Source organism: Archocentrus centrarchus, chromosome 20 (genome assembly GCF_007364275.1).
Source record: "Archocentrus centrarchus isolate MPI-CPG fArcCen1 chromosome 20, fArcCen1, whole genome shotgun sequence".
In the NCBI taxonomy this organism is placed as follows: Eukaryota; Metazoa; Chordata; class Actinopteri; order Cichliformes; family Cichlidae; genus Archocentrus; species Archocentrus centrarchus.
Window position 1 is genome coordinate 19,420,192 of NC_044365.1, and position 144,179 is coordinate 19,564,370.

The window sequence follows — 144,179 nt, forward strand, 5'->3', positions numbered from 1 at the left end:
CAGCACCTGAAGAGCTTCATGAAAGCTTTTTTCAGTGCTGAAAAACAGCTTCACACTTTGGGCTTCTTTGGCGGAAGGTAGATCTCAATAACAATTTTTAAATGTTTGAGAAGGCTTTTCCCAAACGAGGAATCCTGTTTAAGTGCAGCCGTCAGTAGTTTTTTTGGAGAGCCATACTTCTTAAAAAGCCTGTAAATCAAGGCCTTGTTAATGTCGTCCATGTTATTCTGTAGGACTCTCAAGGATTCTGCACTCGTAAATTTGTACAGTACCAAGTCTATTAGCGAGTATACCGTGTCCAGGATTTTCATGCTCCAGTCATTTCCCAGCTCATCCAATCCAGATCCGTTCATAGTGGATTCATTTTCTCATCTGCATTCTTTAATTAAAATGTCTCGTCCTCCCAAAACTGCTTTGAAATATTTAAAACCTTTGGAGGACGATAAGCATCAAGAACGATTTGTAAGTGTTTCAGAATTCAAGAATCAAATTCAATATTCAAAAATTTATTGACATATCGAGAAGTTCATAGAAATTTGTTTTGGTTAAGACCCACGTATTGTTTAAAACATACATAAAATATGATCCAATAAAATAAATCAATTAATGCTAAGTAAAATAATATAAGATCGTATAAAAAGTCATAAAACAATACAGAATGGTCTTTTTAGAAAGTGAGACCCCGAAACCCTACCAGTAAATAATTTTCTTTCTTTTCCAAGGTGCATGACTCCTATTCCAGAATTTTTTTTTAATTTTTTTTTTTGTTTTTTGACAAGACTCTCGATTCATCTGTAGTTTCATGTGATTATTTGAGTGATTATTATTATTGGGTATCCAGTTAACTTCCCACAATCATAACCATCCTTTATGGCAATTCAGTTCACTTTTATTGGCAGATAAAGAATTTTGCGACTTTATTTCTAATGCAATTAATGAGTTTCTTGTGTTTAATAAGATTTAAGTAATCTTCCTCTCTCCCTTCTGGGTAGGATTAATGTTGTCAAGATCAATATCTTAAATTTCTTTTCTATTTCAGGCTATTCCTGCCAAAATACTTTTTTTTTTTTTTTATTCTTCAGAATGATTTATGTGTGGTTTCATTTAGGACCTCTTCACGTTTGTAAAAAGTTACTGCAAAGATGTAAACTCAGTGGAGGACTGGCATTGCCTGATTTTCAGTCATACTATTGGGCCACAAATGTACAAAAAATTTACTGGTTAAAATCATCCAGTTCCGCTTGGTGGAACTATCATCCTTGTACTGGGTCTTCATTATCTGGTCTAATATTTTCTTCTTTACCTATAAAATGTTCTTTATACACTAATAATCAAGTTGTTTTTAATACATTGGAAAACTGTTGTCAGTTTAGGAGACATTTTAAATTTGTTGCTGCCTCTTCTTGATTCCCTTTGACTAACAATCATTTTTTTCCTCCGTCTCTTTGTGATCCTTCATTTTCACTTTGGTATCAGAGAGGAATAAAACAAACAAGAAACCTGTTCACATCTGGTGTATTTAATAGTTTTGCCAATTTACAAATTCAGAATTTTGCCTCTAAATGTTTCCCAAATTTCTCTGCTGTAACCCCTGAACAGCCCTGGGGAAAAAATGCTCTCCTGTAACCCACATCAGAAAGGTCTGATGTCAATGATCTATCATTTTATTTTAACTTTATGTTCTGATTCAAGTGTAAAATATAAAAATGCATGAGATAAAGACGTGGAAATATAGCTGATTAAATAGCTTTGGCAAGACGCCATTGACAAAATATGATCTTCCTCTTGCTTGTGCTTGTCTTAACCTGATTCAGTTTAAAGCGGTACATAGGGTTAATTTCTCCAAATCTAGGCTTTCTGAGATTTACCCAGATATGGAGGATATATGTGATAAATGTAAAGGCTCTCCATGTCAACCACATGTTCTTTTTCTGTCATTAATTGTATCATTTTTGGTCAAGTTACTTTTCAGTTATTTGTTCTTTTCTCAGACTGAATCTGCAGCCTTGTCTGCTTCTTGCTATATTTGGTATCCTCAACTCTTCTGTAGTACTAAATTCAGCTCAAAGGGATATTATTGCCTTTACAACCTTAATTGCTAGACGTTCTTTATTGTTACACTGGAAGTCTGATAAATTTTTATTTTATTTTAAAGCTCAAGAAAATTAAATATGATACGTGGTTGTACACAAAGGTTTTACCAAAAATGGCAATGTTTTCTTTACTATTTTTCTAACCTGGAGGTTTTGCCCAACTGAATGTGCCTGTTACTGTCATCTTTTGCTTTGGTTATGTGTATCTTTGTATATATCTGATGAGGCTGTTTTTGTTTTTTTTCTATGTATTTGTTGACTTTAGTGAGCTGAGATGTGAAGGGGGGTTGGGGGTACGAAAACTTCTTTTTTCCTTGTTATAAGGGCGGAAAAGGGGAAGGGAAGGGGGGCTGTCATGTGTACAGTGTATGGCACATTTTGATGTACCATTTTGTCATTATTATATTGTTTAATGTGTCAATAGGTGCATATGCCCAATAAGAATTAAACATTTGTTGTAATCTGGTTGTTTGGCACTATTAAAAAATATCTAAAAAAAAAAAAGAAGTCTTTTTGTACAGAAATCTGGTGAGAGGAGAGGACAGGAGGAGTTCCACCACATTTTCCAGAGATCCGGGGTAACAGACTCTGTGAACCTAACCTGCTAGTTGGGAGGTTTTATCTAACAAACTGAGTATCTCTCTGACTCCTCCCCTCCTGCTGCACCTGAACCACCTGTCTCACACTCCCATACATTTCCTCATTCATAAAGTCCCTGCAAAGCGATCAAAGGAGCGAATTCATCTGCGGACGTTTGTTTCTACAAGCATTGAAATCCCAGTTAGACGTTAGTTCCTTATTTTTGTACATAACATGAAGCTTTTACACACCGAGCATCCACCATTCACCAGCAGTGGATTCGTGCGCGTGGGGAACAGATCATTATTTCTTTTTTTTTTTTGGTGCTACACAAAGCACTGCAACTGCAACCTCAAGGCCAGCTACAAGCACAAGTATTGCCATCACACTTCAGCAGCAAACCAGTATAAATCATCAGCTTGTGAAACTTGAATTTCATTGAATTTTGTTTATATTCTTAAAAAAAAACAAATTTCCTAAGTCTTCTTGAAATGTGTTTGGAATATTAATGTGTATGAGGTCTTAGTCAAGACAAAAGTCACAGTTACACCTTCAAGTAAGTGGGATAAAGTTGTGTCTTCGGTGAGAGATGGGCTATCGTCTTACATGGCTTAGTGCTGTGAATCCACTGCCACCCCAAAAAAGACTGCTGCTCGATTTCGTGCTGGTAGTAAAAATAGGGAGTATAAGGTAGTAAATTGAACTCTAGGATTCCTGTATAAACCCTGTAATGGATTCATTTTCCCAACATGATCTGCATTCTTAACGTAAAATGTCTCATCCTCCCAAAACTGTACTGAAATATTTAAAACCTGTAAAGCTGAGACATTCATTATTATAATTTTGCCTTTATTGATAAAACTTAATATTCATCACAGACTTGGAAAGCTGCCCTGCATGTTTTTCAGCTAAATATGGAACTGTGACTGACCTCTGACCTTTAACAGTAACTCAGTGAAACATCTCTGGTGTGGCTGTCGAAGTCATCATCTATCAGTGAAGCTGATCTTAGATCAGATTAGAACCCTAAACTGGAAACATTAAAATAGTTTTTCTGTAAATCTCGTTACTCAGTTTTATCCAGTAATGACAGAAATAATGAAATTATCCATTAATAAATGAATAAAGTGAGGGTGCTATTCCATCAATAGATTCCATTTTTACTGCGGGATTATTTAAACAATTAAATGGCCATAAACTGAACTGTCATAAACTGCAGCATAAACAGTTTTGATTAAATAAAAACTGTCCTGAGGTCAGCTCCGACCCCAGGGTCTGCTGCTGTCTCAGTCTCTAACACACAGGTCGGTCAGTAAACTCAGTCTGAGTTGTTTGTCCACAGTTTTATCTTCACTTTCTGTCTCCTGCAGTTTGTCCGTCAGGCTGCAGCTCAATAATTAGATTTTATAACTCAAATGTAAAACTAGGCTGATTAAAGTGACTCGTCATGCTCCACGCTGACACGTTTGTCAGTGTGGAGCATATTTTTTTGGTTTTTGGATTTGGAGCATGCAGATTTTGAACAAAACTTTATTTTCCTGGACTTTGACAAATGACGATCTGATGGGACTCTGTTGAAGACAATAAAACACAAATACACACGTGCTTCCGTTGTTTTCCCACAGATGGGAACAACAGCCCCCCGTGCAGCTGGGTGAGTATTTGTGATTTTGCATTTATTCCTGTTTCTGTGCTTTACTTTATTTGTGTCTTAGGTAGGAAATCTCAACAGCACAGCTGATATTTTTTGGCGCTGAACATGTCAGCCAAAGCATGACAACACTGCCCCCATGTGCTGATAAATGAGAACTGCACTGTCACGAGGTACGAGTTCGAGTGCGTGCTCATAAGCAATCTGATGTGATTATTTAAGATGTGGCTAAAAGTTGAATAAAAACCATAAAAGTTCATTACTGCTGCAGTCACGAGTGGACTAAGTGGATTTTTGTTCTGCAGGATTCTGCTGCCTGTTAATCAGGGACTTGAATTTCATATAATATCCAGCAGATGGCGCTGCCTCAGAAGAAACCAGCTTAATTCCTCAGTTTGGAAGGGCGGCTGGATGTTCATGTTCCCTATAAGGACAAATATTTGTACATTCTTCTTCTCAAAGCTATAATTGTAGATGAAACCCTGAAATATTCTTTAAAACAATTCCCAACAAGTTATTTCATCATTTCTATTAGATAAACAGCCTCTGTAAAAATTCAATTCAATTCAATTTTATTTATATAGCGTCAAATCACAACAAACAGTCGCCTCAAGGCACTTTGTATTGTGGGTAAAGACCCTACAATAATACAGAGAAAACCCAACAGTCAAAACGATCCCCTATGAGCAGCACTTGGCGACAGTGGGAAGGAAAAATTCCCTTTTAACAGGAAGAAACCTCCAGCAGAACCAGGCTCAGGGAGGGGCAGTCATCTGCTGTGACCAGCTGGGCTGAAGGGAGAGAAAAAAGACATGCTGTGGAAGAGAGCCAGAGATTAATAATAACTAATGATTAAATACAAAGTGGAGTATAACAAAGTAAATAAGGTGAATGAAAAGAAACAGTGCATTATGGGAACCCCCCAGCAGCCTAGGCCTATAGCCTAAAGCTGATCCAGCCCTAACTATAAGCTTGATCATAAAGGAAAGTTTTAAGCCTAATCTTAAAAATAGAGAGTGTGTCTGTCTTCCAAATCCAAGCTGGGAGCTGGTTCCACAGAAGAGGGGCCTGAAAACTGAAGGCTCTGCCTCCCATTCTACTCTTAAGTATCCTAGGAACCACAAGTAAGCCAGCAGTCCGAGAGTGAAGTGCTCTGTTGGGGTGATATGGGACTATGAGGTCTTTGAGATAAGATGGGGCCTGAGTATTCAAGACCTTGTATGTGAGGAGAAGGATTTTAAATTCTATTCTAGATTTAACAGGGAGCCAATGAAGACTTATTCAAGTCAGAATAAGTCAGCCTTTTGCTATTTTTGCTCAGTATCTTTTCTGTTTACATTTTAATAGCACAGCTGTGAGTCTTTTGTTATGAAGGAAAAGCTTCTATATTTGATAACAAACTTTTATTCTGTCTATGATGATGATAGCGTGGGTCAGGCTGACTAAAGTGACTCGTCATGCTCCACAGTGACACGTATCAGTTAATCAGATTAAAATGGAGGCTCCGCTCTTTGTTTACCCATTGCCATGGTGAATCCTGGTATCAGAGCTCCATTGATGATGGCTTTCTTTCTTTTTTGCATGAGCTAACTCAGGGTGAACATACTCAGAGTTGATTGAACCAACTCTGAACAGCTGTTCTGGAATGGGAAACTCAGAGTTACTGATCTCAGAGTTGATCAACTCAGAGTTTGTTGAACATGCTTCCTGGAATAGGCCCGCTGTCTGCACACTGAGCATGACATGAAATCCTTCTTATATCAAGGAGGGAAAAATGGTATTATGTTTCAGTAAAAAGTACTTACATTTTCCTTCTCATGCATGTTCTGAGATCATTAGTTAGCTATAAGAAAAATAAAACTAGACTTCACTGAAGCTTCACCAAGTCAAGTTTATTTATATAGCACATTTAACACAGCAACAGTCGACCAAAGTGCTGTTTTACCAAAGACTAAAGGGGTTTACATTACAATGCACCCACCACACATGCACAGACAAATACTAAACATCAAAGCAACCCAGCAAACTGAAGCTGATGCAGAGGCAGAGTGGGTAAAGTGTAATAATAAAGTCAAAAATAGAACCAAAAACTCAACAGTATCACTAAGACTTAAAGTCACTCACACAAATACTCCAGGACCATGACAAACTGATCAGGCGGGGCGGCTCTGTAGTTGGCATGAAGCTGGACTCTCTGGTGCCAGCAGAGAAGAGGACTATGGACAAACTACTGGACATTATGGATGATGCCAGTCACCCTCTGCACACGGTCATCAGTAACCAGAGGAGCCTGTTCAGTGACAGACTGCTCCTTCCCAAGTGTAGGACCAACAGACTGAAAAGCTCCTTTGTCCCCCACGCCATCAGACTCCTCTTTGGGAGGGAGGAGGGGTAACAGGAGGACTGTGTGTGTGTGTGTGTGTGTTGGGGGGGGGGGGGGGGCAGCCTGAGCCTGAGCCTGACTACAAACACAATGTAATGTAAAGCAGAACTGGACAATGGACAGTATCAAGGTGCAATAACACTTCATCTGTCAGCCATCTTATATCTTCTTTGTCTTGTTGTATCTTTGCTTATTATTTATCTATTTGTTCTTTTGCTTGTATATTCTTGCATATTTCTGACTCACAATATTTCCAACTGTATCTCTGCTTGTATAATGTAAAAAGTGCTACTGGAACTTTAATTTCCCTGACGGAACCCTCCCAAAGGGATTAATAAAGTTTAATCTAATCTGTCCTTTCTGACAGAAAGCCAAACTTCTCCCTAAATTTGACCCACTTTCTGCTTCTCAGATTATCTGAAGAACCTTCCAGAGGACTCTAAAGATTACAAAGACATACAAGGTTAGATAAAGGACATCGCTCACTGCTCCCTGTTTTCCGCCTTTGTGCCGGACACAGTAACAGTGACGGTTTATCTTTGCTCTCCACGCAGCTGCCCTCAGCATCGTGAAGGAAGTGGCCAACCACGCGAACGACATCATGAAACAAGGGGTAACACCTGGCTCCCTTTAAAGCCTTTCAGCGTTTTGCGGTGAAGGAAAAGCGTTTGAGCTGTTTGTTGGTTTGTTTTGCAGGATAACTTTCAGAAGCTGATGCAGATTCAGTACAGCCTCAATGGGCACCATGAGATCGTCCAGCCGGGCAGGGTGCGTCTCAAAAGGCCCCGACAATCTGTTGCACTGTTGCATTCAGAGTTTTATTGTTGTAGATTATATAAGGACCATTAACAGTAATAATATAACAGCATAAAACACAGTGAGAAAGTGCTTGACAATTTGGATAAAAGCCACACATAAAGAAGTGCACATATGCCGACGTACCCGTGCACACTTGGTTAAGGAACATTAACACAAATAAGTAACACAAGCAGTGTTAACATGGCATGTAGTAATCAAAATTAGAGCACCATCTCTACATAATAATTAGCAGTTGAACTAAAGTGTGCCTGGCCTGTTAATTAATAGTGCTGTATGTTCTCAATGAGATTAAACACAATCCAGTCAGCTGAGGTTATTATAATGGCTGTGACTGTGCAGGTGTGTCACACCTTTGTGACATTATAAAGTTACCGATCGGCCCCTGAACTCACACTCAAACACACACCCCGCATGTGTCCATGTGTGCAGGTGTTTCTGAAGGAGGGCACTCTGATGAAGCTGTCCAGGAAAGTCATGCAGCCACGGATGTTTTTCCTGGTGAGCAGCCGGTGAATTCACCACAGCTCAGATTTCCTCCTCACAGCCGAGGAAATGAAATCTACCTTCACCACTGCACTTGCACTTGCCTGCTTCATTTTTTTGTGTTTCTTTTCATTTCTTCAGTTTAATGACGCTCTCATGTACACCACTCCAGTCCAGTCTGCCCAGTATAAACTCAACAGTGTCCTCTCGCTGGCTGGGATGAAGGTTAGAGACTGATGTGTTTTTTCCCCACCATTTTTAAAGTGTCTTTCTATTATGAGGTGTATGTGGCCTGCAGGTCTTGAGTTTGACACACCTAAAATCATTGAATGTGTGTTTTGATGTTTTATCTACACTGAAATATTGACTGTAGTTAATTATTGATGCGCCCGGGCTGAGTGTGCAGCAGCAGTTTCAGCTTTCTGGTGTTTCAGGTGAGTAAGCCCAGCCAGGAGGCCTATCAGAACGAGCTGAACATCGAAAGCGTCGAGCGCTCTTTCATCCTGTCTGCAAGGTCAGCACTCGGGCGAGTACTGCATCAGATTTTGTGCGTCGTGAGCTGTAAACTCAAAAAAAGTACTGATTGTGTTCACAGCTCAGCTACCGAGAGAGACGAGTGGCTGGAGGCCATCGCCAAAGCCATAGAAGACTACACGAAGAAGAAAATCACCTTCATATCGAGTCGAAGTCAGGAGGAGGTAAAAGCACAAAGTCTGTGTGGGTGTAAGGTGTGAAGATTTCACCTTTCACCTCCATATAAACCTTAAGCCTTTCTGCCCTCAGGCAGAGGGCATTGTTGACAGCGAGGCCCCGTTAGGTTCAAAGGCTCCCATCTGGATCCCGGACCTGAGGGCCACCATGTGCATGATCTGCACCTGCGAGTTCACCCTCACTTGGAGGAGGCACCACTGTCGCGCCTGTGGAAAGGTCTGCACCACCATAACAACTGCTACTCCTTCACCTTTTGTGTTATACGAGGCTCGTCTCACGGGAGCTCCATGTCCATCCCACAGGTGGTGTGTCAGGCGTGCTCCACCAACAAATACTACCTGGAGTACTTAAAGAATCAACCAGCTCGCGTGTGTGATCACTGCTTTGCAAAGCTGCAGGAGAACAGTAAGTAAAGAGGAAGGTTGCACTGGAGAATCAGCAGCAGGATGTCACATTTTAAGAGTTGCTGTCGTGGAAGGACATGAAAAGGCCCACAGCAGCAAAGATGTGAAAGCCGAGGGTTTTATAGTATGAAAAACACAACCTTGTCCTTTATTACGTTGTAGTTTATTTACTTTTGGTGTAATGTTTTATTCTATATATCGACTTTCTGCCATGTTTTAGGTGACCGCTGTGCTTCGACATCAATTTCTCCCATCAAATCTGGAGCTTTCTCCTTCACCAGAAAACAGAAGAAGATTCCTGCTGCACTGAAAGAGGTAAACTGGCTAAATATGTGTCAGCCGTGTGATAGTTTGCATCTTTGGCACTGGGAGGATTCATTTATCTGATGTTGTTTATCCAGGTGTCTGCCAGCACAGAGAACTCCTCCATGAGCGGCTATCTAAACAGGTCAAAAGGCAACAAGAAGCAGTGGAAGAGGCTGTGGTTTGTCATAAAGAATAAAGTCCTGTACACCTACGCTGCCAGCGAGGTACTCACACTGAGCCATCTTGTGGTTTCCTATAGACTGTGCAGTTTTTCCAGACGTATTAAATGCTTCCTTTTCCTTCTAGGATGTGGCGGCGTTGGAGAGCCAACCTTTGCTGGGCTTCTTCCTGAGAGAGGAGAAGAACGGGCCAGCTCAGAAGCTGCAGTTTAAGCTGTATCACAAAAACACACTGTTTTACATCTTCAAAGCTGATGACATCCCCACAGCGCAGAGGTATCAGACACACACTGCACCCATGCTGTACTTCCAAAGATTTTGGTTTGCTCTCCAGCATTTGTGGTAACAGCAGAGCTCAGTTTAATGTGACATGAAAGAGGTGCTTGATGCCAGTGTGGCTGTTTATAGTGCAGCCAAACAAACTTGTTCGTTTTTAATATCCAGGCAGCAATGATCTGATTTGATGCTGCATTCTCACTGCTGAAAAACACATTTTAAACCACTTCTCAGAGGCCTCAGAGTTTCTCCTTATCACTTGTTTTGGTTTCCTTGTTGTCTCCTCCACGTCTGCGTCTGACCATCACCAGAGCCCCGAATATCTGAGATTGATAAACACATACCCACCAAGAACACACTGTGCCTGGCTGACACCAAACATTATGTGCTTCTGTGTCATTAATCAGTTATGTTTATTTTCCAGTCTAAGACAGATTTCTCAGGCAAATAAATGTATAGATGGTAAAAGCAAACATATACCATGAGTATATTTGAAACTTCATAAAAACTCATTTCCTTCAGGCTCTAACAGCCTGACTGAGCACTGAGTTTTCAGGGTAAATTTGTTATTACCAGTTACGAGTGCAAAGTATCACTATTTTCTGTTGAGAGTTTAATCATGTAACAGGGTGGGCTTTTACTGTGAAAATCTGGCTTCAACATGGAAACAGAAAGTGGACATTCTGCTCTGTAGGTTCATCTCTCTGGTTCAGAGATTTTTAGAAACGTATCACAAAACATCCTGGCGACAACTCAAAGTGTCACAAATATTATTGTAGATATTTTTAAATACAACGTGCATTTTTGCCTGTTGAGCCACATTAGAAGTGGTGACAGACTAATACTGTACATTAAAGAGCAATGCTGACATTTTTTATTAAGCCAAGAGCTAATATTTATAAAATAGGAAGATTTATTGTTTTTATAAAAAGCACAGGCTCCCTTTAACTGTGGGAGTCTGGGTTTGTTTGGAGATACTTTCCATTCAAAATCATTTTATTTTTAATACACGGGGCTTTTTTTTATGAGCTCATGTGATTTGAAGCTGACAGTCGGTTCAGTCGGTTGCTAGCAGATCTCCCAGGTACCAGTTGCCTACAAAACCTTCTAATGTATTTTCTTACCCTGTCATCAGTGGCATCATGTGGCATCATTGGTAGTAGCTTCAAAGGCTGGTCTTGAAGCCGAGAGAGGTTTATGTGTGAACAAGCCTTTGACTGGTACTGTAGCTGAGGCAAAGAGTGAGTGTTATCTTAACAGATGCTGTTGCATTTCCTGTTATTTCTGGCAATTTAATAAACAAAACTGTATTTTATGAATTTCTCCTTATCAACAAAATGTATGTTAAACCCCACTTTGAAAAAAAGGCTACAAAGTATTTTTTTGTGATTCCATCAGCTTGCCCAGATCAAAATGCATCATCATCACACTCAGAACAGAAATGCATGTGATGACCTAACGGCAGTTTTCACACTTTTGAGGGTCCGGTTCTGGGCCTTGGGCCACACGTTTTGCACCCCTGTTATATCTGTAGTTAATTAAGTCATTTATCTGGCTGCAAGGGTGCATTTAGGTAACATTACAATTTTTACCACCATGTATTATGTATTGATTTGAACCACTGAAAACCATTTAAATCAAACCTGTTATACAGCTAAGTAAATAATTTGTTTTCAAAATTGGTAATGTTTTAGGATGAAACTGGAAAAGTAAACCAAAATATATCTGAATGGAGTCTGGCAAAGAGCAGACGCGCCAGGGTTAGAAGAATCACTGAAATCCATTAAAACAACACTTGTTATAAATGTGCAATTAAAGCTGAAATGTAGTCTCAAGCATAGTAGTTTGAAGTTTTCATCCTGGACCAAAAAACTCTGAAACAACTTGCCATAAATGTGCACCCTCCCTCCATCCAGCTCCACATCAGATTCTGTATCCCACTGAAGAATTTGCCCAAACCGAATTCTTCCAGAGGGAACTGCGAGCTACTAAGAAACGGGTGGGGGGGGGGGGGGGGGGGGGGGGGGGGGGGGGGCAAAAAAGAGGAAATGGCCAGAGTCCCAGCAAGCAGGCCGCCTCTGCAGATTCTGCCACATGGACCTGAAACAGGGACCAAACAGTCCACACATACATACAGGCTTCCCAGGAGTGGCAGGGAAATGCATTCACTGCCCTTCTAAAGTGTACTGTCTATACAGAGATAAGGGCATGGCCAAGGAGATGACCTGGAAGCAGTTTCAGGAGTCTCCTTTCTATGAGGCAGAGAGACATAGATGGGTAGAAGAACGAAAAAAAAGAGGAATAAATAGTTGGCATTGTACATAATTCAGAGGGTTAATTGCTGTGAATGTTTTTTTTTTCTACAAATGCAAATATATAAATGTAAGTAAGTTATTTTTTACAAGAACATCAACACAGTGTTCTCCTCTTTGTAGCCACTTTGAGCTCAGCTATATCTTTATTTGTCTATGCTTACCATAAGGTGCTGGCCTTAAATCTCATGTTATTCCTAAAACACTTCATGTAATGAATACAGTCCATGCTTTTTGTAGAGGAGTCACAGCTTTTATCTTTGTAACCTTTCTTTTCTATTTATGTTATTATAAATAGGACTGCTTGGGAGACAGTCCAACTCAGACATGTGCTATCTTTGGTTTAGGTATTGCTTTCTGGCTCTATCTACAAAAATGGTTCAATAAGGGGAGATCACATGGAAAAAAATTGACAATTTATTGAGATACAGAAATAACTTAAGTGAGTCTGAAATTAGACTCCAATAATCCACCATAGCAAAAAGAATCCCAGAGGTGACAGGAGTTAGGACAGGACCCCTCCACCGTCTAGAAGCTGATAGCGGTGGAGCTGAAGATGGATGCTTGGATGGGGCTCTGAGTGACCACAATGAGGAGGAGAACCCACAGTGGGTTGTACAAATGAGTCTGAAAGACAGAATGGAAGAAAATGGAAGAAAAGCAATGAGATTTAAAGCATTCAGAATGAGGCTGATTGGCTTAGAGAAGGCAGGCAAGAAAATGATTGGACTACAGTAATGATGTCAGTATTGAGTTTAAGAGCATGGGAAAATGCAGGTGATATAAATGTTGTAGCCAATTTTGGTATGTAGTGGTGTCACTTGGGCACTAGGGGGCATAGTTTTTAGATTGCATGCCTGCTCTATATAAGGAAGGCTTTAGGGGCACAGGCGTAGGGAATTCGTGCCAGGAGGAAGCCACACAGTTTTTCAACTGTGTGGTTGATTCTGAGGGATATGCCCTGTTTTTGGAGCTTACCTTTTATCTTGTCGTCATGCACTCAGGTTTTGTAGCTGTTGTTTAAGCTTTGACTAACAAATAAAGCATTGAAAGTAGCAGACGTCGCAGACCTCAGTCTTTTCACCTAACTGCGTCTGAAATGGCTTCAAATTCCCTCAAATGGCCTTTTGGTGGTTGGATTGCCACTACAATAAAGAATAGATAAGCAGGCAGATGAGTGATCACAGAGCTTCCTTATGGAACTTAATTTTCTGTTTCATCAGAATAAATCTGTTACAGCTTCAGTCTTTGTATTTAAACTGGGTTATCTAGATGACATAAAAATACACTGATGGCCTGTTTGCCCTCTGCTGTACGTGTGGAAACACACACACACACACACACACTGAGGTCCTCTAACCCTGTTTGTAGGGTGGCTGAACCATTATAAAAACAAGACCTTCTCCATGGCTGCTAATATTTTATGTTACAATATTTAGCATTTGAACTTTATGATGATGTGCTACTGCTTTATCACAGCTGTGCAACAGATTACATCTTTGCTAACATTTGCTTAGATTTGTTCATTTACTCATTTGTGATCTTTAATGCATTAAGTCTTAGGAATGTATGTATATGTCGGTAACCTACGACAAATTCCCCCAAATGAAAATAAACCTTTTTCATAATACTGTTTTGATTTCTCTCTCAAGTTTTTCCCATAATCATGAGCCAATTACTTTCCAGTTAATTGATGTGACCACATCTGCTGTGCGCTGTGACTGAAAGCAAGGTCTGTCTAAAACAGTGCTTCTCAATTATTTTCTGTTATGCCCCCCCTAGGAAGAAGAAAACCTTTTGCGCCCCCCACCACCCCCACTCTGCTGCGCTGTGAGTAGGCAAAAAAAAAAATGCACCATATTACTTACTGCGCACACTCTGACAATGAGAGCGCCACTGCCACCTACTGTTGTGGATGTGCAATTACAATTTATTCTAGTACGGCAAAAAAGAATGTTCACCGGGGTCAGACGTTTGTCCTTGGTGGAACATCACATGTGGAAGGTTCCTATTGGTGCAATAAGAGAGCCACGTGTTTTCATGAGATCTGTTTAACTTCCTGGTGATGGCTTAAATACCAAAATGCACTGGAGGTTTTTAGGTTAACCATGAAATAAGTATAAAAGCATTTTATTTAAAAAGAGAGTGCTTTGTGTTGCAGGAGTTTCCTGATTGATGCAGAGGATTGCAGGGAATGCAGAGCACCTGGTCAGTGTTCTGCAGGATTATTTAAATCCTGCGTTTCGAGGCCCTGTCCATCGCTGTCACAGCACCCCTGCTTTCATCATGAAGTGTGGAATTAGGACCCAAATGCAGACAATGCAGAGTGAAAAAAGGCAAGCTCTTTATGTAGGCCAATGAACAAAAAGTCCAAAACAAAGTTCACAAATAAAGTGGAAAAAATCCACAGACACACAGGCGCATACACAACCAGAAACACACAATGAAGGCTAGCCAAAGCTCAGGCAAAACCTAATAAATAATAATAATAAAAACTTATCAAGAAACTCAAGGACCTAAGGGGAAACACTATTTATATACAAAAAGGTAACCAGGAATTAGGACACAGTGGGATAAAGAGATGCAGGTGAAGATAATTAAAGTCAGTAAGACAGGAGGAAATGAAGGCACATGAATGAACTTTACTCGGGGGGGGGGGGGGGGGGGGGGGGGGGGCACAAGAGGATGGGACAGGAAACATGGAGAGAATGAAATAAACTCTAATACAAACTATGGAACTATGAACAGCAGGCTTCCCATATATGAAAATCAAGATGAAACATATTAAACTAAGGACCAAAGAAAGAACATTTTAAATATGTTCTTTTAAGTTATCATCTTAATTTGGCTTTGCATATACATTACATGCCATGCACTTGCCAACTCATCCATGCACCACTTTACACCAAACCTTTGGTAAACCTTAATCAGGTGTTGGTGTGGCTTCATTGTGTTGTTGCGGCCCACAAGTGTCAAAAGGTGATTGCTGATATTTAGACTGCTTTAAATGACTTTTTGACTGTCAGTCTGTCAAACATATCTCTCGTGAACGATATCAAGTAATTTTGAGCCATAAATAACATTTCTGTCATAAGGTACAAGCTGTAATCAGTTTTTGGCAAAGTGACTTTTATAGATCTTTGATTTATGCACGTAAACAGTCTCATTGACATTAAAAATGTATTTTTCAAGCGAGATCTGCCCAAGGGGGCAGCAGAAATTGCAGCAGTTCTATAAAAATATTGTAAATGGCCAAAAAGGACTGGATTGATTATAATTTAGAACACAGAGTCGATATGATAAACAGCTTCCTAAATCCTGTTGATTATACCCTGTTTATTGAAATAAACTTTCTTGTGCTTTCAAAACAGATCTGATAAGATTACTGAAAACTTTTCAGCAATTAACAGAAACAGATGAGATAAAATATAAATAAATAATAATCCCCATACAAGTTAATGTCTCAAAAGTCTCCTCATGCCAGCATTAATCACATTAAATGGATACATCAAAGTATTCCACAGCAGTTTGGACCATCAGATGCAGTTAAAGAATGACATATTGTTGCTGTGGATTCATTTGCAGGCTATGCTTATTACAGCAGCATGATTTTCCATTCATTCCCATTCATGTTAATAAAGAGATATCATTTTAGATTTACTGTGGCACAGAAGCTTGTTCCTCCTGCCCTGCTTGTTTTGGTGAAAGGAAGGAGAATACAAGGAAATATGATGCAAAAAAAAAAAACAATGAAGGAACACATCAAGTCAACAGTTCAGTCATCTTTCAGCAAAGCATTAAAGCATGAAGCCTGGCCACAACAATCCAGGACTGTTGTCTCTGATGCCGCCCAGTCAACGAAGCACATTTCTCTGCACTGCTAACAATGGCAAGACAAAATAGTCCCCCCATGGTTTTCAGTAGCATAAATTTCCTTTTTAGATTTTTATTTATGATTTTTGGTCATTTTTAATCAAGGAAAATTTCAAGTGTTTTTAATCAAAAATTGTCAAGTGTGCTTAATGAGAGAAGATTAATAAAGACTTCGGAAACATTCATCTGAAACCACAGGAATAATCTTTGTGGTAAGTAATAACAGCTGATCAAAAGCTAGTTATGTAATATCCCAAGGTAAGAGGAACATCCACAACACAGCCACATTTCAAAGGAAATGGGAAAAGAAAATAGCTGTGTGTACTCTGTTTTGTCTGTTTGTGGGGAAGCTGTTTTTTTTTTGGATCACAAGAATACACAAAAAGTCATGATATAGGCCAGTGTTTTTCAACCTTTTTTGAGCCAAGGTACATTTTTTTCATTGAAAAAAATCACGAGGCACACCACCAGCCAAAAATGTTAAAAATGATACTATATTAACAATATAGTCATTCTTATCAAAGTGTTTTAAATGGGAATCAAATAAACACAAAAAATATATATCTTCTTTCAAATAAAAAGTGCACGTAACATGTCCACTTCAAGCTTGAACATAACAAATGCCACAACGTGGTCTTATAGTAGAAAACTTCAGTGTTTTGCAAACTTATTCTGTCCAACAGCATTCTATTACCAGGAATAACACAACACAACAATACATGGAAATAGAGGCAAGCTCACAGCTGATGCCAGTTTAATATCATCATCATGTATAAGTCATTGTTAACTATAAAATATGTATGCTGTGTGAGCGTTTCAGATGGCTCTCATGTTGCAAAACTACCGCTGCAAACTGTCGGTCTGTGCATTCAACCTATGCTTTTCGTGCCTCCAGTTTCTTGCTGTGGGGTTTCAATAATGATTCTGGTGAAGGAGTCGCTCTCATGCCTCCGCTAGTGACCACACTCCCTGGCCAATCAGTGGCATGCTGTACTCGGCGTCACATTTTTGTATCGCCTCGGATCGCTTAGAACCTCGGGTGAGTGAGTAGGGAAAAAGGACCGGCAAAGTCTACCTGATTCTAATGGAAATGCCGTCAAATCGCGGCGAGTCGTTCCGTATGGAAACGCGGCTTAATTCTCTTGTCTCTATGTACAATGCAATTCGCTACCTGCTGCTATCTAGTCTAGTGATATGGAAGAGTATTACATGATTATGCCCCCAGTCACTACTACAGCACAGACACTCGTGGCATATTAGGTAAAACTGGATAATTTCCCACGGCACACCTGACGATCTCCCACGGCACACTAGTGTGCCGCGGCACACTGGTTGAAAGACACTGATATAGGCCACATAGATTTCTATTTTATCTCACAATATATGTTGTATATACATTATATATAATGTATGTATATCATGTATTTAATTTGCATTATGCATTATGATTAAACTACCTTAACCTCCTTAGACCCTGCGTCCTCATATGGGGACATTACAGTGCTGCACCTTATATTCTGCTCGATAGTGTTTTATACTTTGTTACATCATGTTGATTTTATTGTGTTATGCTGTAAAATAAACCAATTGCCCCCATCTGTGGACAAAAATATGTAACAACCATGTAACAAAATACAACTTCTTGTTTGAAGAGGAAGCTTAATTTATATACATATCAGGTCCATCTAATCACAAATATTTAGGAGAGATTAAAATAAAATGCATCACAAACAGGAGCTCAGGTCTCAGGAGGTTAAATGTTCCTGAAATGATGAAAAAATAAAGCTTGATTTGTGTAAATTAAAATTATAAACTTCATCCATAATGCATTTAAAATTTTTTAGCATGTCTAGGACATTTTACTATTGCTCATTTATCTGTTTTATTTCTATTACCATAACTTCCACAAATTCATAGAAAAAATATTTTACATATAAATGTATTATTATCATAATAAATAAAAAAATAATTAGGATTAAACTTTTTAAAATTAATTAATTTTTCTCTTTGAACCAACTGGATGAAAATCTTCAATGCTTCGTTTTTCCAGGTCTTTCCAGGACAAATTACTAAGCACGTCCACTCCCTGTAGGTGTCCGCATGTGCGTTTCGACACTGCGCTGAGAGCCGGAAATGCCACAGCCTTATGCTTCCCCGGGAAATCTACGCCGTAACCTATCACGTGGGCCACTTACGTAGGGTACTTCTTTTATGCTCTATATTCTCAGTGGAGGAGACTCTACCAGGAAGCAGCGGGGTTTTGCGGAGTGTCGAGAACGTGAGATTCCTCACTTTGATCTTATATTAATCAGTTATGTATTATTTCGTTTTTCGCTTTAAAAAGTCACCATTTTCTTTAGCTGCGGCGCGTTTTACGTGACTTTCGTGAAGCAATGAACTTGCAGGCGTGCTAGGCAGCCGTTTGCTAACTAGCTTAATGATGAACAATGTCACCTGGATTTTCCTGTTTGCAGGCTCCACCACAAGGTTTTGCTGTTCTAGTTATCCGTAAAAGAAATATTAAATCCTCTTCCTTTTGCTTTGTTAGTACGAGTGTTTATGATCAGTATTCCCTGCTGAAAGACCTCGAAAGCCTCTCCTCAGAAAATGAATGAATAAAAATAAGATTTGAGGCATCTCAGTGGGGCCTGCAGGTAGTTTCTAAATCCACCTGGACTTACAAGATGTAACCTCCTGAAACCAGTCCCTAGCAGGTTCTTTGAAAAACCATTTTCACCTGCAGCTCGTTGTCGTTTATTTGTACTGTTTAAAAATGCCGTAAGAAGTTGGTTTGAGCTGCAGTCAGTGGATATTTTATAAATATAAATAAGATTGCCACAAATGGTTTAGTGCTGAATCATTTTTCAGTTAAAATACAGTTAAAATCTATTTTATTAATGAAAAATGTGATAATTTTTTGTTCTAGCCTCAGAAAAAGAAAAAGAGCCTGAGGATATTCTGACTTCCGTTGTTTTACATCACTGCCATATCTGCCGCATCGGGCTTTAGGATACTTCGATGGCAGTTTTTTCTAATTTCTGATATATTATCTCAGAAACTAGTGCACCTACAACTCAGCAGCAACTTTACGAGAGATGAAAAATAAGCTGACTTCCTTGTAAAATGTTAAAGGCAATATAATTAGTTTAACAGTGAAACAGTTTCCAGCAACCCTGCAATGAGCAGCCTACAGTTTACAGATTCTTATCCCACCATCTCACTTAGCTGTCTCTTCCTGTGTATACTTTTAGCCTAGTTTAATCAGTAAGGTTAGACCAAAAAAAAAAAAAAAAAATGAATGAATACAGTAAATGTCAGTGATGGTGTTGAATCAACCAACTCTGGTGTTTTATAAAAAGAGGTGAACGTTAATGGAAGGAGGATTTATTGCAAGATTCCTATTAAACTACATATGAGTGATTATACTGCAACTATCAGGCTGTTTGTAACAGGAAGTATTTTCTGCAGGCAGACAGCATATCTTTGAAAGGCATGGCATGATCTGTCAGGCTATACTTTTTTTTTTTTTTTTTTTTAAAAAGCTGAAAACAAAGGAGAAAGAGAAACCATAAGATGATTTTAAACAAGCTTTATCTCAAGTAAGAATCAGATTTCCTCTTCCAGTAAACTGTGGAATGCTTAACCTGAAGGATTAGTACAAGATTAGTACAAACAACAGCTATGAGGAAGCAGACAAGAATAATAGTCAGTTTCTTCTTAACTTCTGAGTGTTTTTAAATGCAACAGAAAGTGATGAAATGTTTTTTGTTGTGTGGAAACAAAAGCTGAAGTTCGCGTCGTCTTGAGGTTATTCGGCTTTTATTTTTATCTGTTGGTGTTTTGAGGACTTGAAGTTCAGACCAGTTAGTGGTCATCTGAGACATTTTAAAAATGAAAGATGGGACTCCTTTATTGTGACAAATAGAGTTGTTGTAGATAAAACGCCTTTTTAACCTTTGTTTCTGGCTTTATGTGATCTGTAAACCCCCAAACAAGATCGGCTGTGTACATTTTTATAGTTGGATTTAAAGGTTGGCATTTAGAAATGGTGTCTTCACATAGTTTCTCCAGCAGAGAGACACACACTACACCCTACACTACAGCAGCAGGTGTAGCAGAGCACCATCACTTTGCTGTAAGTTGACTAGGCAGTTAAAACATTGCCAGTGTGTTACTGGTCAGCTGCTGGATCTGAGATGTTGTGCAGCTCATGCCGGCTGCCCCTGGTTTTACAGCCGGGATGTTGTAGATGAGCGGGGTGCAAAGCGGAAACATACGGTGTAATCAAACAGTGCACAGATGTGGATTTTTGTACTCTCTAAAAGTTGGTATTGGTTGGCAGTTTCAAACCACAGAGGAATATTATTTTAAGTGAAGTCAAGTCAGCTTTGTCATTCTTCCATGTAGTTTCTAGTTGACCAGAATATTTTTCCAAAGGGACCAAAGTGCATAAACAACCGTCCAACCTTACTCATTCTCCAATAAATAGTGTAAATAGGAGAGAGTTCAATAATGAAGCACAGCCAGGCAGACAACAGCATTGGTAAGGTCATAAAATTTTACAGATGGCACAGTAAGTAGTGCAACTGGACACTGTCCTTTATCCTTGTTTCACTTGAAAACTGGCTCAGTCAGTTATGTCTGTGAATTTGTTGATTGGTATGACTCTACATTTGCTGCACAATTTTTAAATCAGAATAATTTTGTAAATATTTAACTTGGTCTTCATCAGGTTTTTAAGGAAGAGCTAAAGGTTATATTGTAGAAGCTCCCTTATTCCACAGTGGATACCCCCCTGCACGTTTGATTTGGCAATTTCTTTTTCTTTAACACTGGATGTCCTTCCTCACACATTCCCCTCGGGATTTGTGTCTCCTCCAGTATTGTCGTCACTCTTCCTGAACATATTTGCAGCCTTGTCCCCCCCCAAAACAGCCAGAAAAGCAAAGTGGGACAAATCCTGTGTTATCCTATACACACAGATTACCAACAAGACATACAGAATACTGTATATAAATATGTTTTTTTTTTTTTTTTAACGCCGTTAGTCTGCTCCCCTCCACAATAAATCAGTGGGCCTGTTTATAGAGGAAACACTCCACCCTGCAGCACTTTATTCCCTGAATGGCAGCTCTGTTACTTGACTTGCTGCACGTCCTCACCCCCCCCCCCCCCTTTTTTTTTTTTTTTTTTCCTGGCCTGTTCTGACTTCCTGTTTTGCATCTGCTCCCTTGAGTTGCTGCTCACAGCATCATTGCATCTTTGTCCTGTGTCCTGTTCTTAAAACAACAGCAAGAAACGGCAGCGATGGATCAAATGAGGTCGGCGTTTAACGGGGTGGTACGTTCAGAGCTTATATTTTGCATTATGTTTCATTTTCAATAACTGGACCTTTGTGACCACTCTTCAGCTTTTGCTCTCGTGCAGCAGCTGAATCTGGAACACATTGCTCTCACGGTTTTCACTCTTATCTTCTCCAGGTTAAAAGCGTACGTTACAGCAGGTTCACCCTGCAGCCGACAGACAGCGGAGAAAGGCACGCTGAGGTCAAACTGTCTGACGATGGCACTGAGGAAATCACAGAAGTGGAGGCCGGGGGCTCTCCGAGCTTCAGGCCAGCACTTCCAAATCGTAGTCGCCGTAGCATTGCCTACCTTGTCCTGGGAACCCTGCTGATATTTATCACTGGTATGTTAAGCTGCTCGGCCAACTCTGAAGACTTGTTTTATATGTGAGCTTTAAATTATTTTTGTTAGATCAACCTAATGGATAAAACGTGGTCTGTTCTGACACCTGTACAATTTCTGTTAACTGTTAAGTCCAAAGAAAGGAATATTAGTTCCCTTTTAATGTACCTGTTAACTGGTTTTTGTGTGCATGCTGTTTGTCTTCCAGGCTATCTGGTTGGTTATTTCATTCACCGTAAATATCAAGTGGAGTCAGTGAACTGCAGCCCGCCGAGAAATGAGACGGCAGGGAAGCAGTCTGTGCCGACACAAGCCCCGGGTGTGCAACCTCCAGATGAGGTTGAGATGGACTTCAAGACCATCTCTCAACTTCTTGCGAAGAAAATGACCAAAGAGGCCTTTGAAAAGACGCTCAGGTACATTGATCATGTGCACACCCTGAAACCAAACACAGATTCAACGTCAGTATGCACACGCCTTATCAAACTAACCTACTGCTAAATCAATAAAGGAAATGATTACAGGTAAAATTATGTACCAAGGGCAATTCGAATCAGGAGCTGTAGATTTAGTGACATGCATGAGTGAAAAGCAGTAGATGGGAGATAAATAAGTAAATGCATGAAATCAAAAGATGCTTTATTTTACCGCAGAGGAGAAGGGTGCCTTTATGCATGACTTGATAGCACAGCTGTTCAGTGAGGGAGCCGACTAATGTGGTTTTAAGGTTGTTGCCCAGATTCCCGGAAACGTTGAAAAAAACTTCTTTTTTTTTTTTTTTTTTTTTTTAATTTATTATACAGCTAGAGAAAATAAAAGACAGTGAGGATAGCCCCTCTTTAACCGTCTAGAGTATTAAAGGCTGCATTTTATGACTAGTTATTGTTTATCATCTTTTAATCTTTCAGTGCAAATGAAAGTTAACCGCTGCTGTCAGGTGAAATCCCCCCAAAATATCAGCATTGAATGGCAGCAGTTTGTTATGCAGCCTCATCTTCTCTTCTGCCTTGTCATTGTGAAAATGCACTATTTATTTTCAAAGAACTGAGTTTCCTGGAAACACGATGACTGGAAATTAAAATAAAGTACATTATGTGTTCTTGATTAAGCCAGTGAGTCATCTCAGTGCCTTTTACCAGAAATGTTTGAACTGCGTGTGAAAGAGATGGCAGTCATTTTGAGATTATAACTGAGACACCGGCAGAAAAAATTAAATTTAATGTCTTTTCTGCAGGCGCTTTGATCTGCCCAACCGTTCAGCCGGAAGTGATGAAGATATGAGTCTGGCAAACCGCATCTTTGATGGATTCAAGGAACTGGAGATGGATCCCTGGACAGACATCCACTATGTTCAGCTGCCCATGGCAGACAGGTTACTGTGTAACTCTTAGCTATTTTTTTAAAAATGATTGTGACAAAGTCAAAGGGAAGCTTTATGCCTCTCTGTAATGTGCTGATTTGGATTTGGTGGTATCAGAGTAGAGAGGTTTCCTGGAGACTTGTTTATGATTAGAAATGGACTGGGACATTGCAAACCTGTAAAATAAAATGTGTCAGAGAAATCTAAATGTTGTTCTTGTCTTCTCCTTTGCAGGCAGAAGCCAAACAAAGTTCAGTTTGGTGCAGAGGTTTTTAACCTTGCTGGATTTCTGGCCTACAGTGTTCCTGGCAGAGTTCAGGTGAGTCAAAAGCTTTGGCAGAGAAATGGGGAGTGCTCGTCACTTTCTGAAACCTCTTAGAGGTCCAGGTAACTCTTAAACCAACGTGCTGCAGGATTTGGGCCTCATCTTTCTAAGATTTGAAAAGTATATTGATAATGTGCTCTAAAATCTGCTATCACATCAGTAAGCGTCCAGTCGGCTCATTAAGAAACTCAAATGTTTGATTAATTTTGTTATGCATTTTGTCTAATCTATATCGTCACAACCATGATAGAAAGGGGGTGAAATTTTTGTCTGTCAAGAAGAAGAATTGTTGTCCAGCGTTGGTGGCCTGTCTGACTCATGCTCATTGGTGTTCATAGGGCAAACTGGTGTATGGCAACTATGGTCGTAAAGAGGACCTGGACGTCGTGCAGAAGAACAACGTTGAGCTGAAAGGCTGCGTGCTGCTCGTCCGTGCCGGAAAGATCAGTTTTGCAGAGCAGGTTTGTGAGCTTGATGTTGTGGGGTGTAGGGTAGCACAGTGAAGCATTACAAAGACAAATCATTATGCTCGTCAGTAGATTAGCACTCAAATGGAGGAAAACGTTACAGCTCGTTGACAGTTTGATTCTTTTGTATTGATCAGCCATCACCTATGGCTTTGAGAACATCTTGTTTTGATGTTTTGGTTTTTTTAATTTTAAAAACATTCCATTCTGACTCCTGTCCATTAAATAGACGTGAAATAACACGTAAGGACATATCTTTTTAAACAAAAGGTCTTAGTGTGATGGAGGTGAGGAGGCTGCTGAGCAGGTTTGTTACCTGAGCTAAAGGTTTGTTTGTTTTTCCTTCAGGTGGATAACGCAGGAAAGAAAGGCGCGTCTGCTGTTCTAATCTTCCCTGATTTTGAGGATTACGAATATCAATCTGAGACCGCGCTCTATGGACACGTGAGTTTGTACCCTGTTATAAAACAAAATAAAAAAAGTAGTCAGTAAAGCGTTGATTTGTAACGATGGTGGATTCATTTTTCCTGAAATTTGTTACTGTTTTCATGTCCCCTTCAGGTCCATCTGGGCTCAGGTGACCCCTACACCCCTGGATTCCCTTCCTTCAACCACACCCAGTTTCCCCCAACTCAGTCGTCTGGCCTCCCCAAAATCCTCGCTCAGACCATCACCTGCAACATTGCTTTAAAACTTATACAGTAAGACCAAATACAACAATACAGACACAAACAGCCTTTTACAGATTAAGAAACAGTCATATGACCCACAGGTTTAACCACTGTGTGACCAGTGATGAAAGCTGTGTTCGTTAATGTGAAAGTGGACTGGTTTGAGATGGCTGGTTACTGTAGTAACCAGGTTGTCGTGGCACCAATTTCAGGTCTGGACGTCTGTGTCGCCTGGCTGCTCTAAAGTGTATTTATACTTTTATTTTTTCAGTGGTGGAAGCATTTTGAATGATACCCCTGCAGCACTTCAGTGTATTTTACTGCTGTCTTTGCTGATGCACTCAACTCCCAGTCTATGTTGGCAAAAAAGGAAAAAAACCTTCTCTACAACTTCATGCTGCTGAATCCATTTTTTGTTTTTCATTATCGGTTCTCAAAACGGAAAAACGAATGACCAAAAAGTACATGGACCCTTCAGCTGTGACTTCTTGATATCCATATAAATCCCATATTTTGCTGGAATTATAAAAACCTATTGTAGGACTGAGGTCAAACTTTGTTTACAATACTGCATTGTTTATTCTGGATCTGTTTTTCTTACCATTCATAATGCACAAATCTTAAACTTTTCTTTTCATTCATTCAAAATAAAGGTAAAAATGTCCACAGTTGTAAAACTTTCCATCTGTCCTCTTCTAGGAAAATTGGCGGTCCTGAACCAGATGCTGCAAGTGGATTTAAAGGTAGTTTCAAGTCAGTGATTTACAGCCTGGGAGGCGTCGAGAACATCACTGTGGAGGTGAACAATGTGCTGGTCAACAAGGAGCTCCATAACGTGTTTGGGGTGATCAAAGGATTCGATGATCCCGGTAGGACTAAACTTTGATTTACAGTGACATAACTTTTGCTTTGTTGCAATGCGAGACGTGTGGTGTGCTAAGATGGATTTGTGTGTAAAACTGCAGATCGCTACATTGTCCTGGGAGCTCAGAGGGACGCCTGGGGTAGCGGTTACACCAGAGCCACTGTTGGCACTTCAGTACTAACGGAGCTGGCCAAGGCTTTCCATGAGATGGTGGAGAATGGTAAGGAATAAGAGCAAAATATAATGGTCCAAAATAAAATGATGTTCGGGATGGTGAGACAGAGAGAGAGGTTATCAGGAGAGGTTATTTTAACCAGTGTACTGCAGTTTCTCTTTAATCTCAGTGACATGTTCCAGACTTTATTCAGTTCTATTAGTAGTACTCATTGTAATAAGTAACAACAAGATGCATTTACTGTATTTGTTTTGGGTATTGAAATGAATAGTTCCTTCAGTGTGGTTTCAGTTCTCTAAGTGTGGAAACAGTCAGACAGGGTATTGAGTTTCTTGACCGTAAAGGAACTGAAACACAGTTTTGTGTCACGATTTTATGATTTGGTGTGTATGTCCTCTATAGATGGGTTCAGGCCCAGGAGGAGCCTGGTGTTTGCAAGCTGGAGCGCAGGAGAGTATGGAAGTATTGGCGCCACCGAGTGGCTGGAGGTAAAAACTGTATATTCTTGAAAGAAATTTCTTTCTTCATGGCATCCCTGTCTTAACACGTCTCTGTTTTTAGGGTTACATGGCCTCTATTGACAAAAGTGTCTTCACCTACATAAGCCTGGATGGTGTGGTCATGGGTATGTACAGTTTACATGAAAATGCAGGAGATCCTGGCACTCAAATTGCTGTATTTGTGGGTTGACTGTTTTTTCTTTACAAGGTAAGGGAGGCTTTATGGCCTCAGCGAGTCCGCTGCTCTACAGCCTCCTTGAGACCACAATGAAAGAGGTAAAGCATGGATTCATGGTGGTCCGGGTTCTGTAGAAACCGGTTGAGTTTGTTCTGACTTTATTCTGCCTTGTTCTTACAGGTGAATAGTCCTTTTAGTGCTGAAACTATGTACAACATGGCAGGAAAAACCAAGTGGGAGGCTAATGTGTAAGTAACCAGTATAGTAAAATAAATCAGTGCATGAAAGTGAAACTAATTATGATCCTGTATGAAAGTCACACAAGTAATATTTAGGTAGAAGTAACTGCACATGTATAGACCTTCCTATGGATTGAGACTGATTCTTAGATTGCACCCATTCACTTATTTAACTAGCTGGTCATGATCTAGTATTAAAACAATGGATTTTTTTTTTTTTTTTTTTTTTTTAGTATTCTGTAAAGATGCAGTTTAAAAATTTTTGTTTTAGGATGAAAACTGTTAGGTTTTGTATTGAAGCAGTTAAAGTATCCCTGAAATTTGATCATTTTCTGTTATGAAATGGGGCTGCAATGTTATCCTGACTTCTACATTGATTTTATATTTTCATTAATCATAGGATGATACCAACATTAATGATGGGTCTTTTTTTTTTTTCTCTCTCCCCCAATTTTTTTCCCCATGCACAATAACTTTATATTTTCCTGCATGCAGAATGAGGCCGATGACTATAGATGACCCAGCCTATCCCTTCTTGGCTTTCTCTGGAATTCCCTCTGTCTCCTTCCACTTCATCACACCCAATGTGAGTTATTTTATTTTGTTTTATTAAATCGATGAATAGTTAACATCTGCTTGTCAATAAGAAAACACTCCTCTGTATATTGACTGTTTGTTGCCCTTTGAAGTCTGAGGTCTACACTTATTATGGCACCCACTTGGACAACGTGGAGCAGCTCAGTTATAAAACCAACCAACGGACCGGCGAGATCACGGTGGCGGCGGCGCAGTTTGCCGGTCAGATGGCTCTGCACCTGGTTCATGACCACCTGCTGAGCTTGGACATGAACAGATACAGCAACACCCTCACCAAGGCTGTGGTCCAAGTCTATAGACACATCCAGCGGCTCTCACAGGTCAGTGCTCTTTTGTTTGACTCCTTTTGTGTTTTTTTTTTTTTAGTTTATGAATTTCATATGTGACTGAATATGTTAATGTTTTTTTTTTTGTTTGTTTTTTTTAAAGTCTGGTAAGCTAAAGGATTTGAGTCCCAACTGGTTGAACCGCGCGCGAGGCTCCTTCCAGCGCGCTGCTCGAGGCATCTACGATGACATCGCCAGCACCAACTTGGATGACAAAGAGGCCTGTCGAATCCTCAACGACAGGATCATGAGGGTAATGCCTGCACTGCAATGCTTCTGCTGTGTTGTCATATTTTCGACTTGAATTCAGTTCAGTGTTCATAGCATCCACATGGAGTCAGTAAACAAACAAAAAAATACCAGCATCTCTGAAATGTGTAATAAAAAATAGTTACATTTATATAGAGATTTAGTGCTCAGTGCCCCTTCATTCAGGTTTGCTGAGCCTCAGTCTGACTCTGCTCTCTTCCTGCTCATGCCTCAGCTTTACAATCTGTAATACATGAAGCTCAAGTGTGAGATTGACAGGCATGGAAAACATCTGTGGCCTAAGAGTTTTCTCCATTTAGGAAAATTATTCTGCTCTGGGAATATTAAGCTCAGTCTATCTGAGCTTTCATAATGAAGATTGTGTTGAGGTCTTTACATTACAGAGTGAACTGCCATACTACTGTAAACAAACAGCAGGAGGTAGAAGCTACATTTTACTATTTAGTAGTGCAACATTTCAGAAATGTTCAGAGGTAAAAACACTTCCTACACCTATTCTAGCATTCTTCTAATTTAGATGTGGTAAATAATGGACATGTCTGACAGTAGCATTGGTCGCTTGTTTGTAGCGCTTGTAGCAATTTATATTGCAGAGTTTTCTGGAGCTACAAGAATAATCAGAGCAGGGAATTCTGTAGTTTCCGATTCAGTGAAATCTTTGTTTTTTAAATTATAGGTCGAGCACAACCTCCTGTCTCCGTATGTGTCCCCTGTCGAGGTTCCCTTCCGTCACCTCCTGTTTGGGCGGGGCTCCCACACTCTGGCGTCCATCTCTGAGGCCACTGACATGGACGAGCTCCGCACCCAGCTGGCCCTGGCCACCTGGAACTTGCAGGGATGTGCCAATGCCATGGTGGGAGACATCTGGGACCTCGATGAAGAAATTTAAATCAGGGATGCAGAGATGCGAGGGTGGCAGTTGTTTGCATGTGCGGGTTTTTTTTTTGTTTTGTTTTTGTTTTTTTAAAGTAAATTTGAGGTGAAAGCGTAGCGCTCCAGTATCAGCACTTAAAAGCACAAGTCGTTAGTCAGAAGCCCCATCTTTCATATACAGGCTTATGTTCAAAAATGAATTTCACAAAAATCCTCAAAGAGATGGAAAAAGTATTTAACATAGAGCTAAAAAACTGTGAACAAGCACTACTTGAAAAAAATTACACGCTACTGACAAATCCACCTCCTCTCTGACATGCCAACTCCGTCAAAGCTCTTGCTGCGGCCACTTGCCATCAGAGCACTGAAAGACCTTATTTGTACTTGTTTTTTTATTATTATTATTATTGTTATTTATCAGTGGCAGTGTCCACTATAAAGCTTGTCTTTTTATACGACGTTATCGGAAGCAGTGCCTTCCATAATTATGACTGTTATACTGTCAAAACCTACAGCAGCATCTGCTACAAAAATGACTCCAATTATTGCTGAAAAAACAGAGCCTGGTAAAATTAGGCTCCTTTCTGCCCTCTGTTTCATCCTTCAGCCTGGAGCTCTTGAAACAGCAGGTTTTCAGAGATGGCCAAAAATGACTTTCCTCTTTTAGAAGGGAGAAATTAAGGGTAGAAAATTTGTATCTTTGTAGAGGCCAAGTCAGTTTTTCACTGTTTTTTTTTTTTCCAAAGCCAGACTAGAGCTGGCAGGAAAACAAAAACTGTCTGAATACTGTGGAAAATTATCTCTTTACTTGTGGTTTAAAAAAAAAAAAAAAGTATTTAAGTGGATTTATTCTGCAATTGGTGGCAAAGGGAATGTCACATTTAAAATTTAGAAAACAAAAGCCACAGGCACAAAATTAAATCCCCTGAGCTGATTGGTTACATAATTTGCAAAAGAGACATTTATGTTGCACACTCTACTTTGGAGCATTTAATGAGATCGTAACGCATTATCGGGAGCAGTGCCTTCCATAATTAAAACTCATTATCGGGAGCAGTGTCTTCCATAATGATAAACAGTGACGGTAGTTTTTGCCTACCATTGTGTGTGTTTTTTGTATATGTGTATTTATCGAGAGCAGTGTCTCTCATATTTCACTTGAAAGGTGGAACAACTTATCGGGAACAGTGTTTCCCAGAGTTTTATACTTGACATATTTATTTGTTTTGGGTGTTTGTAGGCATTGTCCTCTCTGTCCTCCACAGTGTGTGCGCTCTTTGAGTTCCTACTGTTTTTGTCTGTGCATACACTTCCTATTGAATACTACGGTCTAATTATAATGAGCCTCATTTGGGCAGGATTAACCGTACAAGGGGAGGTGGGACATGAAGACATTATTCCAAACAGCGCTTTAACAATCATGTAGTTTTGATCGATTCAGTCTTCAAGCAGAATAATTAGATTGATGGGAGAATATAATTCAAGCTGTTTGTCATTTATATTAGCCATAAATCAGCTGAGAAATCTTAGAGGAGAAATACTCACTCACATTTTTAACTTTTCTTCAGTATGAATTTATCCTTTGGTAGCTGTGTCTGTGCCTATAGTGATTGCAATCATGGCCAATTCTGCATACTTTTAATGGTGATAAAATGTAATCAGGAGTGTCAGTACCTGCATCAGATGCAAAAGTTTGCTTTGAGTTTTGTCCATTTTTTTCCTAATTTGACCAAACTGCAACTCTCTGACCTTTTCATCAAGGTCAAGGCAAAGTGGTAAGGAAAAGTAGAGGGGAGGTATGGGCTCTGAGTCTGTCAATCTAATAACATCCCCCCAGTAGCCCGTTGGGTGAGCTTTTACATGATCTCACTCTGCTAAAAGCTGTGGTTTCCATCACCAGATTACTTTATATTGAGCAGACTTGTAAAAAGGTTGAAGAACAGTCAAGTTGAATTTAAAATTCAGACATTTCATTGACACAATAGAAAACTTCTGCTTTAATTGTATTTTTTAACCACCTACTGCCTCCCCTGAAGAATGAAATCCAGTTCAAATGAGACTTTTAGTCCTCACTTTATTTAGCATCTGAACACACAGTGAAGGATGTTTAAATCAGTGCACTGTATTCATTATAGCTATAGCAACAAACCTGGTCTGTCAGACTTGTGACCTCCTAACCTCTCTCCTTTGTTAGTAACTGTAAGCACGACAGATTAATTCACTTGCATGGGTTTTCTCCTCACTGCATGTTACTGAGGTGTAGCTCAGTCAAACCTTACTACAACGTTTCACATGTCCAGATTAGGTTTATTTGTGGTTGTGTTTGCTGATTTGGTTACAATTTCAATCATACTTTTTCTCTAATTGTTACCAGCCCTCTGAATCAGAAGATTTAAAACTATAAAACTGCATCAATGTCATTTAAATCCAGATAGTAGTAATTCTGTCAAACTGTCGCTGAAGAACTGATTCATGATTTAAGTTCACTTAATTCATCAGTTCAGCTGTTCCTGCTACACCTGGATTGTTTATCATTCATGTGATAGAAGAATGGATTTCTCTGCATCCTGAGCTGCAAATTTGATCATTGGAAAACTTTTTGCTCAGTGTGTTGCTGAAAAATATTGACTATGATTTCTGTACTTCAGAGGTTGCCATTATGTTTGTGACTTCCATGTTCTGCAGAAAAGTGTAATAAACCCTTTGGCTTAGCATTAAAAAAATGTCTCCCTCCATTCTTGTCTCAATCTTACTGTTTTGTCGTACAGGTAAAGGTGAGGTCCGTATAGTTTTTGTTCCTCCCATGTTCAGTAAATGGAAAAAAATAATTAAGGGAATATTTGATCATCACAGAGTTAAACTTTCAGGATATTAGTCTGTCCAGTTGGAAGCAAAAACCAATGTGAATCCATTTGACCCACTTTGGTGCAAAAGAAAGTGACACAGGACAACTGTTCATGAAACTCTGCTGGGAAATCTTACTGTAGAGGAGTTGGGGCAGATCTGCTCTTAGGTACATTTTTTTTTTTTTTTTACCTGTTTTTGCTGCAGTTTATGACCATTTCATTGTTTGAATAGTTATTCAGTATCACCCCAATAGAGCACTTCACTCTCAGACTGCTGGCTTGCTTGTGGTTCTTAAGGTATTTAAAAGTAGAATAGCCTTCAGCTTTCAAGCGTGAATCCAGCTTGGATTTGGGAGGAAGATGCCCTCTCTATTTTTAAGATTAGGCTTAAAACTTCTTTTTGATAAAGCTTATAGTTAAGGCTGGATCAGGTGACCCTGAACCCTCCCTTAATTATGTTGTCATAGGCCTGGGCTGCTGGGAGGTTCCCTTGATGCACTGATGCTTCTTCACTCTTTCCATTCTGTGTTTATACCCCACTCTGCATTTAATTATTAGTTATTAATCTGTGGCTCTCTTCCACAACATGTCTTTTGTCCTGTCTCCTTCCACTCACCCCCAAGTTGGGGGCCCCAACCAGGCACGGCAGATGACTGACCCTCCGTGAGCTGGTTCTGCCGGAGATTTTATGTTACAAATGAAACTGAACAGTCAATACAAGCACAGCTGGAATAATCAGTAAAGTGATTATGTTGACTAACAGAAACTTGATCAGCAGTTTAAAAAAAAAAAAGTTTAAATAATTTTCAGAGATGAATCCCAGACATTTCTCAAACGTGAATTACAAAGTAAATTACAGTCCTTCTCATGGCTGTGGTTTAGACAAAATTAAAATAAAAGATTTATTTAACTTTTGAGGTAAATCACAAATTTCAAACAAATATCTGCAAAAAAAATTCAATTTAAAAATATTTAATTATTTGCATTTCAGTGCGTTTAAGTATGGATCCTAAAAATTCTTGCAGTACTACCAGTACTACTAAGCTGCTCATCTTTTGTAGGTAGCTGTATTAAATTACCAATACAACTACAAGTATGTCGCATGTTCATAATTTCATTATGCAGTCATTATACGGATCAAGTTTTATTAGACTGAAGATATAAATTAGTAAAATATGTACAATTATTAATAATTTCCTTTGGTTATTATTTGAATTATGAATTTAAAAATAACATCTAAATGATAGTGGAGTACATGCACAATGTAGCAGGAAATAAGATACTAAATCACTAATACCTCAAGTATGAACCAATATTAAAAAAAAAAGTAAACAAGAAGCACTTGAGAGTGCAAACTTCCACAGAGGCAGCTCATTCTCTGGACAGTATTTTCTTTAAAGGTAACAGTATTGTATTTTATCCACTCACTCACTCACTTCTTTTTTAACGTACATACTTTGTAGTGCAGTAAAAATCATTTAAGGGTAGCATGACAGATATTTACTTTGAATACACAAACATTATGTAGGAGTAGGTAATGTATAATAGGTGCTGATTTGTAAATAACTGGACATGAATAATTTTAATGTATTATATATTATTGTACTGCAGTATATTTATAACTAACTAGGCTGCTCATGACAATACTCTTGACAATACTTTCTTTAAAGATATAACACGTTTTGGGGTAAACTTGAAAGAAAGGCAGATGTGAAACGTAAGAGGGGTCAGAGGTCAAAGGTGACATATTTGGATGTTATATTTGGTATCATTTTCTAAATCGTGCCAATACGAACAAAGGCAGTAGAAATTTAAGCATAGACATTTTTATGAAAGTTTTTGACCCCGAAGAAAAGGTCAGAGGTTTAGAATCCCCATATATTATTCCCTATATGCCTATAGGTTGTCATACAAACAATGGCAGTGAGAAACAGCTCTATATAGCACACTGGCTTTTAAATAAATCTATCAAGGAGAGGTCAAATGTGACATATTTTAAATCTTTATATGGTACTTTCTATATGTTGACAATACACACCACACTTACAATCATAGTTTCTAAGTTATAAGGCTTTTTGTCAATTTTTGGCCAATAAATCATTAATTTGACTTTGAAAGAGATGACCCCCACTCTACACCCCAACACGATTTTCTCAGAATTAATTCAAACCTTTTCGAGCTATCGTGTAAATGTCCGTGGCGGAGGTAAATATTCAAAGCGTTTGTAACATGTTCTTTTATTTTGAAACTTGAATTTCTAATAGATTGTGCTATTATTTTGGTGATTTCCGCTCACGACCATCGGAGCGTCTTCTGACGTATCGTGACGTTCTGAACTCCCGGCACGCGCACTGGGAAGCGTCCCGGAATTAACAGAGGAAAGAGACGGGAGATAACGGTTCCGGAGAATTTAAGTGATTCCCGATAAACAGCGCGGCTGAGAGCGGCGGCAGGACTGAGGAGTGACCGCAGGAGAGGGACCGTCCCCTCCGCAAAGTCCATCTTCTTAGGTCGGTACGATGGGGTCATTTTTGCTCTCGCTCTTTCTTGGATATCCGACATGTTATAACAAAACAAACACGTTAAGTTCATAAATAAAAGTGTGCAATAATGGAAAAAGTATAAAACAGTTTATAAGTGGCTGTAATATTAGCCTAGACTGCTCATTGTATTGGGACCGGTAGGTGTCCACTTAGAGCTAATCAGCTTTAGGCTGACTGTGAAGATGAATTAAAATCTTTTCTGCTATCAGCATGAGAGACAGTGCACCTGTTTACCCTCACATATTTATTTGACTGATTTAAGTTTAATTCTGATGAGCTTTTTACAATAACTTGAAGCGATCTTTGCGTGAATCACAAATAAAGGGCTAGTCCACTATATACACATGTCAGTTTATCAGACAGCTGCTGCACTAAAAGCCGTGTGATGTTGTGGTTCTGCTAGAGCAGGGATGTCAAACTCATTTTAAATCGCGGGCCACATAAGTGATCTTAAGTGGGCTAGACCCCTTTCTTTCACTGTAAACTACACATGTAATCCGTGAGCTCTTTCAATATAAGAAAAATTAGTGAAGTTTCAGCAGTACATCTCAGTTTTTCTAAATGATAAAGAAATGCTGCTGTAGTAAATGCAATAAATCTGTCAGCACAAAACTTTGGACTTAAGTTGTAAGAAATAATCAACTGTTTAAAATCTACAGAAAAAGTTCTGGTAGCTTATTGCCCAGACTGTCCTGTAATTATAAAATGGAAAGTTTTTGTTGAGTCACAGAAAATCTCCTGTTTGGGTCCATTGTAAAAAAAAACAAAACAAAACAGAAATTTCTGCAGTAGATATTGAAAAAACTGGAACTTAAAAAAAAAAAAAATGTAATTACTTTGGTGTAGTATAATTGGCCATGGAGGAGATAGGAAAAGCTGTAAAACTTATGACTTATGAAAATGCTGCTAGAAGTCCAAAATTTATACCCTCAGCATTCTCCAAAGCTGTCCAGTGGGCCGGATTGGAGTCTTTGTTGTGCTGACTGTAGCACCCGGGCTTTAGGTTTGACACCCCTGTGCTAGAGGAAGCCTTAGAAACTATCACATTGGTAGAGCAACATTAAAAAAACAACTACCACAACACACATGAATTAATCTTTCTTTACTAGAGAGTATTTGTTAACCTGTGCGTTTTATTTTGCAGTTACTCAATCAGCCAATAAAGTAATAGCAATGAAATGCAGACAATCCTTTATGACTCCAAAGGCACATCCTGCCTTGAGTTAATGCCTTATGATGACTGTCTATAATCTCTTGAATGACACGGCCTCTCTTAGCATGGTCCTTTCTTTACAGATGCAGTTTATCATCTTCTGATGGCCATGATGCATAATTATTTACATGCATAACAAAAAGTCAGACTAATTTCATGAACATAATGGTTTCATGGATTGCCCTATTCACAAGACGTGAATCCAGTTGAGCTAACTTTGGATGGGATGGACCCATCTCCAGACATTACCCCAGAGGTTAAATTGCAAAATCCCATCATTACAATCTGCTACAAGAACACTGTGGTCTTGCTGTGGTTGAATTTTAGTAATATGAGGGGCATGGCTGCTTTAAGTAATAAAGTGCATCTGTCTGCCTTCACACGCATATGAAATTGAGTAACATCCCATTCTTAATCCATAGGATTTAATATGATGTTGGCCCACCCTTTGCAGCTGTATCAGCTTCATCTCTTCTGGTAAGGGTTTCCACAAGGTTTAGGAGTGTGTTGATTGGAATTTTTGACTATTCTTCCAGAAGAGCATTTGTGAGTTCAGATGCTAATATTAGACAAGAAGGCTCATAGTCTCCGCGGTTGTTTTTCAGGAGTTGGGCTCGGCCCCTTAGTTCCAGTGAAAGGAACTCTTAATGGTTCAGAATACCAATACATTTTGGACAATTTCATGCCCCTAACTTTGTGGGAACAGTTTGGGGATGACCTCTTTCTGTTCCAACATGACTGTGCACCAGTACACAAAGTAGGGTCCATAAAGACATGGATGAGGGAGTTTGGTGTGGAAGAGCTTGTGACTGACCTGCACAGAGTCCTAACATCAACCTGATAGAACACCTTTGGGATGAATTAGAGTGGAGACTGTGAGCTAGGCCTTCTCATTCAACATCAGTGTTTGACCTCACAAATCTGCTTCTGGAAAAATTGTCAAAAATTCCAATCAGCACACTCCTAAACCTTGTGGAAACCCTTCCTAGAAAAGTTGAAGCTGTTATAGCTGCAAAGGGTGGGCCCACATCATATTAAACCCTGTGGATTACGGATGGGATGTCACTCAAGTTCATACATGTGTGAAGGCAGATGAGCAAATGCTTTTGGCAATATAGTGCACTTATGCAGTCTGTCGGTGGAGCTTGCTAACCAAGCTTGCTGGTATAGATGATAACTAAAAAAATGCTTCCTTTCATCTAAATTCAGTCACTTCTGCTGCCAGAAAACCAAGATGACAATGGCTTTGATGCTAAAATCGAGTCTTCCAAAGGGACGGGTAAAAATCAATCGGTGGCATCATAGTGGCTCTGTCCATCTTCTGTGTACAGTCTGTTGATGTGGAACAGTGGGAAATTGGAAGAATGTGATTCATTATTTTAAACATGGAGCAGAATGTTTTATGGAATTACCTTAGATGAGCTGTGCAGTTAGTTAAGCTGAGGACTTTGACCTAGGGGAAAATCAAATTCAGGTGAAGCTGAAGACCTAAAAATCACCATTCGACACTTTCTACAGGCATTCATTCCTAGACAACCCGACTTTTTGGACTCTTTCTCAGTGACGTGGCAGCAGGTCTGTCTGAGCCTCCTCCGTGGCGACAATATGGGCACAGCCTGTTCTGCTGTGCTCATTTTCACCTCCTGCACAATTTTCTACAGGCTGTTGCCCCTGAGAATTTTTCTGCTGCTCTCTTCACAGCAGCAGATGGAAGTTTTTGTTGAGGCAGTTTTTTCTTAATAGTTTTGACGCTGACTCTCTCGCTGTCTCTCTTTAACTTTGTGTAGATGTGGTGGCCCTCCATCCATGGCTGTAGCCAGGTGACCCTATAGCGACTCCACCAGGGGACCTCTGCAGGGTGAGACAACATGTACATATAGAACTTATATGAATGAGATGAAAAATTATGACTACTTACGACCAATCCCATGAAATTCCTTTTAACAGTAGACCATGCTATGATGTGACAGATACTGCATTGTAAGTGAGCAATCAGCTGGCCATGGAGTATTGGAGGATGTGTTGCTGGTCCAGCTCACATCTTACAGGACTTAAAGTATCTGATGGTGGTGTCTGATGCCAAAGGGCGCCTTAAGAGGTCTGGAACAACAGTCCATATCTTAATGGGGGCAGCATATTTGGAAGGTTGCTATAGGAATAACCTTACCTTACTCCCATTGCCTCTGTTCTTCTAATATATAATGCCATAATTACACTTTTGGTGAGTTTATTTATTTATTTTTAGAAAATATAGGGGTTATATGAGAAGACATGGCCAGCAAAAAAGTTGTTTGTTGCAGTCTTTATTTTGCAAAATGCTGATTTAAATCCCACCGAGATAAAATGGAGACTGCAGGTTGTCTCTGGAAATGTATTACAGTGAAGCTGATAAAGGCACAGTATTGTGCAAAAGTCTTGAGCCACCCCTAATTTCTTTATATTTTGCTTTATTTTGGTGCGAAGTGTGTCTTTAAAAAAGGAAATGATATAACAAAAAGTGGCAGGCAAAAAAAAATATCTACAACAGATACCAGACTGAGAGATGCATCTGGCCCTTCAGTTGGTTCATCTTTTGTTCACTGAATCCTCATCTGTAAAACACAGTGGAGGCTCTGTCATGGTTTGGGGCCACATTTCAGCCAGTGGTCTTGAAGATCTTGTCAAAATTGATTATAAACATAGAACAGTATCATCAGATTTTGATCCACCATGCAATACCATCTGCATCTGTTTGGCAACAGCTTTATTTTTCATCATGGCAATGATCGCAAACACACTGTCAGTGCAGTAAAATCATACCTGGATAGAAAAACACACAATCGAACGCTGTCAGTCACTGATTGACCTCCTCAGAGCCCAGATCTCAACATTATTGAAGCAGTGTGGGATCATCTTAACAGAGAACAGAACAAAAGGCAGCCAAAATCCAAAGAAGAGCTTTGAATGTCATTCACGAAGCCTGGAGAACTATTCCTGAAGAATACTTAAAGAAATGACAAGAAAGCTGCCTCACAGAGTTCACGCTGTGTTAAAGATTTAAGGTGGTCATTTTAATATTGATTTGTTAGAATTGTAAAAAGTCTGCTCTTTACATGGTAACCAATTGATGTCTGAGAACTCTTCATGAGTCCCATTGGCAGCCTGCCTTAGGTTTCACTGTGCTAAGCCAGCCTATTCCAAGTGTACTCATATCTCATAGGTTTGTGTATTTATAACATGAATTAGCATGCAGGTTGTTCACTGCTCTGCCAGGATGAGTCTGATTGATCATATCCTGTCTTTGGATTGAGTAGTTAAAGAAGCCCTACTGCTGTGTAACTTTGAGAGCATTTGTGGACTGAAAGAAACTTGAAATATTGAAATACAGAAATAAATACTGAAACAGATTATTACAGCCCCTGTTGAATGATCCCCCTTCTGCTCTGCCTTTGATTGAACTTGAAGTGCTAAAACCAGGACAGGGAGCAGTGATAAAATATGCAGAATAAACCCTCGTTTGTGTATTTTGATTGAATCTCAGGTATCTGATGCTAAGATGAGAGAAAAATTAAGCAGCCACTACCCTCCCATACCCTCCCATGAATGAAAGCTAAATTTAGCTTTCCTATTTTTGACGCATCGCCCTCGATAAAGCACACGATGCAATGCAGAGATGAAAGCTCTGATTTCGTCCTCATTTAGGCCGCAGATGCGCCCACAGACTCATACGTGAACATAAACGATACAAGCACTGACTTCATGCACCAGTTAACTCATCTTTGCTGTCACATGTTGCTAATGGTAACAGCCCAGTTTGTCGCATTTCCCTTTCTGTCGTTTTCAAACTACAGCAGAATCTGCAGCACTGCACTTCAGCGCTGTAAACTGAAGTATTCCAAACAGCATATGCTTATGGATATACTTAACCAGATCAAAAACTGTTTATGACAGCCTACCAGCTCCTCAACCAAAAGTCACACTGTGATCATTTTATGTTAATGAAATCAATTTATTTCATGAAATTGTCAATTAAATTAAACTCTAATTAAATTGTGATTACAGTAAATGCCTCTCAGCGCTATCTGAATTGCCTGTTGAGAGTCCAGACGAATTAGAGTTTAGGACTATAATTTGAGAATACTATAGTCAAAGGAAGAGTGTGACTTCCATCTGCATCTCTGTTTTCAGTGGTATGGCTCTATTCTGTGACATGTGCCTGAGAGCGGCAGCAAGACCACCACACAGGATGGAGCAGGCATCAGTGACAGCAGATATGACACTGATTAAATCAGACACACAGAAAAGGAGGATCTGGGGTGGAGGTTGTTTGTAATGCAGTTTTTGTAGGTATGCTGCAACTGTAGGCTGTCTGAAGCAGCTTAAATAGCGCGCCCTACATGAGATTTGCTAATTGGATGTGTGGAAGGTTATCAGCTGATGTGATCTGGGATTGAGATCAGCCTATCTGCTGGGATCGTGACTGAGATTGACCTCATGATCTGCCTGAACTAGCACTGTGCTTGGTTAATATAGAACAGAGAAAAACAGTAAATCCTCTCATCTGACAAGCTGCAATCAGTGAATGTTTCACAGCTTTACTTGAAAAGAGATTTCAACAATATCTCTAATGCTCAAGCTGTGTCTGATTTTTAACGCCCCCTGAAATTGATCACATCATGTTTCTGTCTTTTAGAAATGCGCTTGTTTGGGTTGAGCTTCGCGCCTATGCCATCTGCATGTCAGAATCTATTAAATGCATGCTGGGAGCTGTCTCCATCTCCTTTCTCTTCAGCCCGACCATCCGTCTGTCCACCTATTTGTATCTGCATTCTTTCCCCTCCTTCCTCCAAGATCTCCCTCTTCCACTCGTCCTCTCATTAGAGCTGCTGAATTATTTAACATCAGACAGTGGGCTCGACTGCTGAGCCAGAAGGAGATGAAGAGGAAAGGAGGAAGAGCTGGAGAGAGAAGGGCAAGCATGGAGGTGTCCGATGCTGCAGGAAGTCGTGAGTCAGCAAGGAGAGAAAGGAGCAGTGGGAGGGAAGAGTGAAGGAGTTTATAGATAGCTTTAGGTGATACGACAGGAGAGAGTGGCGTCAAATGCCTCCCGGTGTGCTTGTGTCCGTGTGTGTGCATGCGCGCATCGATTGAGAGGAGAAGGTCATGGAGCTGAGAGGAGATTAGCAAACTAGACTCGGAGTAGGGGAAGCACGGCAGCAGAGCTAACGCCTCCTCTGAATAGCACAGAAACAGCAGGGCTCAATACAAAAAGGACAAGAGGAGCTGTTGCAGTATGGGGGAGAGCTATATGTACCAGCGACTCCCCTACACCAGAGGAGAGGGGGAGGGGGAGGATGAAGAGGCGAGAGACAGGACGGTCGGGGGACAAATGGTAAAGTCTGAAGTTGTGGGTGGATGTGCACCCACAACTGTGTAGCATCGCTTCTTCTCTGGCTGTAATTACTGTATGTCTGTGTTTTTTTTGTTCAGTATTTTTCTAAGAATATAAGTGTGTGTGTGTGAGGATGCAGGTGTGTTTGTGTTTGCACTGATATTGGGTTTTATTAGTTTAAATTATTTATTAGCCCCATTGTTTAATAATCCAGTGTTTGTGTGAACCCTGTAAGTCCACCAGTCTAGTTATAGTTTAAATCAAAGACTTCATTCTTTGTTAGTAAATTTTAAGGTCTGAAATAGCAAAAAATTACCCAACAGCAATTAATTAAACAGCAATAAACAAACAAAAAAGCTAAACTATTTTTCTGTCACATAAATATGGAAGCGTATTTCCACCACTGAAAAAAAAATGTAAATCTGCAGAGGTGAGTCAAAATTTCGAGTTATTTATCTCAAAATTTTGACTTACTGACTGATAATAACTCGAAATTTCGACTCACCTCTGCCTGGCTTTTTTTCCCCAGTGGTGGGACCACGTTTCCGCACTGAATAATGTTCCTACTCCTACTTAAATTTTAACTTTCCATTTCATGTTGGGGTCCTGAATCCAGATGTAGACCTGCTCATTGAGTTTAATGCTTAATTTATGGTAACACAATTGTGTCAGTTTGCCTGCCTATTTGGCTGTGTAGAGGGGATTTCAACCAATGCAAATGTGCTCCTGTGCAGTCCTCCAAAATATGGGTGACACTGCATTGGGTGGATGCTGATTGGTCGGCAAATACAACAGGGAAGGGAGTGACATCAGAGTTCAGCAGGGATGGGAGAAGTGCCCCCCCCCCCCCCCCATACACACACACACACACACAAAAAAAAAACACCATTGGTTAAAGAAAAAAAAGAGCTCCCCTGACTTCCCTCTACGTTGCAAGTTAGCTGACCTCTGTTCACTTAACGTTCATTAATTTGATAAATGGAACCATGAGCAGTCATGAAGTAGTGAGTCAGGCAAGTGAAACTGTCCCTTAGAAAAATATGGATGCAGAATTTAGGTCCAGTGTATTGATAATATATCTTGTTTTTAAAGAGTTAAGATCTTTTGAAGTATTACTTTTGCAAAGAGCTCTATGAGGGGTCTGTGTTAACACATTTAGAGTTTTTAGTAATGTGTTATTTTTGGGAAGATGCTATGCAAGAAGCGAGAGCAAGTGGTTGTTTACCTTAACTTAACAAAGACTATAGACTGTACAGAGTAATGCTCACAACAACTCCAAAAGATCCAGTGAACATTTCTTATCTTGATTAATTCTCCCAGATAGTGAAGGAGGACCAACAAACACGCTAAATATTGTTAGTTACTTAATCAGGTTTAGAGGTGGTTTAACTGGATTTTGTCCCTTTCACACAGAGCCAGGTGAGCTGTTCTCCTCTGTTTCCAGGGGAGGGCTGGTCAGGAAGGACAGAGGGGCAAATAAAGGAGTAGCAGAAAGTACCTTTTGTTTGTGAATCTGTAAAAAAGATGAAACAGTAGATGCATAGTCAACTAGCAGAAAATTAGTTTGATAAATCTTGCAAGTCTTTTTTTCTTTTTTTTTAAAGTAAACCCCCCCCAATTTTTTTCACTCCAGGTTCTCAAATATGAACACTTATTGTTTTCTGTTCAGATTTGGACTTGGATACAAAAATTATCGAAGTAAATGAGAAAATTTCAGCACTAAATTAATGCTAGAAGGTCTAAATAGACATTAGAGTTTGGCCTTAGATGCAAAATGATGCTTTTCCAGGTATTTTATGATCGAATTGAGGCTCCAGACGTCACACTGTTATCAGTCATTTTGGCTTTTTATAGCTGAGAATAGCTCCTGCTCTTAGAGTGCAAATTACAGTGTGCCCCTTAACAAGGTCCATTACCATCACACTCAATAGGTGAACAGTTGAAGCACACACAGAGCTCCATTAACAACACTGTAAGTATGCTGATAGAGGTGAAATGTGTGCGTTTGTGTGTGCAGATGCAGTGTGAGGAGGGCACAGAGTGGCTTCTGGAGCTGCTGACAGATGTGCAGCTGCAGCAGTACTTCCTGCGGATCCGTGATGATCTCAACGTCACACGACTCTCACACTTTGACTACGTCAAGAATGAAGACCTGGAAAAGATCGGCATGGGACGCCCCGGTACGTCTTTACGTTTTTCCTCCCCACAGGCATACGTGGTTATCAGGTAATTAAAACAAACATCAGATATGTCTGTGTGTTATCTTTTAGAAAAATACAGTATAAAACATACACAGAAATCCAGGTCCATTTGTGTGTTTGTGCTGGGCCAGGTCAGAGGAGGCTTTGGGAGGCAGTCAAGAGGAGACGAGCCCTTTATAAGCGAAAATCCTGGATGAGCAAGGTGCAGTACCTTTCCTGTCCTCTGGGTGTTTTATACTGCAGGACACAGTACACAGTAATATTTTAATGCTACATTTATTTAGAATAACAGGGTTTCAATACTTTGCCACAGTCCTAAAGTAAAACCATGAAGTAGCTTTTTATCCAAGTGTGTTTGACAATGAAGCTTATTTGTAAAGTAACATGTTGGGCTTTTAATGAAATTTAACTTTTTGCAGCCAAGTTTTAGTTTTATAAAATAGCTATTAAAAATAGTTTTTGATAGCTTAAATGAAATAAAAGTGTTGTACCATTAAAAATATAGTAGTAGTGAATTTAAACTTATAATATGACATACGTATAAGCTCATAAGCTGCCAGAAATTTTGAGACATTTATGTGCATTTATGTGACAGAGAACAGTGGTTTTCTATGTAAATATGCCTACATCCACCCTCAGGTGGTGTTTAAGAAAAATAATTTTAGTTTGTATTGATGTAGCTTTTTAAATTTTTTTCTCACATGGTTTGCATTTGTCTTTTATTAAAATAATGTTTGTTTTTTTTTAGATTAATAAGTTAATCAAATCAGGTCTTTTCACGTGCATGAGAAGTAAAACCTGTCACCTGTTCCTGGACCTGCAGGTCTTTCCAGTGAAACGGCCGGATGCTGACCCACAGCAGCCCCACGGTGCGTCGTCCGGCACAGTCCCAGCCAATAGTGAGTCAGGGGCCGCACTCACCTGCCTGATCAGAGAGTCGGAGCTGCAGCTGTTTGAGCGGCTTGGAGACGGGACATTTGGGGTGGTGCGGCGAGGAGAGTGGACCGCACCCAACAGCAGAGTGGTGAGATGAAGAAAGACAGTATGAGAATGTATTAAATGGAAGCTCAGGTTGTGTTTACAGGAAATGTGGGCCTCATATTCCATTCCCTATATCAGGGGTGTCCAAACTTCCGGCCCTGCCCACTTTCGGTCCGCGAATTGATGTCAAAAATAACATACAATTTGGCCCTTTGAGTTATTTTTTTGACATTTCAATTAACCTTCTTAATTGGAGGGGAAGGCAAAATGTCAAAAAAGTAACTCAAAGGGCCAAATTCTATGTCATTTTTGACATCAATTCGCGGACCGGAAGTGGCCCGCGGGCCGCAAGTTTGCACACCCCTGCGCTATATCATATGATAGATGGACTGGTACTTACATAACACCTTTCTACTCGATTTAAGGCCCCAAGGAGGCATATCTGCTGGGTATTTGCTTGATAAGTCCTCTTAAGTAAGACCATCCTATTTGAACTATGAGAGGTAATTTATTTTTTATAGTTGTTACTCTAATATCATCTCTTTCTTTTCTGGCTTTGTAGTTGTCAGTGGCAGTGAAATGTCTGAAATCTAATGTGCTGGATTCAGACGGTCTGGATGATTTCATCAGAGAGGTGAATGCCATGCATTCACTGAGCCACCAAAACCTCATCCGCCTGTATGGTATCGTCCTCACACAGCCCATGAAGATGGTAATCCATGAGACACACACTTAAAAAAATGGAGGTCATCCTTTACACGAGAACTTGACACTGAATAGTATTGGAAGTATAACCTGATGATGACCTGATGGCTCAGGTCTGGCCACTGTAGGATGTGTTTCCCACATGTAGAGGAAATTAGAATTCACAGGGTCTCCTTGCTTCTTTACTGCAGCAGTTAAGTTGAAGAGATGATGTTCTCACCAAAAAAAACTCTGAAATACAGTACAATACAGTACATACTTCATAAAGCAATGCACAAAACAAATATAAATGCAATGATGCTCTGAGAGTATTGTGGTGTCTGTTGGCGTGTAGGTCACTGAGCTAGCTCCTCTGGGTTCCCTGTTGGATCGGCTCAGGAAGCGACAGGGTCACATCCTCATCTCCTCGCTGTGTAACTACGCCGTGCAGGTCAGTTAATGCCAAAAAGGAAAAAACACAATGAAATTTAAGTTCATCACATCTTTGGTCCAGTGCCCAGAGAGTTGCAGCCACTGCTGTTTTCTCCATTAGATTTTCTTGTAATGCATCTTCCATAACATCTGTAAATAAGAGGAGTTTTATGTACTTGCATTTGTTTAAATTTACGCAGTTAACAACAGCTCTAATTTAGACATTTCCTATCTGTAAGGAAGCAAACATATACCCATCTATCACTTCACATGTCCTCCACAGGTGGCGTGCGGGATGGCCTACCTGGAGCAGAAGCGTTTCCTCCACAGGGATCTTGCAGCCCGCAATGTACTACTGTCCACCAATGAAACTGTGAAGATTGGAGACTTTGGCCTGATGAGGGCGCTGCCTAAACACACTGACCAATACATCATGGAGGAGGGTCACAAAATCCCTTTCCCATGGTAAGACAAGTGAAAAATGTATTTTTGACATCCTGTCTGCCTTTCATCGTCTCCGTATCTCAGCTGTTGTCCACCTGTCCCTCCAGGTGTGCTCCAGAGTCTCTGAAGTCTCGAACTTTCTCTCACGCATCCGACACCTGGATGTTTGGGGTCACCCTATGGGAGATGTTCACCCACGGACAGGAGCCGTGGCTGGGCCTAAACGGGAGCCAGGTGCATCTCTGACTTCCTACTTGTGGACAAAAAAAAAAAAAAAAAACCCGCATCAGCTAATCAGATTATTATTTATGTGTCTGTCTGCAGATTCTCCACAAGGTGGACGTGGAGGCTGAGAGGCTGTGCAAACCAGACGACTGTCCTCAGGATATTTACAACGTCATGCTGCAGTGCTGGAGCCCCAAACCTGAAGACAGACCGACCTTCATCGCCCTCAGAGACTTCCTGCTCGAGGTAGCTCGGTAGTTCAAGTAAAAATAAACAGGACAGTGGATACTTTGCAAATTCAGGCATTCATGACCAAAATATCTTTGAACTGCATACAATAGATAGCATCACAAATAACCAAATATTAACAAAAACATTTCTGAGTTATACAGCATCTGTCGCTATCAGTAAAGTGAACAGGCTGTCTTATCTGCTTTAGGAAACCATTCTGTTTTTTGACTGCAAGTATGTATTCCATGTTTGAATGTTGCCTTGGATCCTGCTGGTGACACAAATAACACTCGATGTGTGTGTGTGTGTGTGTTCTGCAGACCATGCCCACAGATATGAGAGCCCTGCAGGACTTTGAGGAGGAAGACAAGCTCCAAATTAAAATGAATGATGTCATCACCATCATTGAAGGAAGGTCAGTGTGTGAAGGTTTGTTAGCCAGAGTGTACCTTTAAGGCATCCTTTTAGCCTAATTTTGGTACAAAAAGCAGTTTTTAAGCCAAGTTTGTGGGTCTGAGAGTCATGCTTATGTAAGCACCTACAAGACAACAAATGGATCTCTTGTTAATGCTGGATTCCTTGCATTGTAGAAAATTACTGCAATTATAGTCTTGTGACTTCCTTTTCATATAAATATGGCCTCTTTTGTCTTATGCGTGTGCACATTGTATATATTGTGTGTCTGTAACTACGTAAAATTAAAACCAGGAAGTTAGTAATTATGAAAGCAGACTCCTGACATCTGCTACAAGAAAGCACATTAGTGTAGGCCAACAAAGTAGGAGTGAGTTTCTTAATTGTCATGTTGTTTTCACCTGTTTGTGTGTTTTCAGGGCGGAGCACTACTGGTGGCGAGGTCAGAACAGACGGACGCTGCGTGTCGGTCAGTTTCCCCGACATGTGGTGACATCGGTTGCTGGTCTGTCTGCCCAAGACATCAGCCGGCCACTTAAACACTCCTTCATCCACACTGGACACGGAGACACAGACCCCCAGAGGAGCTGGGGACACGCAGACCGCATAGACAGGTTAATGATACATTAACTATGAATGTCATACAGCGTAAAATAAAAGAGCAGATTCCATGGGTTCATGGCTGGCTGTAGGCTGTATATACTCTTTTAGCACTGCTTACACTGCCGGCCTCCACTGGAGGGCAGGCATGTATCATGCGTAGTTGAACAGATGTTTCGCTTTTTAGGTTTTGCTGATTTTAGAAGACACATCCACATCCCTACATTGTTTATAACAGTAGAGGAATCTCATAGCCACGATTTCACTGCTCTTCCTGTAGCTTTTAACTTGAGGCATCTTCAGTCAAAGTTAAAGGAGAGAAGGTGAAGAACTTAATGATTTGTCTGGATTTGTTTTCAGTATTTTCTTTGACATAAAAATGTTTTGCTTTCCTTAGTCTGTACTTGGGGAACCCCATGGACCCACCTGATGTCCTGGGAATGGATTCAGGCATCGCAAGACCAACCAAACTCCCCAACCGTGCCAAGAGTAAATATGTTTTTGCTAGGAGACCTTTTTTTAATATAGAATAGTGAGCCAAATTTTCTGACTTATGTCAAATCTGACCTAAATACCTGTCTGTCTTCATCAGAGCAGCCTCCTCCTCGTCCACCCCAACCTGCCGTTCTGCTCAAGAGTGAGTGTTTTCTTTCATCTGTTTGTAACCCACAGCTCAACCTTCAACACATGCATATGAGCAGGAGCCCTTTTTTTTTACTTCTACTGTTTCATGGTTATCCAGAGCCGTTCTACGACTCTGTGATGGATGATTACGATGACGAGGAAGACGTCAGCGCTTCGTCTGGGTTGAAGAGGTTGGGAGCATCCCTGGGTCTGAAGCTTCGGCCGTGGGAGGGGACCGGCGTGCGTTCGGCCAAAAGTGAGGTGTCACTTATTGACTTCACCGATGACAGCTTCAGTTCCACCACGCCCTCCCCGCTCACTGAAACTCGGCAGTTGGATGAGGACACTCTAAAGGTAGTACAGGCCTGGGCCAGACTATAACAGTTGATGGTTTTATCCCAAATATTTTTTGAACCTCAACTTGTGCGACTTCCAGACTTCTAAAATGTGTTTGTTACATGGTGGCGTGGTGGTTAGCACTGTTGCCTCACAGCAAGAAGATCCTCGGTTTGAATCCACCTTGGCCAGGGCCTGTGTGGAGTTTGCATGTTCTCCCCGTGTCTGTGTGGGTTTTCTTTGGGTACTCTGGTTTACTCCCACAGTCCATGACATGCACTTCACACCCTATGACAGCTGAGATAGGCTCCACCCATTGGAAACTGTAGCATGTCTTCATTTAAGGAATGTGTGTCTCTCCTTACCAAAGGCTCGACTTTGTCAAGCTAAGAGGACAGCAGCCTTTTTGACTGCTTGCACATTATGGATAAACCTCTGGTCTTTGATAGGAGACTGATAGATTAGCGTACTAGACATGTTGCTTCTGGCTCTGGTTTCACTGTTCTGAGATCAGTTACAAGCCACGCTTTGTGTGGAGACAGAACAAACAGCAGTTAATCCTCCCATTTGGATTTCAGTGAAATGCCTCACCTAGAAAGTGTCCAGGAGGCATCCTGGTCAAATGCCTGAACCACGTCTGTTTGCTCGTTTTGATGTGGAGGAGTAGGAATTCTACTCTAAGCCCCTCCTGAATGACTAGATAATCTAGAGCGGCGGTTTTCAAAGTGTGAGGCGCGCCTCCCCTAGGGGGCGCCAGAGCACTTTAGGGGAGGCGCGGTGCGAGGGAAAAAATAAACCGGGAAAAGAAGCTATCTGCTTGCTGTCTACTGATGTGAGAGAAAGAATGGACAAATTTTTAGTAAAGAAAAAGGCAGGGGAGACAAGCTCTGGCCTAAGTAGAAAAATGAAAAAAGGGCGTATTTGCCATACAAAGGCCCTGATAAAATAATTAAAATGGGAGGAAATGTTTTAGAATGTTCATGCGTTAAATTTCATTCAGATAAAGTGTCATTTTAAAAGATGAGATGGTTCTAAAATAAAAGCAATTAGAAGGTGTTTTGTAGTGGCATTTGTTTGTGTGTGGGTTGATTATTGGGGGGGGGGGGGGGGGGGGGCGCAGCAGGCATTGTGCTCCTTGGAGGGGGGCTCACCCTTTCATACTTTGAAAACCCCTGATCTAGAGAATTGTGCATCCGATCATTTTATTTCACCCTGTTGCACAAAACAGATGATTGTGATGTAGTTCAAAGGTTTTAAAGACACGTGACACGACCACCTACACTCCAGTATGCTCAAAGTGTAGCTGGTATACAGATAGCTTGAAATCTGTGCCACTACTCACAAACAATGGGCTCTCTTATTCCCCAGAGGCAGTGGGCCAACCTTTGGTCTTGAAATGTCATAAATAATCTGTTCCTCTTCAATTCAACCCAAGGTGGGTGCAGAGTGATGTATGATCGGTACTTATTGATTGATAATGTACATGTTCACGCTTTAGTGATCTTCAGCGGGGTTTCGCAGTAATTCCACCTCATAGCTCCAGTCTGTGCTCGATGACCCCGACCAAGCTGCAGCTTCGTGATATTTATCCCTGTTCACAACATTCTAAAAATATCGTTATTGATTTAGTGATTTTAAATGTGTGCTCCATGAGCTGTAATGTTAATTGAAATATCATAAATCAACAAATAGTGGATGTCAGTGGTTAAGAACTGTACTGCTAAAGCGAATGTATGAAACTTTATTTGAAGACTTCTAGTTTGTGACAATTTCCCTCTGGCTCTGGCTAAAACTTTTGTTTTTTTTAAAGGATAAATAAACCTTAGGATTTAAAAAAGAAAAAAAATCCTAATATTGTTGGATAACTTTTCCCTAATATCTACTTGTCTCCTTAGGACACTCCCTCCATTCTGGACTGGCCTCTCCCCCAGCCAGCCTACGATGAAGTTGCTGCAGAGCCTGAGGATCAATCCGAGGACCAGGAAGTGCGGTCCATATACAAAGGGTTGACTGAAGAAGCCTCTTCATCCTCTAGTGCTGGCTTGACAGGAAGGAATGAGTCCCAATCAGCTGACCTCTTCCAAGAGCTACAGCGAGAGGTAGTGAAAGCTGTGTAGTTAGTTGTGAAATAAATGCTATTCAGGATTGATTTTTACTCTTAAATTATCACCCAAACCAGCACAAACCCACTGTTCCTCTGACATAGGTGATGGTGAAGCTCCAGGTTCCAATGGCAACAGGGCGCTCCCTCCCATCCTCCCCCCTCCCCATGCCTCTGGCCCCTTTGGGCCCACACCGACAGATCTGCCTTCCCCCTCCATCTCCTTCTTCTTCCTCCTCCTTTGCTTCCTGCTTTGAGGACAGGCCTGTGTTGCCCCCACGCAGCCCCGTCCCCCCTCTGCGTCCCTCCAAACACAACCTCTCCGCCCGCGCCTTAAACCCAGAAGCCCGCTCCAGCTCCATTTCACTGGGCAACGAGGATGACACGCCTCCTCAGATCCCACCCAGAGACCACGCCTTTTCTCAGCCGGGCTCCCGCTCCTCCTCACCTGTAGCCTTGCCACCTCCTCCTCTGTCTGTCTCACCCCGTCGGGCATCCGGACTGCTGGGTCCCCTCCTGTCCTCCAGCTCTCCATCTTCTTCATCTCTGCCTCAGGCCCCATCCTCTTCCTCACGCCTAGGAGTGCCAGGCTCATCCTACTCCTCCACCTCATCACTGGATCCACTTGCCTTTCGTGAAGGGCGTGGCCTCTCCTCACTGATTGACAGTTCTCAGAGCTCTGTCCCTGCCCCACTGCCAGAGAGACCAGCTTTTCTGGAAAGGTGAGTTTTTCATATCAAACAGCATCTTTTATCCCTTTTCTTTCCCTCCCTTTATTAGAACCTACCAAATTTGGATTAAAGTGGCTTTTTATGGGTGGAGAGCAGAACATGCATTTGTTCCCTTCATTTTGTATTTCTTTAAAAATAGTATGCATAAACAAATAATACTAGTCCCTATATGTAATGTTGTGGTAGCATATTTTTGACAGTTCACACAGTTAATATTAGTCTTCTGATTTTTATGGCTGTGACATCAGAAATGTACCTACAAGAAGGGATCTGAGGACCAGATAACCTAGGACCAATCAGGTGTATCACAAAGACCAATCAGACAGTCTTAAAGGAAGGAATATGTACACTGGGCCAGTTTTACACGAGAGGGATGACTCCTCTAATTCCAGCATTGGATAACACTGACTATAAATGATTGGCAGGTGTGTTCCCTCTTCTATACACCCCAAATTATGAGAATAACACCCAGATTGAAATACGACAGAACTTTTATTTCTTTTCAGTTAAAGATGATGATAAAGGTCATGGGCCAAAATTATTTGGCTGTTGCTGCTTAGTCAGCACATTAAGGCATTGGTATTTTTTTAAAGCATTTGTTGTAATAAAACTTTTGCCTACTTGCTTGAATTTGTCCTCAAACACTTGAAACACTAAAAGATGCTGGGAAATTATGACAGTTTCAAAACAAAGGCACACCTTTGTTGTCCTGAGGTCAGAGGGGACCCAAATGTAGACAAAAAAAGAAAGCTTTAATAGCTGATACCAAAGACAAAGGGGAAGAGAGGACCATGTATGCTCACTGGCAACTTGCTTACTTTAGGTATATTTTGCTAGTACTAGTTTGGACCTCCCTTTGCCTTCATAACTGCCTTAATTCTTCATGGCAGAGATTCAACAAGGTGGCGGAAACATTCCTCAGAGATTTTGGTCCATATTGACATGATAGCGTCACACAGTTGCTTCAGATTTGTGAGGTACACATCCATGTTGTGAATCTCGTGTTCCACCACATCCCGAAGGTGCTCTATTGGATTAGGACCTGGTGACTCTGGAGGCCACTTGAGTACAGTGAACTCACTGTTAAGAAATCAGTTTGAGATGATTTGAGCTTTAGTCATGTAGTCATGTAGGCTGTGGTGTTTAAATTATGCTTATTTGATGCTAATAGTGTGCCACCATTACACCAGCAGCAGCAGCCTGAACTGTTGATCCAAGGCAGGATGGATTCATGCTTTCACGTTACTGAATGTTGCAGCAGGCCAGGCAACATTTTTCCAATCTTCAGTTTATCAATTTTAGTGAGCCTGTGCAAATGGTAGTTTCAGTTTCCTGTTTTTAGCTAACAGGAGTGGCATCCGGTATGGACTGTTCTCTGCAAAAAAGTAATCCACAGTTTCTGAAATACTTAGCCCGTCTGTTGACTACATGTACCTAATAAAGTGTCCGGTTAGCGTATACATACACAGGTGATAATCAACAAGTGAAGGTGATGAGAGTGGGACAGTCAATCACAAAGGAGGTAAATGAACCTAAAGTAAAGTAAAACTGGAACAACACACAGAAGAAAAATAATGAGAAACTAATGAGAAAACACAGAGCGTCCCAATGTTTTAAGTAACAAAGTTATAAATCAAATAAAAGCTCATGCAAAATAAATGTGTTTCAAAGTATTAAATATTGTAGAGACTTGTTATTATGAGCATTTATTCAGTGCACAAGTAAAGTTTCAGATGTCAGAGACACAGAGACAGCTACACAGATCATTAGCTGTTCAAAATAAGTCATACCCCATATTTCATGTTTCTTATCAGATACGGAGCAGCCAACATGGCGGCAGTCAAACCCATGATGCAGCAGCAGCAGCCCAGCGGAGCCAAACCAAACACCTCCTACAACAACAATAATGGCAGAGCTACAGCTCCCAGCATGCAACAGGAACACAGCGTCACGCAGGTGAGCGAGAGCAGAAGGAAATGTTTCATTTTTCTCTTTTTCCGCTTTAAAAACGTCTTAACGTTTATTTGCTGACAGCTGCAGAACTGACATACGCCAAATGCTGTCGTTTGCCACAGGCAGACAAATCTGAGTCACTAATTTCTAGATTACACATAAAAGGCCAAATTGCCCCTTTTTATCAGATTCATATCCTTTCATCAACAGAGCTTTTAATTGTCATAATGTAATGTTCAGAAAGGTGCTGATTTTCATGTTGTTTTAACATTATTTGAGGAATAATAATAAATGTGAATTAGGGGGAAAAATTCAAAGTGCTTTTGGCTAATTTAAAAGCAGGTTGTATCATTGTATAAGTGACTGAAGGAGTTCAAAATAAAAATATGGTTTTAGTTCTTGCAAACAGAACATAAAGTTTATTCTGTGATTGACAGGTCCAGGGAGCTGTGCACGGTGTCACGATAGAGGAGTGTCAGGCTGCTCTGCAGAGCCACAATTGGAGCATCTCTCAGGCCATAAACCATTTGAAGGTACACCTATTTGTCTACACACCTTCTTAGTTTATTTGTTGCATTGGATGCATCCATTAATCAGCAAAAAATATATATAAATGATTCAGTGAAGGCAAAAACCATAAATTAATAACTGCTATTAAGTGAACAGATTAGTTTTTTCCCACAAGAAAGCATGCTTTTAATGGTAATACTGTGATTTTCCAATGAATTCAAGTTTAATATTAAACACTGAATTATTGATAATTCATTATCAGTGTAGTAACACAGAAATACAAGTTGGCGAAGGCTCCTGCTTTTATTTTGCCTACATTAAAAGGAGTCTCTGTTGAGATTTTACATTAAATACCATGATCCATGCAACGCAAACTAATAGACCTTTCTGTAGTTCATGTTTAGATTAGAGCAGATGGTTTAAAAAAAAAAAAAAAAAGCAGTTCCTGCTCATTCTGTATAAAAAGCAATAAAATGAATAATAGAAAATACACAATAAATTAGTATAAAACTTGATATCATCCTCTGTTCCTGATATGACAGGACCAGAGGATCAGAATAAATTTTATGGTCAATTACCCAAATTCACAATGTCACATTTCTGATGCAGGAAGTAGATACACAGTCACAAAATCTGAACAGAGTATGAGGGGCGATGTTTTTTATCTAGTATGATAATATATTAAATATGACATAAAGCATTCTTAAATAAACCTCTGCAGCATCTCTGCTGGCTGCATGAGCACATCCTCTTGACATGGTCTGTTGTTTTAGGCTCAGTATCATTAAACCACTTTTCACTCTTTTCCGACACACTCAGACTCTGTTTGGAGAGCTGCAGTAAGTACACTCACGGGCTACACTTCACGAAAGTACAGTTTTGTGTTTCATAAAGAATTTTTGCTTCTTCAGTAATTATGTAAAATAACTTTTTCGAAAATGTAGAAAAATGTTGGCAGCAGAAGAACATCTCCATCATCCTCTCTCTCAACACATATACACTGCTCAAGAAAAAAAAAATTCTCCTGGGGTATTGATCTGGTCAGTTAAGTAGCAGAGGGGGTTGTTAATCAGTTTCAGCTGCTTTGGTGTTAATGAAGTTAACAGCAGGTGCACTAGAGGTCCAAGAATGAGACAAGCCCCAAACCAGGAATGGTTTTATAGGTGGCGGCCACTGACATTTTCCCTCTTCATGTTTTCTGACTGTTTTTTTCACTAGTTTTGCATTTGGCTAGAGTCAGTGTTGCTACTGGCACTATGACGCGATACCTGTGGATGTCTCTAACCAAATAATCAGAAACAGACTTCATGAGGTATAGGCGTTCTTGCAGTCAGTCCAGGCAGTGCTCAGGTTGGTCAGTCTGGTCTTACAGTCCCGAATGACTGCTCTATCTACCAGTAGCTGGTGTTTTGCTCCTCTGGTGTTATTGCCAATTCCTTTCTGGGCCCCACTCATGTACTGAACCATGTGCTTGCTCATATTAGCTGCTATGATGCCTGACAGGAGCTTCCGTGTTGTACTGAGGCAGGTTATTGGCCAGTGGTTGAATGGGACTGGACCCTTCTGCAGGACCTTGGGATCAGGATATATATTTTTCATTATCTTCTGATACATATAACCATAAAATGGAAAGAGAGTGTATAACATGGGGATTGTAAATATACAAATCGAGTTAAGGAGGTTGGTCGTAATAGAAAAGAGCCTCAGAACAGCAAGTGACAAGAAGAGAGCAAAATGCTGTAAAACAAGCATAAAACAAAGATAGTCTTAATGACAGCTGGATCATACAATGGTAATTCACACGTCTAACATGGTTCTCTTACCATCTGCACTGTAGGTGGAGCAGCTGTTTCGGCTGGGGCTGCGTTCGAGAGCAGAGTGCGAGGAGCTCCTGCAGCGCCACCAGTGGAACCTGGAACAGGCTAGCACGGTCATGCTGGACACATATGGTCCACATCGCAACAGGTAATTAAAAGTAAACTAGACAGAAAAGGAAGTCTGCCAACTTTGATTTTTGTAGTACTGAGTCCTGAGTTGGTACTGTGTGTAGCAGCTGCTGTCTCTCCCAGGCGTAAAACACTGCTTTAAACTGGATTTGTTCTAATGCACCGATGTTTTAAACCCACGATGACGAGGTAGCAGTCGCTGAACCCTCACGATGTGATAACGATCTATCTTAAACTAAAATAATCTCTGAAGTAATTTTCTTACTGTAGATTTTCACTTTGTCAAATCAGAAAGGTTGTGACCTAGAGATCCTTTTTTTTTATTTGTAAACACTTGTCCTAAAATGAAACCACAGGGTTTCATATGGCGTGTAGGTGTTTACTGTCACCAGGGGGCACTGTCAAAAGTATGTGCAACAGCTGGTCTGTGGGCTGCTCTTGGTTTTGCTGTTGTTTTAGGGATGGCAGCATTTAATCATTTAAAGATCCAGTCAAATTGTTATTCACATCCTTAGGTAGTAAATCCAATAAAAGGGGTGGTTGGTAAATTTAAATAAGTTAAAAAAAACACATTTAAAAGATGCACATAGCCCCAGTAATGTCACCATTTGTTTGTGAAGTCCTGTTTTGCATTTTCTTTGCTTGTAAAGAAGCTTTTTGGAGCCAGAGGCGACCACATGTGGATGTGCTAAATTATCCACCAACACTTTCAGGTTTGGTTAGCAAAATTCAGACCCAGATCTGTGCTATTTAGTGTACAATAAGGTGCAAACACAATATAGGAATTTCTGTTAGTACAGTTAACCACACTGCAACCCCCCCCAAAACAAACATCCATCCATCCATTCTCTTCCGCTTATCCGGGGCCGGGTTGCAGGGGCAGGAGCCTAAGCAGAGAATCCCAGGCTTCCCTCTCCCCAGCCACCTCCTCCAGCTCATCCGGGGGGACCCCAAGGCGTTCCCAGGCCAGCCGAGAGATATAATCTCTCCAGCGTGTCCTGGGTCTACCAACAAACAAACAAACAAACAAAAAAAATGACAGTAGCACAGACATAGTCAAGAGGAGTTCAGGGAGTCATATACGCTGTGGTGACACCTAACAGAAAACTAGCAGCCTATTCATTCACACAGCCACACTAAAAATGAGATCCTTAATAACATTTGAACAGGTGAGTTATTTAGTTAAAAATAGGAGTTGCTGTGAAGGGGAAAATTAGATGTAGAGACATCCTGTAAGGTTAATTTCAACATGAAGATAGACTCGCTTTTTCAAGCCAGCCTCAAGTGGCCACTATGGGAATTGCAGTTTTTTGGCTTCATTTTTTTTTTTCAGCCCGTCAGGTTGCCGCTCAGCTAAGCTGTGCTAAAATCCTCAGAGTTCAACGATTGTTCCCTGTTTTACAGAATCCTAAACAAACTAGCTCATATTTTATTTTGTTTTTCTGCTCATAAGGAAGTGACAGCAGGAGGACAAACTGAGCGGCAGTCACCTCCTGACAAGCTCCTGAGCTCATCTGCATCGACAGGCAGGATGACTCATGGCTCCAAAGACCAGAGCTGCTTTTTAATCAACATAAGGCAGCCTATGTGAATACCTGCTACTACCTGTGTCACTCACATGCATGCTCATTATTACCCAAAGGAGCAGCTGTTAAATGATTCTCAGTATTTACTTGAACAGTTCGTATTTATGTTTTTGTTTTTTTATTCTTACATAAATTCAGAGAGTTTGTGTTTCAGCTGGTAGTGGCTGCAGACTTTTTTTTTTTTTTCTTTCTGGCTGTGAGTTTGTGCATGAGCTTACATGTATGCAGAGAGACTGTAAATTCAAATGGCTGTTTGCTGTCATAAAGAATCAGGGAGAGGTATCAGCCGGCATTTTGTTGCACTTTTTGTGAAAATGTACAGATAATATTGTATATAACATTTTACTGAACATGTCAACGCACATGCTAACTGCTGGTCAGAAGAACAATATAGTCGTGAAGTGAAACTATTGCTGGTATGACTGAAAGCATATCAGATGCTGTGATTACTGTATTTTTTGTGACTTAAAGGTTCCACGTGGAGTTTTCATGTAAAAAGACATTCAAAAGTCTCGAATCCTGCGTCCTTCACATTCCAGCAAGCCGTCGTCTTTCCTGCCTTTTGCTGGCGATTTGCAGCGTGAATCATTGTGAATCTTTGAAAAACTGCTTCATAGTCCTTTCAGAGTTCAAAAACTCCACAGGTTGCCTTTAAGCAAAACATTTCTGGCTTTATAACAGCAGGAATTCTGAACGAGTGATTGATTAAGGTCTTTAATTTTAATCAGTTGGAAGAAGATTCCTGCCTTCTCCTCATGAATACAGGGTATTAGTTAAACCTCTGCAAATTAGATATTTAATGCTACTTTAAACTCATGGTTAGTTTTCTTACTGTGATTCTGCTGTATGATAATCATCATGCTGAAGAGCTTACCTGTCACTCCCTTGATTTACTGGGCTACTATTATGTGCCGTTGATGCCAAATTTCATATTGTGCGTGTGCAGATATTGATCACTTTAACAGCTACACAACAAAACAACAAAACTGGAAAATGAAACACAAGATGTGGGGGCATCTCGGTGAATATGTTTAAAGCTGTCATATTTCTGTATGTGCGAGGCGTCCTGTGAGCTCTAATGATGAAGCTGTTTAATGTGACACTGACTGTAATTTACTGTTTAATCTGGGTTGCTTACAAATGTAATATGCAGATATGGCCTTCATTGTTTTATAATAAACTGTCATCTCATTTCTGAAACATTTTCTGTGGTTATTTTATTAGTTGGATACAGTTGGAAGACTGGAAGACAAAAAGCGGAGAGGGAATTCTACATGTGTGACTCCAATGATATTAAGGATCCGGAAGTCTGATTTCAAAGGGATAAACTAATCTGTTGATTAAATTGTCAAATTAACTAAAAAGAAAATCCCTGCAAACTATTTTGTTTACACCAAAGTAAGTGGAATCTGAAGCAGGGCGTGACACTGGGGTAAGGCTGCCCTTGCATCTCTCCAAATCTTGCAGCAGCAGTGGAGATGGTGTTGGATGGAGGGGACATCAGCTTCTTCCTCTGCTACTCCAGCCAGCAGCAGAGGAAGTCACTGTTGTGTGCAGATTCCATCCATGATGAATACAAGCTCCAGGAGGGATTAGAAGTTGTCACGTAGCAGAGGGCTATTTCTACTAATTGGTTTGAACACATTTGTGTTCCACATTTAGGTGGAAACCAGGGGAGAGGCTTATTCAGGCACCAAGAGTAGAACAGAGGGCTTTCCACACCTCAGAGGGGCCTCAGTCATATACAGTCACTGGGGATATCATTACAAACTGATCTGGCCATTTCAAAGCCCTCTCTAACTGCCTGTAACAGGACCCCATGCTCCCAGAGGTCACCCCAAGAGATGTAGCTGAATGCCTTCTCCAAATCCACAAAACACATTCAGGCAAACCTTCGGATATCCTCGAGCATCAGGATGTGTGAACCACATTCTTTCTCTTGAATCTGAGGTTCGACCAGTGGGTGGACTCTACTCTCCAGTACCCTGGCATAGTCCTTTCAAAGGAGGATGAGTGTGAATCCCCTGAAGCTGGAGCACATCCTCCAACTGCCTTTCTTAAAATGTTTGCCAAACAAGAGACACTGTCCCTGATTTCCATGCAATTTTGCAGATGATTGTCAGCCAGGACAGCCCCACAACATCCAGAGCCTTAAGAAACTCAGGGAAAATCTCATTCATCCCCAGGGGCTGTCATATGAAGAGTTTCTTAACAACATCAGTAACCTCGCCCTAATGATGGATGAGTTGTCCGTCTTGTCCCCAGATTCCGGTTCTTCCTCTACCAAAAGCATGTCAGTGGGTTTCAGGAGCTCCTGGAGGTGTTCTTTCAACTGCCTGACTGCATCCTTAGCTCCTTTTGGATTTATAGCTATTTTAATTTTAAACTTTAAATTTCATACTTCATTAATTTAAACACATTCTGATGATGAAGTATTAATGATTTTATTTACACAATCACCTTTTGGACCCGTTTTCACCATTTAACTGTAACTGGTTTCAACCATGTTTAGTGTTCAGGAAATATGGTAATCACAGTTCTGGAGTTCAAGTAAAGCGGTCTGAGTTTCCCCTCTTAGTCACGAGCTTTGAACAGAGCACGATTCCTGTCTCAAAAGGAAGCCTACTCTGCTACTTCAGGGACCATATCCTGTGACCCCCCCCTCTCTCACACACACACTCTCTCCCTGAATTGATTGCAGCTGCGGTGCATTGTGGTCTGATTGCTCAGTGTGATCCCTGGACAGCACCCGGATACTCGCACTGCACTTCTCAGCTACAGCAGTAAGCACTCTGTCACTTTCACTGATGATACATGGGACACACACATGCACATACTTCATGTGTGTCTCTCTCTCTCTCGTACACACACACATGAGCCACATAGAAATGGGGCTCTTGTGACCAGGAGGTGTCATCAGGTTTCTCCTTAATATCACTGCATTTAATAGGTGTTTGTAGTGTTTTCATGATAATGTAAACTGATCAGCCATGTGTCTCTTGAAATGCATCAGTTTCAGGAGTGAAGCACAACATTTCCTTTGAAGGTAAACGTTTGGTATACATTATACTTTTTAATGTTTCACTACTGCTCTATGAGCTCATTATTTTGAGGTATTTTTGTTGCCTTCCTCAGTATTTCTCAGAGTCAAATTTCTGCGTAGGCATCTTGCCTCTGTGTTTTGTCACTTCTTGTTTTACTTTGTTAGTGTATGCCTCTCGTGTCTTGTTTCATATTTTAACTTCCTGTTCATCATTTTCCCTGGTTGCTTTCACCTGTGCCTCATTTTCCCCAGGCGTGTTCACTTACTTGATTACTGTGTGTATAAACAGTGCTGTCTCCCCTTTGCCAGTGTTTCCTGCTTGCCTTTGATTCAGCTTTAACTTCTGCATTTGGGCTCTTTTGTTTTGTTGGATTTTATATCAATCAAAATAAAAGTTTCAAATTTTGCTACTCAGCCTGTCTTGGAGTCTGCTTTTGGGTCCTGACTGTGCAAAGCCTGACATACTTGGTGGTTAGTTAGCAAGTGTTTGCAGACAAACTGAGGTCTTGCTTGCAAAAAGGTTTTTGGTGCAGGATCCTCTTTGTAGCTGATTTCACCAAGGGACAGCAACAACTTGGCAGCTTCATATTATGAGTTCTGGTCCCTATTTAGTTTTTTTTTTGTTTTTTGGGGGCACTTGTTTACATTTCTTTACTGTTCTAGTATTAGTTTGAATTCTTGGTTTATATTTAAAGTCACTTCATATTTTGAGTTCATTTCTTGTGTTTAGCCCCTTCACCGTTTCCCTGCCTGTTTCTCAACTCTGCCTCATCTTTCTGTTACTCTAGCGCAGGGATCCTCAAATCCAGGCCTCGAGGTCTGGTGTCCTGCAGGTTTTAGATGCATCCCTGATCCAACACACCTGAATCAAATGGCTGAATTACCTCCTCAGTATGCAGTCATGTTCTCCAGAGTCCTGCTAATGACTTCTATATTTGACTCAGAGGTATTAAAGCACACAGACGCATCTAAAACCTGCAGGACACCGGCCCTCGAGGCCTGGATTTGAGGATCCCTGCTCTAGCTTCTATAGAAGGTCCTGCCTCTGTGTGTACTATTTGTCTTTTGGTTACTTCCTGTTTTAACTTTGAAGGTTTGTTTTCTTTTGTATCCTGCCACAGTTTTACTTCCAGCCTCTGCATTCCCTTAACTGTGTGTAATTAATTTCACCCAGCTTTCATTCCCCTCTTGTTTTCCAAGTCATCCCCCAGTGTGTAAATATTCCTGTATATATGCCTCGTATTCAGCCCTGTTATTCCTCACCCATTTGGTCTTTTGTTTATTGTGAACTTCTCAGCAGCTGTTAAAGCTTGTCTTTAGTTGTCATCCTGCATATGAGTCCTGAATTCTACAGTCCATAGCTGTCAGTCAAAATCATCTTGAACATTGTTTCTTGTGTGTTTTGCCCCATCTTGGGCACACAGGTTTTTGGTTTGTGAGTGTGTGAGATTAACCTGTCTGAAGGTGCATTCCTGCCACATGAGTTAGTTTCTAACAAATAGTTGTAGGTGCTGAATTATTTAAGACATTATCTTCTGTGTATTCAATTTAATTCAGTTTTATTAATATCGTGCCAAATCACAACAGTCGCCTCAAGGTGACGTATATGAATATGAATATTTTATCACAACATCCTCAAAGGCTGCTGCAAATATGAACATTGTAATGCTACCAGAGTCTTCCTACCAAAGCAGTTTATCATTCCCGTACTGCATGGTTTTGTGGAGATTTACATAAATCTCCCTTCAGGACTAAAACATCATCTATATACACCATACACACTCCTTTGCTAGTGGCTCATGCAAGCGTAATCATCACCTCTGTAGATTGCACAAGTCTGTTTTTTGGTAAGCGAAGCATCCACAGTGTTTTTGTCATAAATCGAAGACGACCCCATTAGTTCTGTGTCAAAACGAGAACTTTGACTGTTACATCAGTTGGTGCTATTTATTTTTTCAGACAGCATACTGAACCTGAAAGCTTGACAGCTGTAGCAACAGTAACTAAGCAAGGCATTGATTAGCCAAACCATCAATTTACTCAACCAAACAAGATGATTTATTACCTCAACTGGAAGAATTATCAAAAAAAAAAATGTTCACTCTTCTACAGCACTGTACATGAACCTGTGATTTACATTTCAAATGTATGGTCAGTGGAGGAACATGAAGTGTAAAATCTTTGTGTTGATGTTGGGCTGTGCATTGATTTCCCTCGGGGCCTTTGGCTCAACAACAGACTCCTGCAGCCAATCAACAATCAGCTGGAGGCTGTACGTGAGACTGCTGGAGATTGATTGCTCAGAACTCGCCTGCCTCTGCTTTACCTGACAGAGCGATCAAACAGATGGTAGATCAATACATCAGTCAATAGTATAGACTGACTAACTGGACAATTGACCTACCAATAGCTATCCCCGTCCTTGTACGAGCCTCCCAGACTGCACAAACAGTCCCGACAAAGCTGGAGAGTTCAGAGATGAGTCTTTTCATCAATGTTCAGAAATGCCACGGCTCCTTCACGAATAGATTGTCCTACTCTGCTTGTTCACTCGTTCTGTGATTGCTTCACATGTGACCCTGAAAGAAACAGGACTTCATCTTCCTTCCAACTGTTGCTGGTAAGTCTGTCAGTGGAGATGTATTAGTTTCCTCAACCCCTGAAAAGCTCAATCACATACTTCAGTCATGTTAAAAGAACACATTTTACTCAGACTATTTGCCAGCATGTGGGAGGAAGAGGAGAAAAATGGAAGGGAATGGAACGAAGAAATATCACTCATCTTCACTGCCACAGCGCTGGCACGACAGCTCTTCCTCATTTTTTTCAACCTGCCTATTAGCCAAAGATAGTTTTCAGTGCTGACATGTGTGTAATTACAGAATGATTATGTTGTAAGATTCCCCATGTTCAAACTTTATTGTATATGCTTAAACATCCTTGTTCACTTGTACCTGTGATCATATATCATGGTCAATAAATGGGGAGATTTCTAAGAGAAAACAGGAGAAACTTTGGCTGTTTTTGTTACTGTATTTCATTCATTTCAACATGCAGTTACTATTGTACCTGCCACCCACTTAATTACAGCAATTTAGTAATGTTCTCAGATTGGGGGTCTACAGATGGCAGGGAGAGTGAAGGCAAGGTTTCTGTAATATGTAGAGGATCACACATCTTTAGAAAGGAACATTTTCCAAGACAGAGATGTTGCCTCGCCTTATGTTCAGTTTGTTTTGGAGCAAATTTTACGAATAAATGAATAAAATAGTCTCCAAAAAACAAAGCTGTCAAACTTGAGTTCTCGTGGACGATGTGCCCGCTGGTGTAGTAAACTCTTGTAAGTATAACCCTCCCTTCATATCAGCTTCCAGTTCAAGCACTATTAGAGAAGGATCTCATCAAATACACCTACAGAGTGTCATCACAGGTCCAGGCAAAATCTTCTGTTTGAAGTAGCAGCAAAGTTCCATAAGGAGTTAGGAGGGAGGGGCTGTGGCATCTCAAGAGTATAAACTAAGAGATCACATCCTGTGTGAGAGCTTTGCATTTTCCACTCTTAGTTTTTTCTTTACTTTCACGTCATCTGTTTGGTTCGGTGGTTTGCAGTCAAATATATCCCTTAACAACATTAAACCTGCTCACTGAGCGGGTTTAATGGACTGACTGATCACAAATCCTCTGAGAAGGATTTGTGATCAGTTGGTTCTGTTAGCAACAACCAACTGCATGGTCTTGTATCCACCAGCAAACCTTTGAAAATGAAAAATATAGTATTTGCATACTGACAGATTCTGAAATCCTTTGGTGAGAGTAAATAGATATGAAAGGTATTTGTAAGAAGATTATTGCTTCTTTTATCTTTGAACATGCCTGGAGGGGATTTTTAAATATAACTGAAATTCTACACAACCCACTAGTAACACATAACTGCTACGACCTTCAGGATGCCAGGTTCTACTGAGAATATCTGTCAACCACCTGCTGGTTATCTCACTAGACTTCATGGTTTCTGATGAAAAAATACTTTTACATGTTTCCAGTTGACCTCTTCTAATGCATTGGACACATCTGAAGACGAAGCCCACAAAGACTGAACAAACCAAACTTAAAGGCTGTTTCTAACAGCAACATATGATGGAGGAAAGATGCACGACTACATGTTGAATAATTTTAACAGTATATGTTATAGTATACATATGCTATTTTTATATACTGGTGTTTGTTCTTTTTGGGGCATTTAAATGCAATTTTGTTGCAAATAATTATCCAAGTTTGGTGAGTGAAATTGTAGTATTTTATTAGCCTTTTAGCACTACCTGGTATCTGTTGCATCCTCTCAATGCATTCATCTTTGCTAACCAAGCTTGCTAGCATTAGCTGATAAACTTGGCACTCCAGCCTCTTTTCTAAATATGTGCTGTGTCATAAATCACAGACTTCTGTACTTGCACTTGCTATTTTAGGTGAGTATGGTCATACAAAATACACTGAATGGTGTACTGATAACTGACCGTGGAATACTAAATGCTTTCCTTCAATGGTTGCCATGTTGACCACCGAGCCTGTTGTATGTTAAAGCTAAACTGGACTTTGGAAACCACTGAGTGGGTGATGTCACTGTGTACACATCTATTATTTCTTCACAGTTTATGATCTGCTGAATCTCAACGCTGCCCAGCCAGACTGAAAAACACTGCTGATCAGTCATTGTGCTCAAATCATCTTCTTAAGGCCCCAGTCACATGGCCTAGAGACGGTTTCATTATCACTTGGTGAGTAGTGGGGAGTGTACACAGACAGATCAGCGTCTTCCATTCAAACTACAGATAACTGTAGCAATCTGTCATCAACCAAAGCAATCATAAGATTTTTTAGTGCAGCACCATCTTTGTGACCAATTTCACCTGGTGACAGCCACCAATCTCCTGCAACTACCTGCCAACCAGATGGGAAATACACATTTTTTCTTATCAACAGGAGGGTGCCAGGGGCTCGTCAGCCAGTTTCTAGACCTTTGTGACTGAAGCCTAATCTACTCGCCATTTGTTGTGCGTGCCTCCACCTTCGCTGACCTTCGTTGGTCTGTCTGCATCTTTTAGCACACCAGTGATCCCACTATCCCTTGAGCATTTATGCTGTGGGATGAAAGCTTTCCAGACAAGTGCCTTTAAAACATGTGATTCAAGAGTGTCCATGTCTTGATGGCGGGCTCACAGTAAACATCATCACAAATGCTGGTGTTTTTATTTTTTCCTTAAAGAAAGTTAGGCACTACTTTTAGCTGCTCCCTTTTTCATGATTTTTTTTTTTCACCCCAGATGCCCTTCCTGATACAACCCCAAAGGGAACTGTGCCTAGGAAGATAGGCCCAACAAAGAGTTCTATTAACAAGATGTCTTCTCTGTGGTCTTGTTCATCCAGTTGAAGGTGAATGAACTCTCTTAAAAGAGAATTCCATCTGAATGAGACTTTAGTCACTAACCTCAATTTACACCTTGCTAGATAGTTTCGTTTGCGTCTACCATCATAAGATGACATTGGTTATTTCCACTGATTGAACGGAAACATGAAAGGAATTTGATTTGCTTCCAAATAGTTAAAGTGAAACTTATCTTATGAGACATTTTGAGTATTCATATCTTCTCATGTGAAAGTCTGCCATCTTTTATTTCCTCTTGGGTCCAATCCAGTCAATCACATGAATTGGAGCTGGAAGAAGACACAAACTGATGCCATGTCTCATTAGACTGAAATCACAAGCATGGTGACGTAGTGGATCAAAAACAATGTCATCCTCTCATTGTTGTTGGGTTGGTTGCTGTTGTTTTTGAACTTTTGAACTTAGAGGGCAGTCTGCTTGGAGACAAAAAGTGCTGCCAGTGTGTTTGTGCTCCTGCCAAACGCAATCTGGCAACCATGCCTGGCTGAGGCTCTAATGAGTATGCTTGAGAGGGTCAGCATCTTAGAAAAAAAATAAACAAGCCAGAAACCATGCAGATGCTCAATTAGGAAGAAAATAAGTGCACATTTTGTATTCCTGGGTACACCAGAGAACATAAGCAACACCAAATTATACTCAAGCAATGCTGGAAAAAAACAAAAACAAACTATATTCATTGTGCCCATACCTAATAAATGTTTGTCACAACAGATATATGCAAAGAATCGGATAACCTGTAGGCAAACAAGATAAAACAAATGTTCATGTGACACCCAAAAATAGCCTCACAGATATCTCGGTATGATACATTTGGATATTGGAAGCCTGGAACAGCCTTTGGTCCTCGTCTGTAGCTTTCAAACTGCCTTTTGGATGTGTCAGTTATTTAAGCTCAAACGTCCATTCGTCTGTGGTTATCTTCCCAAAATGTGTGACCGTATAAATCTCATCAAGCCTGCACTTCCAATCATACGGTATGTAAACAACAATTACTTTGCGCTTACTCGTTTTTTTTTTTTTTTTTGTTGCCATAACTCTCCAAGTCTATGGAGGTGTGTCAAAATGAAAATTTAAATGAGATGAGATTTAAAATATGCAGAGTGGAGCATGACCAAAGTTAGTGCAGCTGTGTATCATGAACATGCTATCTTGCTGTGTTTGAAATGACTGCTTCAAAGACAGGGACCAAGGTCTGCGACCACTCACAATCAGGTGCCGTCTTCTAAGTGACGTTAGTGAGACTAAATGGGGATAAAACGTCAGAGAGACATATCATGGATGAGTTGCACTCATCACAGATGGACTCAGATTAATTGTTGGTGATCTGTCTGCGTTTACAGATTATTTACAAACTTTCACCAATCTGTCTGAGAGTGATGGCACTCAGTCTGAGTCGGACTGTGATTGCTTGGAGCCTCCCACCAGGCAACCTGGGCAAGCAAAAGAGGTTACACATAGGTTGAGGGTGTTGCACGCTAAACCTCTGGGTACCCAGTTGATCACCACAACTACTGTACTTGCAATTAGTTGCCAAATATAAAAGAAATTCACTGCAATTACCAGGCAACCACTGATTTTTCCTAATTGTAGGGAGGTTGCTGTCATATTTTTACTCTAGTGGTACCAAGCTATTATAAACAGTTTATAGAACTGAATGATTCAGTTAACATAAGTGTTGGAACTTATGTTAACTGAACTGAGGCCAGTCAATCAGTTTTAATACTAGTGAACAAAGGGATATGGACAAAGAGGCTTTTTCATATACCTGCTAGCCCTGCACACAGCTGCAGCTTCAAAATACTTTAACCTCCCCCCCGCCAGTATTAAGTGCACACAGGATAATGGCTTTCAGCCACGCTGGGAAAAGGTTCACTTTTGTTTGCCCCATAACACACTATGAAATATAGATTTTTCTTGAAGAGATGCTGCAGTCTAAGAATAAAGGGTGTCATAAATCGCTCTGAGCAAATTTTCTGACTCTGGGATTAAAGATTTCTTAAGAGAAGGTGTTGTTTAATTAGTGTTTGAAGAAGTGCAGGAAATAGTTGAAGACTTTCCCCTCCGTTCTGCCACCTGCTCCACTTCAGTCAATCTTATTAGCAGCACGATGTGAACAACTTCCACCCTGTCATTTAAATTATTTCATGCCAAACTCTGACTGTGTGTGGGGAACAGGCACAAAGCTCCGAAATCGGATTTAATTTGATCTAATTGGATTGATTGATGGAAGAAAGTAATTGAATATTTACACAAGTACATAGTGAGAAAGCGAGAGAACAAAAATTAGTCATCCGTGAACTGGGTTGTGATCGATTGTGTCAAACCGAGAGGAAAATGTGTTCTCCCCGTGGAGAAGTAAAAGGACTAAAGGACGGAGAGGAGACTGGAGACCAGAGGCGCAAGAAGGTAAAAGGGTTCTCCTGATAAACAAAAACTGTGCGAGTACTCCAGAGAGCACTGATTCAAACACACACAGGGGGATACACTCATCATGGTGTGACTGTGTGTTTATGTGTGCTTTGGGTACAGCTTTGTGACACTTACAGCGCAAAAAAGCTGAGACATGGCATTTTGCTTTTAGAGAATAAAGACTTGGTTTGAGTTCTGTTTCTCTTTTTGAGGTTTCTAGTTAAACCCGTTCGTCCTCTTAAAACTTTTCTGCAAATATTTGATTCCAAAGACTTAAAGGTGAGACACAAACTGCCTGTTCACCACTGACTTTGAAGGAAGGCCTCAGGCTGGCCCACCATGAACCTACCAGTGACTACCAGTGTTTAAGTGCTTTCTCACACATTTCTAAAGCATTTCTTCACACTTTCTGTTAGATTACAACCATGCACACTTCAGCTTAAAATCAAGCATAACTCAGACACATTGGCATTTCAAAGTACTTTACAACTGACCAAATGAAAGTACGAAGAAGTATTAGGACCACTAGGGCCATATATGTGAAGAACAAGTGTTTAAAAAGACATTTTTTTCTCTTTTTTTGCATTTGGAATGGGTTTGATTTATTTTGAAATGTCAGGTTTATGCTTCACATTTTGCACTAGAGTATGTGAACTGGACGAGCAACTAACACTGAGCAGAGGCCCATTTAGTTTATAATTTCACTAAAAAAAAAAAAATAGAAGAGGAGGTGATTCATACCATCACTTGTGTGCAACCACACACAGTATGTTCACTAATTTTTAGAACCCCAACCACACCCAAAATAATAATAATTAAATATATATTTAAAATAAAATCCCATTCAATTATAAGCATACAGTATATACCAACAGCCTACTTTAAAGCACATCATGAACCAGTAAGTATAAATACAACTATGCACAGATAAGTATGCTCACAGAGAAATGTAGCCACAGTTATAAAAGTTATAAAAGTGCACAAGTCTTTGATTGCAAACAAAGCAGGAGAGAACATTTTGTCTACAGGTGCAGAAGTGGATTAATGAACTGGGACAGTTGTGGTCACTGAGTGCAAGTTTGAAGCATTCTCAACACATTTCCATTTGTTTTGCAATTTTTGAGTGAGATCGTGTTCTTCAAGTTCCTTCACAAGCTGATGAATGGTTTCTTTCTGGTTCCAATGAGAAATGAGGAGTACTTCCCAAAGTGAGACTAATCTGCTCCAAATCACTGACCTCCTCAGTCATGTGTCTATGATGCACTGAGCTACTGTTAACTAAAAAGTAAACTTAATTTTACTCCTACTTAAAAGTATATCATTAGAAATCAGCTGAGGGAGCCCACTGACCTTTTGCGATGGGCCTGGACCCCCACGGTCTGCTGCACTTGAACATTATTTATTAAAATTTCAATTCCATTCTCACGAAGCAAAATCAAAGGTGTTTGTATGATGTGCAGTCCGATGAAGTCAAGTCATTATGTTTTAATTTCATGTCATTCAACATTTAAGCTGTGTCTCTGCATTTTGATACGCTTGTCGAAAGATGGGACGTATTGTGTGGTCACCCATGGTCGGCGGGAGAGGGGCATCCATTGAAGTGTCCGCTCAGTAACTCGAGAACCATTCGGCCCAAACTCACCAAATTTCATGTGTGGATAGCTTGTGACCAAAGCAAGGCTGGGATTGTATATAGGGTCACTGGGGTCAAGGTCATCTGGTTAAATCTTTGTTTTTCAATTTCATATCTAACAAATGGTTTGAAGGATTTTGATGAAACCTTGCATGATTAGTCTCTATATTAAGATATTATGAAGTGATCAACTCCTGGAGGTCAAGGTCAGAAGCCAAGGTCACATAATTATTAAATCTTTGTTTTTCATGTGACAGCAAACAGGGTTAATACAGTACAACGGGCATATTTTGTCCCACATGGTGGTGCTCTTATTAGTTTTAAGCTTAAAATGCACACAAATAGTGCCTGAAGTGCCATGCTAGTGATTTCACTTTGGACTTAAAGCAAAGAGCACTATGAGTGCAGGTTTCTGACAAATGCTTCTCAAGGGTAGATAATGGAACTGTGCCTGGAGCAAGTTTTTTTTTATCATCCTGGAGTCATCTTCATCCTTATCATCTTAAATTATCTGTGCCTTCTTCTCATGTTTACCCTGTTTTCTATGCATATCTAAAATCTAATTTGTTTTTTCAAGGCTTTGAATAATCAGGAATTCTTCACTTTTCTCTCTATTTATACCCCACTCTGCATTTAATCATTAGTTGTTATTAATCTCTGGCTCTCTTCCACAGCATGTCTCTTGTCCTGTCTCTCTCACCTCAGCCCCAGCCGGTCGCAGCAGATGGCTGCCCCTCCCTGAGCCTGGATCTGCTGGAGGTTTCTTCCTGTTAAAAGGGAGTTTTTCCTTCCCACTCCTGCCAAATGCTTGCTCATAGGGGGTCGTTTTGACTGTTGGGTTTTCTCTGTAATTATTGTAGGGTGTTTACCTTACAATATAAAGCACCTTGAGGTGACTGTTTGTCATGATTTGGCTATATAAATAAAATTGAATTGATTTCTAAAGAATCACGGCTCTCTTGCGGATACAACCATCACCTCACTATTGTTTCTTACAGGTTGCACTACTGTGGTTAACCTTTGCTGGAAATTAGATGAAGACATAGAAAAGCTTTGCCCATTGACAAATTCTCATGTAAAAAGCTGCCACCATTTCTGTAAGCTTGGTGGGAGGATCATGAAACTGTCTCTAAGGGAGGAAAGACTATTCAGAGACCATTGAAAGTCTTTGGCTTTCCCAGATACTCGAGAGAGTTAGCTTCTCAGCTAAGGGAAGGGCTAATCTTTGTAAGCTGATTAACTCATTTATTAACATTAGTTTAATGAGATTTAATCTCAGATTCTGTTAAACCTACTTAGCAAATTTGAATTACGCATGTCTTTATTTTTGCTCGTCAGATGTTCCTTTGAATGCTGAACACTGCTCTATAGGCGGTGCTCCATTTATGGTACTGCTTGGTACTGATTAGCTAACACTCAACCAGGAGCAAGTGATGAAGATACTGCTCTTACATTAGGTGTCAACCATGAAGAGTCCAGTTATGTTTCCACAAGAGGAAAATGACTTCCATCCATCCATTCTCTTATCCTGTTCAGGGTCGCGGGGGGGACATAGGGCGAGAGGCAGGGTACACCCTGTACAGGTCACCAGCCTGTCGCAGGGCCAACACAGAAAGACAGACAACCATTCACAGTCACATTCACATCTATGGGCAATTTAGAATGACCAATTAACCTAACCCCAGTAACTGTATGTCTTTGGACTGTGGGAGGAAACCCACATAGACACGGGGAGAACACGCAGACTCCACACAGCGAGAGGTCCGGGCCAAGGTGGAATCGAACCCAGACCTTCTAGATGTCATTCTCGCTGTGAGGCAGCAGTGCTAACCACACACAGTTTTAAGTCAATATAAAAAGCCATTTTGTAACACTGGTCTCAGGGTTATGTTGGCATATAAAAACAGAGAAACAGACTCGTGGAAACAGTGATTAGATCTAATTAGTCACTACCAAGCAGCAACCTACAGAGCTAAAAATTAAAGCCAGTGCTGAAGAGACATAAACTGCAGCTCCTCTAATGGCAACTTGAGGCTGATGCTAAAAGTGACTCAGTCCTCATAGACTCCCATTTTCAATGACACATGTACATATCATTAAACAGCCTAGTGCAAAAATAATTTTCACTTTGATTGCTATTTTTTTCTAAAACATCCATTTGGATACTGGCAGTACTTAAAAGTTAAGGGCTTGGTCGCTTGGATCGACAGGCGTGCTGCTGACACAGGCAGCTGTAGCTGATTGCTGTCTGTCATGGAACTGGACCTCTCTTGTGTTTGTGGTGTTGTTAGCTTTGAAGCACTTTAATAGAATTATCTGACAAATAACACAGCTTGCTGTCCAAACAACATCTGTTATTAGTCTGTTACTTAGCATTAATTAGCAGTTTTCTGTGTTTTGCTGTGCACTCATGTAACAGGAAACCAGCCATAAAATATTCACACTCTAAAAGTTGGATTTTAGATTGTGCCTAAATATTTTTTCTTAAAGGTAAATTGATGATTTCTGCACTTTCATCCAGGACAGCTGCACACTCACAGCCAAAGAGATGCTTCTGCACATACAGCATTCAAATCTTGGCGTACTTCCACACAGGACACTAAGAAAAAGGAAAGAAAATTCCAAATTATAACAATGGGATCAAAGATGTTGACTGCGTTTAATGACATGCATAATGACATGCGCTTGCATGCTTGTTTCAGATTCATTCCTGTTTTTTATTATGCTGCCTGCTTGTTGAGTTTTTTGCTTTTCTTATGTCTAAAACCCACTATAATTCTTTTGTTGTGGTGGCAGATTGATGCCTTCTGTTGCTAAATGACTTAAAGATGTTCATTACTGCTGTGACCTGACTGAAAACATTCTGTGTTACGCTCATATGAAAGCATACACATGATGCACAGCTCTTAATGGAAGAGCTTTAGGTCTTGCTGAACAAACCGGTGACCTTTCACTTATAGATTTTGTCTCTTGACAAGCTTCCCGCTTCAGTAACCTGGAATGGCGGCGGGATAAAGAGAAATAACTCTGGGCCTTGTGTTATTGATTGGAAACTCGAGCATCTGGCTAATGCTCTTTACCAGGTTCTGTACTTTCCTCCAGGTGGAAAAGGGCAGTGAAATTGTCTGCTGGCTTCACATCCTCTGGGACGTCTCACACTTTCTTTATCCCGTTAAGCCTTTATCTGATGCTCCTCTCTCTTTGCATATCCACAAGAGGATCTGAGTGATCCAGTCAATGATGAACAGGACTGCTGATATTATTCAAACACACTGGCACATCACAGAGACTCAGCTAGTCTTATATAATAATGACTCTACAGTGACTAACATGCAAGTCAGGTCAAGTTGGAAATTTCAGTTAAAGCACTGGCTGTCATTTTTGTGAGTGTGTTAAACAGTTCAAAGTCGACATCACAAGGCAGACTGAAAAACATCAATCTTCTTTGTGACTTACTTTAAAATGAAGTGATTAATATTAGTTTGAGGCTGCTGTGAATCATGAATGAATATTAGATATAGTCCATAATTTGTTGGATAGTGACATCATCTTTATAGTTTTTCCTTCACCACAGAGCATTTTAAATCAAACAATCAAGCGGTGACTGAAATGCAGACTTTCAGTTTTAATTCAGTCTACCATTTGCAGAGGCTCAAAAATACCTGGACAAACTAACATAATTTTAAATGTAAGGATTGTTTTCAAAAACTTGGATAAAAATCCTTTGCAGTCAATGACTGCCTGGAGTCTAGAACCCATGGACATCACCAAATGCTATCACCTTCAGTTGCTGCATGTTTACGGGTCTATCTGCCTTCAGAAGCAACAGCATTATTGTGACTGATGAAGAGATGAATGATGAGAGGAAGATCAAACTCAATATCAAGAGATTTTAATTGTTGAAAAATGGGCTCCTTTCCTAAGGAATAACTTTCAAAACAGGTTATCACTTCCATTATGTTCTCATGTAGATATGTGCATGTTGCAGAATTCATGTACTGTAAATGTGAAGTAATTTTATACACTACTGAGTCTGGATCCTTATTTGCTATTGTGCTGAAGGTGCATTTATTGTTTGTGGCTGATTGAAATTACCAAGAAGTGCATTACCTGTGTTATTTGTTATTAGATGAGGGGTTTATAGTGTATGACTGAAAAAAAACAGCCACCGAGTGTGCTCAAGAATACAGGACTGGCTTAAATGTTCTGTGTTTTATGGTACATAGTATGCACTGGAGTATGGCTTGTCATCTAAATGTAAAGGTTTGCAGCTCTGTTCATTCCACCATCTAAATGCACTATTATTATGTAAATGCGTGCATCTTACTAGGTCTGTAGAGTAGTTGGAGTGCAGCAGAGCAGAACACAGTTGAAATGAGTTGGGAGTTTAATATTGTTCCATGCTGGGAAATCACAAATGGAAAAAATGAACCTTGTGGCTTTGGACATTGTGCTGCTGATCATTTGAACTTCAAACTTGAGTCCAGCTTTGATTCCCGTTTATTTCACAAGCTCACCTTGAGTGGGAGGAAAACATTGGACTAAAGCAGAGAAACAGCTGTAAATTCCCCAGTGGGGGGGAAAAAAAAGATCTCCAACTCTGCAGAAATTTGTTGTTTATTAATTTTATTACTTTATTAACTTTGTAGTTTCAGTACCTTTGTTAGCCATGTGACAGCAGCTTTGAGCTGTGTTTTGAACAATCAATAGTTCTACCTGGTCATGAACTCTCAATAAATCACCATTTGTCGCCCACAGTGGATCAGAAGCAACACTCATTCATTTAGTATATGACAGGGCTTCAAAAAAAAAAAAAAAAAAAGGAGAGTGGCATGACAAGCAAAAAGGACTCTAAAGCTCATTATTAATGTCAAGGACTGGAACCAAAAAAAAAAAAAAGAGGAAAAAAGTGCCAAGCCCTTTTAAATGACCCTGATGTTAGCCTCTACTAAACTTTAATGGAATGTGAAATGAAGAGCTGAAAGTTCAAAACTTGAAGTGGTTTTGATTAATCTGATCCACAGTTCAGCAGATAGCACCTTTTGCCTGAAGCCACCCATTTTTCTTGTGAGCAAAAGTATTGGAACATGTGACTGACAGGTGTGCTTTGTTGCCCAGGTGTGTCCTCTTACATTGCTTATTCAAACAGTAAATAACGCTGAATGTCTACACTTCATTTCAGGGGTGGGGTATAATGCCTGTGCATTTATGGTTAAAGGAGTAACCAACATGAAAACCAGAGAGCTATCTGTGGGTGAAAAACAAGCAACTGTGAAGCTGAGAGAAGATGGAAAATCAATCAGAGCCATTGCACAAACATTGACCAGCATCAACTGTTTGGAACGTCCTGAAGAAGAAAGTCGTCACTGGTGTTCTAAGAAACAAATGTGGAACAGGTAGGAAAACCGCAGCAGTCGATGACAGAAACACTGTAAGTGCTGTAAATAAATTCCCTAAAATTACTCCACCTAATGTCTATATCTCTAAATGTTTTGAGTTGTTGCCATGCAATTGGTTGATTCGATATTTGTGTTAACAAGCAGTTGAACCTAATAAAGTAGCCAGTGACTGCATTTATTAGTACTTTCTGTTTAGTAATGGTCAGCAAAGAGATTTCTACATCTTTGACTTTTGAAAACATTTCATAGAGTCTTTTCTGGAAGTTACAGCTCATTACCCTAACAGCTATTCACCGTGCCTCTCCTCTGCTGCTCTCCTGTAATCACATGGCAGCACTTCCCAGAGGTCGGTGTCATCTTGTGGACTGGAGATTGGAGATTGAGGTCTGTGTGTCCGTGGCAGCAGTGGTAGATGTGGGTAATGATGTGGATAAATGGATACTGATGCTTTTCCCAACTCTGTGACTCATAGCAAAACAAGTCCCCCAGCAGAGAGAAGGGAATAACATGAAGAGAAGGGAAAGAAAGTGAGAAGCAGTATAAGCAAACACAACTTCCTTTCATCTCCCTGTGTCAATTTCACCTGTGTTCTTCAATGAAAACAAATTAAAGAAAGTGAAGGATATATAGGTACCTGCATGCTCTGGTGGTCTTTTCCCTGTCCTGTTTGCTTTGCTGTTCAGTCATAAGTTTACTGCTCTCACAGCAGGAAAATCATCCAAGAGGAACACCAAAAGGATTTCTGATCTGGATGACGAATACCTTTGGTCACTCTCTGACAGCATCTATACCCTGAGGAAGAGCCTCAGTGATACTTGGTTTGATGTCATGCTTTTCCAGTAACATGACACATTTTTAAAATAGCCAAAGCGAGGAATTATTGGGCTTTCGGGAGTATGAGATTAAAGCCTTTTCTGCCTTGTCCCCCATGTAGGATGAAAAAAAACCTACAAAATGTAAGAACAAAAACTCATTAATTCAATTTAGAAAGATTTACCTGCACATGAAAAGCAGGTAACTGGGAGACTGAGACATGTTTACTTGGGTTGCAATGCAACCATGCATTTGAATGCTGCTGTTCTCACACTTATATGGTGTTCAGTAAATCAGTTTAATGCACAAAGAGGAGAAGAACTAACTGGAAGTAAATTTCTTCAGACCACCACGTGCGCAACGTAAAAATTCAGGGATATGAATTTTAAAATGTTGTCAATGACGAGAGAGGATTTCATGTTTGGTGACCTTGAAAACGAAATCATGTATTCTCGGGCCCCTAAGGAATATTTCCATAAAGAGAGACATATTGGTGCGTGCGGTAATTAAGGTATAAATTTCAAGACCCATTTCACAAAGTTCTTCAATTTTGTCCATAAAAAGTAAAACTCTGATTTTAACATTGTGGATCTCACCTTCGAGGTCATCTGCTTATCCACCTCTGGACCATTTTTGTCCAGGAGTGCACAAGGATCAGCCAAAAGCAGTGGTAACAGAATCCAGTAAGGAGTTTCCAGGAGTCTTCACACCAGGCACTTCATTAGGGAATAGATTTAAAAAAAAAAAGCAATGTTAAGAATCTCATAGCACAAGGAGTCAAGAATAAAGACCAGAGAACTTAATTACCACCACAGAAGAGAACACAACTTGGCAGAGAGTGGAGGGGCTTCTTTGTCTTCCTCTTGGCTTATTGGTGGTTGGCCAAGCAGCTTAGAGGTGCATTACTGCCACCTCCTGGACTGGAGTGTGGCTCAGGCACTTGACAGGAAAGAAGAAGACGAAGGAAAAAAAAAAAGATTATTTCTATTAAACCTCTTCATCTCATAAAACTCATCAGTTGGCCACAGACTTTGAGCCAGTCTTTAAGTGATGCATCCATGGGTGGGCAAGCCAGAAGGCCGGCCCACTATTCCACCTGAAAGGTGACAGAGAGAGAAAAGGGAAACAAAACCAGGCTGCAAGGACAGTTCAAAAGTAAAGTGACTTAGATGATGTTTAAAAAGAAAATGTGTTTACAGGCAAATGAGTACATAATTTGGGGACTGTGGAATGCAGAAGAAATTTTTCATTTAATAACCTCATAATTTCATTACTGAAGAACCATGACATTGACATGGTTTCTCTTGTGTATATGCTCTTAGTGCCTGTGTAACACCCACTAGTAATTCACAAAAATTACATGCTAGCAAATACAATCTCCACTTAGTACATTCAGCCACTAGCACCACCTTTGTGTGACTATTTTCTGCACACATGCAGAAAGACAGTTGAATATACTTTCTCAAGGAAGGCCTTCCAATGACGAGGAGGTAAAAGTCAAAGGAAATGTGTCAAATGCAGTTTTTGAGATAAACTGCTGGCTGTACTTCCAGCATTTCTCTTAAAATGAAACTCAACATACTGAGGAATATTGTTTTAAAGGAGCAAACTAACAATATGACAGTCAGTAATTAGACTTTAACTCTCTGCCAAGAGAAATCTTCCTAAAATCACCTTCAGGTTAAAAAAAATAAAGATAAAGACTGGATATGGTCAGCTATGCTCTTCATCCTTGTCCTCCTAATTGATCTAAGCAACCTTTTCACCTTCAGGCAGGAAATACTGTTAATCCTGCTTTCCTGCTCCTGTCACACATCTTGATGTGATTAAGATGACATTGTTTGCCTGAGGCTGAAGTGATCAGAGGCCATGAAGACTGGAAGAGGAGGGACTGTTGGTTAAAGTTTGATCTCCAGTACAACTGAAAGCTGACTTTAATGAGGTCGTGTCATATTTACTTTCAGTTTTGGGGGGGGTTCTTCTTGCTGTAGTCTATTAACCTTTCCCACGCATAACATCTAAAGCAGAGAAACATCAAAGAAATATTACATTTGAAATTATTTGTACCAATCCACCTGCCTAATATTGTGTGGGTGCAATATTCTGTAGGTAAAACCCCTTCCTGGATGGCCTGTTCCAGTGCATCTCAGGGATGCTCAGTTGGAGTTTTGGAGGTTGGATCAGTGCTTTGGACTCTTTGTTGTTTTCCTCAAGCTGTTCCTGTTTTTGCCAGTGTCGTGGCAAAGTGTGGTCAGTTATTCACTTCATGTGTCTGTTGAGTTGAACTGGCAAATGACTTTTGTCATATTGCCTTTATTGTGTATCTTCCAAATGCAGTCTCCTCCCAGGGTGCCAAATAGTGCCATCCTTGGCGTCACTGAGAAATGCTCAAGGTTTCCTTTGGCATCAGTATTTTGACACAGTGTTCATTGGACACTGAGAGCTAACAGTCCTGTTATAAAGTAGAAAATTATTTCTGTGTGTTGCAGCATCATCGCCAAAGAACACCTTTTGCAAATGTCTAAGATTCCAGCAGCTTTGTCAGAACGGCTGTATTTAAAGCCCTGGGAATGGGAACAGGCTGCTCTTCCAAACATATACACACTCCTTTAAAAAGGTCATTTTCAGCCCTGTGTAGTAAAGCAGATTTTTTATCCTGGACCTCAACATATACCAGAGAGACAATAATGAAAACAAAGCCCGGCACCCTCATTCTTCTGTCTTTTGTATATGGAAACAACAGCTCCTCATCTCCTGTGCCCTTTTCCCTGGCTCTTTATCTTGTTCCACTCAGTAGCCGTAGAGACTGATGGGCCACTTACACTCTTGAATGGCCACTGCAACACTCTTATTATGGCGTATGATGGTTTTTAGTTTGCAGCCCAATTTGCATATAAATAAAAATCTGATTGTAAGCTTTTACATGAGGCGGTAATTAACACCAGCTAGTTTCATGTTAACCTTTATTCACTCTGAAATCAGGACTTACTGCCCTGCTTCATTCCAGTCTTATTCTCAGTCTGTCCTTTCAACACAAGTCAATACTCCTTAATGAAAGTATGCATAAGCACTATTGACACAATGTCCAAATGCTGTTAAAATTAATCAGAACATTACATGACTGCATATATTAATGCCTGATTATTTAGCCAAAAAGTGTCACACTCTCTCACTCCCAATATATGCACTCCTGCATGAGTCAAAACCTTTAATAGTCCCAAAAGTTGCAAGGTTTTTGAATCCATCTCATAACCTTCAACTATCAAAAACTACTTTAATGCATTATGCTGCATGCATTAGGGTAATATCTGATTTGATTCAGAATATCAGCTTTAATGTATTCACACTACCATCATGGTCCCTCATGACCTAGAAATGCCAGTCGTGGTTTACACTCCATTTTCATCTGTTTGCATTTGCAACACTTTGTTATAAAAATGTCCAAATCCTTTGCTGCTATTTATCTCATGTAAGCAGTGTGAGGTGAAATGATTTGTATGTTTTGTTTTGTCTGCATTTTGGGCCACTCGTAGATAATATTTAACCCTCTTTCAGAAATTAAATATAATAGCCTTTTTTCAACGAAATAAAAAAACACTGATTCACGCAAAAACTGTGTGAAAAAGTTAAGCAAATTTGTATTCTTTGCCATCTTTTTCCTTGAATTTCATTCATACTTTGAAGGTGTTTTGTATTATATTTCAGAAAAATCCATCCATCCATCCACTGAGCAGCATCCTAAACCAGCCTAAACCTTCGGGCCTCCTCCCAGTGAGACATGTGCAGAAAACCTCAGCTCACTCTCACCCTTCAGGGTAAGCTCATTTCTCCCATTCTTTTGGTCACTACCCAGAGTTTGTGACCACAGGTGGGGGCAGGAATGTAGATTGACCAGTAAATCAACAGCTTTGCTTTCACACTCAGCTCTCTCTTCACCACAACAGATTGGTACAGAGTCTGCATCCCTGCTCACATTGTAACCAGTCCATCTGTCAATCTCCTGCGCCACTCTCCCTCACTCATGAACAAGACCCCAAGATACTTGGGGCAGCAACTCATTCCTGACCTGGAGCGAACACTCCATCAGATTTTGATGTTAATTTTGATCCCAGCCCCTTCACACTTGACTGAAAACCACTCCAGTATGAGCTGGAGGTCAGCACTCAATGAAGGCAGCTGAACCAGTAAGCTATCCTCAGAACGCAAAGATGAGATCCTGAAACCACCAAATTGGAGACCCTCCACTCCACTCTAGAAATTCTATCCATAGACTCCAAATGAGTTTGACATATAGGTGGCAATGCAGAGCAAGCTCTCAAAGCAGTTGTACAGGAACCATACAGTCTGCAACGAGTAATGGGGTGGATACACCATACTCCTGAAGCATCCTCCACAGGACACTCCAAGGGATGTGGTTGAATGCCTTCTCTGAGTCCACAAAACACACAGACTGGTTGGATAACCTCCCACACACCCTCAAATATCCCAAGAGGATAAAGAGCTGGTCTAGTGTTCCACGTCCAGAATGAAACTACGTTGTTCTTTCTGAATCGGAGGTTAGACTAATGGATGAACTTTCCAGTACCCTGACAGTGACCTTCCCAGGGAGGCTGAGAAGTGTGAAGTTTGAACACACACTCTGGTCATGCTCACTGAAAAAGGGAAGTGCCACCCCAGTCTACTTGTTTACTTGCTGACACACAAATTAAGTAAACACTGACAAAGCAATCAATCATTGATTCTGCAACCAGAGATTTTAATACCAATGATTGTTTTTTAATCAATTAAACAATCTAAATATAGGATCTGCTGTTCTACATTCTAACACGGTGCACACAGGAATATGCCTTTTGGCATATTGTTGGAGGGTTTTTTTGTCACAGTGTTATGTTTTATGCAGGGCTGTTGCTGAATGCATCAACTCTGCATGTGCCTTTTTGATATGCTGGTATTTAAAAGCATTGTGTAGCCTGGTTTGAGATAGTTTTCTAATAGATTTTGTATGTATTTAATTACAGTTCTCCTCTTTCATGCAATAAGACAGCTGCATACAACCAGCAACAATTCAAAAATGTTAATCTTTTCAAGAAAACTATAATAACGGGCAGCGACGGTGTGAAATATGCAGGCTTTCTGCATTAATTGGGAACTTCATTGGTATGTTGACTGAAAGAGCTGAGACCTAATTATTCAGTCACTGTGCTAACCAAAATATTCTCCATGCCTAACAGAAGCGCTACATGTATTCCCATCCTCATACAAGATTTGCAAAACCAGTTTGGGAAGAACTCCAAACCTAGCCTATTATTCATATTCCTGCCCCTGTACATTATGTTAGCACAATACTGCAAGCTGACAATAATGAAATACCATGAACTCTCTGGCAGAACCAAACGTCTCATCATCTGCAGGGATTTACTGTGTAAATGATGCTCCATATTACAGTTCTAGTTCTTTGGATAATTCTACTTCTCCTAGAGTGCTTTTCTCCAACTTATAAACATGTTGTTTTGGTTCCTGTTTGATTTTGTTGATATATATTTTTTTAACTTCCGATCTTTTTTTGTTTCCAGTAGCCCCAGTATTTCCATGTTTTTACCGATGCGAAAACTTACTTTCACAGCTGTTTCTCATAGCATAATCACTCCTCTGTGCATACTCAGCAAATGCCTCTACACTGAATAACCATTGGAAAAAGGTTTTTACTCGGCTTCTAGGTCCTGTCCAGTAGTATACAGGTATTTTGTGTATGTGTGGACAGGTAGCTTTTTCTCTGTTCTGGCCTTTTGTTCACAGGTAAATGGCGCTTTAGGTCCCTGAGCATTGAGCTTTTGAACAATGACTTCCTACTACATTTGAAGTTTAACATAAACTCTGTTTCTATGTTTAGATGTAGACAACAAATATTTGTCTTGCAACTCATTTATCTTCTTTTTTTGATGCCAGACTGTGTGCTGTATTATTGTTTGTAGGCTTCTGATTGGCCAACATTTATATATGGTTAGGGTTATATCACCATCTGTAACACTTGACATAGCTTTTTGGTGGGGTTTCATGTGGACTGAGATACTCTTGAAGCAAAAGTGGAAAAGCTTTAAAAAAAAAAAAAAAAAAAAAGTATATATATACCTGTGCAGGTGGGGACATAACCCCAGTCTTGGTTCAGAAATAGTTCCAAAATGAAAGTTGAGCTGATGTAATGGATTTAGATTCACTGTTGACTCAACATAATTCATGTGGCTATCCTTGTCTGTATAGGTTCTCAGTCATCCAGGTCATGGTAGTCTCTAGAGCAGGGCTCTTCAACTCCAGGCCTCAAGAGCTGGTGTCCTGCAGGTTTTAGATGCATCCCTGATCCAACACACCTGAATCAAATGGCTGAATTACCTCCTCAGTATGCAGTCAAGTTCTCCAGAGTCCTGCTAATGACTTCTATATTTGACTCAGGTGTGCTGAAGCAGAGACACATCTAAAACCTGCAGGACACCAGCTCTCGAGGCCTGGAGTTGAAGAGCCCTGCTCTAGAGCTTGAAAAAAAGGTGACTGTACCAAGTTTTTGAAGACATTTAACCTGTCATCCAAGAGGTTTCTTCAGTTCTAAAACCAAATGGTGAAGAGTCCCAGGTATTTAAACTCTAGTGGGGGTTGTCCCCTTGGAGGCAGTCACTGACCCACTATTGTTCATGTGCATCATCACAAGAGCCATGGTGTGGGGAAAAAAAAAAAAAAAGGCATGGGTGATTACCATCAGGGGTTTCGGGTGGAAACACTGGGAAACCTTGCCCCACTCTGTCAAGTGACCTATTGGGTTCACCTGAAATGAGGTGATGTGAGTGTGGGCCTAGGAAGGGATCCCACTGTGGGTGTTTGACAGCTGGTGTCGTAAGCCACCACCTCTGTTTAACGATGGTTGTTCACAGAGGACATAGATAGCATAGGTGCCAATGCTTGTTGGGCTTCTCAGTGATAGAAAGTTTGTGTTGAATAATTGTTTATGTTTCTTTCATCAGTTGGAAAAAAAAAAAACCCACTTCATCCCAAGAGGAGGACTCAAACTCCAGACCTCCTGCTCTGGGAAGTGACTACACCATGAACTTCTTGCATCCAGTTTTATAATGATTATATCCATGGATGGAGGGTAAATCTAAATGTAAGGCATTGTTTAGATTTAAAAATTCAGTCTAATGGGAGTATGTGTATATTGTGTGGCCATCTATACACAACCATTTAGTAACCAAATTAATTTTCAATCAGATGCCTTTGGATTACAAAAAAACAAAGACATGTGCATTTAATTTCATCATTGCAATAATCTGATATTTCTCCCTTTGTCTGAATGGACCTCTGTCACACATGGAAACAACATTAACATCTGTGGTTCAGTTCTTTGCTTTGCTGCAACCAATTTTGACCTGGGAGATAACATCATGGTTTTATCCATGTTTGCTGAGTATGTAGTCTTCCCTGCCCCTCCCCTGTTGTCAGAGCCGAGTGTTGACTTTCCTGGTGAGCTTTGTGTTGCATCCTCATTCTGTTTGCCCTTGATTCCTGTGTTGTAGTTTTGCTTTAGCCAGTAAAAACTCAGCTTTTAATCTTTTCAACTTGCCTACATGCCTTGTATTTGGGTCCACTTCAGTCTGTGACACATAAGGCTTCAATTTATAGAATCATGGGTGGAAAGAGAAACAGCAAAAAGAAATGTTTTTCTACATTTTTGTGCAGTCATCACCAAGTAATATAAATACCAAGTAATCTAAATTAATCTCAGTTATTTACTACTTGGATACACAATGTTTACATCTCGACCTAAGCCATTGTTCTTTCTAATCACTGACTGAATGCCAACCAATCAATTAGCACCTATACATTCTTTTAATACTTGTGACAGACTGGTGACCTGTCCAGGGTGTAACCAGCCTCCCTAGGGATATGCTCCAGCCACCAACGACCCTGAATTGGATAAGTGGAAGAAGATGGATGGATGGATGGATGGATGGATGGACATTCCTTTAATCGGTGAATCATCTAATTCACTTCAAGCACTGAAAACCTGTTGAATTGTGATGAAGCCTGACTTGAATGTTGTGTTACGGTTTGTCAGCATTTAATCCCTTGAAACTTTTCAGCCTTTTTCTGTGTCTGATATGTTCTCTTCACCAACAAAGGGCATCGTTCCTCCAGTTTAAAATAGAGGTAAACCAGAGTGACAGATTGTGGGCGCTTAGTTGCTGCACTGGTTTGATTTCTGCTTCACGAAACCAGGCACCATCACACAGAGGCCGTGTGTTTGACTGATATTCAGTTCACTTGTGAATCGCCCGGATTTAGCGTCACAAAATCATCAGGTTTAGAGTTGAAAAAGGTTCTGGTTGCCACACCGGAATACCTTTGATTCTGACTCGCAAGTTAAAGCTTTGATGATTTTCTTTGAATGTCAGCGAATCTCATCTCTCTCTCGCTCACACACACACGCACACACACACACACCTGCGCAGCTTTGCACATAAATGAAATGCTTTGTCAAAAAAAATGTTTCATTTGAAGCAATTCTTAAATGCTACAAATTTCCCAAAATCATTTAAAAATTCTTTAAAGGTTTAAAGTAAAAAGAGAAAACACTTTAAACTCTTTTAACAGTTAACTTCACACCAAATTCAGACATTAAGAAATATTTTAAGTGTAAATTAATAATTACATTATTATTAATACAGACTTCAAAAGAAGTTCCTGGCTGTATTTATAAAGGTTAAAAAAAATTATATTTTCTTTTTATCAGGGAGCCACCAAAGGTGCTGGGAACGGGTCCTGCATTTAAGCTTTGATGAATGTTACTGTATTTTTTATGAAGCAAATGTCATTAAATTAACTGATTTTGTGTAATTAATAATTCATTTCCTCATTTAAGAGCACCTGTTGGCAAGGTTACATCAGAAATCAAAGGAGGAGTGAAGCAGACAAAGACATGAGAGAGCAGGGGAGCAAAAACATGCGTTTCCTGCATCATAAGCAGAAGAGCTATTTCATGACAGTCCTCACCAGGAAAAATGACATTATTAGTATTTTCTTTAAATGCATGAAAGACTGAATGCTAACAGCCATCTTGATGTACAAATATTTCACCTGTGCATCGTCCTGATTTACATCCAGTCAGCTTTCAGGAAATGAGACAGAAAGTAAGGAATCATCGTAGCATCGTGTGCAGGAAATTTTTTATGACTTTATTAAATAAACTTTTTTCACTTGAGCTAATTAAACTTTTTTCAAACACAAGCACTGCCATTTCATTATTGAGAGTTTTTTGGCTCGTTTTTCCCTAATAAAGAGGTACACTTTAAAATCCATGCCTCTCATGTTATTTGTCATGGCTAATGAGCTAATGAGCTGATCCATGACAAGTAGAAAGATAGACCTGTATCATCTTTACACTTGTTCTATTGTGTGCAGCAGGACACTTGACTGTTGAATGAATGATGCTGTAGACTTGTTTCCTCTTGGTTTTAGTATTTACATGCAATAGATTATGTTTTATATTTCCCCTGTGATGTGGTAATTTGCCCGTAACCATTTCACACTGGTTACTCAGGGCTAGAATCTGTGTTAAAGTCTGTATCTCAACAGTCAGCTAGGGCCCGTAACCATATGTTAATCATCTGCTAAGAGTCTGCTACAGTTTTAATCACTTAATTGTTGTCAGTTCTAGTTACAGACGGGGGTGGGCTAAGCCAAACAAACTGTCTTGCCCACCCAGTCAAAAGTAAAGAAATTTTTTTTGGTATCCCAGCAGAAAAAGCAGCACAGCAAACACGAGTACCCTTTCCTAACCTCTGACTGTGTTGGCGTGTACAGCCTGACTCCAATCTGTCCCCCGTCTCACCTTATTAAAATCAGAGGTACAAACAGAGAGGTCAGAAGAAACAGATTGCTGTGTCTCTCAGCGCGCAGAGGTGATAAACTATGAACTCAAGGCAAGGTGACAATTAAACCACAGAGATGCACACACACACACACGCACGCAGGCAGACTCTCTTGAAACCCTGAGATCATGTGTTTTCCAGCTTGTTTTTTACTGCTGTTTTTTAATATTTTATACACAGCCATGAGTTAGACTGGCAACCTGCTCCAGCCCACCTGTGACCCTGAATTGGATAAGCGTACAAAGATGGATGGATGGATGGATGGATGGATAGTACTTAGTGATTTAGATGAAGTATCCTGGGGAGCAAAACACAATCTTCCAAGAAAAAAACATGTTCTTGGAGAAATAAATCTTTTGAGAATCCTGAGTGCTTATTCAAAGAACTGAGTGTCACACCTTCAGATGATGTTCATTCTCCCTTAGAGTGTTCAGAAAGGTGATAACAGCAGACATGTTTGTGTTCCTGGAGGAACAGACACATTTGTACAATGTACAAAACTCTGAAAGTTACAGAAACAGACTGACTGGCCTCTGTCTGTGCATGGGTCTGTGCCAAATGCTGGGAAATCGTGCAAACTGGCAAAATAAAACAAGTTGTCCCAGTGTAGCTGGCAACCATTTTCAGACCCTACTGGTGTGTCTACATTTCACCGACAACCCTTTGAGGACAAATGTGTCCGTGTTCTTATGGGTTAATACAAAGCTTATTCAACTTACGTAAAATCTGGGAAAACATACCTCGGAAGGGCGGTTTGAATAAACAGAAGTTCTAGAAATAAAGGAAACAGAAATAGAAATTCTGGGAGAAAACAGACAGACTAGTTGAACACAAGTAAAACTAATGAGGATGAGGAAGACTGAGAAGCACAGAGAAAGTAAAAAAAAAGTCTAACAAGTAACTCAAAGACAAATGGGGGGGTGGCAGAGAGAAACATGTGAGTCATGGCAAAATGGCGGAAAAGAAATGAAACACAAAACCAAAAAGAACAGCCAAATAAAAAAGTCACAGCAGACCATAACAGTGAAGTCAGCATTCTCAGCACACCTTGAGCCTCTGAGTAAATCAGTTACCACCTTTTAATGACCATTTCTTGTGGGATTATAGATATCTCACAACAGCAGAAGTTTCCCAGACGAGTTCCTCCTCCCCACAGTCCAGATCTGGATCTGGCAGACAGCTTTGAGATGCACAAGAATGGGAGATAGACAACTGAAAAATCTACATAAAGTATATGATGTAATCATGTCAACATGGAGCAGAATCTCAAATATTTATTTCTAAAATCTTTGGGGAATCCAGAAAGCACAGAGGCTGTCTGAGAGCAGAGGGAGGCTCTACCCACTATTAGTATAGCAAAAAAGTGCTTGTTAGTGTGTTTTTCTAAGCACGAGTTGCAGAATAAGACTAACAGTCATATATGCCACATTTTCCTGTTCTGTCTTATGCAGAACTCCCTTTGAAATGATGACATTTCTCTTTGTGTTTTTGTCAAAAGTGGAGAGGGAAAGACAGCCGACGCAGCATCTAAGAATAAGCACAGCAGGAGCAACAGGAAAGCCTTGACTGACAGAAAGGAAGGCTGCCAGCTGGAGACAATACCATTGATTCCCATGCTTTGATAGTTACATAGCTTTTGGCCCTTGAAATCAAGCTGTGACCAATAGATCTGAAATCTAAAAATACATTTCTGTCTCCATCAGTCTGTGATCAGCCAACAGATCACACAGAGAATTTCAGGCGCTCAGAAGAGAAGGCAGCCCTGCCCCCCTCAGCTTATGGATTTTCTGCTCCAATCTTGACATGACAATCCAGTGGTTTCTTTTCATTACACACATGCGCTGTATTACAGTGTTTAGAGTGATCATGACAATTCTGAACAAGTTTGTTTCCCTTTATTTTGTTGTGTAAGGTTTTGACTGATGGTGCGAGTCTGACCGCGGCTTGAGTGTATTGCACATGTGCAAACACCACCCACCGCTGCTTGTTTGAGGTGTTTGTCTCCCAGCCCGTTAAAGGGCGTTGTGGGTGATAAAAGCTCGGGCGCACGAAGTGGCAGCGCCTGAAAAGGAGCGCACCTCTCCGGAGCGCACGGTGAAGGGGCGGGTCTAACAGGGCTGGACAGCTCCTCTTTGAGTCCTCATTCATTCGCCAAGTGGCTCTCTTGGACTAGACAGCCGATTACTTACAAAAATTATCCTTTGCCTCATTAACAGTACCTCATGCGCGCAAGCTGTGGAGCCACCCGTGCGCCTTCGCTTCTCCAAATGAGTTGACCTAGTGAAAAGCACCGAGACCAGATGGTTCCGTCCTGCGGTGCAAACTTCCGACTGGTGCAAACTTCGCGGCTCAGCCCGGCATGATCATTTCCAACTTGAGCCTAAGCTGCGCGCGGTATCCTGAAGGAGTAGCCCGCAGCACGGAGGCGACGGACGCGTTCGAGGAGGTGTCCGGTTCCCTTCCCCCTCCGTCCCTGAGCCCGACTGGGCACCTTGTGGTGGCGGTGTGCCTGGGCTTTATCGGCGCTTTCGGGTTCCTCTGTAACTTCCTGGTGCTCATGCTGTTCTGCCGGTACCGGGCTCTGCGCACGCCCATGAACCTCCTACTGGTGAGCATCTCGGCGAGCGACCTACTGGTCTGCGTGCTGGGGACTCCGTTCAGCTTCGCAGCCAGCACCCAGGGGCGGTGGTTGATCGGACGCGCTGGGTGCGTTTGGTATGGATTCATTAACTCATGTTTGGGTAAGAGGTTTTATTATTATTATTATTATCGACACGTGTCAGTGGAGAATGAATGACCAAAAGGACACCTGTATTCTTTTAATGCATAATCTTTGTTGTCATATCTAACAAGTTGAAAAAGAGACCAAGTACTGACCCCCCAACACCCCGTACCTGTCATATCGAGTCTGCATATAATCCCTACATGTTCTTCTTTTCTCAACAAATTTAGCCTGTGTGAAAAACTGTCAGAATCTAATTTTTTGCATCACTTTCCTCCAAAAACTATTTAAAATTAATCGAAATTTTCTCACAAAATTAAATGGCAGCTTGCAAGAAGCATGAATTAAATATGCATTCCTCGACTGCAGCAATGGGCAACAGAAATTCGACATGATTAATCATCCTCTTAATAATTTCATAAAAAATCCAGTTAAGTTATGAAGGCATAATCTGTAGATGATTTTTAGCTTCCAAGCTTCTTTTACAAGGACATAAATAATAATTTAGTGAGTCCTAATTTTGATTTAGTCCCTGGGACGTTAGTAGCTGGGAGAAGATGTTTGACGCAGAAACGATGAACGCTAAAAAAAAGCAGATAACATGGAAATAGCATTTCTGATCGCATTACATAATAAATCTGCTCTTATCAGGCTCTTATCTAGATTCTTAGAGGTTGTGTCTCAGATATGTGCATGCAGGACTGTTGACAGAACTCTTCACTTGGCTGGGATCAAACCAGTGACCTTTCATTCTCGGGGCAATCACTGTAATTACTGTCTGAAACTGATTGATTGATGTCAGCCCCAATGCTCACAAACCAAGGAATCCTGATTTTCTACCCACTGGAGCGATGAAAACCAGAGAAGAACCAGGATGATTGGACGGTGATCCTGCTGCGCGAGTCAGCACTTTGATGCTTTTTCCCCAATATAGAATTTTTCTTTGCACTAAAGGGACTTTCAAGTTTTAAGTAAACAATCAGTCTGCTCAGAGACTCAAATACAAACCTGTCTTTGCCTGTTTTTACCTCTTTCATTTTTTTTTTTTTGGTTGACATATTTCAATACACAAATAAACAAAAAAGCAATAATAAATCTATTAAAAAAGTCTGTAAATGTCTGTGCATGAGGGACAGTGCATTCATGGTATTGCTCCTCTACTTGTTTTCACTTTCTGTGCGCTTAAATCTGCTGTTTGTCTTTAGAGTCTGGGTTTGCAGTTAGATGTTGCTGCACTCCAATAAAGTGGAGTAAAGGAAAGTAAGGTGCAGTAAAATGCTGCTCTTGTTTGTGCTTTGTGGACTACCTTTTAAGTGCAGTATTGCTGCTGCTGCGTTGTTACTCTGGAGTCTGGACTTGCAGTAAAGCCACTTTGGTGTTGCTGGTTATAATTACATTAAGGTGCAGGAGGATGTTTTGTTTTCTCTTTGGCATCTGATCTTGCAGGTTTCATTAAAACATTGCTCTTAATTTTTTTCTTGCTGTGGGCTGGACTTGGAAGTAAAATGCAGTGAGACTTTGTTGCGCTAACACAATTGTTTCATCCTCAGGCTCCTGACTTGTAATGCACAGTTAGTTAAAATCAGTTATTTTCTCACATGGAGTCTCTCTGCAGTGAGGTGCTATTTAATCTAGAGTGTGATTTCACTCCAAAGAGAGAACAAAAGTGTCACTATTAAATCTGTGGTTTTCTCTAAGGAGTCTTGACAGCAAAGTTTGTGGAGTCTGAACTTGCGGCAATGTCTCGTTTCCCTTAATTCATATATTTTGTCTGAGGAGTTTGGAGTGAAGTGAGATAAGATTTTGATACTCTCAGCGCTGCTGTTTTCTCTTAACACATTGACTTGAATATAGACACACTAAGATGTCGCTGTTTTGTCTGTGGAGCCTGATCCTGCTGTAAAGTTAAGTAAGGTGCTGTGGCTCTTAATTTAGCTGCTTTCATGGTGGAGTCTGGACTTCCAGGAAGGTGAACTGATGCGTTGTTCGTAAATCTGTTGTTTTCGCTCAGAAGTTTGGATTTCAAGTAGTGTAAAGTGCAGCAGGATGTTACTGTTGCCCCAAAACGTATTGCTTTATCTCCTGTGTGTGCACTTGCAGAAAGGTGCAGTACAATATAGCACTTGAGTCAGCCAAAGCACTTTAGAGTCTTGAATTGCAGTTTCTGAGTAGTCCAGTGTGATATAAACAGCTGTAAGGTGGTATTGTTTTCTCTGTGGAGTCTCGACAATATAGTGAAGTCAATTGTCAAAGCTCCTGAACTCAGTTATTTTTATAGCGTATGTCCCTCTTAAATCTGGCATCTGAACTGTTTTCTCATCTTTTTCCCCACTGAACTGAAGGATTCAGGTTGTATTCTCAGCTCAACTTTACAGCTACTGACCTGGTCAGCAGTTGTCCAGTAGCATCCTGGATGCTGCAAGCTCATCTTCCCACTGACATGAGCTGCACACATTTTACATTTTAACTATAGCCAGAGAACTTTTAGCAGTTAAGTTTGCACCATGTTTTTCGGTGGTGCGCGTCAAAGAACAACTGAAGAGTAAACAAGCAACAACCAAGAGGATCAAAACTGTACGTGACAGGATCAAAGGCTCGTTCAGAGATGCTTCAGTTCTGGACTGGTGCAGTTATTGGCTTGGTGAGACCGCTGCAGTGGAGAGATGGGCACCCTGACATCAAAGAATTGAGCAGGGAGTGATTGATGATTTTTGGTTAGAACTGATCAGATAGTGGAAAACAAAAAACAAGCAAATGTGCAGCCCAATATGGACAGACATTAACCTCACATCATACTGAGTGAGAGTGATGGTGTTTATTCATAAAATGCTGTAGGATTTGTTTCTTTCATCTTGAAGAGGAGTCAGAGCTCAGGCTAGGCTGTGTTTTAGTGGAATAAATTGCACCCCAAGGATGAGCTTCAACTTGAATTGTGTTGTCTCTTTAGAATAAATATTTAGCTATAACCCAACAAGCACCAGATGCCCATAAATGTTTTTATTTTAATTTTTTGGGGGAGGGCCAGATCTGGTCTGTCAGTCAGTGTGTTTAACTAGATGCCTTATTAATGCCTACATTTGGCATTAATAGTTTTTTCAGTGTTGCAGTAGTAGCTTTCTGGGTATCTGAAGAGTTTGCTGAGATGCTGAAGAGAAAGAGTTCCCCTTGACTTCTCAACTAAATCTCAGTGTTAAATGAGTTTCTGCTGGGTGGAAAAGTATTTATATTAAGTGCATTAAATATTTGAAACAACGTAACAAATTTCAGTAATTTGTTTGCATGCAGGTGACTTCATAGTGTTCTTGTAGTTGAAATGTAGTGGCACGAAGTTATATTGTGTAGCTTTAAATTATGTTCTTAGGCCTAGAAACCAGATCAGTTTGTCAAAACAGAGTTGAGACCTGATTTCATCCTCTGTGTGGGTGAACTGAGGTAAAATTTTTTTGGTTGTTAATCCACTAATGAGACATTGTCTGCTCTGATGCACAAACAGCAGAGCTACAGAAGTGACGGTTAGCAGGCTTGTCATAGAGCCATCAGGTCACTTTTGCTGGAATAAGATCATTCTCATGAAGTCACCGAGGACCTTTTTAATCCCTTTTCTCTGTCTATTGTTCTTGTTCTGATTCTCTGTGAACAATACAGCATTGCACTGATTAATGAGCAAACTGAAAGTACATAATTGGATAGCAGACATGGGAAAGACTATCCATTTAATTTTATGTGCGCTTTCAAAGCTGGTTTAATGAACAAACTTGTACATGTGGTTTAAGAAATTATAAGGTTAACTGAGAGTGTTTGGGGCACTGATATCCATCAGTCTCTGTGCCAAATTTGGCACTAAAATATGTTTCATCTGACCTCAAATATCTCCCACAAATCACAGCAAACCTGCTGCTGCACCTGCACTGCAGTTACTCCTTCCCTCATGTTGTTATGGTCCAGTATTAACTTCACTATGTGCCACTATCACACATATACTCCCCGCTAGTATACAAAATGATCGGAAATATAGGCAAACATAATAATTCCACTTTCAATATTTAGAATAAAAATCTGAGTTGATGCATTTAGAGTTAAAGCTGTTAGTGGACTAATGGATTAATTGTACCAGTGGACAGAGCTTGGCTTCAGCAGTGTGAAGACTGTTTCCCTCTCATTCTATATTTTTAATATTCTTTGACTGCTTACTTTAGTATACTTTAGTAAATACTTTCCCTGGTTAAAGTTCACACATGACAAATGCTTCCCAGAAATGTAGCTGCAGAAATCAGGTTTCTAGAATCCTGATTCTAGAAAGCTGATTTGTTATTTACATGATACTAAAGGAATAGTGTACAGTACCCCAGCTGCTTACAGTAAATATATTGATGGATGTCACACTGAGGGGGCAATAACGGCTAATGCTGAGAAATGAAGAAAAAAATTGAAGGAGGCTGAAGTGTAAGAGGAAGATGGATGCAGACAGACAGCAGGAGGAAGACGAAGAAGAAGAAAGACAGATAGCAAAGAGAGGGAGGCAAAGGAAAAGAATTAGAAGAAAAGCCTAAAAGTGAGAGACAAGGAAAGATGATTAGCTCCCGTGCTGAGTCAGGCCTGCAACACTGGGTCATTCATTTTACCAAAAATCTATTCCACACCACTGCGGAGCTGGATGGGGAAGAATCTGGCCTCAGGTGAAAAACCCATTAAAATGCATGCTGGAGAATCAAAGTGGGCCAAGTTTGAATCAAAGCCAGCTTAAAGGACTGATACTCCAACCGGGCTCCGAGTACAGACTGTGCAATCATTACAGGAAATGAATGGAAAATTTGTTGCTGTTAGAAGCTGCACAGTTGCTGAGGTGGCAGACCATTCATATTAAGAGAATACAGTATAGCATTGTGTATTGTTTACCAGAGATTATGCAATAAATAAAATAATATTATTTGCCAAGTGGTATTCGAAAAGGTTGCCAGGAGAAAGTCTGTTCTCTCTAAAAGAGTACGGCAGCAAGTTTCACCTGAACAAAGCACAAGATTTCTGGAAGACTCTCCTCTGGACAGATCAGACAGACCTAAGTAGAAATGTTTGTCTGTAATGCACAGAAAACCAAACGCAGCATATCAGCACAAACTCCTCACACCAACTGTCAAGCACAGTGTTGGGTGGGTGATTATTTGGGCTTGTTTTGCAGCCACAGGATCTGGGTACCTTGCAGTTGTGAACTCCTCTGTATACCAAAGTATTCTAGAGTCAAATGTGTCTGACAGCTAAAGTTTGGCCCAAACTGGGTCATGCAATGAGCCCAAGCACAGCAGCAAATCAACAACACAGTGACTACTGCAACAGCTCGATTCTCTTCTTTTTCAGCCTCAGTCCAGACTTCAACCTGACTGAAATGCTGTGGTGGGACCTTAAGAGAGCTGAAGCAAGGCTGTAAAAAGGAGTGGGACTGACAATCATACAGAAAAATGATTAGTTCACATTATCACTGCTACAGGTGGCTTTACAAGCTGTTGCATTATGAGGGTGGACTTAGTTTTTCATGTGAAAACCTTCTTTTTCACATGAATGCATGTTCAAGAGCATTTCAGCGCTTCATTTAAATGGCTGGTTTAATTTTATAATCTGTTTAGATATTTCCATATTTATTCTGGACTCTGGAGTCAGTTTTAAATCACCAAAGAGCTCCAAGAGATAAGATGGTTCTTCTTGGGATGGGGCAGACATCGACTAGATTTTCTACCAGGAGACGGCTTATTGCTTTCTGAAATGCTGTTTTTGTGGATGTTGTGTTTGTAGAATTGCAGTAATTCCTCGTTAAATGTTTTGCTTTCAGGATTTTCTCTGGTAGAAAATGGATAGATGGACAAGAGGACTGATTTTTCCAGCTCTCTGCAGACAGGCTGTAGCCCTGATGGTGATGATATGGCCGTCACAGTGACTCGAGTCGTGACTGCGCTTTAGTCATTCTGATTCTTGCTCAGATTATTTATTTTTAATGAGTGTGACTTGATCTACATGCAATGGCTGTGTGGAGAGGTAGTTGTTCTGGCTGAGCATTGTATTGAAGCCACTGTATACTGATAACATCACGAAGCACCACAGGTTCAGACAGTAACAGCTGGAGGTGTCCACAGATGCAACCACATCAGCTGCTGGGTAAAACAGCTGCAGCTGTGCTCACAGTCAACACATGGATACTGCTGGAGATGAGCCTTTTTAAAATGAGTAATAAGCATTAAATCCACACTCTCACTCACACACACACACACACACACACCTTCCACTTTTTGACAGCTTGCTTCCTTGAATTTGCAATGTACTTGAACTAAACTTGACCAGCGCACCAGCTGTTTAGATGGACCCAAAAAATTGTAAAATTGACCCCAATGTGACCCATCAGGGTCTCCGTAACATCCCGATCCCCAGGTTGGGGAATCCCTTCTTTTCTCTGTTTATGATACTGTAAATGTGACATAACACCATTCATGAACAGCTGTGGAAAAAGTTATTTTAATCACACTACAGCTGTCATTTAATTTTCTCTGTTTATTTATTTTTTTCCGCAAAATGTATGTCTTAAGTTTTATTTTCTCAAAGCTAATTTGTCCCAAATTTTTACTTTGGAGACCTCTAGTGGTAACTTTAAATATAGAGAAATTAAATAATTTATGCTTTTATTTTTCACAGCATCTCGGCTTTTATCAAAAATTGTGATTTTAATTTTTTTCAAATGCAGCGTGTTCATGAAGTGTCTGATCTGGAAAACTACACGTGTGAAACCTTTGTGCTTTATCTGGCCAGTAATGAAAAGTGAGAGCTCTTACTCCCTCTTCAGCCACCTGCACACGCACACATGCACACACACATACATACATGCAGCTTTCACACTGATATCCAGCAAGAACAGACACACAAGTGCAAAATCCTTTCCATTATTTTCAAGATGTTCACCCTTTGCTGTTCATGCGCCCGCGGCCCCAGCTTGCTGTCCATGCCAAGATGGCATGGTTTCAGCCAATCACAAGTCTTCATTTTGCATCGAGGTGCTATGATTGCCTGTAATCAAAGTCTCTGTCCCCAGCAGATTCGGCATAATGGAGGTAAAGTGCCTCTGGACCACCACTTTAGCATGTATGTGTTGATTAGCTCTGATTTAAGACTTAAGTCACTTCTGCAACAATTTTCTTTCCTCACTTCACAATTAACGCAGAGCAAAGCCTGCACATGGCTGCACTGTCTGTAAACCAGTGGATCTGTGAGTGTGTGTTTTAGTGTGAACAGGTTATGGCGATTATTTACACAACTACAGAGGATGTAACCACCCAGGGTTCAGTCATGACACTAAAGTTTGTATAAATTATTCAGAATGAATTTGAATGACTCAGCTGACAGTGAATAAACTGTCAATAGATGATCTATTAATTGGTTAATGATTAGTGATTTTTTTTTCTTTCTTTTCGTGCACAACTGCCAACTAGTTTGCTGCCTTCTTGACTCTGACTTGATTGTTCTGAGTTGTTCAGAAAGAGGGAGGCATTTAAAGATCTGCTGAGATCTTGTTAAATTAGATGTGATGTGCGCGTGCGTGTTATTTGTCTAGATTAAAAACTATGTGTCTGAATCTTGTGAAACTTGGTAATAAGAAGAACCGGTTGCAGCACTTTATTTAAATTTACTATGACATCGGCCTTGGTGAAGGATGAGTTCTTCAAATGCCCTTCTAGTTTTAAGTGTTTTCTGGTAATTAATCAAGAATGGAAATGACTGAACCTGCAGTCCTAATAGTCAGTCTTTCAGTAGCTTTTTTTCCTGTCCTCTACTTTTCAGTTTTTTTTGTGCTACTGGCAGTAAGTCAAAAAAGGATGCAAACTCTCATTGGCCATAATAATTGTCCTAAAAGCAGGTGATGACTGCTGCTATTTTGATTTTATGTATTCCACTAAGGCAGTGCCTGTTTGACAGGAGTGTAACCTGTGCTTTTGTAGCTACAATTTATATCCTCTCGAAAGCTTCACATGCAAATAGTCTTAATGCTTTGAAAAGAATTACACGGCTGCACTCACTGAATGAGGGTGCATGTGACTGCACTTAAAACATGTCTGTGCAAAATGGACAGAACATAAGATGCAGTTTTCTTAAAACCAAAGGCAAAAATCAGTTGAACTGAAACATGTCTGGGTGTCTATCCTTTACACGCTTGAGCTTGTTTGAGGGTTGTGATGGTCAAACTTGGGGATAGGAGGCTTGGGAGCACATAAAAAAATGAACGAATGTAGTCGTAAAGATAGCCAAACAGCAATGAATGTGTGTGTGTGCCCCTCCCACTTTACACAGTGGAGCAGACTGAAGTCACTGTAGAGGAAAGGGAAAAACATTTAGCCAAAATATGATCTCAGATTTGGCACTAATGAGGGCTTCTGCAACAGACCTGCCAAGTTTGAAGCAGATCGGATGACTGGCTGTTGAGAAGATGAAGCAGAGAGACAAAAACATTGGGTTTTATTAACATATTACAAAACCTGAGGTAAGCATGAGTGCATGAATCAAAAAAGTTCAAACTTTGGTGCACTCCATAAATGTAGAAATTGGAACGAATCTAACAAGCTTTTGCCATCACAGTAGCTGCAAAAGCTTTCAAAGTAAATGTCAGCTGATGAACTTCATTTCTCTCTATTTGTGCCCCAATGATGCAAAGTTAAAAGCTATTAAGATGATCAAAGTGAGCGGAAAATTGACTTCACTTTGAATCTAAATGCATCTCAGTCATTAACTTGGAGTAAAACAGAGCGCAGATGCTCCAGTTCTGAGAGAAGCGTTTCAGTTCTCCACTGCATAATGACTCCTAAAAGCCCAAATGTTGATAATAATCACATGATATCTGGGTCTGACCACTTGCTCTGAACTTCCCCTTCCTCAGGTATCGTTTCCCTCATCTCCCTCGCCGTTCTGTCCTACGAGCGCTACTGCACCATGATGGCGCCCACTATTGCCGACGGCAGAGACTTCCGCCCGGCGCTGGGAGGGATCTGCTTCTCCTGGCTTTACTCTGTGGCCTGGACTGTGCCTCCGCTTCTGGGCTGGAGCAGGTACGGGCCCGAGGGTCCCGGCACCACCTGCTCGGTTGACTGGAGAACACGTACGCCAAACAATATCTCCTACATCATCTGCTTGTTTGTCTTCTGCCTCATCCTGCCGTTCAGCGTCATCCTCTACTCCTACGGCAAGCTGCTGCACGCCATCAGACAGGTGCGAATCTGCAAATGTAAATGTTATGAGAGAGTTTGTTCTAAAGTGAGAAAATGAGCCTTTAGGAAAAACATAAGAGTGATTCTGCCATGAGTTGTGAATATCAAGGCAGCTGCGTGGAAGTGAACCAGATTTGAGATGAAGCACCAGGGGGAACAAAAAGGTCATCTGTACATTATGTGACCTGATTCACGACCATATCAAAAGCCTCTTTTCAGTAGTCATGTATAGCCCGAGGCTGCAAAGCTGACAAGAGAGTAAGCAGCAGAAGTTCAAACATTTCAAAGACTTGAGCTTGAAAGCTGAGAAATTTCAATCACCGATGAGTTTTGATTTTCAACAGCTGCCCATTAAAGCTGCCAACATCAGTTTCTTCTCCTGTCTCTAACTTTACATCTCCTTTGACTGCCGGAAGCTTAGGTCAAACAGCAGCCGTGAGATTTCTTTTAAAAGCCTCTGAAGCCGCATCATATATGCGCCAGAGCATACTTGATACTTCGAAGCAGGAAAGCGCAGACACAGAAAAATGTGAAATCATGATCTGAATTCTGGATGACAGTCGTAATTTGTGTCTTGATATCGCTGCTGAACCGGTGAACTGCTGTAACAGCTCCCGTCATGTCTGAAAATGAGTTCTGTGCTCCGTGACACTAAAGCTTTCTGTTTTAACTGTCAGTGGCTTTATTTACACTATCACTCAGAAGTTTGGAGTCACTTTGTTTCTGAAAGAAACCTGTGAATAGACACCTATATGAAATCTGTAAGTTTATGACAATTCCCCACATGAAAGAGCCTTCAGAAGAAGAGCACTCTGATGGGTTTCAGAATAAAGTCCTTTTTGTTGCCAGGGCTATAGTTGAACTGATGCCCCAGACACTCAACCAGTCTTGTGTACTATACTATCCTCCTAATATCATAAAATTACATTATGTAATACAATGTGCTATTGTAACACTTCCTAGATTCCTCCTAATAATGCCCATTATTTCCATCCATCCATCTTCTTCTTATCTAGTTCAGGGTCGGGGGGGGCTGTCCCAGCTGTCTGTCATAGGGCGAGAGGCAGAGTACACCCTGGACAGGTCACCAGTCTGCCGCAGGGCTAATGCAGAAATACACCATTCACACTCACATTCATACCTGTGGGCAAGATTCACCAGGTAACCTAACCCCACTGACTGCATGTCTTTGGCCTGTGAGAGGAAACCGGAGTACCTGGTAAGAACCCACACAGAAAGGCCCTGGCCAGGTGGTGGATTCGAATCCAGGAGGGCAGCACATCATTTGCCTTTTGAAAATTTCAAATAATTCGTTATGAGCCATGTTCATCCAATATGAGCAGCTTGTAATATTGGATGAAAATGTTTTTTTGTTTTTTTTTCCCAAAATGAGTGTAATTACACATAATACAAACACAAACCATAGGGCTAAAACTTGGAGGTAAAAGTTGAAGATAAATTTCACACTTTAGGATTTAGCATTTTTTTTTCTCCTTCAGGTATAAACTTTCTATTTCACTCCTGACTTAATGACGTGTTTGTGGATTAAACTAGGGTTTTATTGCTCATTTTCAGCTTTATTTTTTTATTCTAGCGCTACCATATGACCATATTAAGTAGTTCTCGGCCCTTTGATGTCATAAGGATCTAAGAGTGGAGAAAACTGAGCTTCTGGGTCACAGGGATTGCTTGCATATGCTAACCTCACTGAAACTTTAGCCATGTTTAAAATGAACATCCACCATTGTAACACTATATATCATAAGTGGAAGAAAATAGGTGGATGGATGGATAAATGTAGAGGTCTGGTATGGCAGATTTCTCTTAAATAGCGGTGTGAGTTTTGCTGAAAAGGTCGAGGATACCTGTACGAGCAGGTAAGAGGAAAGCTGTGATTTCCAGGTGGCAGTTAAGAGATTTTCAGAGTCACATTAAAAGGCTGAAAATGGTAGTTTGGAAGCAAAGTAGAGAGCAGCACAGAGGTTCAGTGCGCAGTGTGGTGTTAATGACAGGATTACAGACAACTGTCTCCATTACACACTTCTGCGGTGCTTCATTAAACCTTGAGAATACAGGCCTTCACTCTCACTGCCAGCTAATTGAGGCGACTAATGCTCTTTATGGATAAGCCCAAATCCACTTGGCTGGTATGAAAAATGTACATTAAGAAAGAGAAAGCTGATTTGTTAAATTTTCTTTGACTTATATTTTGTTGCAAATCATATAATGACAATAAATATTTAATGTTTTCTTTTGTTAGCCTCATTTTATTCATAAGTGTAAATTCATTCCTGCCTTTCAAGCTGATAGCACCTACCAGAAATAGATTTGGTCAATTTAAGGTGACTTATGAGGTTAAAGATGGTAATAATATGATTTAAACAGCTAGCAGGTGATTGTAATCAAGGGTTTACGCTGATTAAGCATAACATTATGGCCATCTTTTGCTGCCAAAACAATCCTGACCCGTATGGACTCCACTAGAGCCCTGGAGGTGTGCTGTGGTATCTGTGCTGTTAAGATGCTCGTTTGAATTGAGATCTGGGACTTTGGAGGCCAAGTCAACACCTCAAACTCGTTGTTGTGCTCCTCAAACCAGTCCTGAACCATTTTAGCTTTGTGGCAGGGAGCATTATCCTGCTGAAAGAGGCCCCAGCCATCAGGGAATTCTGTTTCCATGAAAGGGTGTGTTCTGTAACAATCCTTACTGTAGGTAGGTGGTACTTGTCAAAGTAACATCCACATGGATGGCAGGACCCAAGGTTTCCCAGTCAAACATTGCCTAAAGCATTTCACGGCCTCCACCGGCCTACCTTCTTTCCATAGTGCATCCTGGTCTTTCCTCTGGTGAGCAACCACATGCACCCGCCCCTCCGTGTGATGTAAACAAAAACGGGATTCATCAGACCAGGCAACCTTCTTCCACTGCTCTGTGGTCCAATTCTGATGCTCACATGCCCATTTTTGGCACTTTCAGTGGGTGACAGGGGTCAGCATTGGAACCTAGACTTGTCTGCACCTATACAGTCCTATACACAAACTGTGATGCACTGTGTATTCTGACACGTTTCTATCAGAATCAGCATCAACTTTTTCAACAACTTGAGCTACAGTAGCTCGTCTGTTAGATTGGACCACACGGGACAGTCTTCCCTCCCCACCTGCATCAGTGAGCCTTGGTGGCTCATGACCCTGTCGCTGGTTCATCACTGTTCCTTCCTTGGCCCACTTTGAGGAGAAAATGTTCACTTGCTCCCTAATATATCCCACCCACTAACAGGTGCCACAATGAACACATAATCATTGTTATTCACTTCATCTGCCAGTGGTCATAATGTTATGGTTGATGGATGTACACAGAAGAATTTTGCATGTTTTGCATGGGATTCTCTGACAGTTCTGCACAAAAGCCTTCATTTTTTAGGTGATATGATCACAGGTGTTCAGGACTGTTTTGCTACATGTTTGTCAGTTAACTCCAGTGTTGCCAGTATGTCAAAGTCATCAGCTATACAGAAAGGAAGTCTCATGCTTACAAAGTCCCAGAGTAGTGTCGACTTCTCTGGGCTCAGACATACCTGTGAAGTTCCCTCAGGGAGTGGAAACTTGTGTTGTGGTCAGACAGGTCTATTGGAAAGCTAAATGGCCATCAATATTTTTAATCGTAACAGATCCAAAAGCCAGCTTCCATCATATTATGAGATTGTCAGTGCCACTAAAAAAAAAGGGAACCCATCTGTAGCTGTAGCTATATCTTCCACTGATGACAGGGAGAGCACGTCTTCATATTTATTTTGGTAGTGTGGGGGTTTAATGACCTGAGGAGGTGGTTATGTTCTCCACTTACACACAAATTATACACAGTTAGTATTGAAGCTCAATTATGATATTTTTGCTGTCAGCGGGCCTTATGCCAGAGCCACTTGCACAGACGTGTTCTTATGTGGCTCATAGAAGTGATTGAAGAGTTTCCTCATATGCAGAACACTGCTAAAGCTTTTTACTGATATGGCAAGATCAAGCGAAACTTTATGCCAAATAGAAAAACGTCCTCATTATCAGAAGGCACCTAATTAGGCTTAAAGCAAATCATCATGGATTTATAACATAGAATCTATAAATATTAAACTTAACAGAAGTGGAGCCAAAATACCTGTTAGAAATAGGCACTGCCATCTTGGTCTTTAAAACAATCTAAGAGCACAATCGATTTATGGGGAAAAAGTTGTTTCTATTTAGGTCTGTATACAAAACGGTAAGATGGGGAAGGGTGTAAAGCTCAAAGGGTTGTGTGTGAGACCCCAACCGCATCCCTATGTTCAGTTCACTTCACATGTGTGCAGCTGGGAAAAGAGGTGAGATATTACCCATCTTTATATAGACTCCCTTCTCGGGGGTTTGTTGGTATGTGAAGACCAGCAGTCTCTTTATTTGTGGAAAAATTGCTCCCTCCATCCATTTTCTTAACTGCCTGTCTGATTCAGGATCACAGGGGGGGCTGGAGCCTATCTCAGCTGTCATAGGTCGAGAATCCTGAGCAGCTCACCGGTCTATCACATGGCAAACACAGAGAAACAGGCGACCATTAATACTCATATTCACATCTAGGGCCAGTCTAGAATCACCATTTAACTTAACATGCATGTCTATGGACTGTGGTAGGAAGCTGGAGAACCCATTCAGGCTCAGGGAGAAAGTGCAAACTTCACTTGAATTTGAACAAACTAAAAATAGCTTTTGTGGTGTGTCAGAATGGTTATTTTTGTGTCACCCGACTGACAACTCCATAAATAACATTTTGTCAGCACAGGGTTATGGTTAGTTTTAGGGTCATGATGATAAAGAAAGTTTTCAGAAAAATAGAAAACATTTAAAATATTGATCTGAAAATGTTGGGTGAAAAAGCCTAACCTATTAAAAACTAAATAAAACTGAAACAAACCATTTACAGTATTAATCAAATATTTCTCAATCATTGCTGAATATCTTTGTGTTTGCCTGTTTATGACTGAACAATGGGTGCTTTTGACAATGTTCTCGTTCTCGTTCTGTGTGGCTACCTGTCTGTCTTTGCCTCCACTGTGATGTATAAGCTTTACGTTAATCTGTGGCAGCTACATGCAGAATAAGTCTAAGAATTGGGGTTGCCTCAGTGGTTGGTTGTGCATCATATGTCTTCACATTAACTGTGTGGGAACTCAGTTTCCATTAGCCCTGTGGGTGTTGTCTGCATTGATGTTGTTTGCACAAGAATTTAATTTGCCACACCATTTGCTGGTTCATGTGCCGTGCTTCTTTGGGTCTCTTCCATGCCTGCAAGCAAATGGAACCTTTTTCTTTTTTTTTTTGCTTGCTGTTTGGAGCAGTGACTCGATTTAAGTGTAACTGTATGCATTAATAATTACAGAATCAAAGAGAACGTGTAAAACTAGTTGAAATACTCTATGTATTGCAGAATGTGTTAGCTGGAAGTAAATGGAAAAGAAAACGGTTACACAAACTCACTAAAGGTCTCATTAAGACAACAGTTACGGTTGTATTAGCAGCCATCATGTCCTGAAAATTGATATCATTTTGTATGTTTCTTGTCCCAATAGGGTTAAACCTTATGATTTGAACCTTACCAGATTTCAAATTTGCAGCTATTGTAAACGGTTTTAAACTTCCTTAGGATATGCAGTCGAGGAGTGGAGGAGTTGGTACAGAGAAAGAAAGTGATGCTGCAGACTCAGTTACTTTATCAGTGACACCATCTGAATTAATTAAGCAGAGGAAGACGGGCCAGATGTAGTGAGAAGTCTTAGCATACTGCTTTCTGTTAGTCATGGCAGGTACACTCAGATGTAGGTGTAGTGAACCAGGAAAAAAAAAGGGGGGGGGGATAGTTGAGAAGGAAGATGACTGTGAAAGAGTGACAGCTGAGTTTTTTTTTTTTCAGTGTAGTTTTGGCAGTTTGAAAACTATCTGGTTTTATTCAGATTTCCTCTGAAGTATCTAAAAAGAGAAATCCCATTCTGATTTCTTTTTACTCTCCTCTCCACATCTCTGAGTCTGAGTCCTCAGTCGCACAGGCCTAGAGACCAGTTAGCAACCCCTGGCAACCAGTGGTCGTCACCAGCTGGTTGGTGAATAGTTGCTGGCTATTGCTAGATGAAGGCTGTTGCAAAGAGGCAAAATCCTCCTTGTGATAGCTTTGGTTGCTAGCATGGTTATCTGTAGTTTGCATGGAAAATGGTGACTTGTCTACAAAATCAAACCCTGAATTAAAGTGTGACACAAACAGGAAATGTAGAACGTTCAAAGTCAAAGCTGCACCTTACCTCTGTAACCAACAAGCTAAAAGGGCTTCTTTCACACAGAAGATGAGCTAAGGCCCAGAAGATGGTGACTCTGGAGTTGGTGCAGAGTAAAAAAACAAAAAAAAAAAAAAAAGAGTGTGAATATTGGACTTGTATTGACTGTAAAATGCATGCAGGTTGAGCATTGCTGGGGAAATTGATGGGTATGTCAGTTACACTAAACAGCCAAAGAATTAATGCAGAGGGAAAGTGTGTGCTAATAAATATTCTGTCACTGTGATAAAAGGCTAAATGGATGCAATTGGTGGTAATTTTCTTTTATGCGGAGCAGTCGGACACATTCAATTTTTATTTCTTTTAACCACAACAAATCTGCTGGATTTGCTGGCTAATAAAACAAAATGCAGTTTGTAAGTTTGACAGTTTTTTTTTTTTGTGACACTAAAAGCTTTTATAAACTGAGCCCTGAAGGCAGGAAGATGGCTGTCTTTGCCTCACGTATTAGTTCTGTGACTTAGGAATCTTTAATTCACAGCTGGTGTCTCTCCACTTGAAGTCATTAAACTATCATTCTAATTACCAAGCTGATAACTGACTTATTAAAACAAACTTGTTGCCACAATCTCAATACAAGAGTTGAACTGATAGTTGCTCTGGTTAATGAGCTGATAAAGATCCTAATCATTTTTCTGGCTTTGTTATGATGCTTTGATTCTATAATCAAATCTTGTGTGAGGATCGCTGGCAGGTTTTCTAATTAACCACAGCAAAATGTAGCTTCATGTGGGGACAGGCATGAGAAAATGCTCCCGGTGATGGTGATTGGCATCTGCTGGGAAGTGCATTTAATTTAGCTTTTCTGCCTTGTATGTGTGCTCATGTGCGAGTGGATTTGTGTGCGTGCGTGCGTGCGCCGTCGTCTCACAGCGGTGTAGGCGTAAGGTTACCTGGGGTTAAGATAATCCCCTGCTTACACAGTGTGCATTTTTCACACTCGCAGGACAAACAGATAAAGCCGTCCCTTTAGTTTTGTGATTATATCTCTTGAGTGTGTAGACTGTGTGTTGAAGCCACACAAATACAAGCAGAAGAACTGAAACTGAGGAGGGAACCAGGTTCCTTCAGGCCTCTGCATATTCGCTCACTCTGTGAGTTTTGTTTGCTTTTGCAAACATACATGCAAATACAGTATGTAGCACAACAGAGCCTGAACTCTCTGCTACTGATTTTCAGTCCAGTTCTTGGCTAATTTAGCAAACATCAGCCTTTCTCCTTTCTGTTTGACTTCCTTATGGCTCCTTGATGGCCACACTTCCGCTGAGACCATTTCTGGTGTTTCAGTAGATGGATCATCTGAAGGGCCAGATGCGTGTCAGGTCTTTGGATTCCCCCCACCCTCCCGTTCTTTAAATACATGGCTGTCAGATAGTGTTCATCTGCTGTAGATAGTTTCTCTTTCTTTTTTTTTTTTTTTAGGACTGACACTTCTCCTTTTTGTACTCCATGTGTCCAGTTTCTTCAGATTATTATTATTTTTTAGGAACAACATGTTGAAATATGCCAAATAGATAACAGCTAATAGCTCTTTGGGAATCATCCTGTTGTTGCAAAAATACTATTTTATGCCTGTGAAACTGTGTTATCTTTGGTATTTTTCACAGATTTAATTAAAGAAATTGGAGCAAATGTGTTTTTATGACACACATGCTAGAAACAAAGTGCCTAAAGATCCAACTTAAAGTTGGTTATTTGCTACTTAAATACAGCTAAAAATGTTTTTGTCTCTAAGGTGGTAGTAGGACAATAATTCTGTCATTCTCCCTTTATAACTTTAATATAGCCTGTTAATGTTTATTATAGAAGTTTAAGCCCCAAGTAGCCAAATGAAGTTAATCAGAAAATGCCCCTTGTTCTAAAGCAAGCTCATAACTAAACTACTATTAGTTTAACAAACACAGGATCCTGGCTCTAAAGATTCCTCCTCTTCACTCTATTGAAGCACAACACCTGCAACTGACAGCTCCTGATAGGTTAAACCTTGGGGAAAAAAAAAAAAAGCTCTACTGTAATGCACTATTCCTGTTCAATGGCAGAAAAACAAAGTCAGCACAAGTATCTATTTTATTGATGTGCCCTTCAGAGTTTTTCAAACATATTTATTAAAATGTTTTTTTTTTCCAAGTTTCTTTAAGGCTAAGAACAAATGTACTGCAGAAACACGCTGTATAAGTTTCAGCTGACGGAGCTTTTTGTATGTAAAGTACTGCATATATTTTTAGTCCTATTTATGCATTTATTATAGAACAGGTGTGTGTGTGTGTGTGTGTGTGTGTGTGTGTGTGTGTGTGTGTGTGTGTGTGTGTGTGTGTGTGTGTGTGTGTGTGTGTGTGTGTGTGTGTTTAGGTGTACTTGTTTTTCTGTTTTTGCACTCTAAGAGTTTTCTGGTTGTGTAGACAATTTTATTCTATTATCAGGCTACTTTGTATCCTGTTAATGCTGTTTGTTGATTGCTGATGCACAGGTTTAGAATAACAAAACAGTCAAACTAATCTCTGTAGTCATTTGATTACATGCTGCATGTCTTTCTGATGGGAGGGCAAAGACAAAGATTAAATGCCTAAAAGGAGGTAAGGGTAACAGGGAAGAGTTGAAGTTTATCAGACCCTAAAACATGTAGGAAAAGAACAAAGGGAAATTTTTAAAAAAGCCATATGAGGGTTTAACCTTCAAAATAAAACACCCACACAGACACAGACAAGAACTGAGGATAATACAAACTAAAGAATCAATATTTACCAAAACAAAGGAAGAGAAAAACTAAAGACAGTAACAACAGAACCATGGATTATAAAAATATCAACACAAAGAGAAGCTTCACAATGAATGCCAAGCAGCAATCAGCAGTACAAACAAAGCTAAAGTGAAACGAGATTTGCAGAAATCACCTGAGAAACATGCAAAAGCAAGTACACTTAACTTTAGCTTGGCAAAGCCATTCATGGACAAGTTATCCTTGGTGGTGTTTTTCTTTTTCTTCTAAATTTAAAGCCTAACAAAACCCAGAGATGATCATCCTGGATCAAATTTAAAGACTGAATGAGATTCTACAAGAGTAAAGATTTACTGCCCTAAAATCAACAGATATGATTGAGGAGATGAAGGAGCTGAAATGCAGTACAGAGACTATCTGGAGGTAGGTGTGTGTGTATCAGTGGGAGAGAGAGAACAATGAAAGATATGTATTTGTTTCTCCTTATTTAACCTTACAGATCGAGGTCTTCAACAGGAGACAAAGTTATTGCATTCCAGCAAAATACTGCAAGTTCTTTTTTTCCAGATTGAAGAGACAGGGAAAATGAGTAGGTACCTCAGATTACTAGTCATTACAGAAAAAAAGAAAGTAGAAAGAAAGCTTTGAAACAAGCTAAAATTACAAAAATTATGAAGATGAAAAACCCGAGAGGATCAAATTGAATTGATTATAAACAAATAAACCAAAAGACAAAGTCCTTCTAGTAATAGCAGGTTATAGGAATGGTAGGTGGGTAAGTGGTGGAGCTGTTTTGCAAGTCATCCAGTGTTGAGCAGGACAAAGATTCAATCTGCCAAACTGTAAATGACGTGAGACGTGACAGTTTGCTCCCCAGTGAGTGTCAAAAGCTGAAGTCACTGCATTACTGTTGCCTCTTGTAGAACGGCGTGTCCTTGTCACTGGTGACTCCTGACCTTTTAGATCTTCTTAGCTACACCGTTGACTTTAAATAGAGCAACAGCCTCAAGTGACCTTAAAACTTGTGCAACGAAAATGAAAGGAAGTTTGAGCCATTGTTTTGCTTGGCTATTGGAGAAAATGGCAGAAAATAAGGACAATAGGTCCCCTTTAGGTTAACCTAAAATAATTTAAATTACTAAAATATAATGAAATTTGAGTTGCATTTAATTTGGAATATGGAGAACTCTCATGTGAAGCCAGTACTACTCCTGCAGAAAATCAATAAATATTAAAAGCTCTATGACTGACTGTCAGACTGAAATGCCTCTCCATTGGCCTTCCACCAGCTCATGGATCGATATGTTAGCTGAACCAAGCTCAGAGTAGTTATAGCGGGACAGGTGTCATTGTACGGTGCTGTGAAAAAGTATGTCAGCATTTTGTATTTACTCAAGTTATCTAAGTCTAATATTAAACAAAACAAAATATTAGATTTTTGGAAGACATGCTGCCTAAATTTGCAGCTTGGGCTTTAAACTGTTTGCACTCGTTACCACAAGAACTTCTCATCTCCTCCCCTGAAGAGGCGGAGATTTAAAATTCAGGATGCACACTGAATCTTCTGCTCTGCATACAACTGTACACCTCTAATCACATTCATCCTTCAGCCCCTTCAGTATAATGGACAGTCAGGTCTGGACTTTGCATCCATTCAGGAATTACAGATGCATAGACTGCTTGTTGAATTCCTTTTGCACAGGACAAATGACCAGAAGGACTGAATTGTAATTTTGCCCTTTGTACCACAGTGCAGGCACTTTTTACTTACTACACTTTAAAGCATTTTAAAAATAATTTCTACTTATAACATTAGACACAATTTATTAACATCTGGATGTATTTTTCTTTTGAACCATCTATGAATTTTTTTTTTTTTTTTAAATTAGTAAGTTCAGATCCATCATTTCTAAAGAGAAGCTAGAGATGCTCATACATGCATTCTGCTTCTATGCAATCTGCATCCATTGATAACCATCAACCCAGCAACACGATGGAGCGTGCCCTTAATTGTGTGACACTGTGTGCTCCATATCTGACCTGACACTGTCACATCTCTAAACATGAGTTTTTCTAGCATGCTCTGCCTTTAAAAAAAAAAAAAAAAAACAGCTCCATGCTTCAGGGGGGTAGAGGCTTGTAATAATCTTCAAACATCCTCCTCGTCCAGCTGACACAGCAGCTGTCACATGGCTTGAGAGGCTGCAGTTTGCTCACGGAAGATGATAATGATAATTTGATAATTTTTCACAGTTGCCAGCTCGACAATTAACACGTAATGGACAAACTGGCAGTTTTAACAGTACAGGCCCAAACACAAGTAATTTGAGATTTGTCACAAACAGATTGCATGTTGTACAAACCAGTGACCCCAAGGTTTAAACCCAGAAATATTTTCACAGCTCTTGAATGGACTGGGATTTAATCGCCACTAAAGTGCTCATCTGCACTAACTGATCACATTAGTACCTGTTTTAAAATAAAGGTTGCATCAACAAAATTTGGATTATAAATTTTAGACACTAAGATGAATGCAGTATCACTAATGGCACAGTCACACTAGAGTTAAAAAAAAAACCAAAAAACAAACAACCTCTGGGCAATCACTTTTAATCGCAAGACCTTCTGGGAGGCAACCTGTCTGACTCTGACTTACTGCAATCACTCCCAGACAGATTGGTGAAGGTTTTCCAATATTTGCAGTCTGATTTATAAACAAAGACAGATTGCAACACATTGTCAATCTCTGACAATGTGCGCAACTTGTCAGGGACAAAATCTGTTTGCAATAAAGGACTCCGCTCATCTGGTTCTGGTCATATTCCTGTATAAAAACAAGCCGGCTGAGCACTTGTGTGATTTTGCAGTTAAATCATCTTCCTGCATCACCTTTATCACTCTTTGTTTCATATTTCTGTTTCAAATCTGTGCCTTTCTGGCTTAAGCCCTGGTTACAGCTCCTCTCATCACAACTCTGTATCCAAAAATGTGCACCTACCACAGAGCTGCATCTGCACATCTACAAACTTTGATTCCATCTCCCTGCCACCTCTGTTTATTTCTGACTTTTAAATGATTTTGCTTTATGTATGAATATTTAGGAGTTTCAGAATGCAATATTTATGTTGGCAGAAGAAGGCCTGATTGTGCAGGTTTAAACGTCAGTCCAGCCTTTTGCAGCTCCAGTCAATGACAATTTTCATAAATCCCATTCAGCTGTTATCTCAAGGGTTCTGTCAATAGATTAATTAATCTATAATAATTCTTCTCTCTGGCTGTCAGTCAGAAGGTCAGTTGCGGTTTAGGTATATAAATAAGCATGAGTGCTTCCAGTTAGAGCAGAGAAGACGATAACAAGAGGAAGCAGCAGGGATTCAGAGAGGTGGCAGGTTCATGCTCATAGGCTCATTTCAGGGGGCAGCATTTCATCTTAGTGTTCCCCCCCCTGCTATTTGGTAAAATTGAAGAACTAGTGAAACGTCAACGTCCTAACATACGACTGAACCAGAATAGAAACCTCGTGTGGACATGTGCAAGTCTCACAGTTAATGCCTTTGTCTCCTTATGTTGAGTTTTTCAGATGGTGCACTTTGTTCTGTTTGTCTGTAAAAAGGTGTGCTGCTGCTGTGATTTAGTTTTGTCATCTTGGAAGAGAAAATGAATTTAGGAACACAAGGATGCCTCCTTTCTTTGTGAGTTCATAAACACCTTGAAAAGTTAGTATGAAGAAAATTAAATACAAGTAAGAAACTTTTATTCCCCCTCTTCAGTCCTTCAATTTAAGGTTAGTGAAGTATTTTTCAACCAGACAAGAGATTGAGGTTTCAAAAAAGAAAAAAGAAATAAATTGGACAGCTACTCATTTGGAAGCTGCCTCTCTAGATCAATGTCAGTGTTGCTGGAGAAGTCTTCAAGGTCTGGATTCAGATTGTGGTAGGGTAGAGTCTCGGTTTACTGTCTCAAGCCTCAAATCTGTCTTTCAGTATGTCCACTGCTTGAGTGAATCCTCATCTGACTGAAATATCATCTTCTTTTATGTATGATGGAGCTATGAATTCCAGCTTATTAAACCACATACATTAGTCTCTGCTGTTGCTAATAAAATACAATATTGCCTTTGCTGCTGTTCTCCACTGTGGCTCCTGCTAATTGATTGAATTCAATGTACATCATGCTGCTGGGTTTTTTTCTCTGTCACAGGTTATTCAGGACCACAATTTGGATCTTTTCTCATGATCCTCGGGTTCTAGTCTTTAAAAAAATTCTCAAATTTTCTGGCTGTGTTTGACAAACTCTTGTTTTTGAAAATTAATGTTTGCACTTTGGTTTTAGGTGGGTTTTTGCAGCTTTGAGTGATGGTGTTGTGAGGGAGGTATGGTAGCTTTCTAATTGGTCAGGCTGGTACTGACATGCAGGGAAACAAACTGTCTGCTGAAACTGCAGTAGCACTGCTTTCTTGCTAATAGATCAATAAAGTTTTTTTTTTTTTCTTTTTCTCTGTGTCAGGTCCGCAGTGTGACTTCGGTGGTGACCCGTCGCCGAGAGCAGCGGGTGCTGCTGATGGTTGTCACCATGGTGGTGTGCTACCTGGTCTGCTGGCTGCCTTATGGTGTGGCAGCTCTGCTTGCAACCTTTGGCCCCCATGATCTTTTGACTCCAGAGGTGACCATCATGCCATCACTGCTGGCCAAATTGTCCACTGTCTTCAACCCCTTCATCTATATATTCATGAACAAACAGGTGAGTGTTACTGCATTTCTCTGAGGGATTGTTCTTTTTGTTTCTTAGTGACACAGGGTTTTTTCTTTTTGCCAGCATCTCTCTCTGCGTCTCTTTATGCTTCTTCCTCTTGTAAAACATGTCGACCATGGGAAAATTAGAAGTCTTTTTATATAATTCACTTTAGGCTTGCATCTTTAGCGGGCACACAAATGAACATACAAACTTAGAATTTGTTTGGGTTGGATGATGTTGACATTTTGGAGATGCAATCATACAGTTTATGGTGCCTAATTTATGCAGAAATAAAAGCAGGTAGCTCTACTGAAACAAATCATTATGTGGCACTTCCTACACAACATTAAAATTAAATGGCAACATTTTTTTTTCGGTGAAAACAAAAAAGAAAAATGCAACATGTGACCCTTTTCAGACCTGGAAGCTATGTCTAAACCAGTGGTTCTCAAATCCAGGCCTCGTGGCCCAGTGTCCTGCAGGTTTTAGATGTGTCTCTGCTTCAACACACCTGAGTCAAATATAGAAGTCATTAGCAGGACTCTGGAGAACCTGACTGCATACTGAGGAGGTAATTCAGCCATTTGATTCAGGTGTGTTGAATCAGGGACTCATCTAAAACCTGCAGGACACTGGGCCACGAGGCCTGGATTTGAGAACCACTGGTCTAAACTAAACTGTGATATTTTTACAGCTCTGATGGCACAAATGTGTTTTATTGGATCTACTCTAAGATTAAAGTAACACCATTTTAAATGTCAAACCAACATCCCAAACTTCTAAATGATCAAAATTACTGAAAGGCAGCGAAGCAAATTCACGCATTTAAAAGTTGGAACCATAAAATATTGATGTTTTCAAATCTTTTAGCCCTACTTCTACCTGCAGTTTAATCTTCAGCTTTGGTTGGTGCAATCTTCAAAAACCTGCAAGTCTCACTCCGCTTGACTGATATTTATATAGTGCCGGAAAAATACATTTGCCCTCTTCCTGATTGTTATTATTATTATTGTTTTATTCATTTTTTTGCATATTTGTGTTTCAGATTAGAAAAATATAACCCAAATAAATACAAAATGCGGTTTTAAAAGGATGATTCCATTTATTAAGACCAAAAGCCATCCAAACCTATCTGGGTCTATGTGAAAAAGTAACAGGGTTACAAAGCCGCTTCTAAGGCTTTGGGACTTCAGTGAACCACAGTGAGAGCCTGTTATGTACAAATGGAAAAAACTTGGAATAGTTGTGAACCTTCCCAAACTACTACCAAAATTACTCCAAGAGGGCCTCAGTGACCCGTCCAGGAGGTCACAAAAGAAGCCAGAACAACATCCAAAGAGCTGCAGGCCTCATTTGACTCAGTTAAGGTCAGATTTCATGAGTCAACAAGACATTGGGCAAAAAAATGGCATCCATGGGAGAGTTCCAAGGAGAAAACCACTATTGACCAAAAATAACACAAAGATTCATCTCTTGATGATCCCCGAGACTTTTGGGAAAATATTCTGTTGACTGACAAGACAAAAGTTGAACTTTTTGTCTCAACAGCAGAATGTCCCATTACATCTGGCATAAAACTAACACGAAATTAAGCATGGCAGCAGCGGTGGTGTGATGTCTGGGGCCTCTTTACTACTTCAGGACCTGGATGGCTTGTTATTGATGCATCCATGAATTCTGCTCCCTACCAGAAAATCCTGAAGGAGAATGTCCAGCCATCAGTTTGTGCCCTAAAACTCAAGTGGACATGGGTTATGCAGCAGGACAATAATCTAATAAACCAACAAGTCCACCTCTGAATGGCTCAAAAGAAAACAAAATGAAGATTCTGGAGTGGCCTAGTCAAAGTCTGGACTTAAATCTGATTGAGATGCTTTTGCATGACCTCAAACAGACCATTCATGCAGGAAAACACTTCAGTGTGCCTCAATTAAAAAAAATTCTGTAAACAAGAGTGGGCCAAAATTTCTCCAGTGGAACCCTCATTGCCAGTTATCACAACACTTGATTGCAGTTCTTGCGGCCGAGGGTGGTACAACCAGTTATTGGGTTTAGGGGGCAGTTACTTTTTCACATAGGGTTTGGATGGGTCATTGTAAATGTATGCATGGGTAACAGATGTGGAGGGTTTTTATTTGTATGACTTAAAGAATGCTTGAATTTGGTGTCAGTTCAGTGAGTCTTAATGACTAGCTGGGTGTATCTACTAAGAACCTAACTGGTTCAGCTCTATCATATCAGTTGCTCAGTGCTCGTTGTTTGAAGTTGACTGCACTCCTGATGTTTCTCCGACTTGCTGCAGTTTCTTTGCGACTTTTTAAAAATTTTATGGATATCCGTGTTTTGTTGTTTTTCACACAGTCCTCAAGTGCATGTTTTTGTCTCCGACTGTTGTCTTGTACATTGTCCTCTGTATTACCTCAGTTGTTCTGCGTTCTACATGCTGACGGTCAAGGCAGCATCTTTTTTGCAACCCTAACATATCTTTGAACTGCCATGTGTAGGTTTTAGAATTGTGGCTTTCAAATGAGCAAAACACCAACACTTTTACTCCATTTTCAAGGCTAAATAATCTACTATCAAACTTTTATCCTGCCTTGCTATTTTTTCAAGCAAATCACTGCAGAAAAAAATACTTAGCAGATCATTGTTCAGTGTGTGTGCTTATTAAAGTGAACAATGCCGACAGCCATTTATATCAGCTCTGGCTAATTCCCAGTAATTCCATAAACTACCTGACCTGAAGCCACATTAATTTTCTCGTTAATATTCTCAAGATAATTCATTGTACAAAAGGCCCAAAATGATCTGTTAGAGAAAGAAATAGTAACTGTATCTAAATGGGATAAAATGCTTTTACACCCAGGTTTAAATCTGCAACCTTCTTGCTGGGAGGCAACAGTGTTAACTACTCACTTGTAATAACAATGCAAGAGGTAACAACACTGCAGATTAATTATCACTCAGATGCCTTCATATACTTCATACTCACAGCTACATTAGAAAGCATTTGGGTCATGTTTTTTTTTTCTACGCTACTCATAAAAATTTAAGGGAACGCTTGATCATCGCAGTTATGTAATGTTAGTTAAACTACAGGGATATCAGTCTGTCCAGTTAGGACGCACAAACCACTGTGACTCCATTTCACCTGCTTGGTGCAAATAAAAGTGAGAACAGGTGCACTGGAGAGGCAACAACAAGACAACATCCCCAAAAAAGAGATCAGCATTCAGGTCTGCCGATGGCACCCCTTCCCTTCTCTTCACAAATAAGAGCAGGTTCACACTGGGTATATGTGACATGCTTGAGTGAGTCTGGAGATGCCATAACAAACATTATGATGACTGCAACATTATCTGTGATGAGAATGTGGCACCAGTGGCTAATCTGCCAGTTGTGAAGTCTCTGAATGCCAGCTGAGCTGCATGGTGCTGCTGGGTATTACAGGTCCCACTAAAGGGTATTGGCGCATCATGCCACACTCGTGGATTCTTTCCCCGACAGTTTGGTCAGAAACATGCAAATAGGGTCATTCTGTAGGGCTCTGGCAGTGCTCTCTTGCTTTTCTCAGCCCAAGGGAGCAGATACCGGTCCTGCTACTGGGTTGAAGCCCTTCTACAGCCCCCTCCAGCTCTCCTCATGTAACAGCCTGCCTCCTGGCATCGCCTCCATACTCTTTAGACTGTGCAGGGAGACTGTGCAGACTGTGCAGGGAGACGCACCACATTGTGATGGCACAATGTGATGGCACATATGGATGTGCCATCCTGTTGGCAACCTGAATGGGCTACAGGTACTGTCTCATGCTACCAGCACTGACAAGAACACTAGCAAAGAGCCAAACTAGAGGAGGGATAAGGAGTGAGCAGACCTCCACTCGCCCTCTGCTGTCTCCTCATTTACACCTTCAGCTGAACACACATGAAGAGACGCATGCACACAAAGATAGTATTATTAATATTCTAATGGTGTCATAAAACACCCCCACCGCACCCCCCTGTGCAGCTGTGATACACATCAGTGACATTTAAGGACGAAGGAAAAGAAAGGAGGTAATCTGGTTACTGCCACTGCTTTTCCTAAATGACAGCAGATCAAACTTCAAAGTGCTTTTTAGAAATTTCACCATAGAAAAGTCTTCAAGGCAGTCATTAGTAGATTAGTTTAATAACTGTAAACAAATCAGAGCAGCACAGAGAGGATCACTTTAGCCATTTTTTTTTTGTTACAAGGGGAACAAAAAAAATCAGTTTCCTGGAGCTCAGGAAATTTATGCTGTGACTTCACCATATCACCATACTAACTGAGCACCTTTTTAGGAGCACCAGACTCACAATGGGTAAAGTCCCCTTTTGCCTCTATCAAGCAAGAAATATTCCTTTGACATGATTGCGCTGAATAATTTCTGCAGATTTATCTGCAGCACATTCATCCATATTCACACTGACAAGCAAGAGCAAGCGAGTTTTTGCCCTTCTTTTCCAGGGGAGGTTTATGTCCTCCCTGAGCTTATCTTAGGACACCTGTATTATAGTTTGACAGGTGTACCATACCAGGCACACTCCTCACCTGCTACTGTCCCTGGAGCAGGTCATGTCAGATGGTCCCTGGGTGTTGGACATCAAAAGTCCATTTGGGACTCACCTCCCTGCCCTGCAGAGTAAGTGAAAAAAAGATAAGTGGTGCAGTGGTCAGCAATGTAGTAATGTTGCCTCAGTCCTGGGTTCAACTCTGACAGGTGGTGGGGGTCTTCCTTGTTTTACCTGTGTCCACATGACACCCCCCTCCCCCCAATTCCAGTTTAAACATTGATTACTCATTTACGCTCTCACTCTGCTCATATCAGCTGCTTGTTGCATTTATGGCGTTCCAAACATGTGTAGCCACCAGGGAAGTGTCCTCTGTCCTCACTCTGTGTTAGCTCTGTGACAGACTGCCTTCTGCTGTGGGACAGGCTCCAGCCCCCATGTAGCCCTAGATTGGATAAGCATTTAAGGAAAGGACGTTCATTCATCCTAGGGAGTCTAATATGTCAGATGCTGCTTCTGTCACAGAGATATACTTTGACATTGGTGCCTTGATGCCAGCTGCGGCAATAGTGAATGATTTGAGATAGCAGACACCATTTAAAGAGTGGCAAACTAAATATTATGAGATTGGAGGGGTGGGGCAGCACTTTGTTCTTAGTTTAGGCATCAAAACTATCAGAAACTCTGCAAGTTGAAAAATGAATCTCATGTGACACCAAGGGGTCAAAGTATGCGATGAGTTGGGAAAACTGTCTCACCAGCTCAATAACTTTACATTTCTGGCCATTAAGGGTTGCATGTAATCAGCAGGGAAGCTCAGGCTGTGGTACTGAACCCACTGGTGTTAAGGGATACAAACTCTGCCAAGAAAACTTTGCTCACACCTTTACAGCAACACCAGGAAGAGTGTGAGCTGTTGACACTGCTGTTCTTGCCAAATTCTGTTCAAAAGTGGAAGCTCCTAATAAAGTGCTCAACACGTAGAGTGCTGACGGTCCCAACAATCACTCAGTAGTTTCTCATAGTAATTTATAAAGCTTGGAAACTTTTTTTTTTCTTTTTTTCTCAACTAACAAGCTCTCAGTAACACCCAAACTAAGGAAGCATCAACTGTAATGCATCTCATCCATTTGTATTCTTGCCAGATTATCTTCTGTCATCTCCTGTCATCTGTGATTATATGTAATTTTAAATTCAGCTATCATTTGATGTTTTCCTTCAGTACTTTGTACAGTGACCCACAGTGTTTTGTTAATCTGTTATGGTAGGACAGTTTTTGACGGGATTCAGACACACTGCGTTGCATTTTCATGAGTGGTGGTGACCTCCAAAGCTCAGCAGAACTATTACTTTTTTTAATACCTCGTGACAACTCAGTGGATTATAAGAAAAAAAGAGGGAAATGTGAGGGATTCAAACGTGTTGATTGGGGAGAAAAAAAACCAAAAGTTGGCCTGGGAAAAGGAAAAAATGAAATCAAACATGAAAGAGTAAAAGAAAACAGGTAGAAAATGACAGAAGGGAATTGAAGCTGACACAAGAAAAGGGGGGAAAGAAAATCTAAGGTGTAAGGAGGGGAGAAAAGGAGAAAAGCTGTAACAAGCTGGAGGTAAAGGATGGATGTTGAAAGGAGGAAAAAGAGAAACCTTGACTCATGAAAATAAATATTTTAGATTGGCAGTGAAGAAGAAATGACAGAAATCTAGTAAAAGTTGGAAATACAAGACATGTGGATGAAAGAAAGGTGGGAAAAGGTGACGGGGGGGAGGAGGAGTAAAGGTCAAAGTCCTTTTTAATCTCGCAAAGGTAGCGTAGCTTTGATTTTGATTAGCATGTTACTATCAGCGAGCGACACAACACTGCGGTGACCTTTCTCCCCCACCGCCCACACGTGTTCACACAAACACTCTTTTATCTGCCTCTGTCTCCTTTTATCTGCTTCTGCCTCAGTCTGTCGTTCAGGTGTTCAAGTTGTCACTTTTGAGCTTGTGAGACATTTAACCGTCTTTGATGGCTGACCTACTACCATGGCAAAGTTTTTCGGTTTGTATGTGATGATTTAGCAGCTAATTGAATTTTCAGGGCTGCAGATAAGCGCTCGAGAGGCCGCGCCGGAGGCTGCGCTGTGTGGCGCTTTCAGTCTTCAGTTCCTCCCAGCCCATAACTATGGCAGCAATGTGTTGAGGCGAGTTGAAGACTTTAAGCGCTGTGCAGATTCACAACCTGGACCTCAGCTGCAACGTTTTCCAGCCTGTTTCTGCAGAAAGTGTCATTTCCATCCCTAGATTGCTTTGTGATGTGTATCTTGGAGAGGAGGGTAGATGTTTGGACTATTCCCTGTATTTTGCATCAAGAAACCTTATTCTGCAAAACATTGTGGATTGAATGGATCACAGATGAAATGACCAATTTAACACTCTCATGACGTGATCCATGAATGAGTGGATTTTTGTACATTCCCTCCCATAGTTTCATGATAATTCAGACAGTGGTCTGAATTATCATCTTTACTGGGTTTTTACTGACAAAAACCTGTCATGTCAGAGGCCATCTAAAAGATGGAGGTAGCTATCGTGATACCAACTATTAGCTTGCAATTCTTGTATTTGAAGCCCTGAGCTGAAGCTGAGTATTTTAGTCTTCACCATCTCAGTCACAAATGATGGGCAGATCTGACCGAGGGACCGAGGGACCCTGGGTGCTCACAGTAGCAACATGTCACCCACAAGATAGACGGACCCCACCTTGAGGCTACATCTACAACATGACTCATGAACTACCATTTCTGAAATAAACTTTAACAGCCTCGTCATCTTCGTCACCTTCATCAGTTACAACTTTCAAGTGATAACAAATTAATGTGTTAAAAGATTTAATCAAATAAATAACAAATAGATATTATTTTGGCCTGATCTAATACATGATGTGCATATTAACAGTTAATTGTGTCAAGCACACAAGTGCTCAGCCCAAATGGACTCAGAAAAAAGCACTTCTTACATTACAAAGAGTTTATTGTCTTCTGTTGCAGCCTCTGCAAACAAAAGCAGCCACACACTCTTTATCTACCTGACATCACGCTAAAATGAATAAAAATACAGTGGGCTTCAGTCTTATTTCAATCACATAAGAAAGTGAGTACGCCTTCTTTGTTCTGTAACTAATGGTAATCAAACTGAATATAACTTTGCAAATTGAGACCTTTGATTTTTGGAATAAATTCAGGCTGCAGACTGCTGCTAATCTTTTATCTGACAAGATGTACTTAAGGTTTGCACTGATCATTTATATGACACTGGGATTTTTTTTTTTGTCACCACAGAGCTGTTTTTATATATAAATTTTTAAACTTTAATTAGTGTTTCATTTCACTGAGGTTCTTCTCATAGTTGTGTATCTCACTGTTTCCTGAATGAGATTATTTTTATGATCTTAATTTGAACACTACTGGAGTTTCTCTTTTTAACTTCATCTACACTAATAATAATTTTTTAAAAAAAAAATCACTATAAATACAGTATAATGTCCTATATTAATATGAATAAATTTTTTGTATAAATTTTTAACTTTTTAAAAAAATTGTGTATTTTGTAACATGACTTTTTCAGGTTTGTTTTTTTTTTTCTGTTTTTACATTTATAGCAATATCTGCAAAATTCAGTTTTAAAAACAAACAAACAAACAAACAACAACCCCCCCAAATAAATAAATATTACACTAGTAGAAAATTACCAGGGTATTTTCTGTTTGACATTTTTTTTTCCTTACAGTGTAAAGGATCCAAGAATATACATCAAGTCGTACCACTGACTGGGGGTTCATGCTTCAGCGGGAAATCAACGTCATAACCTGCATCATAACTGCAAACCCCTCTGAAATCCTGCACCATAACCTATGGCGTAACCTGACATGTATCTCCTTACAAATGCAACGACACGTTGCGTTGACATGTCCGACAACTATCATGATCGGCCTGTTCAGTACCGACGATTCCTGCTGTGCATTTTTGCAGCTACTTTTTTGAAGCTGTTTTTGAATTTTTCAGTGAGAAAATGGTCTCTTGCAAAGTCAAAACATCTTATATCTTTAATAAAAATTTCTCTACCTGACGGCTTTTTAGTGACATGCAATGACCATGTTATCTCTTAAAAACAAAAAAACAAAGTGTATTTTCAGAGGACTGAAGTTAAAAAAAGAGGAAAGCAGACCTGTAATCCAAAATTACAAATATTTTATATATATACAAATTTCAAACTTGCATAACTTTGTTTTGCAGAGGTTTTGTTTAATTTTTTTTTTTACTAGCAAACTACCTCTGTGACCTTTGATATAATACAGACTGTCATTATTTCTTCACACCTTAAATGTCATTTGTGTTTTCTCATGAATACTCAAAGATCCAGAGATGTACCCTGGTATACAATATAGAATAATGAAAATGTTTTTGTGAATTTTTTCCCCATTAAATCTGGATTTAAGACACCAACATCTGTGAAGAACAAACATCTTCTGAAAGAATCTGATCGATCACATTGCTGTATTTTTACTAAAGAACTATACTGAAGTTGAAATTACATATCTGATATTTCACAGTGAAGAAAAAATAAGTAAAACTTAACAGAAATGTTGCAAAAAAGATTGACGAATAATGGAATAGTTAGCCCTGTGATAGACTGGTGACCTGTCCAGGGTGTACCCTGCCTCTCACCTTATACCACCTGGGATAGGCTCCAGTCCAATCATGACCCTCAATTGAAGAAAATGGATGGATGCATGGATTTATGAATAAAATAATGGAAGCGCCAACCAGGTGGAATTGTGTCACTGCGGGATGTTGTGGTCATCATGGTGGTTAAATGTTGCCTTGATTTGTGAATAAATCTCCAAGAGCATCACAAACAGCCCCACTCCTTCACAGCAGAAACCACACATTAAGAGAACATGCATTCACAAAGATGTGGTAGCTGGAAAACCTCAAGTCCAGGAGCCATATTCACAGAACTCCCTACCATAAGCTGCTTCTTGTGACATAATTTCAAAGGATGACATTTTCCAAGACGAGGCCAAATTATAGTGGATTCGATGCACAGCATCTTATGAGAGCTCCTAAGGTGATAAGTAGGAGGAAAACAGTTTGCATTTGGAGAAATATCCTCCAAACGCTGAATAACAATGAGCTAAAGAAACACTACAGATTGATTGTCCAGGGATAATGTTTGTGGTTGACGTCATTACAAATGGCAATGATCATGAGCTGAGCCAAAGTATTAAAAATACCAAGATGGTAACTAAAGACAAGCATATAAATATAACAATTATTAGTATGTCAACAGCCTATCACACAAGTAGGTCTTTTTTTAAAAAAAAAAAAAAACAATGTCATGGCCCAATGGAGACACAATTTTCTGATTGGGACAATCACTTTGATGGTCCTAAAAAAATAAATAAATAATAGGAGAAACAAATCTTCCTACACTGTTTGACAAACATGGACTATTCAAACCTTTTCATGAGTTTGTGCTACCTAACTTTTGTTCTTTTATGTATGCTGACAGTTTCCTGCATCTTCCAGCACTCTGCATGGATACCTTTACCTTTCTGCGCTGCTTTCTGGCTGTAAAAAAGATCGTAAAATATTATTTCTTCTGTAATTATCTTCAGAATATTTAGTATTAGTGTCTTGTGAACTCCTTTGCGGCATAAGAAACTCTTAGAAGAAGTTTGGACAGTTTTCCAATTTGCCTTGGAAAAAATAAGCAACTATCTCTTTATTCACCTTTTGCCATAAAATACTGTAACACCCTAGTTGAATAGTGCAATAGAAATGATGCTATAAGATACTTTTGTTTGTTTACACTTTATTAATATATCCATGTGTTATTTCATACTTTTGAATTCAGTAGTTTTGTTCTGTAGAAAGTAAAAGTAAAAAATGAATGTGGCAGTTTGTCCAAACCTGTCACTGTGCTGTATAAAAGTGCACTGCTACAGCTAAAAGACTTATTATATAACCCACAAATGTCTATCAGTATGAAAAGAACTGCAACCATATGGCAGTCCTACTACTAATAACACCTGCCTGGCTTTTGTTTTTGAGACTGTACTGCAAAGAAAAAGCTCCAGACACCTGTCAGGGGTGAAAAACACACCGCCAACTGTGTTACTGAGCGAAATAAAATAACCCTCACATCATAACTCCCACCCACCACTCTGAAACTAAACCAACCCTCTTGTATAAAAGACCACACATCGCATCAGGGCGGTATCACATGTTCATTTGTGCTAATCGTTCACACGGGTTTGGAGTGGCAGGCAAGGATTTGGTCACTTATCAGTCTAAAGATCCCAGTCTGTGTCTGATCTCTGCTGTAATCCCTTCCTGACGTCAGCTTGTCCTCCTGTTTCTCTATTCCTCTCCATTTTCTCCTTCTCACCCACATTTCTCACATCTAGCCTTTCTGTTTCCTCTGGGGTTTTGCTTTCAAACCAACATATTTTTTTTTTCCCCCAGCCTCAGGCACATCTCCCCAGTTGATTAACAGACTGGGATTTAGACACGAGAAGATTTAAAGCAGAGAGCTAATTTTGAAAGCTGCATAATTTCCTCAGGGTAGCAGAAATTAATTGGCTCATATGATGAATTATCAGCCAACTGCTCAAGTGTCTTAGTTAAAAAGCACTATAAACTGGTCTCATTTGTCATATCAATCAGTGGGTGTCTTTATTTTCAAAGGGTGCTAACATGCTGGAGGAAACTGCATGTCGAGGTGTCACGTTTCACGCAGCACGCCTGTTTGATCTGCAGCACCCTGGGGAAATGTAGTAGACTTTAAGTATACATGTGGAACTGGAGCGTATACTAAGTACACTACGTTTATCCAGGGGATGCCTGCTGGACTCAAAACATGCAGAAGACAGAAAACTTGAAAGGATCCAAATGCAAACTTCCCCTTATTTCTCACCATCTTCTATCTGTGCAACATCCAGTCACAACGTGTATGTAACACAACTGCTCTTTCTGCCCCCTAATATATTAATGATTCCATCCCCACAATGATGCACTGTTCATCAGTACGATACTTTTTGAAACGAAATTCTTGTGTTGTATTAGACTGCTGTTTTCTACCCTCCCCGTTGCTCTGATTTTAAATTATGATCAATGCTCCTCAAACATAAAAGTAGTACTCTTTTAGTAGTACTCACACATTCAACAGTAGCATTGTACTGACAGAATATTACTGTTATCCTTAATGTTGATAATAATGCATACTGTTGAATATAGTAGCAATAATTTATTACATTATTAATATATTATAATATCGTTATACAATATAATACAATATAATTTTTTTGCATCAGTGTTACTGCTAAATCTTTACTATTATTTTATAGCAGTTTTTTCTTGTTATTTTGCTGTGTTGGCTTTTGCAGTTTTTGTACTCAGTGCAAACTTCAATTGAACTCAGAGTGGTTTCTTTGAGTTTGCTGTCATTCAGAACTGGACAAGCTCCCAAAAGCTAAAATAAGTACTACTATCTGAACACTGCTACTACTCCTACTACTACTACTATTATTATTATTAATAGGTTTAGGATTTCCAGTACTGTGCAACACTTCTCCAGTCTTTCTGAAGTATGTCTTAAAAATAAATAAAAGGGAAAGTGGACAAGTGGAGGACAAAAAATTTTTTGACATACTAAAACAGCTTGCTGCTGAGATCATAAGATCTGCTGGGATTTTGGCTAGAGTTGACTTTGTGGCCTGCCTGCATCAACACTTTACTTGATTTCTATTGTTTTCCACTTTCTGTTACTCCCCCTCTATGATCCACTTATCATTTCTACTAATTAGTGTCATACTTAAAAGATACTTTAATTTTACTGCAAACTACCTAAACGAGTCCTGTTTAAGGCTCTGAGACCTCAGATTAGCTCCTGTGATACTGTTCTACTCTTAACCTTAAAAATCGTCTGCATTCATGTTCATTTCTTGTTCATCTACTAACCAAACATACACATCTGCAAGTTTCTGATAACAGCCATAAACAAACTTATTATTACTGTTACAGCTACTGCAAAAATTACCACTCTGCTAATTATGACAGTAATCCTGTGTGTGTGTTTGTGTAGTTTTACAGGTGTTTCATGGCGTTCTTCAGCTGCCCCATCACTGAGCAGAGCTCCTCCTTAAAGATGTTCTCTCGAGTGACTAAAACGTTACGCACCTTCCACCAGGAGAAGGAGCCCCGGGTGTCCGCCGCCGCTCCGTCTACAGCCTTGCCCACACCCAAATCCATTCATGAGTCCTCGCAGGAAGCCAATCACGTGGCTCAATCTCCAACAAATCAAGACTGTGTGGTTTCCCAAACTCCTGCTGCTGTCAGCCCCAAACCTAAACTTATTCTGGTGGCTCACTACAGGGAATAAAAACAGAGACAACAGGAGGTGACTGCTTGGAGAAACGAGAAGGTGCAAATGAATGGGAGAGTGGGTCTCCAATTAAGAAACAAATCCTCTTAATAGCTGGAAAGAAAGATTGCGGTGTGAGCTCAGTGGAAATTTTAAATATAAGCTGGGATGTTTTAATCCCAGAACAGGTTATCATTGCTCTGTGAGGTTGGTAAACGGGGGTAGAGGCTCTGTGTACAAATCAGAAGGAAGATATTAAGATTAGGGCTACACACAGTGCATTGTGTTAAAATTACACACTTCTGCCATTAGGATATACCTGCCATAATCACATCCATTCTACACAAGAGCACAAATATTGCATTAAGGCTCACTTACCTCTGCCTAAAGTTTAGCATAAAGGGCAACGTGTTTCTTTCATACAGGAGGATGTTTAATTTTACAGAAAACAGTCAGGGATGGATGGTCAGAACACATCCCACGCAGTGCCAATGTGGAGAGGCTGATTACAAAACAGGAAGCCTGCTCTTTTAGAAAAAATGAATAATCACTTTTACAAAGTGTTTAATCATGCTGGGAGGTGCGCTTCACTTACATAACAAGTGTTTTTGTGGACAAAATCAAGAATTGGTGTTAGAGACGGCGTATTTGAAGAGCATGTATTGACAACACTTTGATTTGATCCCCTCTTTTTTTTTTAGCCACTATTAACTGTTTATACACATTTACTAAAGGGTTTATAGCACATTGTAATGGGGTTGCAAGTATTTGTGTTCATGTAATTCATTGTATTCCCCACCATTATAGTGTGTTATAAATCATGCATTATATGGTTCTGTACTGCTTAGCAATGCTACATATTGAGAGCTAAAGTGTTGCTAATGTATTCAATGTAGCTTTCAGAAACCGGTTTTGAAATTAAACCTTTTATTTGTGTGAATTCAAATCTATATATTTTCTGTGTGTGTGTGTGTGTGTGTGTGTGTGTGTGTGTGTGTGTGTGTGTGTGTGTGTGTGTGTGTGTGTGTGTGTGTGTGTCTTAAGCAGGAATGTGTTAGCTACAAGCCAAGAATTAGCACATTAATTAGGCCGCATGTCAGTAATGAATATGGGAATAAGCACGAATGCACTTTACTGAAGAAGAACCAGTGGAGAGGATGATATGAAATCCACATAAATAAGTCAAGCTTTTTGCTTGTACTGATGCGTCTGTGGTACATAACAGAAATGATTCAGGAAGATTTTTGCAGAAGCACAGCGCTCTCTGGCAGCATTTTCTTAAACTGTTTGGTGATGATTTTCTTTCCTTTTTAAATGTGAAAATTACTTGTTTTGTCGGCTTTGTTTGCATCTACTGTATCATGATTTTTTTTTCAACTTTAATTTAGTTGAAGAAGGGGGTAAGCATTTTTTCCTGACCCAGTTTCCATGCTAGTAGGCTATTTGAGGATTTGATACAGAGTATTAAAGATTTGTTGAGCAATTTCATGCAATTTAGTATTGAGATTTTTTTTTTTTTTTTAGATCTTTCTTTACACTTTTGCTGCATATAAGCCCCCTGTCATCAAAGCTGTGACTGTTATAAAAGCCATTAAAGGGACCTCCCACCATGTTAAGTGGGACATGTAAAGCTATTTCACTGTTTTAAGTTGTTGACGTTCCTTAAACTGCTGCGTCTCCATATTGTGGAAATGTGGTTTTGTGCTGTCTCCTGATGCATTTTCCTTTGCTTATGTAACATAAATGAAATGATGTCCAAAACAGATTGGGATGTTTCAGACTTTTTCCTTCATCCAAAGTGTTTCGTGTCTGTGTTTCAGTGCCACTTTGTCAGTTTACGTTCTCCATATTCACACATGATGATTAATCCATGAATTATTAACACAGGCGTTATTACAGGGAGGAAAGCAGATTACCAGTCTGTAAAGCCTTCGCCTCAGTGAGGGAAGGAAAAAAAAACAAACTGTATTTGGACCGTTTGAATAGAATATCACAAGCGACGGCCATAAATGTGTAATGAGCTGATGTCTGCAAACACACCCGGGCAAAAACTCAATAACAGGAGCAGCTACGTCCATTTCTTGGATTACTTGAGCTCATTTTTTGGGGGTTGATGAAGGACTGAAGTGTGGCTGCATACAGTTTCACAGTTACATTCAGAACATTTAGATGTTATTGGTACACTGAATGGATTTTTTTAGTCACATAAATATGACCAGTAGGTGACCCCTTCTGCCTTAAATCAATGCAGAAGTACCCAAAATAAAAATAGTTCCTCTAATTGCTACTTGAAGATGGCTTCAAAAAGTGAAAAGAAATGGACTTAGCTGCCCCAGTATGAAAAATGAAGCCAAAACAGAAGTGCCTTAAACCTGTGTTTTTTGACAGCCAGCAGAATTTCAGGTTGTTTAGAAGTCTCTGGAAAAACTCATTCATTTGGATACAGGGAAAGGACAGGGAGCTGTAGCTGCCTGAAGTCTGCTAGGCCTCCCCTCCTCTAGTTCAAATTACTGAACCTCTCCATTAAATTTATATTGTTGGTACCATCTGAAGTATTTTAATGGAACAAGCTGAAACATAATGTGGTCTGTTGGGATACTGGGATGGTGGTGCTTGTGATTCAGTTTTGTGCCGTGAAGTACTTTTGCAGACTGTTAACTTAGCACTAATTAGGAGATATGTGTCCTGTGCATTGTACTCATAGACTTTATGAATGCAGCTTGAGTCTTAGCTGATATAGTGGTACTCTGGTGTTGTGCCAAAAAGTGATTCCTGATGTGTGTGTGTGTGTTTTTTTTTTTTTTTTGTCTAACATCCTTGGCTATTTTGTTAAATAGACTGTATTTAACAAGATAATTTATATTACATGTAATCACTTTGTAAATTAAGTTTTGTAAGTATCCTCATGACTCTGCTGTATTGGACCTACTCTGTGTTCTAAAGCTGACCGTGTGACGTGTGTGGAAGCTGAGGACCCAAATGTAGGACTCAGATACAGGCAGATGGAGTGTAACAAAAGGTGAGCCTTTATTGTGGCTCATGACAAGCAAAAAACAAGGGAGGTTACAAAACTAAAGAAAACCTAGACTGGGGAACACTACAGTCATGAGAAACACAGGCACAACACAATGCCACTAAGACATAATACTCTGACAAGAGACAAGGGGAATACTGAGACAATAAATCCACACAGGGATAATTAGGGAACAGGCAACAGGTGGGGAGGACAGCTGAACTGTATCACCAAATGAGACTAGGAAGTAAAACTAAACGGAGCACAAGAGACAAAGACTGACAAAGTAAAACAGGAAACAACTGAGTACAGAGACAGGAACGCAGAGTTGACACCACAAGGGATAGAAAGATATAAAAGACTCCACACAATAGAGAGGAACACTGAGGGGAAAAGTCAGGGAAAACTCTAAAACAACTGGAACCTGACTAAGAATACGCAAGGAGAGTAATATATGGGTAAACCATAACTCAAAAGCCCATAAACTGAAAAAGTACTGGGTGGCACCCAGGACTTTTATATTTGTTCAAGTTTCTGTTGCTCTCATGATCGGATCTCCCTTGAAAAATAAATTTTTAATCTCAATGAGAATTTTTAAAGGATCTATAAAAATCACTTTGCCAAAAGTAGAGCAGGTCATCTACTAATCAGAAGGGTTCCAGTCTACATGCCAAAGTATCCTGGGGGCCTCCTTGAACCCCAAGTTGCTCCTGATGTCGAACATGCCTGTATTGAATGTGTGTGTGAATGAGGGATGCTGTATAAAACCTCTTTGCGTGCTCTTGTAGAGTAGAAAAGCACTATACACTCCCCTTCAAAAATATTGGAACAGTGAAGCCAATCCCTTTATTTTTAGTGTACACTGAAAATATTTGGGTATGACATTAAAACATGAATATGAGAAAAGATCAAGATTCCAGCTTTTATTTCCAGGTATTACATCTGGATCTGATACACAGTTCTGCCCGGAGGAGTAACCAACATGGAAGCCACAGACTTGTCTATGGGGGGGAAATCAAGCAATTGTGAAGCTAAGAGAAGATGGAAAATCAATCAGCGCCATAGCCGGTACAACCGTTAGGAATGTCCTGGTGGTGTGTCAGGTCAAGAAGGTACAGTGAGATTGTAGAACAGGAAATCCATTTAAATAAAAGGTCCACGTGTCCGCGATTTTATAATACAAATAGACAGGACTAGGTTTTAGAGCAATCATTGTATCTTTAATTTCTTAACTTAAACAGTACATTTACACTGGATGTGTGCAGCAATCCAAGGAGCTTTGTTGAGAGATGATATTGCACTATGTTGCATCAATAGTTCAGCCAATTAAAGATTTCTTACTGCACAGGCCTGTGTTTCCATTTGGAACTGGCACCATCCTGTGCTGGGCCAGAAATGGATGAGCGGCTATCACTGAAATGAATTAATACCTTGCAGCAGTGGCCCTTGGGTGCATTTGAGAATCACAGTTACACTTTGTTTGAAGTTATTTTGAGCTTATTAGCAAGGAAAACACAGCTGTACTGAAATATTTAAAAAGATCAACAGCATAAATGCTACAAGAAAACATCTCAAGGCATTAAGGGAAAAAAAAAAAAAACCTGTGTGTGCAGTGTGGCCTTATCACTCGCAGAGACACCCATTACATAATCACACATTAGATGGTAACAGATTATCAGCTCCAGACATCTCCAACTAACTGCAGTGCCCTTTATATCACACTGTATCATAAAGGGTTACTCTGTTGTGATGGAGTGTCAGAACACACATTCACATTTTAATTAAAATTATACTGAGAAGTTGCAGGCAATTAATGTTACAAATTGAAGTAACAGGCATAATGCTACTTGGTATTAGCAAGTTATATAATGTTTTGCATTTCAAGTGCATGTTATCCATGTTTAATTCATCAGTGATTCAAACAATGTTTGTACTAAGATAAAAAAAAAAAAGAGATCTCTATTTATATTTCTGGGTAAAATGCGCTGCTAATTCCTTCATAAATGCATCTTTTTGTTTTATTTTATGGTCACATAATACACTGAAAATATATGTGAACTAACACTAAAAGGGGGTTAGCAGAAAATGTAAAACATAACATCTGGGACGTAACCATATAAATGAGTGAAGTTCATCTCCATTCACTTTAATACGTACGGTCAGTAATTTCCAAGGTTAATTAATAGAAAAAATATTGTACTCATAAATGTGCATTGATTAGTGTGTAATTCCACCAGATTGATGATTTCTCATAAACTTATAATTAATCTATTAAAGATACACAGGAGCAGTTTGTGGAAGCCACACCATTGCTGAGAAGGGCATCTCCTTTCTGACTAATTGTGTTGTAGCTAGAGACTGGCCACATTCGTAGTACACAGTATACTACATAGTAGGTTTTTTGGGGGGGGTTTTTTACACCAAAGGTAGAAGAGAAGTTGTAGGCGTTTGCCGTACCTGCAGGTTCCGACTCAAGATATGAATTTGGATGGGAGGAGTAAGAAAAACAGAACTCAGTTGACAACAATCTGCAATCTAATGACATCTAGTGGGGAGAATTTTACACACTGTCACTTTAATGTGACAAAGACAAATCTCATTCCTCATGTGTGAACTTGTGTGTCCCTGTGTGATTGTCTACATGTCTTTGGGCTTTTAAAGCACAGCCATGTTCAATTTTGGCAGAAAATAATTTAGTCATCCACCTCTGACACTCTTTTGCTCGAGAGATCCATTTGCTGGTGTAACCTAGAATATGATGGGATAATTATCAACATAGTTTCAATGGCGGTCATACCGGTGACAGAGGTAGCCTCCATTTTCATTATTCTGAAGAGACACTTCACAGCTGGATGCCCTTTGCCAGTTTATTATCGTCAGCTTATTATATTTAATGCACGTTGTTTCAATTTTCTTCACAATGCCTCCCCCTCCAAAAAGTGGCACCTATTTCTCACTAGCAGTAGGAATACTAAATTCTTGTCAAGCATTCTTAGTAAATACTGAACAGTGATAAATGAAAGTTTTACACACAGTCTCTCCAGACTCCAGTTTTAAAATGCCCAACTTTAAAACAGAATTAAACATGCCTACAGCCTGGAAACTATACTGTGGATTGTTGGGATGTGTAGAAGGGAATAACCTCATGCTTTAGGTCACAGCTTGCATGTTTCAACTCTGGAGAAAACTGGTCAAAGGTTTTAAGTCTGTTGCCAGATGACTGTGAGTTTGGTTTGATTGTTTGAGGGAAAAGATTTAGTTTAAATGGTCTCGTTGTGGCAGATATTGGAAAGGCAGGACTTTTTTGGCCACACAAAAACTGTCTTCATTTACTATCTTGCAAACCTGATTTGGCTCCTTGAAAGTTCATTCCCTTTACCATAAAATTAAATTCAGTTTGAAGGGCCAGGTTCAAGATATTGTTCCATTGTCCCCAAATGTGCTAAACCTGGCACAGCGTCACAGTTTTCTGCAGAAGAAAGAAATCAACAGGGACCTTTTATTTTCTGATAGTTTGTTTCTGTAGCTTGATCAGTAGTGGCATTCAGCCTATGCCTTGTAGCATCAAAGTGATAGAGGCACTTGATATTTATCACCATCAGTTTTAAATGAGATTAACTGGTCTTTCAGTCAGAAGCACTCCCTGGACTATTAATGTTAACACATGGGTTATGACAGTGTTTAAAGACAAACAAAAAACACAGAAAAAATGATAAATTAGCTCATTTCCGGCTTGTTTTGTTATCATCAGGAAGCATGTAGCAAAGGGAAATCAATAGAAAAACTGTTCCATTACTAACAAACAATGTTTTAACATGTCCTCAGTCTGTCCTTCCTCTGTCTCATTTGTAATTGGATTAGGCAGAAGCTTCCTCTCATCATATCGTTCTCCTGTTTGCAACGAAAAGAAATCCAATCTTACTGGCAGTCACACTGGAAAAGTAATAATAATTTGTATAGCACTTTTCAAAGTTAAAAAGTGCTTCACAGTTTGAATAAAAGCCACATACAAGTATAAATATTATGAACATACAGACACATAAAACAGACACATAATCACCCATATGCTCAGACATTCATTCCAACATACACACTTCCAAATAGCTTAAAGCTGTGTCCTCAAAATAAAGGGGAAGAGATTAAGGGAACACTAACCTATAAAAAAAAAAAAAAAAGTTTTTAGCAGTCATTTAAATCACAGAATCAGCTGAAAAGCATGATTGCTTGTTAGAGGATCGGAGAGGCCAACTGCAGTGTTAAGGTCTCAGTAACTCTGATATTTAAGCAAGGGCCTGTCCATGTAGCGCTTTATATGTTAATAACAGGATTTTAAAGTGGATTCTTTATTTCACTGGAAGCCAGTGAAGGAATGTAAGAATAGGTGTGATATGTGAATATCGGCTAGTTTGTTAGCAGCCTTGCCGCTGCTTTCTGTACCAACTGGAGCAAGATGGGCCAAAATTAAAGTGTATACGAAAAGTTCCAGATGACTGAATGACAATAAAGGTTGATTTTTGCAGTACTGTATTTTTGAGGTGAAGGAACAGGATCGAATGAGCTTTGAGATGTGAGATTCAAAATTCAGATGTGGTCAAAAGGTGAGGGTGTTGATGTACCAACCTCCTTAAAGAAATTGTCAGGGCCAAACACAACAACCTCAGTTTTACTAGAATTGAGATGGAGGATATTTGAATACAGCCAGTCATTAACCCTTTAACATTCCGGGGGTTTTGTGTCAAAAACGCCTAAGAATTTACTCAAATTTTTAAGTTAAAGCTGTTCCTAAACCCTTGGGACTATGTGAAAAAGCTTGGGCATTTTGGAAAGGTAACATTCTATATTTTTTAATACAAAAGTAAGATTTCCTCTAAGTGTAACTATCAGAAAGTTATTCTCTTTTGAACAGACAAATTTGAAGATTTTTTTTCTCGCCTAGATTAAAAAACAAAAAAAAACAAGAGATTAGACAGTTGAATTGGTACTTATGGACTAAAAACACATCATGATTGCAAAGAATAAGGTCTTGGCTATTCCCATTTCAATTTGAAAGCAATAGCTGTAAAATTGAGCATTTTACAGCATATTCCATAAGGTTGGGTTGTGCGTTTTTCAGAGTGACATTTTTGGAGACACTTGGACAACCCTGAAATATGCAATAACTTCTGAATGCTTCATCCTACAGACATCAATGAGGGCTCTAATGAAAGCTTACACTTAGGAGGAATTAGAATATAGAGCCAAAGCCACTCTCCCTGTTTTAGAATTCATATTTTATCATAAAAAGCAATAAGAGTACACTAAACGTGTGCATTATAAACAGTAGTCCAAACCAGTGCTATAGTCAACAACATTTTAATAAACACACAAATATTACTATATAACTATATACATACTATATTTAAAATAAAATATTAAATAAAACTATTTACATACTCATGGCACATTATTATTTTTACATGTTCTTTTCTCTGTGTCAGTCATCACGGTTTACAAAGGCATGGTACACACTTGACTGGAGTTTTTTCATGGCACTATAGCCTTTTATAATCTTTTCTTTGTGTTTTTGGGCAATGTTTTGAACAAAAAAACCCCATCAAAACAGCAATAGCACACATAAAACATCTTTTATACATGAGCGCACAGAAATCCTGAAACCACAAATCTGTCATTCGAAGGATGCTCTGTTTTACAGAAAGAACATAGACCCCTCAAACTATACATCCACGTGTTCAGAATTTCATTGGCTAAGCGTCTGTAGCGTTATTTTTATTCTGTGAGCTGATAGGTTGGATCTGTTGTCATCAGAATGTGGGCAGGAGCTTGTGCTAGTCTTGTGACACTCATTGGCTATCCTTGCTACAGACAGCCGTCACAGTGTCCCAGTTGGTCAAGTTAGGTGTCAATCAAAGCCTAAGACCCGGAACTTCCGATTTGGAGCAAAATGGAGGGCTCTATCGGCAGTTACACAGCTAACAGGAGGCAACAAACAGTGTTTACGTTTTTTCAAGAAAAGTTTAGGCTCTGTTTTTGGTGCCCTTGTGGATACGACTCGTGTTTTTGACCTCATGGATGTATTGGATTATATTCACTGGACTGTTACGGACAGAATGATGCCAAATTTGTGGAGATTATGAAGATTTGGAGTCCAGACGAGCGGTCGAAGGTAGGAAAGTCAAATTACTAGTTTCGGCTATCAGCTTACAATACCCTGCCGCTGTATATGCTGTGATTTTGTACATGGCAATGGCATCCATGGTTTAAAAGAGGAGAACCGTGGCTTTGTCTTTAAGTTTTCGTATGTTGTTTTGGACAAAACTAGGGACGGAGAATTGGATGTATATTGTAGAATTATGCGGCGACGGCCCTTGATCGGGGGCCCTGACGTAAAGGGTAATGGAAAAGAACCATGCACTAGCAGAGAGGCTGTTAGGTTGTTTGGTCTGATGAAATATAACAGCTGTGTATCATCTCATAACAATGATAGGAGATTCCCAAAAACCACAAGTATATGGCCCCGAAAACACATATAAAAAGATAACTGGTCCAAACAATTGAGCCTGGGGGACCTCACATCGGTATATGATTCTGAATTATCTGTTCAGATAAATATGATGAAAACCATTTGAGAGCAGTACCAGTGATTCCTACCTAGTTTGTAATCTGTTGATAAGAGTGGCATGATCAGCAGTATCAAAGGCAGCAGATAAATCTAGAAGGACTAAAATGGAATGTCCACCTTTATTCGAGCACCTAAGAATATCATCAGTAATTTTTAATAAAGCCGTTTCAGTGCTATGATTTCATCAATAACCGGATTGGAATTTATCAAAGATATTCTTTCCTTCAACTAGCTGAAGGGGATTATTACTTCTTACCACTAAAATGATCTAATAATTCACTATTTATGATTTATTTAGTTTTGATTGAATCACGCATAAGAAAAAAAATCTACCACTTATATATATATATATGTACCATTTCTATGTCAATATATTTTGTTTTAGTAGCTCTGCGGTTTCTGTTTTCCTTTAAAGTAGGTTCAGTATTGAGTCAAAAAGTATAACTGTTTAGCCACATTATTTTAACACCTCACAGCAGCTTCATAAAGTACCATGACAGGACTGCATTTTGATATGTGTTTTACATTTGTGTCAGAGCCAGTGTCAGTCAAGAAAAATGTTCATAAATAGATGTTACTATAAAATTACAGTGTGTAACATTTCACCACTAGATGTCAGTAGATTGGAGATTGCAGTTCTGTTTTCTTACTCCTCCCAATTCATGTCCACAACCCCAGCTATGGTGGCTGCTGTAGGATATAAACTATGGCTTCCATTCATCTGTAGTGAGTACTGTTTACCTCAGCCGTAAATATTTTTCTGTTGGTGAGCGCTGTTTTTACTGCTGTTAGCTGGTGTTATTGAAACCTTCTTTGAAGTGAATCTAACATCAGACTCGGACACTTAGCGAATAAACTCTCATACAACGTGAGAACATAATCAAACTGTTTATCAGAGGTCTCCTATTAATCAGAAGGTTGGTGGTTCGATCTCCAGCTGCCCCAGTGTGTATGCCAAAGTATCCTTGGGCGAGATACTGTTGTACATGTCATATAAAGCACTTTGAGTGCTCTAGTAGAAAAGTGCTACATAAGAACCAGTCTGTTTACCATTTGCTGACCTTGATTTGCAGGACAAAAACAAAAAAATTTTGAAAAGTCCAATGCAGCAGTCTAGGCTTGAAATTTAGAATTTCCATGTATTTTAATGAGTGCTCTATAAAATGAATACATTTTTAATCACACTGTGGATGTGACACAAATGAATGCACAACCCAGTTCAGGATACAGTGTCAGCCTTTAATCTTGATTTGTGTTGCTGGACACAAGTTTTCAGGGATTTTTTCCCCTTCTTTTCTTCTTTTGTGTGCGTGTGTCTGTTCTTCAACATGACTTTATCAACATTATTTTGTGTCCCTGATCAAATTTAGGCATTGGAAACTACTTTGTTAGGTTCAAAAAAATATCAGTTTTGGATTAAAGTACAATGTTGCAACATTTTTTAAAAAATGTTTTGCTAGTTGCCATGGTGACACCTCCCCGCTTTCACCACAAGAAAACAAAACAAAAACCCAGAAAACATGCCCCTGACTGCATTATTTACAAATACAAGAAATAATGTGTGATTTTTACAAAGTGGATCCATGTTGGTATGATTATGCATAAATGACAGACCATCCAACCAGACCTGATGTGCCTGCAGTCTTATCAGAGCCTCTCGGTTCAGTTGACTGGTAGCTGAAGTGTGCTGGGCAAATCAGTGCAGCTAGAGGGCAGATGTATAAATGCTAACGAGTAGCAGATTTGCTGAAAATTACTGCTGTTTGGACTTGTCAACTCAATCACCTGAATTTTTAAATCATTTAAAAAAAAAAAAAAGAAGCAGCTAAATCTGAACTCAGATGCAACCCACCTGCGCTCATGAGAGAGCTGATTTAATTAGTCAAATTACAGTCACCACTAACTCTGTCCTCAGCTAGTGCCAGCTAATCAGTGCAGCCCATCCATCTAGTTTTTATCCTTTCCAAGTACAAAAAACAAGACATCTAGTTACCTGTCCTTTATAAAGCAACATTCATAAATAAAAATGGTCTGTAAATGTATACATCTTGAGAATTTCAGCTGCATTTAATGTGAGTAATGAAATGACAGTTTAGTCATTTAATACTCCAAAGTTAAACAATATTACATACAATATTTATAAGACATGGCAAGTGAAAATATTGTAGGTGTCAAAGGGAGGAGTTGTAAAGGTTGAGGGCCAAAGACAGGAATGACTTCCTGCTGTGCATCGTGGTGAAATCTTTTACTGAATGTGTTCCTGTGACTGTCAAGCACATGATAGAGAGGTTATGAAGGAAAGTCCAATATTGTAGGTAACTTGGATAAGCAGCGGAGGGAGAGGAAACAAAGAGGAGACAAGGAGGGGGACAGTGTATGCCACCAAGCACTATCTGGGATACTTTAAGACTGCATCTATCATGTCTTCAATCACACACTAAAAGTGAAAATCATGGTCTCACACTTTGATGGGGCTCAATATAAGTTTCTAGTTTGTGAATCAAAAAGCCCTCTGTCCTGGTTGCTTGACCACCTCAGGTTGGCCTCCAGGCTGGATGTTGCTGAAAATGGTTAACCAAATGGGTGTGCAGCCCCATCCCCTAGTATGGCGTACAAATGCTGCTGTAGTCCAGCTCCCAACCAATTACCCACATATATCATACTGACATATCAAGCCACATAATGTGCATTGAATTTAGTAAACCACATTTAAAGTGTCCAGAGAAAGTCTGCAAACAGTGTCCATGCAGTGTGGCTGTGCGGGTTTTGAAATGTCTCCATGTCCAATGTGGCCATCCAGCCCTACTTTGACCAGTAGATCTCAATTCTTTCTATATGCCCTGATGACCCTGTACATCTGAGAGGCATCTACCTCTACCTGGTTACCTGAAAAGATTGCCTGTATGATGTGTTGAAAGGGAACGTAGTGTTGAAAGGCCAAACATTTTTTCTTGTCCGTCTGGGGCCTCTAGAGTACACCCAGGGTCCACATTCCCTCCAGCCTCTATTACAGGGCATGTGTCTGAGGGTCTGTGTGAGGTGGAAGAGGGAGGTGAAAATCACTCTTCTTAGCGGAGTTTCTGCAGAAGTGGATAATTTGAAACCTCACTATATCTATAAATGTGTGGGCAGGATGATAGGTGGACCTATGCAGGAGGGTGTGCGTATCGGTCTACTTGAAGCAGACCTTTGTCCTCTTTTGGTCCCTTCCTGCAATCTGCTCCAACCACATTGTGGTGCCTAGAAAACTGGCCTACACTGGGTCTATTTCATATATACATCATAAAAAAGCTATTATAACATCCAAGAACCTTAAATAAAAGAGAGAGCACAGCCAGGGCGCCCCTCTCCCGCTCACTCGTGTATATGTTGGCATGTGATGGCGCACATCTCTGCCCCGTGGCTGTCCCCTCTACTTATAGGAAGACTTGTCATTAAATAATTTGTTTAGATACATTTTCAGCTATTTTTACATTCCCTCATCTGGATGTCGGCTGAAAATGTGTCGCACAGGCCTCAAAACCATTTGAGTACTGATGTTTATGTATAAACTATCAACATCAGAGGAAGAGGAAGGCTTCCTGGAGGGATGGCCACTAGGCAGATAATCTTCAAGAAGTGGTTTGTGCCCTTCAAATACCTTGGGTGTCTAATGGAGATAGTCCTAAAAGAGTCAACCCCTTACTGCTACAATTCGACACAGTAGGTCTCTTAGGTGAACTTCAAAGTGAACCATTTACATGGCAGGATCTTTATGCATCTTGGGCAGCAGACAGAACAGACAAAGATGTGGGTTGTCACCTAAACAGGAAGTGCCTCTGCTTTGCAGATATACACTCATGATACAGAGACTATATCATCTTTCTTATTTCACTCTGGACCAGAGGCTGATTTGTATTGGGGATCTGCTTAAAGTATTGTTTACTGTCTAGCTGTCTGTTTGCCTCGAGCCTATACTGCTGTTTATCCATTTTGGGTCTTTTATCAGCTGGCTTAATGACAACAAACATGTTGTTGTTCTTCAATGCTCTGCCTCTCAGCATCAATTAAAGCTCAGGCCTTTTTTCCGCTGGTCCAAAACAAGACCAAGACTACAAAATAAAACAGGAAACATGTAACCACGGGAACAGAGACACAGATTTGACATAGTATGGGGGGTGGGGGTAGGAACAAATGACGATACAAACACACAGAGACCCAGACAAGACATCTGAACAGGATACAGAGACATAACTCAACTGGAAAGGCAGGGGTAAAAAAACAGAAAATCCTAATAAAGCATTCTCAAACTGCATGGAACTGTTCAGTTTGAGGTCTTATGAATAAAAATCTCTACACTGTAAACTCACAGACCCCAGGGTAAGTGATAAGACAAAATGACTAAGGGCTGCATACTTTGGGTCTGTTCACATGAAAAGTAAAGAATTAAGGAGAAAATTTAAAATATATCTTTCCACTTAAGTTATAATAAATGGTCAGTTTTCATAAAACCTGTAAGAAAAAAAGAAAAAAGTTTTGCACACAACACAAAGCAATTTTTTTTTACTCCTTTGTTGATCCACAACAGACAAAAAAAAAAAAAAAAAAAAAATCAAACATCTGATGAGTGGGACAGAATTTGATTCTCAGCTGTGCTCTCTATTACTGTATCACATCCTCTGGCAACGGTTACAGTAGTGATCAGTTTGGAGTTATTAATTTAACAAACAGGAAACTGTAATTCATTTGTGGTCATCTTGCATAATAATTAATGAGCTATCATTTTAATGCCGCACAGTCCCTAAACATCCAAACTTCCTTTTTTAAAACACAATTATTTGAGGAAAATGTATTGTTAGGGAAAAAAGGTGTCAGATCTGTTCTATGTAGCCATGTGCTTCTAGCCTAAGTTAATATAGCTTTACTGTGAGTAATATTTTAAACACATGCACATTCATTCACTCATTTTGTTTGTCTTTTCTTCTTAGAAGCTTTGAACAAGCTGCCAAAGGAAATGTCAAAGGGCATGTTGAGTAATGAGAATATTCATCACAGCAAATTACTCTCAAACAGATGCACCTGCACACGCACGTCGTCTGATTTACACCTGGGCACAAGCACACATGCGACATGAGCGCACAGCCACGTGATGGTTGTTTACTGTCTTGCCATTCACTCACATTCATCATCTCTCACCTTTGTCCTTCTCTCCATCCTGCGGCTGATCATGGCGATGAAGAAAAATGCTGCAGCTCAGCCTCACCTCCATAAAAACATGCTCACAAATATCCTTGAGCTCTCTGGGCTCTGCATGAATGTGGCATTTCTTCACTCTTTTGCATTTACTCTTCATCTTGTTTGTTCACCTTGAGTAAAAATTAAAGTAACACAGTGTGGTATTAATACAAAAATGATATCATGCAAGCAAACCATTCAGTGTTTAAGAAGACAAAACGGGCAAGTGGGCTTCTAGGAATGAACAAAAATGAATATTTATTGCCTGAAACCTTTGTCCCTGACATTTAAGTCACAGGATTCTCAGTTTTGTTACAGCTGCATTTTACATTTTCATTTTTGCATTATTAAGAACAGCACCACTGCCAAAATTTCTAATTTTATGGAAAATCCCAATCAATTCAGTTCCATTTTATTTATACAGCACCAAATTACAACAGTCACCTCAAGGCGCTTTATAATGTAAAGACCCTACAATAATACAGAGAAGACCCAACAATCAAAACGACCCTCTATAAACAAGCACTTGGCAATAGTTGGAAGGAAAAACTTCCTTTTCCTTTTAATTACTGATTAAATGCAGAGTGGTGAATAAACACAGAGCGTCAAAACAGGTGAGTGAAGAAACACTCAGTGCATCATGGGAACCCCACAGTAGCATAAGCCTATTGCAGTGCAACTAAGGGATGGTTCAGGGTCACCTGGTCCAGCCCTAACTATAAGCTTTATCAAAAAGGAAAGTTTTAAGCCTAATCTTAAAAATAGAGAGGGTGTCTGTCTGCCAAATCCAAACAAATACTACATATGATAATGAGCTTATTTCTGGTTAGATGCTGACTGAATATCTCGAAGAAACTAAAACAATGAAGAGATGAGGCAAGCTGAGCTCAGCTGGACTGTGATAGATCCTGTGGGGAAAATTGTAAATAATGTAGATAATTGTAAGTCATTCAAGATTGTCCTCACCTCCATAATTGTGATGTGCTTTTTAGGTTGTTTGACATGCAGAGAAATATCCTCTGCCCCAATAGTCTTTTTTCCAGTTGGAAGTCAAATCATCCAGTGACTCAGAACACATTTAAGGTTTAAAAATATCCCACAATTTAGAGCCTAGTAGAAGGTGTTTCTCAGTGAATAACCGAGCAGTCTTCTGCAAATGTTTAGCAGTTAATCTTCTGGCCCTGTTACTTTTAAAAGTTCTTATAACTCTTGGCAAAAGACAAAAAAAACTAGGGATCAAACTTTTGTGCTCCTACTGTCCAGCACAAGAAGAAACTTTGAATGATCAAGGTGCAGAGTTACTGGTACAGATGTAAAAGCCATAGACAGTATAAAATTTCTAAGCTTTCTGAAACCGTTTGAATTTTTCCAGATAGGACAAATGGTCACGTAATTACGGTAACTCGAAGTTCCTTTGATCAGCTGCCTCAGCGGTGATACGGTCCATGTTGACTAGCTGTTCACAGCAAGTAAGGGCAGTTAACGGGTGCTTCAGCAGCGCTCGCCGCTGTTATAGGGTTAGACCTGCATTGCCACTGGGGTTGATGGCTATAGTTCCATCCATCCATCGATTTTCTTACACTTATCCGGGGCTGGGTCCTGGGGGCAGCAACCTAAGGAGAGAAGCCCAGATTTACCTCTTCCCAGCCACCTCTACCAACTCATCCGGAGAGACCCTGAGGCGTTCCCAGGCTAGCTGAGAGATATAATCTCTCCAGTATGTCCTGGGCCTATGCCGGGGCCTACTCCTGGTAGGGCATGCCTGGAACACCTTACCCAAGAGGCACCCAGGAGGCATCCTAGTCAGATGCCCGAGCCACCTCAACTGGCTCCTCTCAGAATTGCTTTACTGTAATTATATGTCACATATAATGAAATTACAGATGTGGAGGAGCAACAGCCCCTCCCGAATGGCTGCACTCCTCACCCTATTTCTAAGGGAGAGGCCAGCCACCCTTCGGAGGAAGCTCATTCTCCTGCTTGTATTCATGATCTTATTCTTTCAGTCACTACCCAAAGCTTGTGACCATAGGAGAGGGTAGGGATGTAAATTGGCTGGTAAATCAACAGCTTCACTTTTACACTCAGCTCCCCCTTCACCACGACAGACCAGTGCAGTGTCCGCATCACTGCGAGCTGGAGGCCACCACCTGATGAAGCCAACAGGACCGCATCATCCACAAAGAGCAGAGATGAGATTCTGAGCCCACCAATGCAGAAGCCTTCCCCCACATGGCTACGCCTAGAGATTCTGTCCATAAAAATTATGAACAGAATTGGCAGCAGACCTGGCAAAGTCCAACACCCACAGGAAACGAGTCCCACCTATTGCTGACTATACGGATCAAGCTCTCGCTGCAATTGTACAGGGACTGAATGGCCCACAACAATGGGCCAGACACCCCACACTCCTGCAGGACCTCCCACAGGACACCCCAAGGGACGCAGTCAAATGCCTTCTCCAAGTCCACAAAGCACATGTAGACTGGATGGGCAAACTCCCATGCACACTCGAATATCTTCGAGAGGATAAAGAGCTGATTCAGCTTTCCATGACCAGGACGAAAACCGCATTGTTCCTCTTCAACCTGGGGTTCGACTAATGGACGAACCCTCCTTTCCAGCACCCTGGCATAGACCTTTGTTTTGACTGTTGGGTTTTCTCTATATTATTGTAGGGTCTTTTCCCACAATACAAAGTGCCTTGAGGCGACTGTTTTTTGTGAATTGGCACTATATAAATAAAATTAAATTGAATTGAACCTTACTGGGGAGGCTGAGGAATGTAATCCCCTGAAAACTGGAGCACACCCTCTGGTCTCCCTTCTTAAAGATGGGGACCACCACCCCGTTCTTCCAATCCAGTGGCACCCAACTCCCAACTTTAACACATCTTTTCATAAACATGATTAAGAAAAGGCTGGTGTCTAAAACTAACCAAATGGGAACCGAAAACAAACAGAAGACCTCTGTGGAACTTGAACCTGAAGGTTGAGCACTACTGTTGCTAAATGGGTCCTGATCAAGCATCAGTATGCGAGCTGGAAGAGAGGATGTGTTCTTGTCCTACTGCTGCTTAGCACTTCAGAAGTCACTCACTCGCCTTCCAATGCAGTCACCCAGGTGGTCTTTAATCCCCTCGTCTTCCTTGTTGATCTTTTTGTCAGACTGACTTTCCTGAAAGTAAAGGCTGGCTACAATGGGTGATGCTGGGAAACCCATGAGACATCCATGCTTTTGCCTTCAGAAACCCTCATTGTATTTAAAGCATATGGTGGTAAGGCAGAGGTCTAACAAATCTGACTGGGGTGAAGAGTTAGCTCATCAAATGTAGCTGGCTTAACAGTGCTGTACCTTTTTTCAAAGTTACCCAAAGAACCTTTGAAATAAATTTAGAGTTTGGATGTAATTTTTGCCTGTATTGTATTTTTTGTATTTGTTTAAACAGTTGAAATGTGCACACAATAGTTTTCCTGATGCATTTGGCATCTCCAGCGTTGATATACATTAAATTATTAAAAAAAAAACAAAAAAAAAAAAACCCAAAGGGCAATTCTGAGCACATTTTGTGAAATGTGAAGTGATAACACTCGCAGAGCTGATGCCCTGAAAATGATCAAATATCGCATCTTAATAATTCCTTACTGGCAGCTGGGCCTTCACTGGAATGTCACAATATTATCAAAATGAGGAAATGTCCGATAAATACTGCAGGTGTGTAAGGCATTGGAAAGCATTGACTCAGTAACTGAACTGGACGAATGCTGGAATCCCAAATAATTCCAGATTAAAAGTAATTTCTTTCCCACTAATTTGAAGTTAAAACTCATAAATCCTGCTTTATGGAACATAGACAGTGTAGTAGCACAGAAGGGTTGCTTCCCCAGCTCCCTGCCCTGATTTTCACACTTGCTTTTTCTGAAGCAGTCTTTAATAGCACATCTGCGTCCTTGGTTGTGCTGGGAGTTGGGAGTTAAACTGTTTGATTATCTCTTCGATATTACAAAGGCTCTCAGCTTTCATTGGTGGAAACCTGGGGACCAATGTCCTGTTCAAGGACTCTTCAGCATCTGGACGGGAAGGCCAAGAGATCAAACAGCCAAACTCTTCTACCAGCTTACCTGTTAATTGATCTCAGAGAACCAGCTGTAGATATTTTAAATTTATATGACAAACAAACAAAAAAAAAACCCTTCTTTAAAGAAAGATCAAATTAAGAATTGTCACTACAAAGGAAAGAATTCTATCAACACATTGAGAATTCTAAGCCCAAAGCCAGTATTCAAAGATCATATTCAGAATTGTGAGAACTATGCCTTAATTCTAGCAGCACACTGAGAATTCTAATATCAAAGCTAGTATTAAAGAAAGATCAAATTAAGAATTGTCAGAACAAAGGAAAGAATTCTACCAACACATTGAGAATTCTAAGCCCACAGCCAGTATTCAAAGATCATATTCAGAATTGTGAGAACTATGCATTAATTCTAGCAGCACACTGAGAATTCTAATATCAAAGCTAGTATTAACCTGTTAAATGGCAAGGGCCCGCCCCCGGGCCCTCTGCAGTGTTTTCTGACTTTGAAGTCTCATAGCGTCACAGTAATGCTGCCGTTCGCCCTTATGATGCTTTTATATGACAGACTAGACCCTCAGAATTGGATTGACACCTCATTTGTCCAATCATGTTATGAAATGGGTTTTCCAGAGCCAATAATAACTAGACTGTGTCATGTGACTTTTCTGGACATGCCCCCAAATGTTCCCCAATCATTCTGATTGGTCGAGTCTGACCCAAAATCCGAAACCACAGCTGTATAGTCAATAAAATTCCTGACACGTGGGTATATGGCACTATGGGGTGGGTTTTCACATGAAACCATAAACTCCCTGCATAATCAGTGCGTCCTCCGTGCGTGAAACTGAGCAGGAACTGAGAGTGTGTACGCTGTCGTGCGTAAACGGTGTTTACAATGCTTTTTCTCGCCAAGGGATTGTCAGGATGCATCAAAAACAGACTATATTTATTCAACAAAGTGACTAAATGACTCACGAGAGTGGATTATAATTTATTAGAGGATTTTGTCGCTGATTCAACCGGTCTTACGGAATCCCGTTAACGAACAGCTGTACTCCGACGGCGATCCATGGTACGCTTACGTTTTATTCTCAGCTCGTCCTCGTATTATATGCCGTTTAGATGTAAATATGTATCTAATGGTGAGCTTGGCATGCACCATTACACAGAAAATATCACCGTACGCTGTTGTTACGCCACTTATATATTGTGTGTGTGTTTTACACATTGAAATTTACAAGAGCAGTGTTGGGGCAGGGAAGGTTGTTGGTCTTTCACGGGGGTCGTTATAGTTTATTACGGCAGGATGAGGACGTCAATAGCTCAGAG

At 40.1% G+C, this 144,179-nt stretch overlaps 4 protein-coding genes across 8 annotated transcripts; all 4 read left to right on the plus strand.

The window, feature by feature from the left end:
• Window positions 1–6,502: 6,502 nt before the first annotated feature.
• On the plus strand, window positions 6,503–14,499 carry LOC115799947 (FYVE, RhoGEF and PH domain-containing protein 6-like). The gene is made up of 15 exons (XM_030757236.1): window positions 6,503–6,644; window positions 7,119–7,169; window positions 7,261–7,319; window positions 7,403–7,474; window positions 7,955–8,023; window positions 8,150–8,233; window positions 8,443–8,522; window positions 8,604–8,706; window positions 8,792–8,935; window positions 9,022–9,124; window positions 9,344–9,438; window positions 9,525–9,653; window positions 9,736–9,884; window positions 13,979–14,026; window positions 14,358–14,499. Exons 1-15 carry the CDS (start codon window positions 6,503–6,505, stop codon window positions 14,497–14,499), a joined length of 1,470 nt encoding a protein of 489 aa, XP_030613096.1.
• A 3,795-nt stretch (window positions 14,500–18,294) lies between these two features.
• Window positions 18,295–31,309, plus strand: tfr1b (transferrin receptor 1b). 2 transcript variants are annotated; one of them, XM_030756632.1, is made up of 19 exons: window positions 18,295–18,347; window positions 21,362–21,409; window positions 21,550–21,757; window positions 21,965–22,172; window positions 22,991–23,128; window positions 23,351–23,435; window positions 23,780–23,902; window positions 24,257–24,352; window positions 24,470–24,609; window positions 25,279–25,448; window positions 25,545–25,664; window positions 26,022–26,107; window positions 26,181–26,244; window positions 26,328–26,395; window positions 26,478–26,545; window positions 27,032–27,122; window positions 27,226–27,453; window positions 27,563–27,712; window positions 28,406–31,309. In XM_030756632.1, exons 2-19 carry the CDS (start codon window positions 21,377–21,379, stop codon window positions 28,616–28,618), a joined length of 2,289 nt encoding a protein of 762 aa, XP_030612492.1. In that variant the 5' UTR covers window positions 18,295–18,347; window positions 21,362–21,376; the 3' UTR covers window positions 28,619–31,309. The 2 variants fall into 2 exon arrangements, with proteins under 2 accessions (XP_030612492.1, XP_030612493.1); XM_030756633.1 differs by having other exon boundaries at window positions 18,309–18,380; window positions 28,406–28,618.
• A 2,470-nt stretch (window positions 31,310–33,779) lies between these two features.
• On the plus strand, window positions 33,780–57,749 carry tnk2a (tyrosine kinase, non-receptor, 2a). Of its 3 annotated transcripts, XM_030757292.1 has the most exons (21): window positions 33,780–33,958; window positions 36,992–37,062; window positions 42,593–42,755; window positions 42,908–42,978; window positions 43,600–43,800; window positions 44,320–44,469; window positions 44,797–44,892; window positions 45,157–45,338; window positions 45,425–45,551; window positions 45,642–45,788; window positions 46,094–46,188; window positions 46,607–46,801; window positions 47,185–47,276; window positions 47,380–47,424; window positions 47,530–47,765; window positions 49,643–49,846; window positions 49,954–50,570; window positions 52,394–52,535; window positions 52,970–53,065; window positions 54,880–55,007; window positions 56,442–57,749. In XM_030757292.1, exons 3-21 carry the CDS (start codon window positions 42,593–42,595, stop codon window positions 56,446–56,448), a joined length of 2,994 nt encoding a protein of 997 aa, XP_030613152.1. In that variant the 5' UTR covers window positions 33,780–33,958; window positions 36,992–37,062; the 3' UTR covers window positions 56,449–57,749. The 3 variants fall into 3 exon arrangements, with proteins under 3 accessions (XP_030613152.1, XP_030613151.1, XP_030613153.1); XM_030757291.1 differs by lacking the exons at window positions 33,780–33,958; window positions 36,992–37,062 and adding an exon at window positions 40,180–40,575; XM_030757293.1 differs by lacking the exons at window positions 33,780–33,958; window positions 36,992–37,062; window positions 42,593–42,755; window positions 42,908–42,978; window positions 43,600–43,800 and adding an exon at window positions 44,215–44,231.
• Window positions 57,750–87,436: 29,687 nt separating this feature from the next.
• tmtopsb (teleost multiple tissue opsin b) lies at window positions 87,437–125,632 on the plus strand. 2 transcript variants are annotated; one of them, XM_030756750.1, is made up of 4 exons: window positions 87,437–87,969; window positions 96,856–97,184; window positions 110,759–110,992; window positions 123,648–125,632. In XM_030756750.1, exons 1-4 carry the CDS (start codon window positions 87,588–87,590, stop codon window positions 123,942–123,944), a joined length of 1,242 nt encoding a protein of 413 aa, XP_030612610.1. In that variant the 5' UTR covers window positions 87,437–87,587; the 3' UTR covers window positions 123,945–125,632. The 2 variants fall into 2 exon arrangements, with proteins under 2 accessions (XP_030612610.1, XP_030612611.1); XM_030756751.1 differs by lacking the exon at window positions 123,648–125,632 and adding an exon at window positions 119,289–119,403.
• The last annotated feature ends 18,547 nt before the right edge of the window (window positions 125,633–144,179 follow it).

What these genes read in the sequence shown, in the direction of transcription:
- LOC115799947 (XM_030757236.1), top strand. Translation starts at nt 6,503, where the DNA reads ATGAAGCTGGACTCTCTGGTGCCAGCAGAGAAGAGGACTATGGACAAA. An exon ending in TGCAAAGCTGCAGGAGAACA is followed by an intron (nt 9,125 to 9,343) that starts GTAAGTAAAGAG and finishes GCCATGTTTTAG; the next exon opens with GTGACCGCTGTGCTTCGACA. An exon ending in TTCCTGCTGCACTGAAAGAG is followed by an intron (nt 9,439 to 9,524) that starts GTAAACTGGCTA and finishes TTGTTTATCCAG; the next exon opens with GTGTCTGCCAGCACAGAGAA.
- tfr1b (XM_030756632.1), top strand. Translation starts at nt 21,377, where the DNA reads ATGGATCAAATGAGGTCGGCGTTTAACGGGGTG. An exon ending in GGTCGGCGTTTAACGGGGTG is followed by an intron (nt 21,410 to 21,549) that starts GTACGTTCAGAG and finishes TATCTTCTCCAG; the next exon opens with GTTAAAAGCGTACGTTACAG. An exon ending in ACATCCAGCGGCTCTCACAG is followed by an intron (nt 27,454 to 27,562) that starts GTCAGTGCTCTT and finishes TTTTTTTTAAAG; the next exon opens with TCTGGTAAGCTAAAGGATTT.
- tnk2a (XM_030757291.1), top strand. Translation starts at nt 40,477, where the DNA reads ATGGGGGAGAGCTATATGTACCAGCGACTCCCCTACACCAGAGGAGAG. An exon ending in GGACGGTCGGGGGACAAATG is followed by an intron (nt 40,576 to 42,592) that starts GTAAAGTCTGAA and finishes TTGTGTGTGCAG; the next exon opens with ATGCAGTGTGAGGAGGGCAC. An exon ending in TCCAAGAGCTACAGCGAGAG is followed by an intron (nt 49,847 to 49,953) that starts GTAGTGAAAGCT and finishes CCTCTGACATAG; the next exon opens with GTGATGGTGAAGCTCCAGGT.
- tmtopsb (XM_030756750.1), top strand. Translation starts at nt 87,588, where the DNA reads ATGATCATTTCCAACTTGAGCCTAAGCTGCGCGCGGTATCCTGAAGGA. An exon ending in TGCTGCACGCCATCAGACAG is followed by an intron (nt 97,185 to 110,758) that starts GTGCGAATCTGC and finishes TCTCTGTGTCAG; the next exon opens with GTCCGCAGTGTGACTTCGGT. An exon ending in ATATATTCATGAACAAACAG is followed by an intron (nt 110,993 to 123,647) that starts GTGAGTGTTACT and finishes GTGTTTGTGTAG; the next exon opens with TTTTACAGGTGTTTCATGGC.